General features: G+C 30.2%; 1 protein-coding gene across 1 annotated transcript; it reads right to left on the bottom strand.

Moving 5' to 3' along the window:
- Positions 1–21315: 21315 nt before the first annotated feature.
- On the bottom strand, positions 21316–107641 carry LOC135961325 (serine-rich adhesin for platelets-like). Its single transcript, XM_065512821.1, has 11 exons — positions 107550–107641; positions 86976–87108; positions 86502–86645; positions 81529–81729; positions 75279–75347; positions 60395–60504; positions 53557–53771; positions 44807–44945; positions 44574–44679; positions 43769–43931; positions 21316–23132 (listed from the first exon to the last, which is right to left on the bottom strand). The coding sequence occupies exons 1-11, from the start codon at positions 107639–107641 to the stop codon at positions 21316–21318; spliced, it is 3189 nt and encodes a 1062-aa protein (XP_065368893.1).
- Positions 107642–144179: the final 36538 nt, after the last annotated feature.

The following is a 144179-nucleotide window of genomic DNA, read 5'->3' on the forward strand; positions in this document are numbered from 1 at the left end:
GCCCGACCATATAATAGAAAAAACCAGACAACACTTCAATGATTTAAAGTTCGAAATTTATTAAACAATCCAAATATTTCTTTCAGTGATCATGAAAAAAAAAATTAAAACAAAAAAAACACACCTGTCAGGTATGTCTTCGTTACTGTTGATACATGATTGTTTAATATAGTTTCGCATCATCGGCATCTTTTAATTTAATTAATATGTAAACTTAATGAAAAAAAAAAAAAAAAAAATCGCACAAATTTGCAATTGAACCCAGATCCAGGCGTAAAATTCGTCGAAGATGCTTCGCTCAGCTCCTAATCAATTCGTCACAGTCTTCACCCATATTATCCACTACAGCCAAAATATTGTCCTTACCCACAGATCGCTGATTTTTTTAACATAGCTGAGTAATTTGGTGGCGCTGTTGTGGGTCATTCCATGATGAATTGTCAAATAATACTGAATAAAAATATGATGATAGCCATGCTTGATCTGTCAAAAAAGCTAATTAAATAAAATTTCATAAATAAAACTTCCTTATTTATTTCGAAGAGTGTAGTTAGTTAACATTTTCCATTTATGTTGCCCACTGTTCTATTATTGAGGCTTTCTTGGTACTCTAAAAATAAACGGTACTTTTTTCTGTCGTCTATGCAAAGTGCTGAAAAATGATTTTAATTATTTAAAAATTTAATGACTCTCACAATTTTTTGTAGTGTCCTCTATTGCGCTAGAGTAATGTTAATTTTTTTCTCCCATTTTGACAAATTAAGTAATAATTCCCAATTAAAATATCAAAAATTAATAACAAGCGTTAATAATATTAAATGTCTGCACTTTACAATGTAGGCCTTTGTTTAAAGGTTGCCTTGTTTGCATGTACTTATAATTTGGCCTTATTTTAGTTAAGCCCCATATTTAAAAAGAAAGGAGAGGGTGGGTGAACCAAAGTTAAGGCTATTTTGTATCAATTAAGTCTACAGTTGTCTACAATCTTAGTCGTGGGTGTTGTTATATTCAAATAATTATATAATTTATTATTAAATTAGTTTCAAATGGTTATAAACGATGAAATAATTTCATTACTATACTTTACAACCTCTAAGTCAAGTATAATTAATTTAAATTTTAATAGTATTATTAGTAACGATATAAACATTAGTAGAAATACAATGTTGTAGAGCCTTTGTAGGCAAGATATTTATTTGAATACGGTTACACCCTCCACCACAACAAGTCATTACAAACACGTGTATAACATTGAGAAATACTCATCTGGGACCCAACAAAGTATATATTCATGAATCTTATAAAATTCTAAGTCGATTAAGCTACGACCGTAAGTATGGTTTAAACACTATCACGTCTAAAACACACAACTACAATCAACAAGATTTACATAAAATTTAAAACATCCAATAATGTTAATATTTTTTAAAAATTTCAAACTTTGCGAAATAATTTCGCAAAAGCAGTACTCTGTTTTTATTGTGGAAAACATGTGAAATACATCTGGCAACCTTTTTTATCCACACGAAATAACATACGCAGCACTTCTTTTGCACAAAATTAAAACCAATAGCTAGCTGTCAAACAGAATATAAAATTTTTCGCATGAAAAAACCATAATTTTTACAACATTTTGCAAAATTAATTTTCATATTAAAAAAATCATAAGACCATTTTGTGAGGACCTAAATTCTTGGAATTTAGATCCACATAAATTAATTTGTACAAAACTTAGGAAGCCAAATAAAGAAACTATTATTGTTTTATTGGGTAGATGATGGATGAGATCCATCAACGTGGGGCGGATAACATTCGCCAATATTTGGGTTTATTCTTATTTTAGATATCCGGAGGACGATGGGGTACAGGAGGTCTTACGAGCCGTACAGTCAGGAGCAGGTGGCTTCGAAAATAAACAACAGAGTGTCTACAGCAGAGAGTGTCAGCAGAGGAGTTTAGTGTAGAGTTCAGCAGAGAGTATTAAACGGAGTGTAAGCAGAGAGAAGTCAACAGAGTGTATCAGAGAGGGTAGTCAAATAAAAGACAGTCACGAGAGAAGATATTCAGCCGCAGCGTTGCCGCTTTGGTCCAATTGGACCAAAATTGGTAGTTTTAAGTTAACAAATTGACTTTTGGTAGTTTGGTTGGTTTGTTCCGGTTTTTGTCGCATTTTGGTAGGTTTTTTGAATATGTATTTTTAAGAACAAATTAACAAAATAATAAAATTATTTATAAAATATGAAGACAGAATTATCTTAATTTTTTAGTTTAGTCAAGTAAATGTGTACGTATTTAGTAGTGTTCAGTTCAAAAAATGCCAAAGGCCTTGCAATACTAAAACTTTTAACGTATTATAATACATTTAATTTACACATTTTAAATATTTCAAAATTATAACACATGTTATTTAAATTGTGTGTAATTATGTTAAAAGAAGTAATATGTAGTGAGCAAAAACATTTTTCTTTTAAAATTTCAATAATTTATTTTCGTGAGTGATTTTCAGAAGTGGGCAGCTATGACCAATTATGTACCGATCGCCATGAAACTTATTTGTGTTGAAATTTGTCGGGATACCAACACTTTTATTAGTTTTATGCTCCTTAAAATAAGTTTTAGAAATGGGCCTTATATGGGGCTTATGGTCAATTATAAAACCATTCACACACAATTGTTAGATGTGACATATTTATGATTGTAGTGTAATTAAATAATATTAATCCTCAGGGTAATGCTATAGCAGCAATAATATAATTTTAATTTAACTATTAATTTTGATAGGAATCCAAATAGCATTTCACAAATATTTAAAATTTGGTAGGTTTTGGTAGTTTTTAATCTGAAATTTGGTAGGAAAAATATTTTATGAGTGGCAACGCTGTTCAGCCGTATACAAGAATACAACAAACACAGGATCAAACAACTGAGATGATTTTAGCAACAACCGCTATCAGTTCAACTATTTTTTTCCCATTAGCTACAAAGCTACAATAGCTGTAAAGCAGTGATGTTCAAAAATAAAAATGAAGATGTAGTGGTGAGAGAGCTACCCAGCAAACATAATGTCAAACACTTAAAATAAGAACAAAATAAAGAATGTTTAGATTTAGAATTTTTGCCAGATATAACCAATTTATTAAATGAATGTAATTAAAATTTTAAGGAAATAAAAGAATATACATTATACGGCCGTAATTCTCTCAAATTTTTTATTTATTTCTGACTTTGTTGGTTTGTGTTCAATTGTAATTGAAACGCGTGTGTTTGCTATGCTTCGTCCAAAAACCAACCATTAACAATGCTTAATGAATTTCTGAAAAAAATGAGACATTTGTTATGCTCTTTTAAAGAGAATAAGAATATGTGTGTTGTTACTCAGCGCGAAAGCACAATGAAATGAACATCAATGCTGTAAAGCAGAGGTTCGCAAAAATAAATCCTCTCACCAATACACTTACTCTCACCAACACATACAATTCCTTATTTTATTCAGTGCACCTACAAACACACAAATACAAAAACTGAAAAAATAAAGAAAAAGTCATACACCAGTGCTCATGCGTATTCCTAGTTGTCTCGTTGAGTGGACAACGACTACTAAAATGTAAGAGCATAAGAATACGTGTGATTTTATTTTCCACAATTGTGGTATGGGCTGCGCATTACTGCTGCAAAGAAACAATAATATATAAGCTAATGTAACAGAGCAATCGATCACTTTTGTGTTGTACAAGTGAACAAGTAAGACGTGTGACAAGCCGGTAAGAAAAAAAATATATAACAAGTTACAGAGCAGTGCTAGGGAGTAATTAAATTTGGATTTGGTAACACCGATCCTTGGATAGTGAGAACAGGGCGCTGGTTTACAATCAGCTAGCAAGGCGGATTACATCCAACCTTACTCAAAACCGGTTTACATCCGTGGAGGGAGGAGAATAGGGCGCTGGCTCATGGCAAGAGTGGTAGATATTTTTCTTGGAAGTAACAATCAAAAAAATCAGGGACAAGTGTAGATTCTTGAATTACATTCTAGAATATTTTGAGAGCAGGAACTAGTGGTCAGGAGTTATAGGGCACCGGTACGTGTCACCCGAGAGTTCACGGAGCAACAGCAAATTGTTCTCAATAAAGAAGCAAGTCAATTTACATTTGTGGCTCAATAAAATAGTAGTAAGCAATTGAAACAAAAAAATAAAGTGTGAAGAGTGAAAAAACAAATGCAAAGTGTTTTAAATTTTATGTTAAGGACCTTGGACTAGACTAAGCGCTACCCCAGCTTCAAACCCGGAGTTACAGAAGGTTACTTACAGTTTTTAATAAGAATCGGTCCATATCTGAAAATAGCCCCTACATAAAGTCCAATTCTTAAAATCTCTTGGACACACATAAATCCGGTGTACTTCGCTAACCCTGCCGCAGTAAAATATGACGGGATTTTATAAAAAAATAAATTAATATAATTAATACCGGAATTCATTGAGTAGTGAAAAGGAGGCAGTGCTGTTAGCTCCAAAAAACTCTCTTATTAAGTAGGGGTCACCTTTTTACATTTTTTCGTTACATCTTTGGTATTTACAGTCGGATCTTAAAGTATATATGATATATCAATGTCTCGAGAAGATCAATATTTTTCTCTAAGGGCCATTGACCTCAAGTATCCCGTTTAACAATTTACCCACCAGATCTGTCTTCCTACAACCTTAATGTACCACGCTAATGTCAGAAAATTAAAGCTCGCAAGAAATCATTAAACTTTTGCTAACGAAGTAATTCGATATTACCTCAACATTTCTGTTGATTTACCGTCGAATGTACATATAAGTATGATGTAACGAAATCGTGTATTTTTTGTCAAAGATAATTCGACAAAATTTGGTACAAGCTTTTCTATTGCTACAAGGATGAAGTTTATTGAATTTTGTGAGAATCAGATTTCTTGCGAGCTTAAATTTTCTGACATTACGTTCGCAGGCATAATATTTGGGAGAGATTAATAATTTTTACTTTCAGTTGCGCCTCTTATTTTAATCATATGCTTGTTCAGGTAACCAATTAAAATAAAGAAATATTTTTTTCGATTGCGTTGCTGTGATATTATAATTACGTTCATTGCAATGACATTTTTTGTTTTGTTGTCTGGCGCATAAACAAACAATGCTGATGGTGATCCGACACGGGAACGGGCAACATACAATTGACCTTGCGAGAAGCATAGATTTTCAAGATTAATGCCACAAACACGCAATTACTGCCCTTGAGATTTGTAAATTGTCATCACGAATGTAAGACAAACCGGAAACTGCAAGAATTTAAAATCGAATGGAATGTCTGCCATTGGCTTCGATGACGTTATTCACAAATGCAGTGGTAATCTGAAACACGTGGTGCAGTTTTTTTGTTTTACTTGAGTCACATGTTACACAAAAATAAAGACAATTTTTAAATCTATAACTTATGGATATTAATGACCATGGATATTCAATAAAAATTTTGGTAATAAGAAATTACATAATAAAACTTTGATAACCTAAAAATCAGTGATTTTAGCTTTTTATAAAAAAATATAGTATATAACTTAAAAATTTCAGCTGATTTAAACGAACCAAAAACGCACAAAATTACAGTGATATTTTTTGCTTACGAATCATCAATAACTTTCTGCTAGTTATTGCTTATTTTTTAGAAATCAATTTTTGTTTCAGGAAACTTTTGCTTCAAAAATTGTGATTTAAGCTTAGTACTCTGTTCATATTTGCGAAAAATTATGGTTGTTTCGTGCGAAAAATTTTATATACAACAAATGATCAGCTGTTGGTTTTAATTTCGTGCGAAAGAAATGGTAATTATGTTATTTCGTGTGGAAAAATATGGTTGCAGCACTCTTCCACGAAAAGAGTACTGCTTTTGCGAAACTATTTCGCAAATATTTCATTCCAAATATTTCTGATGTACTTTGACAGCATTTCGCATGAAACTTTGAACAGAGTACTTAGCTTTACTCAGAGTTTGGCAGAGTGGAAGTAAAAAACAAGAAAAAACTTAATAAAATGTATATTTTTTTGTTATTAATTGTATCTTTTGTTTGAATGCATGTATATAAGTGAATATTTTAGTTTTGGCCAAAAAAGTGGTTCGCCAGAAATGGATCGCGGTGCATGTGCAATATCATTTGTTACTTGTACGCATATTTTTTTTTGTCGATTCAACAGTGGAACTGTGTCCCTGAAGGCATCGCAATCTTATTGTTGTTCAAGTAGAAACTTTTGATTAATATACCTCAGTCCGATTATGTTACATTCACTTAGGCAGAAGACTTATAAGACGCCGTCATATAGAAACCAATCGAAACCAAAAGCATTTGGCCTTTACTGGTTAATCAATGACCAATAAGCTAGTAATACCAGTACTGATCTTATACAGAGGGCCCAACTAAAAATTCTTATGACCATGACAGGAGCACCATGGTATAGGACATGAGAAGGATGAAATTTCTTATTACTTGGCGTAAGGAAATAGACAGATTCACCATCAACTTAGAGCGTAAAGAATATTAACATTTGTTGAACAAATACAATTTTAAATTACTGGATTTTGAAATGTTAGACAAATACTGCATATCGATGGCTTAATGAACCGAAGAAGGAAACAAATTAATAAAATCCATCAAATTTTAGACACAAAAAAAGTTTAAATGCTATTTTTAATAAGAAGAGACATCACATTTTATTTCTTATATAAATTTATTTTTTTTTTATTTTAATGAAGTAATTTAATATAATTCTTTTTTCATTGAAATTTTTGAAAATAAAAAATTAGTTGCCTTTTTTATATTAAGCTATCGATATATTTTAAATAAAAGAAAATTTAAAAATTATATTAAAAACAACATACTTATGAGTGGTAACTTTAACAATATCGTTATTTCAGTACATTCGCTAATAAAAATTTACTAAACGAAGTTATCGATTGAACGCAGTTAATATTGTAACCGATATCAAATTTATGTTTTATCTAAGTTAAAAGTATTTAAAATTTTATTTGCTTAAAACTTTGGAAAAAATATTTTAATTATACTAAAAAAATATAGACCAAATCAAGTGCTTTATTGCAGGAACTTATTTGACAACAGCGAAAAAGTAAAATTGCGTTTATAAATATTTTGTATGGCCTTTTTGACTAGAGAATGTAATATTTGATATTTGCAAAAAAATATTAAAAATTATGTTATGTCGACGTGTCAGTAACATAGATTTCATTCCATATTAATATTACGCATACGACATTTTTTGAAATGTACAATTATGTTTGTAAGCACATCGCACAGTGGTTTAGTAAAGTTTTTTTTGGAAATAATTCGGAACTATTAGAGATATTGTTACGAAATTTCACATGGTTAGGGCTGAGGTGTTTTTGAGTTGATTAACGTTTGTTCAGCTTCTTACCTATAATAGCGTCCAGTTTGTAACCCCTGAAATGTGGTCACATCGGGTCTCATTGTTTTTTTTAAAATCGCCAAAATTCCATTTATGTTTCAAATTAGCTGAAATTTTAAATATAAATTGTCCTTGGGAAGATTTACAAAAAATACTCCTACATTTACATAGGTTATCCCCATTAGTTGAAGAGATATTTATAGTTTTTTTTTTAAATATGCTGGGCCTATGGAGGGTCGAAATTTATTTTTAAATATCAGGTATATTGGCGATATAATTCTAAATAAAACAAGTAAGAAAGTATGGTCGGTCAAGCCCGACCATATAATACCCTACACTAAGTAAAAGAGCAAACAAATTTTTCTTTTAAAATTTCAATAATTTATATTTTTGAGTGATTTTTGGAAGTGAGCCTTATATGGGGGCTATGACCAATTATGGACCAATCACCATGAAATTAGGTCGTGTGATTTATGTCTATATTAAAGTTAACTATGTTGAATTTTGTGTGTTTACCAAGATTTTTAAGCGATTTAAAAGTGATTTTCGGAAGCGGGTCTATATGGGAGCTATGACTAATTATGGACCGATCGTAACAAAATTTGGTGACATGAATTTTGTGTATACAAAACTTATTTGGAGCGGAATTTGTGTAGATACATATATAAATTAAACATTTATGACCGATAAAGTCCAATTTCGGGAGGACATTTGTATGGGGGCTAGGTGAAATAATGGACCGATTTCAGCCAGTTTCAATAGGCTTGGTCCTTGGGCCGAAAAAATAATATGTACCAAATTTCATCGAAATATCTTAAAAATTTCAACCTGTACTCTGCGCACAAGGTTTACATGGACAGCCAGCCAGCCGACCAGACGGACGGACATCGCTTAATCGACTCAGAAAGTGATTCTAAGTCGATCGGTATACTTTAAGGTGGGTGTTAGACTAATATTTTTGGGCGTTACAAACATCTGCACAAACGCATAATACCCTCCCCACTATGGTGGTGTAGGGTATAATTAAAACAACTTGCTAACAGTTATCTCGTTTCTGTAAAATATTACTCTCATCCAAAGTTGGAACATGTAAAAAGGATCGCTTAGAACAAAATTTTATTCGCGACTATATACAATTTTTATATGCGGTACAAAATGGGTTAAATGCATTGTACCTTGTTCGACATTATCCTCAATTAATATCAAAGCCTCGTTGTAAATTTCCTCGCTTAGTTGCTAATTTTGATTTGATGTTCTAATACGCATCTGATGCAAAATATCATTACACATGGCATCTTTGTATTTGCTCCACAAATCAGTTTGGATGGGTAGCATATTGAGATAATTATCGAAACCAGTGTTCGTATTTGTTAAGCATTTAACGAAAGCTCGTCATATCCGTGTGTGTATTCCCAATGAGTGTCATTCTCTAACAATCTCAAGTTTTAACATGCTTCGCTATATGTTTCACACAATTCACCATTTGGAATGATGTTGGGCCACTTTCATCTATTCTTGGGTGAACTGTGTAAAGGCGACCTAATGCATCGGTGGAAAAAAATAGTAGAGACCTGGAACTGGATATCCTTGTTTCCGCCGTTTAAATTTCTTTGACGATTGATTTCGGGCAAAGTCGTCATTTCGGCACATTTCAAAAAATCTGGTCAATGCTGCAGATGGCGGTCATTCATGAATGGCAAATAAAGAAATGCTCCAAATTGCTATGTCACTTCTAACATAATAGACCATTTGAATTTTTTGCGAAGCCTTTTTGCTTGTCTGCAGATACACCCAGAGTCTCTGTCGGGAATCGAACCCGCAACACTCAGATTAATAGCCCTAAGTCATGTCACTGCCTTTGGTTACATATATAATTTATTTAATATGTGGGCGTATTAGTGGTCGTGAACAATTTTTCTTTCTGTAAAAAGCTTTTGTGAACTATTGAGAACATTTCGAAAAAAAATTAGCCAAATTGGTCCTGGCGTTGTGCGATTTTAGATATATCGAAAAAAAGTGGCCGTGGTCAATTTTACTTTTAGTAAAAACTTAAATTTGATTACGACGAACATTTCCTAATAAAACAAGTAAGAAAGTATGGTCGGCCAAGCCCGACCTTATAATGCCCTACACTAAGTAAATGAGCAACATAATTTTTCTTTTAAAATTTAAATAATATATTTTAGTGAATGATTTTCGGAAGAGTGCATTATATGGGATCTATGAATAATTATGGACCGATCGCTATTTAATTAGGTCATGTTATTAAGTCTATATGAAAGTTATTCGTATTGAATTATATGTGTCTATCAACATTTTTAAGAGAATTTTGTTTGTTGAAGTGATTTTCGGAAGCGGGCCTTATATGGGAGCAATGATTAATTATGGACCGATCATCATTAAATTACGTCGTGTTACTTATGTCTATATGAAAGTCATTTGCGTTGAATTTTATGTGTATACCAACATTTTTAAGAGATTTTTGCTCGTTAAATGTATTTTCGGAAGCAGGCCTTATATGGGATCTATGACTAATTATGGGCCGATCATCATAAAATTTGGTGACATTATTTCCATGTATATAAAACTTAGTTGGAGCGATTTGTGTAGATACCTATATGAATTAAACATTTATCACGGTTAAAGTCCAATTTCGGGAGTATATTTGTATGGGGGATAGGTGAAATAATAGACGAATTTCAATAGGCTTCGTCCTTGGGCTGAAATAATAGTATGTACCAAATTTTGTCGAAATATCTTTAAAATTGCGACCTGTAATTTGCACACAAAGTTTACATGGACAGCCAGCCACACGCAGAGAAAAAACATGGTTCGACATGGTTATGACAACTATATCATGTTCTTTGTAACAATATATTGTTGTCGAAAACATATAATTATTGTTTTCCAACAATATTTTAGTTACTCTAAACGTTTATATTTTCATCGCAATTATAAATTTGAATATTGTTCATCGAATCGTAATTATTTTTCGGACAACTAAATAATTATAAATAGGTAAACATATTGTTATTATGTACAACCATTAAATGTTAAGTTTCTATACGCGTAGTAATAATATGTTTAATATGTAAACAATATATGTTTCCTTTTAATAGTCTTTTTTCCCACCACTGTTTGTCTAGGCTATGTTATTTTTACAAGTAAATTTTAAGCGTATGTAATTCCCATTCGCTATTTAGTTTTATTTGTATATTACACTGCGCTACAAAAAAAATTTTGAGTACTCGCTTCGAGTACCTATCGTTTATTAAACAACATACATATTTTTTATATCATTCTTATATATAAATAGGCCACACGTTTTTTTGTGGTACACTTTTAAATATGTTATTGTCCACCAATATTGATGAAACATATATGGTTTAAGAGGTTATTTTCTCTAGATATGCACAATATAAACAAATTTTTCAAAATTCTTTCCATAAAAGTGGTCGAATTTCCTAGTTAAAATTAAAAGGCCAACGCATATTTTAAAGAAATCTAATAAAAACAACCAGAATTTGTTGCATTAATCAAGTTTAAATTTATCATTTAAGTAAAAAAACTCAAACAAAATCGTCTTATAAAATCTGAACACAAAATATCGTGAAACTTTAACTTTTTCTTTTGAGCTTTGATTGATCTTCTCGTTTTTAACGCCAACAGTAATCACCTAGCATAGTTGTGTTCCTATGGCCATTAAATCATTTTTCAAGCTTCTTTACATGGTGGAACCAGGATGTAAATATGAGCAGGGTGAGAGGAGACACAGATTAGATGGAAAAAAATACAAATGAGAATGAAGAAAGTAAATTTTCAATGACATTCTGGAACCGAACTTTTTATAAGCTTTAAACATGTCGTTAACTAACTATTCTACATTTTCGGCTCTGTTGTTCTCTAAAAACCCTGCTTTCAGCGATAACTAGACATAAAGTTTCTTATTCGTAAGCTTTTTATCAAAATGTGGCTCTTTCATCAATGTGCGTATTTATGGTAGCAAAAATATTCCGTCTTTGAGTTTAGCATCACTTAACTTGGAAAATACTGCTTAAATATAAATAGCATGAACAAAATTGTTCATCAAACCAAGTTTTATGTGGAGTGACGGTAAAATGACATATTTAGGATCTATAAATGGTATATATTTCATATTCGATTTTCCTTAAACAAACTCTAACATTTCTGGCCATGCTTTTGATGCATTTAAGCAATTACGGTGACCACTTAGGTCAGTATTCATATTGGATTTTCAATTAAATGTGAACAAATATGTCGACGTTATCGCATAGAAACGATTACTAAACAAAACAAAATAATAAAAAAGTAACCTAAAGTGAGGGTAGTAAAATAATAATTGACATGTACCTCGAAAACTAGATGTGATGGATACCACATATGTTTGGAACATTTAATCTATGACATATTACCTATTCATTCCAGCTAAAAGTTAAGAGGGTACCAAAATCGTGTAACGCAGTATTATCTTTAACTTTCCTAGAGCGAATAACAATAAATTTCAGTGAATTTATCAATAATATTATAATTAAGAATTTAGTACCTTAAAACTAAAACCTAATAAAATAAAATATTGTATTTCAAATATACAATAGCCAAATTGGTGCAGCTGTTTCCGATTTTAGATAAATCGGAAAAAGTGGTCGTGTTAAATTTTTCTTTCAGTAAACACATAAATTGGACTACTACCATCATTTAATTTTGGTTGTGTATTTTGAACGTATGTACATGAAAAATATGTACATGGAATGACAAAATTCTGTATACCCTCATTCGACACATTTGATGGTGGTGTGTATAAAACATGATTTACAAAAACCAAATTTGTAACGAATTCGTTTGTATTCTCATCGTTTGGAATTTAATTTATTTCTAGAGTGTTAAAATCTTAATCATAAAAAAGTATTTTACAAATTCATTTATTTGCATTTTATTACCAATTTACCTATTTGCACTCAAGCGTAGCAATAAATTTTTTGTAACAATTCAAACCACAAATGCAATTTAGATTTTTTTTAAATATATTTTTTTATTTATTGAAATTTTAAAACATATTTTTTATTGTTTATATAATAAATTTCATTTTAATAGAATTAAACAAATTTAATTAAGTTCTTATTTGTATTTTTTGTTCTTTTGTGTTTGTTCATTTTACAATATACATATTATTTACACCAAACAAAAAAAGTTAATTGTTTATGAATGAAATATTTTTAAAAAAATAAAAATAAATAAATAAAAAAAAACATGCAGTAGGATTAGGAAAAAGAGGTGAATACTAATTACAGTGATTAAAACTACACATGAATTTAATTGAAAAATAAATATTATTTTGTCTGACTTGTAAATGAGCGTGAAAAAATTAATGAGAGAGTAAGTTTTTTATTTGTACAATATTTACATAAGATATTAAATAAGCTGAACAATTTTTATTTAACTTTTTATTAATTTTTTTTATTGATTTATTTGTTTTATTAATTAATATTTAATATATTTAATTTAGTTTAGTTAGTCTTCTATGAAGTGTTTATATTCATTTTATATGTATAGAAACTGTTTCCTATTTAAATTAGTTTAACTCAAAATCTTTAATTTTTAGTTCTTAATGTATCTAAATAGTTTTGATTTAGGGATTATTTTATAACATTTGTTTTTAATAACTATTCAACTTAATTAATCTTAAGACTAAATTTTTTTTGTTTGTTTTTTTTATTATACTAAAGAGTAAGATATGTAAATATTTTTTTATTATTTTAATATTAAATTACCACAATTATTGTGTTTTATGGGATAAATAGTTAAGTTTTTATTACAAGTTAATTACAGAAAAAAGAACAAATAGTTATTGTTAGTTATTAAACAAAAAAATGATTATTCAACTAAATTATTAATCCATAACAAACAATTGCACCAAAGTACAATTTATACATTTCATTTATTATTTATAGTATCTACAAATTGCCAATATAATATTTTAAAACAATTATTTATTTACAATTAAAGGACTTCACAGTTTATCTAATAATAATAAGCAATTAAAAGCATATCTAATATTTAATTTAGTTTTAAAAATTATAGTAATTTAGTTTTAGATTACATTTTTAAATGTATGCTTTACAATTTTATCTGTTCTGTACCGCTCTGAATTAAAACTGAACCTAGTGTTTCAGAAAAAATCATCTGCTTAATAGTTACAAAAACAAAATATATTTGTAGACACTCCACCAACAAAATTGATGAACATATCGTTACCTTAATATAAAAAGGCCCTAACTTGTGTGTTTTTAAGGTAGAGATTTTTTGGCTAATTACGATATATGAGCGGACCATTTATCAAAATAAACGAAAATCTGAGCTTACAAAAAAAAAACGAGTTGTGGCCTTTCTATATTAAGGTAACAATATATAAGTCTGTTATTTATATGTAACAATACGAAGTGTTTATCTAAGATATGTTAATTTGTTTGGGGGTGAAAAAACGTGACGGGCGTATAGCAAAATCGGAATCTACACAAAATTCTAAGAAAATTACCAAAAGAAAGTATGGGTCTAAAATCAAAACCTAGCTCCCGCTGTGAGACTTCAAAATAAACGTTTAAGAAATTTCACTGTCCAAAAAATTTAGACTTTTTGATTGGAACAGAATAGCGACCCTATAATTCTGAAAGGCCATGTTGAGTAGATCATTTTTGTAGAATAAACTTATAGTCAAGCTGGTCTGAATGTTTTTACAGTCGGTCAAAGTTGTAATTTTTTGATCGAACGGTGCATTATACTAACTGACAAAATTGTTGTAAGTTAATGTCTGAGAGAATTCTTATTGTCAGATTTATATTGTGGAATTTTATGGGGATCATTTTTGTGGAAGATCTTAATCCTCTAGCTCCTCTCATTAAGGGTCAATTTGACCCTTTTTTCGAGAAAATCCTTTAAAAAAGAACGTTTGAGGATTAAAATATTCTACGAAAATGTTTTTCCCGATTTTGACCCATTGAAGGTCTGACTTATTATGGCATTATATACGTCGTTCTAAAGGTCTTTGAAATATCTATCATCAGATATCCATACTAGGATTGCCCTTTATAAACACCAGTTGGATTTTGTCCGGTCTCACTCCTCAGTATGGTGAAAATTGGTAAAAACAATCATCCTGAAACAATTTTAGGTAAATCGGTTGGGGTTAAGACGTTTTTAAAAGAATTTACAATGGGTAAAAATGCAATTTTTCAGTTTTTGTACAAATTTTACCATTAAAAAATTACTTTTGCAATTTAATTTAACAAGAAATATAGGAACAAAATTAACATATTTTAATAAATATAAAAATAAAAGCTCATTTATTAGGGTGGGTCGAAAATTCCAAGAAATTTTCCCAAAGAAACCATAGGTCTAAAAACAAATCCTATCTAGCGCATTTCGTCTTTTATCCAATGATATTTCAGTACATATTTTTTAATAGTTTTTTTTATTGGATAAAAGACGAAATGCGTAAGATAGGATATGATTTTACACCTATGGTTTCTTGAGGAAACTTTCTTAAAATTTTCAGTAGATTTCGTTTCTGCTATACGATTTTTTACTTTTTGATCGTCCATACAATTCGACCTGGCCTATCATTTTCATTATCATCATATATCCATATTTGCTTGCATATGAGTTTTTGGCTTCGTGGGATATCGTTAACCTATTAGTAGGTATAACCAAAAAAATTTATTTTTTTAATGGCAGTTTTAAAACTATATTTTCAAATTTTTAAAAATTTTGTTAAACAAATTTCAGAATTTTTGATCAGCTCATTTGGGATTTATTGAGGACATAATAGGGAATAAAAATGTGAAAAATTTATGAAAATATCTCCTATAGTTTTTCAATACCTGCGATTTAAATTTTGCAATTTTCGAGAAAAAACTAATTATTTGGCCATATTTTTGGGGAATAAGCTCACTGTTTGAATTTAACTAGAGACTATTCAGAATATTACAGTCCAGAGAATTCTAAATATACTCTGTAGTACTCTAAAACTAAAACGTTAAACCTTAAATCGTAAATGTCAAAGGTCAATTTTTTCAATATTTGGAATTTCTAATGGAAAGATAGCAAAATGTTATATATTTTTGGGCCTATTTTGATGAAACTTAAGAAAAATGTACCATGAAGTCTAGTGTTTATAATAATAGCACAAAAATGGAAATTTACCCTTAGAGATGGTATGTGAAGACTAGGGTGGCCCTTAATAAACGAAAATTGGATTTTGGCCATTCTCACCCTCCACTTCGGTGAACATTAGTAAAAAATCATCCTGAAAAAATTCTAGGTAAATCGGTTGGGGATAAGACGTGCCGCAAGCCCTCTGAAGTTTTGAGATGCATTTACAAGGGGAAAAAATGAATTTTTTTCAGTTTTTGTAAAAATTTTGCCATTAAAAAATTACTTTTGCAATTTAATTTAAAAGAATCGAAATGTGTACGTAATTGTCGTTCTAATGAGACATAAAAAACAGAAAATCCAACTTTCGTTTATTAAGGGCCACCCTAGTGAAGACCGGTCAAGTAGACGAATCGACACCAAAATAAGAAAATAATGTATTTTGAAGAAATATTTTTGAAGAATTTGTAAAAACCTTTAAAATTTGCATATTTAACCCATTTAGTGTTTATTACAATAGAATCGAAAACCATTTTTGGAAATTTCGTTTAAAAAAATTTTGAAAATGTAAAATTTGTATTTAATCAAATTAAAATGGGTTATCAATATCAACTTTTTTTATATTTTATGCTAAAATATCCATGGCAAAACAAAACAGAAAAACAATTTTTTATAAAATTTTTTTCAACAGGTAATTTTTAAAAAATTCGAATCTTCAAAGAAAATATATAGCCTCTTAACGTTGTCCGATTAAGCTTAATATTTCAAATTTTGAATTGCAAAATAAAGGCCATCCTAATGCAGACATTTAATAGACTTTAACTATACTGCTTTCTCGGTGGTAATTGCACATTTTATGTATAGAATCTTTTACTTAATATAGTCTGTGATAGATCATGGAACTATGTTAAACGAACTTATTTTGTCATTGATATTATAATACTGGTCACAAAATGTTATTCAAATAAATTCATCATATTTTTCACCACTGTTTTTTGTATTTATAACTTGTTTATTAATAGAACGATTCTGATAATATTCAATACCAAACTGCTTAGGATAATGATAAATATTTTAAAATAACTCTCACTAATTTCGGTTCAACACTTTTGACATGAGGGTGTTTTACACAGACAAAACGACGAACACAGCCAAAACGACTTCGAATTTCATATAGATCAAGAAAATTAAAATTTTTTGGGATCTTAGATGTCTTACATAAGAATTTTGCAATTTAGCTATAACCTCATTTAACAAAGCTATACAAATTAATATTTTAGAGTAGTAAATTATTAGAAATTTTATTTTATTTTTGCAGGAAATTGTTTAGGTTTTTCTGCATAATTTCAAATAATTCCAAATTAAACAGAAAAATAAACATTATCCAAAAACATTTTATTACTTTAAAATACAAACAAAGCAGTTTGTAAAAAAAAAATAAGAACGAAAAAAATGCATGTATTGTTAAATACTTATACAAAACTCAAATGTAGTAAATCTGTTTTAAATACCCAGAATTTTCATTAGTTGGTGTCTAAAAAGAAGCTTTTGTTTTTGTATGAAGAAAAAATGTTTTGTTTCATTGAAAAATATTTAAATAAAACAATATATTATTCCAGCTAAACTAAAATTTAAGCAAATACCTTTAACATACTTTCATTAGTTGTGTTTACTTTACATTACATTATAACAAATGCCTGAAAGTATGTTTTAGTTATTTTTAAAACTGTGAATCCTTTAAATATGCTTTGTTTTTTTTTTGTATACAGTTGCAAGCATATGTAAAACTTGTTTGGTATTTTGTTATATCATGTTGTTTACCAACAAAACTAACACTAAATATGCAAATAAACATTAAACAAATAAAAAATAATAATAAAACAAATTTAATATTATATTGTTTGAAATGTTTCAACACTTGTTAAACAATGTAAACTTTTACTTTATTTTTAATCAGTTTTTTTCTGTTTTGTTTTCAATTTATGCACCTTGGGGCTCATTACAAGCTGCATAAATTTGTTTTTATTTTCCCTTTAACTGTAAATAGATTTTTCATTGTTAAAGAAGTGTTAGATTTTAAAATGTCTCAAATTATAATATATAAATTTGAATAAATAAAAGAATGGTAAATTGATTTTATAAATAAAATTGATTTGTAAATAATAACTAGTTATTAAATTTTAATTAAAATTATTGAAATAAGTTTATATAAAATACATTGACTGCGAATTTTCCCATAATTCCGTTGATCAACAAAAATTACACAGCAACAAAAAGGAAAACATTTTGGAGGCTTTTTAAACCACTACATATTTTCGATGTTTTGTGGTTCTAGTAGTACAAATATGGTAAAATTTTTTAATTCTATGGATAGATTTTTTTTTAATTCTTTTTTCTAAAATTGAGAATTTTTTTAGATGTTTCTCCACATAATTTATGATAACTCAAAAAGGGTTAGTCCGATATTATTGATGTAAACTAAGAAAAATTCATATTTACATAGCCTTTAATCCGTTTATATATTATGTTTTAATCGGCTCAGTCGTTTCGGAGTTATAATAACAAATCAAGGCAAAAAATATATTGTTTACATGAAAATACCAAATTTTTGTGTTTTAAAAAACTCATGAAAAATCGAAAACTGCAGAAATTGTTCAGGTTTATTAATCTGTCGCAAAGCCGCATATAATAGCAACAAAATGCAATATTGGAGACAAAAATCGATTGATTCTTTTCAATTTTTTTCACAATTAAGTGAATTTGCTCATTTTCACAAAATTTGACTTTTATGTTAGATATACTTAAAATTGAGTAGTTAATGTTCTTCTTTCGATTGATTGAATATTGAAAACATTTTCCCCACGCTATGTACAAATTTTCACATGTACAAGGTGGCGCAAAAGTAAACTTCCGATGTTTTTGTTGGCTGTAATTAAAAAAATTATTTGTCAAATAAATAGTCAGCAATATTCCGCGTTCTGTAGCAGTGTAGTGCAACATTGTTTATTAACGTGTATTTCGCATGTGTTTACTACACAAATGTCAAAACAGAACTGACATTAGGGGCCAATCGCAAAATTTTTAGCATTTTCTGATAGGAGGATTACTTTTGCGCCACCTGTTTTATTGCGTTTTAATCGGCTCAATAGTTTCGGAGTACTAATAACAAATTGAAGCAAAAACAAGTAAGAAAGTATGGTCGGTCAAGCCCGACCATATAATACCCTACACCAAGTAAATGAGTAAAAATATTTTTCTTTTAAAATATCAATAATTTATATTTTTGAGTGATTTTTGGAAGTGGGCCTTATATGGGAGTTATGACCAATTATGGACCGATCACCATAAAATTAGGTCGTGTGATTTATGTCTATATTAAAGTTAACTATGTTGAATTTTATGTGTTTACCAACATTTTTAAGCGATTTATGCACGTTAAAGTGATTTTCGGAAGCGGGTCTATATGGGAGCTATGACTAATTATGGACCGATCGTAACAAAATTTGGTGACATGAATTTTGTATATATAAAACTTATTTGGAGCGAAATTTGTGTAGATACATAGAAAAATTCAACATTTATGACCGATAAAGTCCAATTTCGAGGGGGCATTTGTATGGGGGCTAGGTGAAATAATGAACCGATTTCAGCCAGTTTCAATAGGCTTGGTCCTTGGGCCGAAAAAGTAATATGTACCAAATTTGATCGAAATATCTTCAAAATTGCGACCTGTACTCTGCGCACAAGGTTTACATGGACAGCCAGCCAGCCAGCCAGCCAGCCAGCCAGCCAGCCAGCCAGCCAGCCAGCCAGCCAGCCAGCCAGCCAGCCAGCCAGCCAGCCAGCCAGCCAGCCAGCCAGCCAACCAGACGGACGGACGGACGGACATCGTTTAATCGACTCAGAAAGTGATTCTAAGTCGATCGGTATACTTTAAGGTTAGACTAATATTTTTGGGCGTTACAAACATCTGCACAAACGCATAATACCCGCCCCACTATGGTGGTGTAGGGTATAAATATATTTTTTATGTGAAAATATCATTTTTTTTTGTTTTAAAAAAATCACGAAAAATCGAAAACGGCAGAAAAGGTTTAGATTTGTTGCTTTATCACAAAGCCACATGTAATAGGAACCAAATGAGATATCGATCATAAAAATCGATGGATTATTTTCGAATTTATTCGCAATAAAGTGAATCCGCTTATTTTCAGAAAATTGTATGGGCGTACAAGCGTGTCCTTTGAGCGTAAATTTTACATGTGTTTTGTTATTGTAACAAAAATTTTAACAAAAACAAAACACATGTAAAATGTACACTCAAAGTACACGACTGTGTACGCACATACAATTTTCTGAAAATATGCGAATTAACTTAATTGTGAATAATTTCGAAAGTGATCCATCGATTTTTATGGTCGATATCTGATTTTGTTCCTATTATATGTGGCTTTGCGACAAAGTAACAAATCTAAACAATTTCTGCTGTTTTCGATTTTTCATGATTTTTTTAAAACAAAAGAAAATTGGATATTTTTACATAAAAAATATATTTTTTCCGAAACTACTCAGCCGATTGAAACACAATATATTTGTGAAATTTTGTACATAGCATGGGGAAAATGTTTTCATTATTCAATCAATCAATCGAAAGAACAACATTAACTACTGAATTTTATGTATATCAAACAAAAACGTTTAATTTTATGAAAATGAGCGAATTCACTTAATTGTGAATAAATTCGAAAATAATCAATCGATTTATATCTTCAATATCTCATTTTGTTGCTATTATATTTGGATTTGCGATAAGCAATAAACCTGAACAATTTCTGCCGTTTTCGATTTTTCATGAGTTTTTTAAAACAAAAAAAATTTGCTATTTTCGCGTAAAAAATATATTTTTTGCTTCAATTTGCTATTATAACTCCGAAACTGCTGAGACGATTAAAACGTAATATATAAGCAGATTAAAGGTTATGTAAATTTGAACTTTTCTAAGTTCACTTCAATAATATCGGACTAAGCCTTTTTGAGTTATCATAAATTATGTGGACAAACATCTAAAAAAATTCACAATTTTAGAAAAAAATTTTTAAAAAAATCTATCCATTGAATTCAAAAATTTTACCATTTTTGTACTTAGGTAACCATGATGCATCAAATCCATATAGCGATTAGTGAAGCCTTTTTTGCTGTTGATCTGTGTTATTTATGTTTACTGCGAATTTTCCCATAGTTCTGTTGACCAACAAATATTATCGATTTGAATATCTATTAGTTTTAAATTAACGAATTATTTTGCTCAAAATTTTGAAAAGAAATTTATTATAATATTTAGCACATGTTTTTTCTCTGCGTGTATGTGAAATTTCATTGCATTTGTATTAGCCTGTTAGAAATGGCAGATTTTTTTCCAAAATGTGTTGATTCTCCTCAACTGTGCAATGGAAAATTATCTTTTATGTTTCAAAGCAAACTTGTTTAGAAGAAGTAAATCCAACTGGGAAAATTCCATAAATTTAAATAAATCTATATCTTAAGGCTACATACATTTCACGCTAATACATATTGTATTTTGTATGGTTCTTTTTATTCTTATTTAAAAATAAACATTATCAACTTAATAGAAATACTTAATGTAATGGAGTATAACTATAAAATAACATTAATTGTCTTATAATAATTGAAACCAAAAATGATTATTTTTACTACCTCAGACGGATACTTCTTTGGTAAATTTGGAACGATCATTTAAATTTAAAACCAGTTTGTCAGGACGTTTGGCTTTGCCATTGCTGCTGCCATTGGAACCATTTGTTGGCTGTTGTGATGGTTGTGGTGGTGGTTGTGATGAATGTTGCGGCGACTGAGTCGAGGATGCTGATGGTAGCGCTGTCGTTGTCAACTGTATCGTGGTGGTGCTGGTGGTGTTTGGTTCTAATAAGGCATTTTTGGATTTTATTGATTCCGGCTGTGATGTGGAGGAAGTGGATGATGTTGTTGTTGCCGCACTGGTCGTTGTTATGTTGCCCAATGATAATGATATGCACTTAAGTTCTATGGTGGCTGTGTGGTGGGGCTTTAGCGGCACCCGGGTTTCACTTTTACTGTGCGATAAACTGGATGATAAGTCATCATCTCTGATGGCATTGGCATTTTCATCATCTTCAGTCTCATCGTCGTCATCCTCATCTTCGTCGTCGTCATCATCATCATCATTGTCACTGGTATCAGTGGTTGTGTAAAAAATTATGTCATCGGTGGAATATTGAGTTTCTTCATCACAGTCATGTGTTTGTTGCTGTTGTTTTTGTTTTGTGGAAGTTTTATCTGAAGTCGTTGCATTTGTTGCAGGCTTGCATGATAGCAATGATTTAGGAGTTGCTGCTGCTCCTTTGGAATTTTCAATATCTGCTATTAATTTATTACATTTACTGCTTAATCTACTTAATTTTCTATGTTGCTGTTGCTGCTGCAGCTGTTGTTTTCTACCAGCTGCTGTTGCTTTTCCCAAAGCTTCTTTTCTTTTAAATTTATTTTTACAATTATCACAAATTTGTTGTTGCTGTTGCTGGTGTTGTCCCATATGGCTAAGGGGTTTGCTTGCGGCTCTACAGTGACTCTCATCACCGGGTAAACTAACAGAACTCCAAGCCTTAGCATCTTGGCTATGATGCAATGTTGGCTTCGCCGCTGCCGTTTGTCCTGTTCGTTTGCGTGTTGTACTGGGTGGTGTATTGGTAGCTGCGGTACGTTTTGTTATTCTTCTTATTGTTTGCTGTTGCTGTTGTTGCTCCTGCTCCGTTAGCTGATCCAGATCATCCGATTGGGAGCACATACAATCTAATTTAATATTTTTAAAACTAATACTGCCCTCTTGTTGGGGCGAACCCAATATTTCGCATTTATTGAGTTTGGCGGGAGAGTCAGTGTGATGCAATTGATCTCTACATTTCTCATAGCAACGTCGGCATATGATATGTTCTTGTTGTTGCTGCTGCTGTTTTATAAGCTCTTGTTCCGCTATGCAGTTGCCAACTATTTCCGTATTTACAGCCTTCTCCTCCCATCGTCCAGTGGCGCTGGTAACTTTCGTGGGCGTTGGTGTTGATGTTGTAACTGTAACCTGGGTGGACGGCAATGTTATGGCTGGTATTGTTTTCATTGCTGCAACATTGTTATTTGTTGTCGTTGTCGTCGTCGTTTTCATCGTTTTATGTGGCACTTGTAGTTGTTGTTGCTGTTGATATTTTTGCATTTCTGTATTCAAGGATAGCAGTGGTAGTGCTTCCGGCTTTTGTGGACGTACAGTTAATTGATTTCCACCTAGACTACTTCTGCCTGCTCCCTGTGCGGCTGCAGCTGCAGCTGCTACCATTACCATGCTACTGGGAGTTTTTAAGCCATCCAATAGACTGGAAATTGTCATCACAGCAACACCCTTGGGTGGAGCCATTTCCTGTATACGTTGCAATTGCATACTCAATTGTCGTACTTCCTCCAAAGCTTCTTGGTCAGATAGTTTGTTTTCTGCAAGAAAATTTCAAGAATAAATGAAGGTTTTATATATGTGACGGCTATAGAGAGTTAAAGCAAAAAACACTTTAAGTAACACACTGTAAGTTGTATGCAAATTTAAACTGCTGTATGTTGATGATAAATGACAGAAAAAAACCTTAAAATTAATTATATTCTGACACAGAAGATTCAGGATATAAAAGTAATATGAAATAAAATAAATTCAATCAAGGCCGGCCATATTATACACTATATACTAGGGATGAAAAACGGGACTGGGTTTTACAAATCCCGGGATTCGGGATTTTAGAAATGTAAATCCCGGGATTTTTCGATTTTTCGGGATACCGGGATTTTTCGGGATTTCGGGATTTTTCGGGACTTCGGGATTTTAGTTAAACGTCAAAAACATCAAATTCAACAATAAAAACTATTAATTTCATTAATATATTTAAGTAAAAATATAAATCAAAAACTAATGCATTAAATTAAAATAAATGGTCCATGATTTCCCCTAGCTCCATACAATTGTCCCCCGGAGTACTGTTTGAGCAGTCATAAATATATTGATTATGCGGCAATCCTTATAAAATTTTGCACAAAATAAGTTGTAAATACTCTGAAATTATACTGTAGAGTACTGCGGAAATCGGGCTACATTTGCCCCTAGTCCCCTTCAGAAAATAACTTGAACATAAATTTCGTAAAAGTGTAAATTGTGTAAAAGCCTGTCAATGCAAGGGATACGTGCTGCTCCCTGATTGAAATGAAAAAATCTGGCTGCGTTTGGATTTGAAGCGAGATTAGTATTATAAATATGCTGAAATTTAGCTTTCTAAGTATTTCGGGTGCTTTATAAATCTTCCTAAAATATAAAAAATCTCATAAAATTTCGGGATTTGTTAATCCCGAAAAATCCCGGGATTCTTTTTCACAAATCCCGGGATTCGGGAAATCCCGATCCCGGAAAATCCCGGGATTTAGACCGTCTCACTTTTAATTTTTTTTCGAAATTCCTTCATGAACATCGATTTTCTTAATCTACTCTAAACACCAAGAATTTTGGTGTATAACACTTAAATATGGATGAACGGGAAGTGGTCTCTCAAATCGCTTTTTCGTGTTTTTAGGCAAAATGCATTTTTTCCAAAAAATTAAAAAATCTTGATTTAGTAATTTGCTTCTAATTTAAGCAGTTCATAACGGATTTGAACTTTACATGCATTAGAAAGCTAATTCAATTTCCTAAATGTTTCTTAAAGTAACATTGCCATTTTGTTCGATGGTTTTTTATTCATAGCATTACAAATTCAGATTTTATAATACAGAGATTGATGTTGGTTTTTTATTTTTTCAAATTTGATAAAATTGTACTTTTGTTGGACGAAATGGCATCCGCTTTAAAAGTGTAATATTTTTGAAAGACGGTTAAAGGGAATCCCACAATTTCTAAAAATTGGACCGAAAATCCCAAAAATGGTATTTTTTTCAATTTTGCCAATAGGGCCTACATTTCCATCGGGGCTGGGAAAATACTTTATGGTTAAATTGGGAACACATGGGGTTTTCCAAGGCTGCTTTCCGTGTTCTGATCCCAGCTTTGGGATTATAGAACATGTGGTCCAAATTTGAAATTTTGATAAAAAATAGGTCAAATTCCGAAGGGCATAGGGACAGCATAGTCGAAAAATAGGACATATTTATACCCTACACCACCATAGTGGGGAGGGTATTATGCGTTTGTGCAGATGTTTGTAACGCCCAAAAATATTAGTCTAACACCCACCTTAAAGTATACCGATCGACTTAGAATCACTTTCTGAGTCGATTAAACGATGTCCGTCCGTCCGTCCGTCCGTCTGGTTGGCTGGCTGGCTGTCCATGTAAACCTTGTGCGCAGAGTACAGGTCGCAATTTTGAAGATATTTCGATCAAATTTGGTACATATTACTTTTTCGGCCCAAGGACCAAGCCTATTGAAACTGGCTGAAATCGGTCCATTATTTCACCTAGCCCCCATACAAATGTCCCCTCGAAATTGGACTTTATCGGTCATAAATGTTTAATTTATCAATGTATGTACACAAATTTCGCTCCAATTAAGTTTTATATATAAAAAATTCATGTCACCAAATTTTGTTACGATCGGTCCATAATTAGTCATAGCTCCCATATAGACCCGCTTCCGAAAATCACTTTAACGTGCATAAATCGCTTAAAAATGTTGGTATACACACAAAATTCAACATAATTAACTTTAATATAGACATAAATCACACGACCTAATTTTATGGCGATCGGTTCATAATTGGTCATAGCCCCCATATAAGGCCCACTTCCGAAAATCACTCAAAAATATAAATTATTGATATTTTAAAAGAAAAATATTTTTACTCATTTACTTGGTGTAGGGTATTATATGGTCGGGCTTGACCGACCATACTTTCTTACTTGTTTTTATATCAAAATGTTCTTCGTAAACATACTTTACAAAAACACAAACAATTTTTATATGTTCTTAAAGAAAGTTTTTTTTTTGTTTTAAAAGAAAGACTTAAGTCACCTTTTCGCCCAAAAAACAGCAAAAATCTACTATTTTTAAATTGAAAATCGTTTATTTTTGGATCCATAATTGCTCTAACATCTTTTGTATATTATTGGCGATTTAGTTGTCTAACTAACAAAAAAAAATCGATTCCATTCGGTCCAAAAGTACTACCTATATTTTTAAAAAAGCGGACCAAGGTATGGCAAAATTTTAAAATTTCAATTTTGAAATGCGTATAACTCGGAAATTGTAAGAGACAAATAGCATATGTAAACATGTTTTTCAAGACCTAGCCAAGCGCTTTCCAAAAATCAGATGGGAAACAAGAAATGGAACGTGTTTAAAAATTTTACAAGTTGATGGTACCCTACTTTGAGCCCCATAGCGCCGTCCCTGGAGCATTTGTAGGGCGCATTTTAAAAGATTAAACTCGAATACTCCTGGCTACCCTTATGTTAAATTGTATCCCGATCGGACCAGCCGTTTAGAAATGCATGATTTATTTCCAAAAAATGTTGATTCTGCCCCACTGTGTAGTGATGGAAAACAGACAGCAAAATGATTTGATTCAAGTCTTTTTAGCATTTTCCCAAAATGCATCCAAACTGCAACCAAAGTACAATTTTAACAAATTTGAAAAAATAAAAAACCAACATTAATCTCTTCTTACTTTATATTAATGTATTTATGAAATTGATGCAAATTTACAAATAAACAACTTTAGTAATTTCATAATTTTAACTAAAACTGCAGTTTTTCTTAACCGAATGCTACTGTTATTTACATCAAAATCTTCATTTTAAAATTTCCTACCATACTGCATTGACAGTAAATAAGAGAAGGTAAGCAAAAATTAAAAAAAATGATAAATTTGTATTTGAAAATCTGAAGTGTTATACACCAAAATTCTTGGTTTTTAGAGTACATTAAGAAAATCGATGTTCATGAAGGAATTTCGAAAAAAGTATAAAAACTGAGACGGTCTAATATACATATAACGAAAAATATTGAATTAATGGATCGAGTTAATGAATGGAAGGACAAGCGGACGGACATCAATTAATCGATACTGAACTATCAGAACAAATGTATTATCATTTTGATATACATAAAATTGAGTAGTTAATAATCTTCTGTCGATTGACGGAATTTTGAAAATATTGCCCACATGCTATGTACAAAATTTTACATATATACTGCGTTTCCATCTGCTCAGTAGTTTCGGAGTTATAATAACAAATTGAAGCAAAAAATATATTTTTTACAAAAATACATTTTGTTGTTTTAAAAAACTCATGAAAAATCGAAATCGGCAGAAATTTTTCAGATTTATTACATTATCGAAAAGCCACATAATAGGAACAAAATGAGTTATCGCTCATAAAAATCGATTGATTATTTCCTACTTTATTCACAATTAAATGCTTACAAGTTTGTTCTTTGAGTGTAAATTTTACATGTGTTTTGTTGTTGAAACAAAAATTTTAACAAAAACAAAACACATGTAAATGTACACTGAACACGCTTGTACGTACATGTAATTTTCTGAAAATAAGCGAATTCATTTAAATGTGAATAAATTCAAAAAAACATCAATCGATTTTTATAATCGATATCTTATTTTGTGCCTATTATATGTGGCTTTTCGATAAAGCAATAAATCTAAACAATTTTTCTCATTTTCGATTTTTCATGATTTTTTTAAAACAAAAAAAAATTGGATATTTTTACATAAAAAATATATTTTTTCCGAAACTACTCAGCCGATTGAAACACAATAAGGGTACTCATTTAAACGCTTAAGTTTCCCATTTGTGCAAATGGGCAAATTTGCGCGACATGTTTCATGAACCTACCTTTTCAATTTTGTGCAAGTTTATACAGAAAATTTATATTTGTCAAATAAAAATACATAAATTCAACAAAAGCTTTAATAATTTTTTTTCAAATTGTATAAATTTTAATTTTAAAATGTTGAATGAAAGTTAAAAATCTTTGGAACAAACGGTGGTATACATAGTTTGGAGGACTTTGTTTATGTTCTAGCTGTTGGTTAATGTTTTCATACACAATGTCATTTAATACAATCATTCTGTTCCAAAGTTACACAATTTTCACATGCACAAAATTTTTATATTTTATTTGATTTTTATTTCTTATAAATAGGGGGCGGATTTATATGCAGATGCATGTTTTTTCTCGAACGTCTAAATACAATGTAGACTAATTATCTATCCGAATCACACATTTTGCTGTAAAATGGCAGCGATTTGTTAGGGCATATTTTTGCATATTTTATTGATAATGCATATTTTGTTATATTTAACTTCAAAATGCATATTTACATTCATATTATTCAAGTTTTTAATATTTTTTGTCGTCAAAGGGCAACTTATTGTCTGGACAAAAAGTTTTTTTGTTGAATTTGTTATAGAAATAGCATCAAAAGTTGTCGACAAACTGCTTTCGACATCAAGAAACTTGCATTAAGTTTTCTTCACTTCTCTATCAGCAATTAAAAATTATAATTTCAAAACATTTTACTTCAAAAAAGTTAAGAGTTTTTTATGTATCAAAAATTCATTAAATGTATCGGAAACATTCATATTTGTTTTCATTTCAATTTCGATGTATTAGAGATTTCGTTATCGAAAGATTTTGTAACTTCACATACACAGTTACCACTCCTGACAGTCATTTCCCAGCAGTTCTAGGAGACTCTACTGAACTAGTGATTTTATCTGCCATTTAGGGTGACAACTAGTTACATAACTAGCTACGTGCAGTACACAATTAACGTTTAAAGTTACTGCACTATAGATTTCTTAGATACGCACAAGGGACTATTGCCTTTATGCTAGATTACATGCGATATATAAAGTAACCACATACGTATCAGCCAAGTTATCAGACATAATAAACATTTAAGGCCGTATTCATAAACGAATTTTAAATTAAACAACGTTTTAAAATCAAATTTTGTGTGGAAATTTTGCTTTAAAACATTGTTTAAATTTAAAATTTTTTTATGAATACGGGGGTTACTGTCTATAAGGGATACATTTAATTCTTACTTGCTTACCTGCTGGGTTATTAGAATATGGTTGGATGCTACTTTACAGCACGATCAAAATATTGATGATTTTAAAAGGCAAGTCGCAAGATAGATCCTCTAAAGATTATGGCTTTAAACAAGTATTCATACCAAGATCTTATAATCAATATATCCATCGTTTTGTCAGAAGAACAATTATAATTTTAAAACTTTAACTATTTAATTCCTTGTTAAATTTAAATTTTTTGAACATTGCTCCATCCATAGTTAGTTATTTTATGTTTCTGGGAAAAAAATACAAGTGCATATTTTTTAAATTTTTAGGTCATTTTTTAAGCATATTTTAGGCGCATATTTTCCAATAATATGCATGAAAATCCGCCCCCTACTTATAAATAAAAGTAAACAAAAGCAGCTGATTCATCAAATGCACAATAAATTCAAATTTGCGAGTCTAAATTGTCGCGCAAACTTATCGGAGTTGTGCAAACGAATTTCCATACATTTTTTGACATTTCATTTGCGAGAGTGTAAAAATGCACAGATTGCACAGTTTGCGAGGCTTTTAAGCGTTTACATGAGGACCCTTAATATATTTGTGAAATTTTGTACATAGCATGGGGAAAATGTTTTCATTATTCAATCAATCGAAAGAAGAACATTAACTACTGAATTTTATGTATATCAAACAAAAAAGTTAAATTTTGTGAAAATGATCGAATTCACTTAATTGTGAATAAATTCAAAAAAAATCAATCGATTTTTATGATTTAGTTGCTATTATATTTGGGTTTACGATAAAGCAATAAACCTGGACAATTTATGCTATTTACGGTTTTTCATAAGTTTTTTAAAACAAAAAAATTTTATATTTTCACGTAAAAAATATGTATATTTTTTGCTTAAATTTGTTATTATAACTCCGAAACTACTGAGCGGATTAAAACGCAATATATAAACAGATTAAAGGTTAAATTGGAACTTTTTTTAAGTTTAAATTTGAACTTTTTTAAGTCTACTTCAATAATATTAATTTTGAGTTATCATAAATTATGTGGAGAAACATTTACAAAAATTCGAAGTTTTAGAAAAAAAAATTTAAAAAAAATCTATCCATAAAATTAAAAATTTGTACCATTCTTGATGAATCAAATCTATATAGTGGTTAGTGAAGCCTTTTATTGCTGTTGACCTGTGTAATTAATATATTGAAAATGAATTTACAACCTGTCAATTATATGTATCTGTGTTTTCTAATACAATTATAAAAGGAATTAACTAAAAATGTTTAATTAAAATTTAACATCCATTTACAAAAAAATATTCTAAAAATTAACAAATATTTGTTAAAGACATTTTGTATGGAAATATAAAATTAGTTTTGTAATCCTTTGATAATTAATTTAAAGTTTATTTTAATACGTTTGTAAATTTTTAACTACATATTATGTTTTATTATGGTCATTAAATTCAAATAATTTTCATTAAATATTTAACACACATTGAAAACACTTTGTTTGCTTAAGTTAAACATGTTTATGCATGTTTAACTAGTGCAAACTTATGTAATATTCAACTTAAACACATACAGGGTGAACAATATTAAGTGAAACACAGCTGTAATCGGTTGTGGTTTCTTAGTGTATAGGGCAGTGTTTGGCACTCATAGTCACCAATTTGGAGTAGTCGTTGAAAAGTAAGTTATTGAGTAATTGCAATCATTACAAAGTTTTTGCTTGGATACATGCATACTGTTACATTTTTGTAACAGCTCTTTATTTATTAAAATTTACACAACTTTCTTTTAATGTACAAGTATACACTGGTAATAGGGTTGATATAACTTCGAATAGCATCTAATTATACACATCTTCCTTCCAGTAGCTTCATGACAGTTCTGTTTCTACTATGATTACCTCAAAGCTCTCATTCAATGTTGTATGTTCCACAGCTATGTTAATAATATCCAAAGATATGTTAATAATGTCCACAGTTAAGTTAACTGCTGTAAATCGGCCGGTAAGCAAGATTGTCCACAATTACAAGTTTCCAGAAATAGAAATGTTGAGAAACATGATGCAACTTGAAACCAGCCGTTAGAAACCGTTCTATTTGAATTCAAATACAATTTCGTAACAATATGTATTGTCTTTGCAAACACAAAATGTAGTTTTACTACAACCTTTACTGAAGGTGGCAAGGGTGGAAAACAATATATTAAAGTACACTGTCAACTTGACTGGGTGATTGACTATGACCGATTATTACGAATGTAACTGGTGTAAATAACAGCAATACCTTTCCTCCCTTTCAAAAATTAATGAATAAATTGTCATTGTCAACATTTACGTTTTCAAACAATTTGTTATTTTGTTCAACCTTCACAGTATACAGCGAATGAATATTTATCTGGTCGTTGTGTAACACAGTGAAATATTTGCTGAGGAATTGTGGATATGATGTATGAACATTAGCATAGTTCAACTTGCAAAAAACATGGAAATTAAAGATTCCACAAGACTATCTGTATTACAATTAACAATAGGCTTTAAATATCTATATTTTGAAATTGATAAAGTTTTGGATTTTTGGATTTTAATTTAAAAAAAGTATAATGTTTTAACCTCTTTCCCAGTTCAAAATTGACACAACTCGCTATTCATATTGCTTTCGGTTACAATGTATGTAACATTATGTGCAACCTTAACTTTCACTATAACTTTCTAACTTATGTCAACATTATTTTGTTAATTCGCTATGCATATTAAATAAACACAAATGTGTGATTTGAAAAATATTTGTATTCTGATACATAAATACCCCTCGTCCACTATATGGCTGCAATTACAAATCACCATAAATACACAATGTTTTAATTGCACACAATGGTTATTTAGCAATTAAGTAGTAAAAACCGCAAATTTGTATGAAAACTGATGATAGAACTAATAAATACTTTGTATCAATTGTGGATAAGTTTACACGTAAATAGAGTTCCATTAAGGCCTTTAGACATGTCACAGCCTTAATTAATGAATGGCTTTTAAGTCAAATTCTTGATAGTTATTCTTGAGGTTAATGTCAATGTTTAGATTTCAACTTAAAAATCTAATTATTATATTTAGTTTAGTTTAATTTTGTATTACAAATTAAAAAGATTAGGGAACTAGCTTTTATTAACCTAATTGTGTTTGCAATGATTGTTAAATCCTGATAAATGACGCAATTAAAGGTCAATAGATAAAAAACTATTATTCTACTTTTCTTTCCATCACTCTGGCAACATTTGAGACCAAGAACGAATCAAGCCGATTTCGGATACTCTGTTCTGCACCAATCGAACCATATATTAGTCGGACGGGGCACGGTTTGGACAAAACTTCCAAATTGAAACACATCGCTGAGCTTTGTCATTATGGAATATTACAGTTTCATGTGGGGAATTACGCTATGGGGATTTCATGTCAAGTGAACCAACTTTTAAAATCGATGTCTTCCGATGTATTTTGATATATATCCCACTCGCATCCCACCACACCACCATAGTGGGGAGGGTATAATGCGTTTGTGCAGATGTTTGTAACGCCCAAAAATATCAGTCTAACATCCACCTTAAAGTATACCGATCGACTTAGAATCACTTTCTGAGTCGATTAAACGATGTCCGTCCGTCCGTCAGTCTGGTCGGCTGGATGGCTGGCTGGCTGTCCATGTAAACCTTGTGCGCAGAGTACAGGTCGCAATTTTTAAGATATTTCGATAAAATTTGGTACATATAATTTTTTGGGCCCAAGGCCCAAAAAATTAAATCGGTAAATTATTTCACCTAGCCCCCATACAAATGTCCTCTCGAAATTGGACTTTATCGGTCATAAATGTTTAATTTATATATGTATCTACATAAATTACGCTCCAAATAAGTTTTATATACACAAAATTCATGTCACCAAATTTTGTTACGATCGGTCCATAATTAGTCATAGCTCCCATAGAGACCCGCTTCCGAAAATCACTTTAACGTGCATAAACCGCTTAAAAATGTTGCTATACACACAAAATTCAACATAGTTAACTTTCATATAGACACAAATCACTCGACCTAATTTCATGGTGAACGGTCCATAATTGGTCATAGCCCCTATATAAGGCACACTTCCGAAAATCACACAAAAATATAAATTATTGAAATTTTAAAAGAAAAATGTTTTTGTTCTTTTACTTAGTGTAGGGTATTATATGGTCGGGCTTGACCGACCATACTTTATTACTAGTTTTTTTTTAAATTTAATTTTTTTTTTAATATTTAGCGAAGTTGTGGTGAAAAATGCGATTTAGACCCCTTGTAGGTCCAACTTACTATGGTCTTATATACGTCGTTGCAAAGGTCTTTGAAATATCTATCATTATATGTCCATATTGTCTATATTAATGACTTTGTAATCGAGGTTGTCCTGGTTTTTTCCTTTTATCTCAGCCATTTGTGGACCGATTTTCTCAATTTTAAATAACAAGCCGGAATTCCGGAGATATCGATGTATGAATCGTGTATGTAAGTTATTTGGGGGCTTTGGAAAGTTGATTTCAACAGACAGATGGACATGGCTTAATCGACTCCGCTATCTATAATGATCTAGAATATATATACTTTATAGGATCGGAAAATTATATTGTGGAAATTACAAACGGAATGACAAACTTATATATACCCTTCTCACGAAAGTGAAGGGTATCAAAAGCATCCATTTTGAAAAAAAGTCAACAAAGTTTTTGATTTTGCAAAAAAGTCAAAAATTGTATGTTTTGAGTTGCAAAACATTTAGTTTGATATATATCGAACTAGCATCCCACTAAGCGACCAAATATGTCATCAAGAAAAATATCTAAGCTTTCTTTTGAAAAAAAGACAAAAAAGTTTTTGATTTAGGAAAAAAAAAAAATTAAAATTTTTATTTTTTTTTAATATTTTTTTTCCCAAAGATTGAAGAAATAGCTGTCTAATAAGGCCCATACACAACACCATCGTTATTGAGCAATCAAGTGATTGTGCAATTATGCTTGAAGCACACAATACACCAGCATGCGGGTACAAAATTAATTTTTTTTTAAAATTATGTGGAAACGGTTATAATGAATAATGATAAAATTTGTGGTGCACTTATTGATGCTATTATCCTAAAACGAAAAATGAGCAAAAAAATCGTATTTGGATAAAGAAATGGATAGAAAACAAAGGGGAACTAGAACATATTAAACTTCTAAAAGAATTGACAATCAGCGCAGAAGGTGATGATGGTACATTTTCCTTCTCTGGAACATTCCTGATCTTCCAAAAATTGAGTTTATCGTAATACCACAACGAAGACTCAAAAACATCATCTGTTCCTGCAGCAGATTTTTCACTTTTTTGGTCGAAAAACTTGTAATTTGTTCGAAATTTCTTTTTACCACTTTTTCTCTATCTGCTTCTTGGTCCACCTGTTTTAATTGTTCTACCATTCCGTACTTTTAACATTCCATAGGCTAGGCATTGTTTACGTTCGAGAAATGCTCCCCAAAATATTTTTTCTTTAGCATTCATATTTAATTTTTTTATTTTTTTGATGTTTATGCCATGACGATTTTAATTTTATGAGCTAATTTTACAACACACGATTCAATCATGCTGATACAATCAAAAAAATATCAAACTATTTTTGATAAAGCACCAGCAGCTGGTACAATCACACCACAAGCTCATACACGGTCAATCAGCTGGCACAAGCACTTGATTGCACAATTATATGGTGCTGTGTATGGGCCCTATAAACTATTTGGGACATATTTTGCTAACAGTACGTACTAAGTTACCATTTTAAGGGCCATTATTACAACTTGCCTTAAGTTCCCAATAGTAAAAGTTAACTTTAAGCAATAGTTAAGCAAAGTTAACTTTTACTATTAAGAACTTAAAGTTAAGTTGTAATAATATCCCTAATGGCAATAACTTCATCTTTAAAATAAAAATTTAGGTTGTAGATCGCACTGTTTAACAGTTATATTTGTGGGTTGTAGATTTACCGTTTTTAAATAAATATCTTTCGTGTGGATTAAATAATTTAAATTTTGAATTTAGTTTTTCTTGAATTCCTTATTAAATATTTGGATTTCTGACTTTTATAATGAATCAATATATAACAGGACATTTATTTTAAGAAATTAAAATATTTGTACTGCCTTAGGGTAATCGTCCATGCTTGCTGGTTTTATTTAGATATTTCAACATAAACTTTGTTTAAATAGGATTTGTTTTTAAATAACCACATTAAAGCATTAACTGCTTTTGAACTAGTTCACTTAAGATAATTTAATAATGTTGAAAATATAGCGACAAATATCCTAAAGCTATGCTATGAATTCTTTAAATTTGTTTGTTGCTTTTAATTAAGGACAAAAAATATATGTAACTACTTTTCAGTATTACAAATTCTCCCTTTAATCAATACAAAGAAACACAAGAAAAAATGTGTGTACACCTTCATCAACTTAAATCCTTTTAATACCTTTAATTTAACAAACAGACTTTTATTTTTGCAGACAATCAGAAAATTATGTCAGCTTTCGGTCATTTAATAGCAACAAAGCAGATATAATCTTTAATTTATACTTATTTCTTATCAATAAAACATTAGAAGTTTTAAAAGTAAAAGTATTATTTGCGATAAAGAGCACGCAATAAAATATTGTCTGTTTATTTTCTATTTGTTGTTCAGCTGAAAAAGAAAAGAAAAAAAATCAAAACCTTAATTCAAGGTATGTCAAGCAAACGATTTTTTTAATCCCCCTCATAATAATTCCATTGTACTTCAGTCCCTTTTAAAGTTAAATTCGACAGTCATAAAGTTAAATTTCTTAATAATTGCTTAGCGAAAACATATTTCATATTTCATGAAGGGTAAGCTTTTTTTTAGGGCGAAATATAAACAGGGGGAAATAACAATGAAACAATAAACAAAAAGAAATGGTCATAAATGTATTTATTATTTGTTGCAAAGAAAAATGCTTGGAAATAAATAAATGGAGTTACGCAAAAAAAACAAACGAAAACGGAATAATAACTGATTTTGCACTATGACTCGCATAATTTATTATTTAAACAAATTTGGTATTTAACTTTGTCATTGGACAAATACGAGGTGGGTGAAAAAGTCCCTGCCTTTTTGAATGAAACTCAGGTTTTTGTGTTTCTCTAATTTGTTTATGCCTTCAAAAAAAAAAAAAAAATTTGTCGAAGTCATCAAATAGGTATTTTTGAGAGACATTTCTTCAGGTTTGGATATAAGAAATTATCACTCGGCGCTAAATCCGTAGAATACGGAGGAAGATGGAGCATTTCGTAGCCTAAATCATAGATTTTTGGCATGGAAACGGCACATGACTGTAACCTTTTGTGAGCAAAGATTTAATAATCTGGAACGATCTTTCATACAAATTTAATATTTAGAAAAAATGTACCTTTAATATTTGTTTAAATTGTATCAACAATTCATTAGCATTTTAATCCCATAGTGCATTCAGCACACCAGGTTTTACAACAAAAACAGACAACAAGCGTAAAAATAAAGGAATTAAAGAATTCACTTAAGTACTTACATACTTAAAATCTATAAAATGGATGTGTATGAAAATAAAATGAGAAATAATAGCTGTGTTCGTTTACGTTTGTTGTAAAAGTACTAAAGTAAGAGAAATATTGCGCAAAATCAATAAAATGTAAAAGTATTCTTTCAACTGTGTAAAAGTTTATTATCCATGGTTCAATATAGGGTTTATAAAAATCTGACTTTATAAAAAACCGGTTTTTCGGTTAACCGACTCGAAAAAACCGGTTTAATTAACCGACATTGAAAGTTTAAACAAAACATTTTTATATGAAGAGAACATAATTTTTTTAGTTTTTAGTAGCCAGGACGATTCATAACGAGGGCCTATATTCAAAACCCTCTATCTTAAAAAACACAACTTTTCAGAAGAGCCAAAAAACTATTTTATTCGCGTATTACTTGCGTTATTCTACAATATTTTTTTAAAGCAACTAGTGAATCTCACATATAATAGGTTTTTAAAATGTTGCATTATTGGGAATGTGTGTGTACGAAATATGAAGATAGAGGGTTTTGCATTTTAATAAAAATAATTTATTTTGAATTCATTTATGCCATATGTCAGTTTTTAACGCAATATATTTAAGATAACTGCTAATAATGCAACATAAGATAAAAAATTAACAATAAACCATCTATATATATAAAAGAGTAACGTTACTGACTGACTGAATGACTGACTGACTGACTGACTGACTGATTCATCATCGTACAGCCCAAACGGCTGAAGCTAGAATCACGAAATTTAAACTGTGGGTTCCTCCCTCCCCAAAACGATCCGATAAGAAGGGATTTTTGAAAATTCGAACGTTTAGGGGGTAAAAAACGGGTAAATTCGGTAACCTTATATCTTCAAAACTAATAAAGATACAAAAAAACTTAAAATAAGCTGACAGGTGTTTCGTACTTTTTGGAAATTCGAAACTTTTAGGGGAGAAAACGGGTAAAAACTGTATTTTGGTACTTTTTTGCACCCTATGTATCATTTAAACCAATAAACATAGAAACAAATTTTAAATCATATTCTTTAATTAACAAAAAATAAAAAATATAAGTTTGGTACTTTTTGGAAATTCGAACCCTTAAGGGATAATAATTGTGTTTATTTTTGGTACTTTTTCATAAAATATGTTTTTCTATAATTTGACATAGACATACGAATATTTTATTATGAGCTCCCACCACGATACAGAAATTTATTTGAATTAAATTTTTCAAAGCAGTGGGGATAAAAAGGTACCAAAAAGGGGATAAAATCGGGAAAATACATTTTATTGAAATTATTAAGCCAATTTTGATAATTTTTTAACATTGGTTCCTGGATTCGTACAAAAATTAACTACCATTAGGTACTTTTCTCCTAATGGTACTTTTTTTTAATATTTTAAATTATTTCACTTGTCGGCATTAAAGTTAGCTGATATATATCTGAGTGAAGTTTGTGTTAGGAATAGGGTACAATATTTAGGTACCAAAATGTGAGAACTGAACTATAGGTACTTTTTTATTCATCTAATGGTACTTTTTGAATTTTATATGACAATGGACTTAGAAACTTGAAATTAAGCATATGTGGTCCTAAGTGAGTGTGAATTTTAGGGGTAGACTTTTTGGTACTTTTTCTTTAATCGAATGGTACTTTTTGTAATTTCTTCACCAATGAACCTAGAAACATGAAATAAAGGTTATATGGACCGGAGTAACAGGTGCCTGATTTTTGGTACTTTTTATATATTGTAGCGGTACTTTTTTGAATTTTCTGTAATAATGGACATAAAAGTATGAAATTAATGGTATATGTTCTAAAGTGAGTGAGAATTCTAGGGGGAGACTTTTTGGTACTTTTTCTTTATTCTAATGGTACTTTTTTGAATTTTCTATAACAATGAACTAAGAAACATGATATTTAGCATATATGGTCCTAAGTGAGTGAGAATTCTAGAGATAGACTTTTTGGTACTTTTTCTTTATTCGACTTTTTGTAATTTCTTCACCAATTTACCTAAAACCATGAAATTAAGCTTATATGGGAGTGAGTGGAAAACCACAAGTGGGGCCTTTTTGGTACTTTTTATATATTATGAATTTTCTGCAATAATGGACATAGAAATATGAAATGGTCCCAAGTGAGTGAAAATTCAAGGCCATACTTCATGGCACTTTTTCTTTGTTCTCATAGGTACTTTTTTGAATATACTATAATAACGGACCTAGGGTTTCCAAAAAACCGAAGAATTTCAAAACCGCGGTTTCGTTTTTTTTTCTGTTTTGTGATAATTTTTAAATATTAATTGTTATAGAAACAAAATTAGTTGATAATATAGGAATGGCTATACAAATTTAAAATTCAAACTTGACGGGTTATGGTTTAGTGAGTGCGAATTCAAAATTGATAATCAATGGTACTATATAATAATAAACCTAAAAATTTGAAATTAGGCACACATGATTCTGAATGAATTTGAATTCACAAAAGGTGACTTTAGTGGTAACTTTCTTTTGCATTTTCTATAATAATGGACCCAGAAATATGAAATTAGACATTTATTTCACTCTTCTAATTGTTCAGTTTTTGTCAAAATTTTGCCATTAAATAATTACTTTTGCAATTTAATTTAAAAGAATCGATATGTGTACGTAATTGTCGTTCTAATAAGATATAAAACACAAAAAATGTTAAAGTTATTGAAAAATCGCCAGGCCATTAACGTGTCTCATGCCACTAGAACAAGAAACGTATTTTGAGAAATATTAAAATAAGAGCTTATTTTTACTTAAAATATATACATATTTACTTGTATATGAATTTTTGACTTCGTAGGATACCGTTAACCTATTCGCAGGTATGACCAAAACTCCAATTTCAAATTTTTAAAAATTTTGTTAAACAAATTTCAGAATTTGTTGATCATTACTTGGGGATTTATTGCCAACATAATAATTTTTTGGCCATATTTTGGCGAATGAGCCGAATTTCCTTTCTGTTATGATTTTTAAGTAAAAGCTATTCAGAATATTATAGTCCATGTAATTTTAAATATAGTCTGAAAGTTTTACTAAAATCGGAATTCAGCACCGGTTAAGTAGTTACAATCAAAACAAGAATATGTAGCTTAAAAAAAAAAACAGAAAAAATATTGCCTTGTGTGGGAATCGAACAGTCACATTATTTGCTTGTGTTTGATAGTCAAGCTGCTAACTAACTGCTCCATGTAGGAGTTATTTTATTGTAAGTTAACAATAGTTTTAACATCAACATATAAATGAATATGATATGAACAAAAAAATTAATTGCATTGACACTACACACTAGATATGCTAAATGCAAAAGTACATTACCAACCTGTATAAAAATAAGTACCTATTCTAGTAAATAAAATAATGTGCTGGGTAACCACCACTCATTACAAAATAATGCAAGTGGTAACTAGTTGCCATTACAAGAATTCACAAGATTTTTTCTAGGCATAAACAGTTTATAAATTTATCAAAGGCTTATCAAACAGAATTTCCATACAAAATTTGTTTTATAAAATTTTTTTACAAAAACTGAAAAAAATACATTTTTTCCCCTTGTTAATGCACCTCAAAACTTCAGCATCGTTGCTTATATTTTACACAACGTGTTTCTACAATACATAGAACAATTCTAGATGGGCGGACGATCTGTACGACCTGAAATTTTTTTTCGTCCATACAATCTTGGATCACTCTAGTATACAATGACTTTAAAAAAATTCATCAAAATATGAGATTTTAGTCCCAAATATTGAGTGATATAAACCGGTTAACCGAAATCAAGTTAACCGGTTCGCAAAAAACCGAAATTTCGAAGAACATCAGGTTTTTCGATTAACCGGTTTATAAACACTAGTTAAATACCATTGTAATTTCTTCCGTGAGGAAAACATATTCATCTGAACAAAAAGAGTACTTAGGTGGGAAAATTTTAATTTCTGGAATTTCTTTATATATTTTCTTATAAAGATTATAATAGTATTTTGCACATACAAAACAGATTCTTCATTTTGATTTGTTGTTATTCATATGATTCAATTTTATATGTAGGAGCTGGAGAAAGTGAGATGAGACGATCACCGGGGTTTGCAAGACAGGGACGGTAGTATACATTTGAGGGTTGGGCCAGGACTGAAGACAGATTTAATTTATGTGTTAAAGAGAGTATATGTCACGGATCGCCTTTAATCTTTATTTTTTAATAATATGTTGTTTTGTGAATTAATTTAAGTTTTTTTGAATATGTACATTAGAGTGACAGCCGATTTTTTTTTAGATTTCAAAGAGTGCCGTGTGGAATATTGTGACACTAGGCCTAAAAGTTAAGTGCTGAAAATTTGGGCCAAATTGGACAACGATTTCTGGACGCGCATCTAGGTCAAAGTAAATTTTACTATTTATATGGAATAAATAGGTAAATCTCGTTAACTTTCTGCACTGTTTTCTAGAAATATGTAGATTTATTTATATTAATGAATATTACATTAAAAAAACATTTTTGGAAATTGACCCTGTGTCTCCTTTGGGTCAAAATGACCCAAAAACTGTATTATCGCCAAAATTCGGGAAAAATGCAAATTTTTATTTTTTTTTTTTAAATTTTGTTAAAAAATGGTAAAGTTATTACAAATTCGCCAGACCATTAACGTGTCTCAGGCCACTTGAACAAGAAATTTAGAAAAAAAAATTAACATATTTCGAGAAAAATTAAAATAAAAGCTAATTTTTATTTTAAATATATCCGTGTTTACTTGTGTATGAGTTTTTGTCTTCGTAGGATACCGTTAACCTATTCGCAGGTATAACCAAAAAAAATATTTTTTTTAACGGCTGTTTCGAATCTCCATTTTCCAAAAAAAAATTTTAATATAATATTCATTAATATAAATAAATCTACATATTTCTAGAAAACAATGCAGAAAGTTAACGAGTTTCACCTATTTATTCCATATAAATAGTAAAATTTAGCATATATCTGAACTTTGACTTCGATGCGCGTCCAGAAATCGTTGTCCGATTTGGCTAAAATTTTCAGCACTTAACTTTTAGGTCTAGTGTCACAATATTCCACCCGGCACTCTTCAGAATTTTATCAAAATTTTTTTCCATACAACTGATTGTCACTCTAATGTACATAAATGTAAATAAATATAAATATAAATAGTGAATTCAAGAGAATGTGTTTCCATTTGATTTGGATAAGATGTACACAGCAAATAGTGGTGATAAAACTACATATATAAATGGATTTTTTCGATCTAGCAACAGAAAATCAGTCACCACAATAATTTCATTTGCTATCAATTCAGTAAACACATAAAAATGGTTATTAAAATCAGAAAAAATTACCACTTCTACTAGGTCGACTTAATACAAATTGAAATGTTGGTCCATATATATTGTGATCCAAAACTTTTTAACATAAATAACTATTTGTGGAAAACGTCGGTTTTCTAGGCCCCTCGTATTTAAAACATCGGGCGGACATTTTTGCATATTTTTAACACAAAAGATTTCTGATCAACAAATAATATTTTCGAGAAAATTTCACCCCCTAGATCCTTTCGTTATAAAGTTATTCTCGTGAGTGGATCTTTTGTGGGAGCAATGCACTATGGTTTCAAATCCAGTATTTTTGGCATAAATTAAAATAATCATGTCAGAGCTTTTAATTTCAGCACATTTAATGTCCATGGCATATAAATAAATTTAAACAAAAAATAGTCAATTGGACCACGCCCACACTTTACGCCCACTAAATGGGAAGGTATCCAAACTGAACTCTTTTTTTATATGTAAAAGAAAATTATATATATTTGTTTTATTTGATAATTTTTTTGGTTAATATTCAGATTTTTATTGATTTTTTTTAAAGAACCCACTCTATAGTACATCATATTTGCTCCCGTCAGTTGTCCAATCCGAAAGCATTTCGGTACGGGTAATCAAAAATTGTGCTAAAATAAAATGACAATTGTGGGTGTTTGCTGAAAAATGCTGGCGAGATATGAATATACACTCAAAATACACACTTTGGCAAACACTTCCACATTTAAACTTCCATGCAAGTTCGTGCCCAAACACAACTTTTGGTCCACGGATCTTATAGGTTATGGCGAGACTATAAAACTACACAATCACAATATCAAGAATTACGACAAGGACTCAACAAAAATAAAATTCGAAAATATGTCATAAAACTACGTAACTTGGGCTACATTGCCCATATTTGAAATACTTTATAACTTTATTTTTTAAGGTATGCTCGTTATACAATTGTAATACTGTTTTAATACTTATTTAAGAATACGCGTTTAAAGTTTCAACTTTGAAAGCCTAGCAGACCAGCAGTGTTCTCAACTGTTTTTTTTTAAATATATTTTCTTGATTGCTTGGAGTATTGTCTTTAGGAAAATAAATTAATTTTTAATAATTTTTAAAAAAAATTTTTTGAATTTTTGCCAAAAAAAATCGATTTGGGACCATAGTGCAATGGCCAATTATGGACTGATCGTCACAAAATACAGTACTGCAGATCTGTATAAAATTTTGCCTCGATATCCATATTTGTTAGTAATTTATTTTGGTTAATGTATTTTTCTGAATTGTACCTTATATGGGAGCCAATACTTATGAGAGATTTATGCATATTTAAGTGATTTACAGAAGTGGACCTAAGTAACTTTCGGAAGTTGATTATATATGTATGGGGGCTATAATCAAATGTAGACCGATATAAACAAAAAATCACTTTGTGAATTCTTTTTACTTGGAACATTTTATTGGCGATTTTTATATGGATACTGCTGTTATATAGGTATTTATATACAAAAGAGCCATATTCCGGGAATAAAATTATATGCGTGTTGGGATAAATCATTAACCGATTTTTGCAATTTTTATTTATTATGATTAATTTATTTTAAAGGGACATTTTCAACACTACTTGATCCTTTATCATATGAACAACGTGTGCAGAATTTTATAGTACTATATGAATATACATATATACTTTTTCGATCTATTAGCAATATTTCGATATGTTACAAACGGAATGACAAAAACAATATACCTCCCACCTTTTTGGTGGTGGGTATAATAAATATAAATTTTATTAATTTGGCTTCGCTACCTTTTTTCCAGAAAAAAGGTAAACAATAAAATATGACCAAATCGATAAATAAAACAATGTATGGAAAGCATTTCTAGTATGTGCTACAAAAAAGCCATAACAATGATGATGTTGGCTGATATTTAACTAAAGATTACAAAACAATTGTTTTTCGTTTCTCCTGTGAATTTTATTTTTCATGAGGTTTTTTGTCTGTGTTGTGGATACACATATTTGTATTATAATTTTTGTATTTTTTCTTTTTAAAAAACTTACCCGCAGATGTAGTGGCTGCCACAGGTACGGTTGACGTTGTTACGGAACTGGGATTAGCGAAAGTGCGCACTTGAGGACGAAAATTAAATTTGGCACCCGAAGACTTGGCACCCATGCCAATGTTTTCCTGATGCGATTTACCACTACGCAAAACAATATAAACCTGTAGAGATTGGTGAAGAAACAAAAAAAAAACAAGGAAAAATTTATGAATAAATTACACTAGCTTGCATAAATTTTGTGAAATTAAACTTTATGTGTTAATACAGATTCGTAAATTTGCATGTGATTTAATTAAACCTTATGGAAGTGAAAATAAGAACATCTTTAACAGATTTACAGAGTTACAATTTTATTAATAAATTGAATGTGAATACGGTTTATTTAAAGTAAATAAACCACCGTTTTTAAAAGGTACAAACGTAACAATATAATTTCTGGGGTATAAAAGTGAAAAAAACTGATAACCCTGCATGTCACTGATTTTTTAATACACAACCAGCCGTGAATAAGGAAGAACCATTTATTCAAATTTAAATAAAATTAACATTTCCACAAAAGCAGCTTTTTGCCACTCAGTGTAATAATACTTTAAATACATATTTGCCATGCTTTTAGATTTCATTTGCCTTAAAAAGCAGAAGCTTAACTCAAGATTCAATTGTTATTTTTATCAAGATAAATATTTATAAATAACTGGCAAATGGAAACCAAACGGAGAAAACAATTTTCAGCTAAATAAAAAACAAAAGAATTACATTCCATGCCATTTAGTATGCTCTATGTAGCTGTAAAACAAACTCACCTTACTGCCAAATATTAAAGCCAACAATAATGTTATTGTTAATTGGGTATGGCAGAAAAATATTATGTACAATAAATCGGGATTAGCTGGAGATTGTAGGAAAAGCCTGCAAAATAAACATGAAAATGGAGAATGGAAAATAATTTTTAAGCAGCATGAAAATTAAGTAGCAGTATTTTAGTTAAATTTTATAAAATATTCATAAATAAAATATGTAGAAAACAAATACTTACATAGAAACATTTAGGAAGCACGTCAGCAGAAACTCATTGTAAATGGCCATCGAAATGAAACGACTTTCATTGAATTCTGAGGGAGCCTTGCGCACCATTATACACAGACGTACACCCCAAGCCAAAAATACAACTTCCACTGAAAATATATGAGAGAAAATTTTAAATAAATATTTGAATATGAATTAAATAGGAAACACAGTTACTTTTATTTTGTAAATAGACCTGCCATTTCTAAAGTATCCTGTTAGTTCAACAATAAAAGACCAAATCATATGACAATATTTTCAAAGAAATTTCTTTTACGAGCCCAATATGAAAATTGAGAAAATTTTAAACTTTAAACAATTTTAAACTTTAACAAAATTATTATTTTACCAGCCTCGACAAAATAAAAATAAAAAATTTCGAATTTAAGTTTTTGCGTGATTTGCTTTTCCTAAATCGTAAATTTCTTTCCACTTTTTCAATTGCTATGAAGAAGAGTATATACTAACTTAACAAATTTGATTGCGATATGTTAAAGAACAAAATCTTATACTGAAGATTATTCATTTATAAAAGGTCTTCCAATAGTTACTTTCGAACTTTTACAGTTGATATCTGCCATAAGTTATATTTGCCGAATTGACTATCATTTACTACTGTAAATGATAGAATTGTTCTATCAAAATTGAAGTTCTGTTAGTTTTTCGCCCAGCAATCATCTTCAGTGATGAGGCCCATTTCTGTATGAATGGGTACAATACCATTCTTCACGAGATTCAAGTGCATCCAGAAAAAGTCACTGTTAGGTGTGTTTTGGGGCTTTCGACGTCATCGCTCCATTTTTGTTTGGAAACCACGCACAGTGGCGCCTGTGAAAAAAGTGAGGTTGTAAAAATCAAATATTTCATGTGCCCCTAAAAAATACTAAATAAACCACTTTTACAAAAAAACTATCCAATGCTTTCAAATATGCTACAATCAGATTTTTGGTTCAGAAGATATAGCCCTTCAAAGTTGACTGATTTTCAATATTCAAAAAAAGACGATTTTTAGGTAATATTTCAATATCTCAAGTAGATTAAAAAAATATACAACTTTGACTTGTTGTTGAATAAAATATTAAGAAAATATATAATGCGTTTGTGCAGATGTTTATAACGCCCAAAAAAAATACCATTTTTTCTTGTTCACATACTTAGTACTCACCACTACCTCATGGGAGATTGTGTGATCGCATTATTTTTTGCTACTATTTTTGAGTTATTGAATTTTTAGTTTGTGATATTTTCAAAATGCACATATTTAGTCATTATGGACATATCTCGTTTGTACTGAAAGTAAAATTTTGTACATTTACAAGTGAATAAATACCATATTTTTTTGGAATTTATATTTATGAAAAGCAGCTTGATTGTTATATGCATGAATGTTTCATTATTGCATTTTAGTTTTTTTGTTGTGTCCTATATATAGGACGACTTAAAAAACCACTTTTTCCAATAAATTTTTAAAAAACTTTAATTGCACTGTTTTTTTATTTCTCATTTGCTTCCAAAATAATATAAAAGTACTTTTAAAATGATCAAGCTCAAGCCGTCGGCATATCTGGGTTAAAGTAGACCGATTGCCTTATAATCACTTTCTGAGTCGATTACGATGTCCGTCCGTCTGGCAGGATGTCCATGTATTCATTGTGCGCAAAGTACAGGTCGCAATTTTGAAGATATTCCATCCAATTTGGTACATATAATTCCTTCGGCACAAATACCAAGCCTATTTAAACTGGCTGAAATCGGTCCATTATTTCTCCAAGCCCCCATACAAATGTCCTCCCGAAATTGGACTTTATCAGTCATAAATGTTTAATTTATAAATAGATCTCCACAAATTTCGCTCCAAATAAATTTTATATATACGAAATTTATCTCACCAAATTTTGTTACGCTCGGTCGATAATTAGTCACAGCTCCCATATAGACCCGCTTCCGAAAATCACTTTAACGTGCATAAATCGCTTAAAAATGTTGGTATACACACAAAATTCAACATAAATAACTTCCATGTAGACACAAAACACACTACTTAATTTCATGGTGATCGGTCCATAATTGATCATAGCTCCCATATAAGGTCCATTTCCGAAAATCATTCAAAAATATAAATTATTGAAATTTTAAAAGAAAAATGCTTTTGCTCTTTTACTTAGTGTAGGGTATTATATGGTCGGGCTTGACCGACGTTTCAACGTTTTTTAAATTTGTCATTCTATTCTAAAAAACAATGTGTAAAAAAACTTGTCAAAAGGTCAACGGGAATCCCGCAATTCCTAAAAATTGGAGAAAAAATCCCAAAAATGGTATTTTTTACAATTTTAATCATAGTGTCCACATTTCCTACGGGGCTGGGAAAATACTTTGGAGGCAAATAGGTTTCTAAAGCTGATTTTTGAACATGTGGCCCAAAATTTAAATTTTGATAAAAAAAATAGGTCAAATTCCTTGACATACATATTTCAAAAATAGGACATGTTTTTTATACCAAAATTTTCTCCATAAAGATGTCTTACAGAAATACATAAAATTGTTATTTGTTCTTAAAGAACGTTTTTTTTTAATAAAAAAAGAGTTAAGTTACCTTTTTGCAAAAATCTACTATATTTTTTGAATTTATAAATAGAAAATCGTTTATTTTTGAATCCGTAGTTGATATTGCTTTGAAATCTTTTGTATATTATTGGTAATTTAGTTGTCCATTCGTTCCAAAAGGACGCCATATATTTTAAAAAAAGCGGAGCAAGGTATGGCAAAAAATTTTAATTTTAAAATGCCTATTAGTCGGAAACTCGAATATTCCTTGTCTATGTCCATTAGGCATATAAATAATTTTGGCGAAATTTTTGGCATACCACCACGTGATGTCCAATATTGTATAAGTAATGAAAATCATTTTTTTAGATCATTTGGAATCAAAAACATCACGCACCAACACCAATTTCTAAAATAAACCAAACTTCTATTTCTCTGAAAAATTATATAAATTATTTCATTTTTTTCCTAATTCCTAATGTCCATGCCAAATTTAATCCTAGACGTCTTGCCAGATTTATTTATTTTGATTCCGTCCCACTGTTGCCAGATATGAATACGAACGAATAAAAAATTTCGATGATATCTCACACACTTTATTTTATTAAAATATAATGATAGGAAGCGCTTAATACCCTCTACATTATTATCAAATTTCACAATTATTGTCTAAATATGCGGTATTTTTTTAAATACCGGACACAATTTCACTCTTCCACTAAAGTTTACTTTTTTGTTTAGAAAATGCTATTTGACCGATTTTTAGTCCAAAACAAAAAAAAAAAAACAAATACAAATTCTAGATTAACATTACTGAAGGGGACAAGTCACCAGTTTTGTTGACTTTTTGGCAACATTGTCAACGAAGCGTCTACATTTATATACTTGTCTTTGATGAGAACAAAAAGAGAAACATGAATTTGAAGACAACTCTTCCAACAGTTATTAATTCGTACCATTCTTTTTTTAATTTGTTTAATACAATGTCAAATAATCCCATAAAACAAATCAAATGTTGTCAAATCACATGAACTCGAGGCCCGAAACGAGATCATATAATGCAACAGTAACGATTAACAAAGCTATCAAGGTGAAAACGTACGTCAGAGTTTAGAATAATTGTATTCGGAACTTTGTTCAACAAACTTTCAGAATTTTTTCCAAATATTATTCAGGGATGAAAATGCTTTGCTCTCTTATGTAATGCTCTAATTTTTCTAAACTTAAACTACCTAACTGTTTTTTTTTTGGTTGGCCACATTTTTCTGCACAAATGGAGATCAATTCAAATATTGCGTAAATTTTTAAACTCCCTTTAATCTATAATAACTGACGTAAAATATGCAAAGAATTGTATTTCTTTAAAGTATGTACCTATATTACATAATAACTATAAATAATGTATTGCACAACAATATGAATTTTAAAATAAAATTAAATTTCATCTAAAATGTACAAAATTTGTAGATACAGATTTAAGCATGAACTGTTTGTAGATGTTGATAATTGTAGAAAATGTTTGTATCATTAGGGGAGTATGAAATTCAGCATTTGCAATATTTCAAAAGATTTTCCATTCAATGCTGAACCCCTCTACTAACAAAAATTTGTATTTGCTACAAATGTGAAAACTACAGAATTTCACTTTTATGAAAACAGCATCGAATGCCAGTATTAACATCTTTGCACTTTTTCTATAGTTGTTAAAACTCTCAAAGTCCTTGCAATAAAAGTTTTCATTCATTCATATTATCACGAGTCTTAAAAAGCACTTAAATTACTCTTAAAGTTATTTCTCTTCTTTGTTTGTGGTATAGTAAAGTCACGTTGAAAAATTGTATTTTTGTTTTTTTTTTTTCGTCTACAGAAATACCGCAGCCAACACCTATAGACAACATCTTCACCAACAAGCACAACAACATCTTCATACTTCTGATCTTTTGTGGCTGAACCCTTGAGGTATTTTTTGGAGTACCTACCGCTGTGGCTACAACTGCTTGCATCTCCTGCTGTTAATTCACTTACTTGTAAAATAAGGTTGTTAAAGGGTGTTGGCTCGTGTGACGACGACGTTATGCGTGTGTTAACTTTGTTTTAGTTTTATTTTGAGAAATTTGTCTTGTCATTTAATTCTTTAGGTAAAACAAAAGTACATAAAGAAACAAGGTACTTAGCCGTGAACAAACTTTGTGTGTCATGAAGTTAAACAGTAGTTGAAGATAATGTTAAATAAATATTTAATTTTTCATGTAATTTAACTCTTTAAATTGTTTTTTAGACTCTGCTCATTGAAAATTACTTTAATAGAAGACTCAATAAAGGTGATTATATATAACAAGATTATTATATTTTGTATAGCCATCAAAAACTTGTTACTGCCATAACTTGCCGGAGATCATAATTAACAGGATCATGAATTTTGTATCTAGAAATCAATCACCCAAAAACTTGTATTTTTTGCAGGCATACTTGGTACTTTCTGAAACTAATAAACCCTTTCCAAAATAGTAGTTCTACTTCAGAGGTTCGCAAAAATAATTCCTCTCACCAATACACTTACTCTCACCAACATATTCAATTCTTTATTTTATTCAGTGCACCTACAAACACACAAATACAAAAACTGAAAAAATAAAGAAAAAGTCATACACCAGTGCTCATGCGTATTCCTAGTTGTCTCGTTGAGTGGACAACGACTACTAAAATGTAAGGGCATAAGAATACGTGTGATTTTATTTTCCACAATTGTGGTATGGTCTGCGCATGTCTGTTCTACTTCCAACTGAGACGTCAAATTTCATTGCTGCATATCTCTGGGTGAAACCCATATTCAAAAGCATATTGAACAAATAAAAGTATATACGGCTGTACCGATTCTTATATACCCACCACCAATATAATACGGATCGAAACATGTTTTTCATATATTTTAGATACATAAGTTTGCTATTGGCAATAACAATTTGTAGCAAATTTCGGTTTTCAAAGTCCCTCGAATTTATTTTTTTTTTAACGTCGAACGGACATTTTGTTAAAATGTTTTTTGGTTGGACCGATTTAACACATTTGCAAGGCAAACATTTCTAACGAACAATGAATATTTTCTGGAAAATTTCATTAAACCAAGTGCGTTCCACTGGGCCCTATCGTGACTTCAACAGATAGACATAGCTAGATTGTTCTAGAATATATATAATTTTCTGGGTCTACGACCAATAACGCTGTGCAACATATGAAGACTTTTGGAAAAATTCACGATCATGACAGTATAGGTTCGACTCTACTACTCTAATAGCAAAACCCTATACTCAGTTTGTCCATTTTGGTGACCAATTTGTTTTTATGGGCCCCCAAAAATTTTGAAAATCGGTGGGCCCTCAAAAAAAGGTACCAACAGCTAATTCATTTTAAAATTTTAAATATTTTTAGAAAAACAAAAACTTTTGGTGAAAAAAAATTCGGGTCCAACTTACTATGGTCTTATATACGTCATTGCAAAGGTCCATATTGTCTATATTAATGACTTAGTAATTCAGATATAGGTCAAAAATCGAGGTTGTCCTGGTTTTTTCCTTATATCTCAGCCATTTGTGGACCGATTTTCTCGATTTTAAATAGCAACAGTGCCGGAAGAATACCGGAGATATTGATGTATGAGTCATGTATGTAAGTTATTTGGGGGCTTCGGAAAGTTGATTTCAACAGACAGAAAGATAGACAGACTTTCGTAATAACCTAAAATACCATCAAACTAATTTTTAGCTTGTTCTAAGAAGGGCAACCCGTGCCGACTTTCGATTTAGTTTTGAGGTGCATTTACAAGGGGAAAAAATGAATTTTTTTTAACGGCTGATTTAAAGTTGTATAATGCTTTCAAATAGCAGTGCCCAAACTTTAACATATCTGTGGGCATTATTAATATTGAATAAAAGCTTTCAGTTGACCATTGATCGTAAGTATGGCAACGCTGTTTGCTGCGACCGTATATTCGAATTCGAATATTCAGTTAAAGAACATTGTAGAAAGTACACCACAGATGGCGTATGTATTAGTAAGATCTAGAATATTCGAACTTTGACAGATAAAGAGCAATCTAGAGTGCAGATGGCAGTGTTATAAATAGTGACAGAGGTTGCAGTCGTTAGTGAGTTTATCAGAGAGGCTTTTCGAATAAACATCAACTGAGTGTGCTGTATTTTTCAAGTGAATTCGTGTACATTATAAAGTGTGTCTGTATTTCTGCGAATTTAAAAACGTGTATAAAAAAAAACATTGAGTGACTATTTAATGCTGTTGTTGTACATTTTAAATAAATAAAGAGTTGTTACAATTTTCAAACTACTAAACGGCTTTTATTTGCAATCAAAAGTATCCGGTTTATTTAAAGGAAATAAACAAACGTTTTGAAAACGTTAAAACGTAACAATATATTTCAACATTGTATGCGTGTATTTTTTAAGTTTTTTCCCAAAAAAGTCCTCATATTTTTTCTTTTATAGAAAAAAAAAATTCTTTGGGACTATATAAAATTTGGATATGCTCTCAAAAGAGAACTTAATGCAAAAACGTATAAGTAAAATTTAATTCACTTAAGCGGTCATTGTCTCCCTCAGATCAGACACCGCAGATATATGTATGTATGTCCTAGTATTTGCTCATTCTATATATTTGTGCATGATTTCCTCAATTTAGCAATGTCCAGACCACAATTTCTCCTAAAACTTACACTTCTCGTGAACCTTCGTTATATAAATACTTCAAGAAAACATTATGATTCAATGATTTCCAGTTACTTTGTACTTGTCACTGTGAATGCAAGAATATTTTGTATATTATTTACAGGTTTGGCAAATCAACTTTTAATTTAACCTATAAATTTTAATAATTTTTTTAAACAAATATGCATATTTTAATCTCACTTAAAATCATGTTTTTTTCAATCCGAAATCATTAACGTTCTTAAGAAAATTCCAACTTTAATTTGATCATTTACCGAAAGATTATTATGCGCTCTTATTTATTTATCACTGGATATTTAACAATGTATTCTGGTCATTATTTAAATGTATAATGGAAAAATAATTTTTGTTGAAATAAAAAACTGAAGGACTATTATAGCCAGTACATTGTGACCGAGTACATTTTACGTAAATTATTTACTCGTTCTTAATCAGTAAAGGCATAATGGGAAAGAAGCCGAAACATATTGCAGCATGTAAAGTGAGTATTTAAAAATTAATTTTATTGAAGTGTTTTCATTTCTCACTCTCACAAAATTGTGAGGTTATGTGAGGCTTTTCATATATGAAAACGAATGATATTTCAGGCATAATTCTTTATTAAAATCTCTTTAATGAATTTTATTTCAAAACAATTACCTATAGATTATTACGAAATTGCACTATCAATTTTAATTTAACTGTCTGTAACGACTGCTTGCAACATTTATCATATTTACAAACATTTCCATTAGTAGAAACTTCTACTTATCAATAATGTTGATAACACGCAGTCATTAAAATTATTTGTAAGTATAGCAACATTAAATGTTAAAGCTGCTAATATTAACATTGAAGCTGATAAAAGCTCTAGAGATAGAACATTCTAGTTTCGTCCGTTAAGATAATTCGTGAAACTGCTGGAAGATCGCAATAAACATAAATAGTGGCAGCGGTTGCAGTCAGTTTAGTTTGTCACAGGCGCTATTAGAATAAACATTAACTGCATTACCAGTGTATTCTTGTACATTATAAAGTGTGTAAATTAAGTGTGTATTCCTGTGAAATATAAACGTGTATTTGGCTCTTTAAACGTTTCTTACAATTTTAAACTACTTAACTGCTTTTATTTGCAATCAAAATAATTAGTTTTATTTAAAGGAAATAAACCACGTTTTTAAAAGGTAAAAACGTAAAAATATAATTTCTTTTGATATTAATCAAATATGTTTACTATTATGCATACGCTGAAGCTTATCATTAATTATATATTACTACTATACTTTAATAATAATGAATTAATTTTATCATCTCTTAGAAATCCTAAATAGTTGAGTTTGCTGTTGCTTATGAAATTACCCATATATATGTAGAATTTTCTTTTTATTATAGTTTTCCACGATTTCTTTTATTTTTTTATTTTTGTTTTGCTTACTTTTGACTACATAGTTGTACTTACTTGATGTAAATGTGTAATCCCACCAGTCGGTTTTACATAAAAATGCCTTCAAATCATCTGCTGTACGTCCGACGACCACATCAGGCGGTGATACCAATGTGCGCACCAATAAACAAGTGCCAATGGCGCCACAAATACAACCCAGACGTTTAAGTAATGCAGCATCTGTTATTTTAACAGCTTTTGCTGAACGTACACGAAATATTACCGATATCCTGGAAAATAATAAAAGATTTAATGAACGTAAGTGAAAAAGAACGTAGACAAATAAGAAAACAATAATATAAAGGGAGTTATTTTTATAAAGGCGGTGAACTTTAAAATTAAATAAAACAGAGAAAAACTTTTGAAATATCCATCAAATTTTCTTTATAAATTATATCATTTTATGGCATTAATGTTTAAATAAGATCTCGGGCATGTGGCCTCCTGTGGCGTAACATGGAGGTAATTTTTCAAATTTAAGTTCGCAGTGTCTATAAAAAACACCCTTTACTATTACAGTGAGCGATAAAATAATGCTAATGTTTTGTTTGTCTATTACACAGTGGTACAAAAGCGAATGAAGTAGAAATATCTGGGAAGTGATACTATTTTACTAGTAGGTGCTATCGAGTACAACCAGATTCTGTTTTTGATTCGGGTCCAAAAAAACCGGTTACTCGTAACCATATGCACTTATATGCCAGTAACTTAGTTGAATATCAACTGATTTTAAGTTGCTCAGAAGAAATTGAGACCTTATGAATGGTATATAGGATATTTAAGGATATTTATTTAAATTTTTAAAATTTTTTTTTTTTTAATTTAAATTTTTTTTTTTTTTAATTTAAAAATTTTTTTTTTAAATTTTAAAAATTTTTTTTTTTTAAATTTTAAAAATTTTTTTTTTGGTTTTTTCAATTTTTTTTTGTGAAAAAAAAATCGGGTTAAAAATTTTTTCCGATTTTGACCCATTGTAGGTCCGACTTACTATGGTCTTATATACGTCATTGCAAATGTCTTTGAAATATCTATCATTAGATATCCATATTGTCTATATTAATGTCTTAGTAATCCAGATATAGGTCAAAAATCGAGGTTGTCTTGGTTTTTTCCTCATATCTCAGCCATTTGTGGACCGATTTTGCTGATTTTAAATATCAAAATTCTCGAAAGCATGTCTGACAGAATTTGGATACCGAAGATATCTGGGGTCTTCAGAAAATTGATTTCAACAGACAGACGGACAGAAAGACAGACGGACATGGCTTAATCGACTCCGCTATCTATAAGCATCCAGTACTTTATACGGTCGGAAATGAAAAATGTAGAAATTACAAACGGAATGACAAACTTATATATACCCTTCTCACGAAGGTGAAGGGTATAAAAATGTTTAGGAGGATCGTAAGTCCGACAACTTTGGTATCCACTGAATTTTTCGACAAACATTTTCGTGGAATATTTTAATCCTTAAATGTCATTTTTGATAGGACTTTTTTTGATTTTACCGAAGAACGGGTCAAATTGACCCTTTGGGCTATGATCAAATATGGATCGGTATTAATAAAATCCAGCAGTTTGATTTTTGCAGTTTGGTTTGAAATTGATATTTATGTAGGTTAATGTGTTTTTAAGAAGTGGTCTTTATATGGGAGCTATGGACAATAAAGATCCGATTTTCATCAAATTTGGTATAGAGTAATTTTCCGGGAAGACATTTTTTAGATGGCTTGGGAGAAAACATTGATGGATTCTTACCATTTTCAAGTAAGTCGTCTATCTATATACAGTGACCGACAAAAGTCTACGTACGACCATTATTTTAGTAACTCGCGGACTTCTAAACCATAATAAGTAAAAGTAATGATGCAGTTTTATTTCAAATGCATTTTTATTAATATAACAAAAAAATATAGCTAAATTTATAATTAATTTAAGCTGTTATTCACAAAAAATTAAAAAAATATGTTGACAAACGTCTACATACGATCTGTACACTAAATAAACATTTTTCAGCGAATACAAATTTTCATTAAATTCAATATTTCGTTGGGCTACCACGGGCATCGAAGTAACTAAATTTTCCAGTTCTGTGGACGTTATATTTTGCCATTCTTCTGGAAGCTTCTCCTTTAACATTGGTTCACAAATAATAAGATGTTTTCGGATCTTCCGTTGTAGAATTTCCCACACGCGGTGTGTACAATTGTCGTGGGGCATGGTAGAGTAGCCAATCTTTGACAGTTTGAGACGTATGTTTCGGATCGTTATCTTGCTGAAATATCCAACTTTAACCAAGAGTTAAAATATCAACTGGTGCTCTAAAATTTTGTTCCAAAATGGATTTATACTGATAAGGATCCATATTACCCTCAATAATCATTAACTTTCCCACTCCAGAAGCAGCGACAGTACCCCAAACCATCACACTGCCACCACCATGCTTAACTGTAGCAAGTAACTTTTCCATTGATGTATTTGTTTTGCGCCATACTTTATCTCTCTCCAACACTTCCAAATATGTTATACTTCAACTCATCAGTGAAGAAAACTTGCTTTCAGAATTCCATGTCCTTTCAAAGTGCTTTTGGGTGAATTCCAAACGAAGTTTGCAATCCGTTCACTAATTTACGAGGATTTCTGCTTTAATTGCCATTATTATTTAAGGTTCTTTGAATTGTTTGTGGATGAACAATAATTTCTGATCTTGTTGCGAGTTCTTTGGCTAATTTTGTAATATTTACTTTTGGGTTTTTGTTGACTTCTTTTCAAATGAAGATTACATCTCTATGATGTAGTTTCTTTTGGCGACCACTTCGCGGCTTGTTTTTAACTGTACCAGTGTTTTCAAAGTACCTGAATATTGCTTGATCTGTAGACTTAATAAATTGCATTGCTTATCTGTTAGTATTCAAAAAAAACAGGACATGCTGTGGTCGTATGTAGACTTTTTTTGGTACATAGCAATAAAAATAGATTTCAAACAAAACTGCATTATTATTTTTTATTTTATTTATTTATTGCAAAAATTGTGGTCGTACATAGACTTATGTCGACCACTGTATATACCAAGTAGGGATGCCAAACGAGACTGGGTTTTACAAATCCCGGGATTTTTCGGGACTTCGGAGTTTTAGTTAAACGTCAAAAACATCAAATTCACGAATAAAAACTATTAATTTCGTTAATATATTTAAGTAAAAATGTAACAAATCAAAAACTAATGCATTGAGTTAAAATAAAATGGTCCATGATTTTCCCTAGCTCCATACAATTGTCCCTCGGAGTACTGTTTGAGCAGTCCTAAATATCCTTATAAAATTTTGCACAAAATAAGTTGTAAGTACTCTGAAATTATACTGTAAAGTATTGCGGAAATCGGGCTACATTTGCCCCTAGTCCCCTTCAGAAAATAACTTGAACATAAATTTCGTAAATGCAAGGGAGACGTGCTGCTCCCTGATTCAAATGAAAAAATTTGGCTGCGTTTGGATTTGAAGCGAGATTAGTATTATTCCGGAATTCTCGATCCCGAAAAATCCCGGGATTTTCGGGATCGTGATTGGAATTGGCATCCCTAATACCAAGGTACTTGGCATTATCGGACTGTGGTCTATTAACATTATCAAGTGTGTCTTTATATGCTTATTAAATAATAATAACAATTCTTTTATTTTAAATGCCAATCTCAACATTTATATTCAGAAAACACATTTAAAACTTTATACGAATTGCTATAAACTGATAAACAAAAATTTCATTGATTGTTTTGATCAATAAAGAAATTTAATATTCAAAGTTATTCAAATTTTATTATATTTTTTCGTTTGCAACTGAAAATTGTATTTACATACATACGTTCTACATTAAACCATCGATATAAACTAAAACACATATGAAATCCTATGAATGCCAGTTAAACGAAAAACTTTATTGATATTTTTAAAACAAAATAAGTGTTTTTAAATTAAATTGTGTTTTTAGTAAACTGAAAGGATTTATGCAGCGAATTTTTCATAATGTGAATATTATGGTGGACCTTATTTTACAATTTTTGGATTTTCGATGCTCACAAGGTTGTTCTTCGTCATATAAAAACTAAATTCTGTAAATTTGATAGAAATCTGATAACGTTTAGAGGCTGCACATTTGATTTAAAGTTTCGAGTTTTGTACTGGGACTTCATTAACCCATGATAACCTGACAACAACAAGTGAGAATGTATGCTCGGTCAAGCCCGACCATATAATAATTTAACAGTAGAAACTCCTGCACTGACGGCATTAAGATTGATGCTGTTGAAAGCTCTAGAAATATAGCATTTTAGATTTTCCCTTTAAGAAAATTCATGATGCTAGTGGAAGGAAGATGGAGCTGTGTATAAATAGTGACAGAGTTTGCAGTCGTTAGGTTAGTAGATTATAGGCGCTGTTACTTTGAATTAACATCAACTGAATTGTCAGTGTTTTCTAATACATTATAAACTGTGTAATATAAGTGTGTGTATTAAAACACAGAGTGACTATTTAAACTGTTGTTGTGTACATTCGAATAAGTAAAGAGTTGTTACAATTTTAAACTACTATACTGCTTTTCTTTGCAATTTATTTAAAGGAAATAAACCACCGTTTTTAAAAGGTAAAAATGTAACGGTTGGTTTACAACTACGAAAATGATCGTTTAAAGGGAGTCCCAGGCGATTTTCGTGCTTGCCTAACGGCCAGTGACCCGTTAGTACTGCCAGCAACCTTGATATATCCCTCCTATTCCAGGTTATCAGTTGCATATGTCGTTTCTCGTTAAAAGATGGCCACATCAACTTGGCTACCCTACATGTGTCTAAATTACGCCATCTATTCTCAGCCTTTGTACGAAAATGTCTGAGTATGAAGCTTTAATATTCCCCAGTGGAATTGCTACTGAGACCGCATTGGAGATATCTAAGGCAGATCCTATTCTGGCTAGTTCGTCTGCCGTAGTGGTCCCTGTCCCAAAGTAATGTCAGATAGACGACCTAGCCTTGACAGAGAATTCCTACATTGCCTAACTAGTGCAGATGAAGTTGTGTAGGCATTCAGTGAGAGAAGTGCCGCCTGACTGTCGACAAAAATACCTATATTGCCGCGGGTATTATGATCATTTTGTGTATTGCAAGCTACCATGATTGCAAAAATTTCCGCCTGGAAAACACTACACTCATTGGGAAGACGATACGAAAAGCCTACCTTAGGTTCGTCACAGAAGACGCCAGAACCAACACCACAGCTCATTTTAGAACCGTCTGTATATATCAGAGATCGAAAATAACTCGCCCATATACCAAAAAACACAAATTGTGATTTATATTTTTGTGATAAAAATAAATCACTGAAAATAACAGTTATAAAATGATTTTTATTTAAATGGTTTGGTATGACATTTATCGTTTTTGTTGTTTTTTAATGGTTTGATGTGAGATAAACAATTCATTTGTTCTTGTTCTTTATAACTGTTACTTTCTCTTTTATTTACATACAATACCATATCATTAGTAATTTTTAACAAATTATGGAAATAATATGATAAGTATGAAGTAATGAGTCTGAGTAACAGAAATGAAAATATTTTTTTTAAATTGTTATTAATCTTTTGATAAATTTTATATATTTAAGCGTTGTTTTGCATCAAATGCATCAAATGCATTTTTGCGATTTATTTTTCATGTTCGCAAATAAAAGTCACAAGCTGACCTTTACGAAAAAAATAAATTATAAATCACTCATTCAGATTATTTGTGTTTGTTTCTTTTCTGTTTCTCTCAACCCCAAACCTAAAATGTTTTCGAATAAATCACTCTCTCAGTGATATATCACAAAAAGTTATTTTTAAATGGCTGCGAATGAGAATTTACCATTGAAATAAAAGTGAACCTGTTATTTTCGGTCTCTGGTATATATCCTAGTGTCATATTTGTACACGAGATTACCCCTACCCCACTCTCTCCTGGAGGGAATTAAGACCTTGAATAGCCTATCAAAATCTGTGTATGGAGTAATATAGTCAGATGGTTGGACAAAGATCGAAGGCAACTGGCCCAAAATCCCCGCGTGGCCATATATTATCGATCTCCAACAACCAGAGGCTTGAAGCCTCGCTGCGCTGCAGGCAGAGGTGGCAATTATGTGAAGGTCTATTGGCACAAGCTGCAATATAGTGTTCAGTGCCTCTGAAGGACTAGGTCTCTTTAAGTACTATTTATATTTTAAATTTCAGCTCATTCGGATCATACTTGGACTTTTGGAGATTTTTTTAAAAGATGTTAGATTCGAGGTGGCGAGTAATTTTGATTATTAAGCTTAAAGAGATTTATTTACAACTTTTGTATCTTGGCTGACCCCCCCTGAAATATTCCCGCAAAAATTATCGTAGAATATTTCAATCCTTAAATATTCTTTTTGAAAGGTATTTTTTTTGATTTTCTCGAAAAATGGGTAAAATTGACACCTAAAGAGAGCAGATAGAGGGTTAAGATCTGCCACAAAAATGATCCCCATATATTTCTACGATATAACTCTGACAATAAGAATTCTGTCAGACATTAACTTACAACTTTTTTTTAACTTTTATATCTTAACACGTGCTTAGGTCATGCACGTGTTAAAATAACTAGTCATGTAGCTAGTTATGTAACTAGTTGTCACCCTAAATAATGGGTAAAATCACTACTTCGGGAGAGTCTCCTAGAACTGCTGGGTGGTGTAAATGGTCGGTTTATATAAAAATCACTACAAGAACAGTTACAATTGTATCTATGGCTGAATTTCAATACATTGTTTAACGAATATTTATACTCTACACATATTTATATACTTACCGCCATGTTTTCAGCATTAATGCTCCATATGTTAAGGAAAATCCAATTTCTCTCAGCCATATACGTGCTGTACACGTATATAAATTCGGATTCGGATACATAACAATGTTCTACAGTTTTTATGTTTCGAAAGGAAAATAAGGAAAAACATAGAGAAAATAAAAGGGAAGAAAGAAATTTTTATAATTTTATATGAAAAAAAACAATATTGTATATAAATACTTATTGGATTGTGCAAATATTTGTTTGTATGTATTTTATTGTAGGTATTTCTTAAATTAAATAAAAACAATGAAATTTAATATTACAAGACGTCATCTGTTTTTGTTGTATTTATGATAATTGTTGTTGACAAAACAATAACAACAATAACAAAAGCACATCATTATAAATTGATTATTTGTGAGAAATTTTAAAGGGATATCCTTTTTTGTTAACAGATAACATATGCACATATGTATGGATATCGTTCCATGTGAAAAATAATAATTTGTAAAGGAAAAGAAAATGTAGTAGAGCAGTGGTCGGCACTCATAGCTCCCAGTTGCCCAACTTGATTTGTTATTTACTTAAAAAAACAATACGAATTTCAGCGAAGTTTATACATATTTATTAAAAGGAAACAAATATCACAATCAATGGCTGGCCATTTCTCTTTATGGCGACCACTGTAGTAGAGTATAACTATTTTCTAATATTAATGGTTTTGTAACTTTTCCCATTTATGGGTAACTTAAGAACTTGTTATAGACATAATTAAATTATATTCAAATATAAATAATATTTGTCATATGTCAAAACTAGAAAAACTATTTTACTCAATACAAATATTAAGGCATGATGCATAGACAACAACTAGATAGGTAACTGAGAGCCAAAAACCTAAGTCTGTTATCAGAAACCTAATTCATGATAATGGATTGCATGTATTTTGTTATTGTGTCACCCGTATGTGTGAAAAGAGAGTAATTTTTCCATATATATTACTCTCTCCTTCCGTTCTATGTGTTTATTCTATGGCATGATGCTTCACATCAGATGACACAAATGACCAAAATCTACTAAATTGAATAAAGTTTCGTTAAGAATTATTGTGCTGAATTCACAATAATTGATAAATTCACTGAAATTTATTGTTGGGGGATAAGCATTTCACTGGTTGCTTTGGCCAGATCATCAGGAAACCATTTCCGAAAAGGCTTTAGATTCTAAAGTTTAGAAATACTAAAGATATTATACAAATAAAACACTAGAGTGAATGAAAATTACAGACACTCAAGCTTTATTTGTAAAAATATCAAAGCTTAAACAAAACACCAACAATAAACAGTGAGTTTCATTGAAATTTTAACATAAAATACTAAAATTTTTAAGAAATTTATTTTATGATAGCTCTCATAATTCAATTATGGATTGATCAGCAAAAAAATGTTAAATGTGATATCTTTGTTATAGAAATTATTTGTGGATACCTATATAAATCAGACATTTATGACAAACAAATTCTATTTCAGGAGGAAATTTGTATGGGGGCTAGGTGAAATAATGGACCGACTTCAGCCAATTTCGATAGGCACATCACTGAGCCGAAACAAATTTATGTGGTAAATTTAATCGAAATATAAGGTTGGTGTTAGAATAATAAATTTGGATGTTGTAAACATCAGCTTAAGTGCTATATACTACAGTTTCATGTTCGGTTTTAACATAAATTTTTTTTTGGAAATTCAATAAAAACAAAATCAGTTGATAATATAAAATTATCAACTGATTTTGTTATGCAAGATATATTTGCATAACAGATTTAATTTTGGGATAATTACCAGGTAATGCATATTTAATTTCAAAAACGATTTTTTATATTAAAATCGAACACGAAACTCTACTAAGTATATAACCTCCCCACAGTGTAGGGCATAAAAAGCCATTGGGTCTGTTGCTCGATCTAAAACCAAAATCAAAGGGATGAAAAGTTACTCACACGAAACCGATTTTAGTTGGATTGACCTATGCTGAAAACTTTTGTTCGACTCAGAAAGAGTTGAAGATAGAGACAATGAAATTTTCAATGAAGCCGTTTATGTTTTCGTTCTACTTGTCATTGACGTCATCGTTTGCAATATAATACTATACATATACAATAAAATCAATTTTTTTCTAAAATTACAAGATCAGACCAATAAATTTTGATAGAGGAGACAAAAAAAAAAGACACGTGTATCGGCGTTTTTAAAGTTTACATCTGAATTTCATTTGAGGGGGGTTAAAGTTTCCCAATTCTAGCACATTCTTATTGTTAATCGGCATAAGAAACCACGTGATCTTTACATTTTAGATATAAAATGTGTTTAGCAAATTTATGTAAAATGTTACGGAGAACATTTTTGTGAATATATTGTTAAAATAATTAACAAGGCATGGGTCTTTGTTGTCCTTCTTTTAAAAAAGAGCAAAAACCACCATTAAAACAGGAATTTAAAGGGTTTAAATGTTCAGAAAAAATATTATCCGTAAAATTTTACTATAAGTCACTGAATACATCAAAACGGAAAATTTAACCAGAAAGTCAGAAATAAGAAATAACAAAAGAGAAAAGTATCTCAAAAATTTAGCATGAAAAAAAAATAGTTCAAATTTAACTAAAAATCACTAATATCTCTATTATTTTACTCTCGATAACAAATTTGGATAGGAAGTATTGAAAAATAGGAAATATTGAAAAATTTTCCATCTCACCTTCACGATTTAAGGTTTAACGTTTTCCAATTTTAGTAAAACTTTCAGAGTTTATTTAGAATTATCTGGACTATAATATTCTAGATAGGTTTTACTAAAAGTTTATAACAGTAAGCCAAATAATTGGTCTTTCTCGAAAATTTCAAATTTAAATCACTGGTACGAAAAAAACTGTAAGAGATATTTTCATAATTTTTTCATATTGTTATTCCCTATTATATTCTCAATAAATCCCAATGAGATGATAAAAAAATTCTGAAATTTGTTTAACAACTTTTGAAACTGCCGTTAAAAAAATTTTATTTTATTGGTCATACCTGCGAATAGGTTAACGGTATCCTACGAATACAAAAAATCATATACAAGTAACTATCAATATATTTTAAGTAAAAATGAGCTTTTATTTTAATATTTCTTAAAATATGTTAATTTTGTTCCTACATTCCTTGTTCTAGTGGCTTGAGATACGTTATTGGGATCGGGATTTTTTAATAACTTTAAAATTTTTTGATAAATTTTTGTGTTTTACATCTCATTAGACCGACAATTACGTACACATTTCTATTCTTTTAAATTAATTTGCAAATTAATTTTTTATTGGCGTCTTAACCCCAACCGATTTACCTAAAATTGTTCATGATGATTTTTTTACCAATGTTCACCAAACTGGCCAAAATCCAACTTTAGTTTATTAAGTACCACCCTAAGGGACAGCCAGCCAGACGGACGGCTATAGTATAATCGACTCAGAAAGTGATTCTGAGTCGATCGGTGAGTGTTAGACTAATATTTTTGGTCCTTACCAACATCTGCACAAACGTATAATACCCTCCCCACTATGGTGGTGTAGGGTATAAAAATTAGTTCGGAATAAATGTGGATAAAATTGTTCCTAATATTTGCAATCCTATTAAAATTTTGATACTAATTTTAGTTTTTGAAACTCAATTAATGTGTAATATGTTACAAAATCTTTATTTATTAATAAAATTCAATGAAATTTTCAACGTTTTTTAAATTTGTCATTCTAAATAAGAAAGTGTATTATAAAACTTGTAAAAAGGTCAAAGGAAATCCCGCAATTCCTAAAAATTGGATAAAAAATCCAAAAAATGCTACTTCTTACAATGTTGCCCATAGAGCCCACATTTCCATCGGGCCTGGGAAAATACTTTAGGGTTAAATAGAGAACACATCAAGGTTTGTAAGGCAGCCTTCCGCTTTTGGATATCAGCTTTGGGATTCTAGAACATATCGTCCAAATGGAAAATTTTGATAAAAAGTAGGTCAAATTCCGAATGGCGTAAAGGCGACATATTCGAAAAATAGGACAATTTTCTTATACCAAAACGTTTTCCGTAAAGATACCTTACAGAAAACATAAAATTGTTACATTTTCTTAAAGAAATTTTTTTTTTGTTAATAAAAAAGCGAGTTAAGTCACCTTTTCGCTCAAAAAACATATATTTTTAAAAAAGCGGACCAAGGTAAGGCAAAATATTAAAATTTGAAATGCCTATAACTCGGAAATTGTAAGAGGTATATGGCGCTCGCAAGCTTAGATTTTCAAGACCTAGCCAAGCTTTTTCCAAAAATATAAAAGCTTTGAAATCGGATTGGAAACAAAAAAATTGGCATGTGTTTCAAAATTTTATATATCGAAGGTACCCCACTTTGAGGCCCCATAGCGGCGCCCCTGGATCATTTAGAGGGTCCATTTTATTAACTTAAATCCATAATAAATAACCTTGTCTATGCCCACTTAAAATTTTATCATTTATAATGAAATTCTGAATTTTATACATGTATTTTAAAATTCAAAATTTCATTCCAAAAGCACTTTTGAAATAAGTTCAAATAATTCACAAGCCTTAACAAATTTTGTATGTTTGAGGTGCCCTACTTTTTTAATTTTTGGAAGCACAATATTGTTAAAAGTGTCAACGATTTACTGATATTTAAAAACGGACATTTAAACCTGATGCGATTGATTGGCCATAAATGACACAATGTTATGTATATGTATTAGGGTATTCAATCGATTTACCGTTAATCGGTTATCCGATTAATTTTGGTCGGTTCGCACTGTTTGAATAACTCAAAATTGCAGATTTTCAAATAACAAATAAACCGATTAATTTGTGTCGATTAACCAAAATTTATTATTTTTTCACTTTAACATATTTTTTGTATTTATTTTTCCGTTTTAATTGAAATACAAATATCAAGTAAAATTAAATGAGGACATGATAATATACGAAACTGGAGACATTACTGAAACGAGTCTTTTATCAGAACTTCGAAATTATAAAAAGTATTTAAAATTAAAAAAAAAACCAAAAAGTTCTCCAATGCTAGATATAATGGATGAATTTATATGCCAACAAAAAAATTTAAAAAATAATTGAGATATTGGATATTCTTTATCATACTTTCGATTTCTCCAACATCTCCAATCAGCGAGAGATTTTTTTCCAATTCGAGTTTTATTAAAACTAAAGAAAATTATTTATTTTTTGGTTGAAATGTTATGTTTTGTTTATTTTTTATGTTCGTGGTTTTATTTTCAGTTTAAAATTTAAATAGAAATTATTCGGTTAATCGAATGATTTAAAATTAGCCGATTAAATCAAACCCCCAATTAATTATTTGCTCGATTAACCGATTAAACCAGAAACCCGATTAATTGAATACCCTAATATTTATATAATAATAGTAATGTCAAACAAAAAATCTCAAATCAAACCATATTGACAAAGTAAAAAAAAATATAGCACGTAAGTATGAAATAAAATTGTACACCATCCAGTGATTGTCCACTCAGATACTGATATTTTATTTACTTACATATGAATTTGTATCGTTTTATCTACAACATATGGATATACTTTATGGACATATCAAATATTGTTTTGGGGAGAAAAAACATCTAAATGCTTTCTAAACATGAACATGAACACACATTTAAACGCATGGTACATTATTGACCATTTAAATCAATTTCAAGTCAATTAAATTTGATTTATTTTGAAATGTAGCTTTATTCGGTTCAACAAAAAACAATACAAAAATGTGTAACACACGAAAAATTGTACTAAATGTTTCTAACGATGAATCTAAGTAAAAATAATACATCTTTAGCTTAGAGTGCAAAGGCGCCAAGTCATCTTTTTCATCTAATTTCAAGTCATCTTTTTCATCTAGTTTCATAAGCTGTAATATACATTTATATATTCAGTTATTATTTTATTTTGTTTGGTGCAGTAGAATACAAAACTCTTCAGAGTAAGACCCACGAGTGTAGACCACACTAAAATCTTGCACAAGGTAGATATAATTTATTAGGCTATAATTCGGAGTTACAACCCCAATTGTGTTTACAAGTAGGGACGTGTGAATGGGATCTATGCAGCTGTTTGTGCATTTTTTTTGGCGGTGTCCAAGATGGATTATGGCATTTTATTTTATATTATTTTATTTTTTTTATTTTATTTTATTATGCCATCATTAAGTGGTGAATGAGGGTATATATAAGTTTGTCATTCCGTGTGTAACATTGAGAAATATTCATCTGAGACCCAACAAAGTATATATATTATTGATCCTTATGAAATTCTAAGTCGATTGAACCAAGTCCGTCTGTGTAAAACACGCTCACGTCCAAAATACGCAAACAAACTCAGTAGAGTTGCAAGAAAAATATTTATTATTGTCCTAAGCAGTTTGGTATTGAAAATCAGTAAAATCAGTACAGTGGAACCAAAGTTATGAATTAAAATGTGGGACAACCTCAAAAAAAAAATTGATAATTTTCACATATTTTTGGACATTTTTTGTAAATATATTGCAGCTAATATCATAAAATTTTGTACTCGTTACTTTTATGATAAAAGGAGTAACTCTGGTGAAAATTATAAGAATCGGTCCAAGATTTCTCCTAGCCCCCATACAAATATCTTTCCGAAATATGGTTCTATGGTCTATCCATATAAAATTCAGTAAAAATAAGTTTCGTGGTAAAAAAAATTATATTACAAAATTTTTCGTGGATCGGCACATATTTGAAAAGTACACTTCCGACAATCTCTTAAATAAGCATAAATGTCTTATAAATGTCGCTATCAAGTTGAAATTCGACATAAATAATCCACATATATATAAAAATTGCTGTACCTAATTCTATGAAGATCGGCCGATAATTGGTTATAGGTCCCATATAAGGACCACTTCCGAAAAACACAATAACCTACATAAATATCTAAAAAATATCAATATCAAAACAAAATTTCACACAGATCCGTAATTTATGTTTAGAAATCATACACTGGATTTTGTGAATATCGGTCCATATTTGACCATAGCTCCCATATATGGTCCACTTCCAAAAATCAGTTAAGTACTCATAAATCTCTTATAAATACATTTATCATGCTAAAATTCGACAAAAATAATACTCATATATATAGATATCACTGTACCAAAATTTATGCACATTGGCCGATAATTGGTCATAGCTCCCCTATAAGGCCCATTTCCGAAAAAAGATATTAACCTTAAAAAATATTAAAAACATATCGATATCAAAATGCAATTGCGCACAGATTAGTAATTTGTATCCAGTAATCATACTTCTGGATTTTGTGAATATCGGTCCATATTTAACCATAGCTCACATATAAGGTCCACTCCCGAAAATCACTAAAATCCTCATAAATTTCTTACAAATATAGTTACCAGGTTGAAATTCAAAACAAATTTATTCAATATATACAAAAATCGATGTACCAAATTTTATGATGATAGGCCCATAATTGGTCATAACCTCCATATAAGAACCACTTCAGAAAAATACATTAACCTGCACAAATATCCATAAAAATCTATACTGAACCAAAATTTTACAACGATCAGTAATTTGTATCCAAGAATCGTACTACAAGATTTTTCAAATATTGGTCCATAATTCGGTAAGCTCCCATATAAGTGCCACTCTTGTTAATAGCGTTGTTTATATGAAATTCTACAAAAATAGACTTCAAATACTTAGGACCAAAATAGGTAATAGCATTCATATATTGAACCAAAATAGTACACAGGTCAGTAATTTGTATTCAAAAATCATAATACTGAATTTTGTGAATATTGGTCCATAATCGGCCACAGCTCTCATATAAATACATAAAAATCACGTAAAAATATTTTATGACAACCGAATCATAATAGGTCATAGCTCCCACATAAGTTCCACAACCAAATATTTTGAAATTTGTCTAAATATATTTGTATACCCTTTTTATACTCTGTTTCTTCACTTGTGGTTAAAAGGGAAAAATGTTGATCCAAAAGTATTAACTAATTATTAAGTATATAAATTGTTAAATTTCATACTTTCTAATAGGAATTTCAGTTATAAATTGCTGAATTAGATACAATTTTTTGTACATTTGAAATAAAATATCTTCTGCGTAAACTAGTCTTTCTAACAATTGTTATATTATTTCAGTTTTTATACCATCATATTTAGGTGGAGGGTATTTAAGATTCGTCACGGCGGAATATAGTACTCTTACTTGTTTTATTTTATTTTTCACCTCAGTTCATTCTTTTAATTTCTTATCTTCACATTTAGGTCTATTCCAGAATGGTATCACAATGGATCCTATGGGTTTCCAAGTGGAAGTATATTTTATACAACAAAATTCTTTTATGAATTAATTAAACATTCATCGTTTATTTAAAGAAAAGTTTTTGAATGATACTAAAGAAATATACATATGTTGGGAATGGTCTTATGGAAGGAATGGCTAACATTTTTTAATTCCCAATTCAGATAAAATTGAATTACTTATTTAGAAGCTGTGGTTGGCTGCCATTACCCATAAAATATCCTTTCGTCTCGGCTATCGTTATCGAAATAATTGGAATTATCGGTACAACTAAAATGATGTTACCGATATAATCGTGAATATAGTTTAAATTAAAATTATTCTATTGATAATTTTAAATTATGTAAATAAAATTTTTTGATTTCTATGATATTGAAATCTTCAGAATTTAAAATGTAGTATAAAACCAATAATGTTAGAATATTTTTTTAATTTTTGAATATTTTATTATAATTTTAAGTCAGACTGAAATTGCTGTTATCATTTAGAGTAACTAACGTTAGCGTTAAAATGTAGTAACCAAAACAATCCAAATTAGCGTCACCTTTATATTTTAACCGCTTGAAAGCAGTAGCCAACCTTGAAAATAACGATGAGCGTTTTATATTCCAATGCATTGAAATTTTTATTTTGCATAAAAAATTTAATTTTCATAAAAAGTAGACTTGGCGCCTTTGTGTTCTCAGCTAAAGGTTTGTAGAATATAAAGATTTATATTTATTTTTAAAGCTCAATATGCGTGTATGTTTTTCAAAATCACGAAAATTCCCACAAAAACACGCAATACAGAAGAGGATGTATCCGTCTGGAAAATGTTTTCGAAAAACAATTTCGGATGAGACTTAAAAGTCATTGAGTTATTACAATTCTCCAGTTTAATTCATAAAACTAGAGACACTGGCTTTGACATTCACTACTAATGACCTGCTGAATTGTTCATGATAAAATCCTTGATATTGTGAAAACAGCCAGCAGACCGTAATTGCCAAGCAGGATGTCTATGTAGAATTTCCAACTAACCTTACACAGAAATGTGTGCATTAATATGAATGTGTTTTCCTGTTGTATTTATCAATACAGTCAATAATCGTTATTTTGGCTTAAAATATATAAACGAACGAATTTATCTTTTTATTAGCGATAAAATGTGGATAAGCGTTGCAAAACAACAGGAAATATTTAATATTAAATGGAGAAACGATAAATTAAACCAAAGTCAGAGTAAAAATAAATAAATAAATATTTATGCTGTCTTCTTTGAAATTGATATATGACCACAAACGAAATCCGTAGTTCTGTTTAAATGTTTTTAAACATATTTGCAAAAACAAAAGATACACAGAAAAATAACTGGAAAATGTGCGCATACTATTAAAGACCTAATTCTGCATTGGGTCTGAAGTTTGAGAATGTATATAAGAGACAAATTTTAATTTTTAAAATGTTTAAAAACAGTCTATGTTTTAAACATAGAGAATAGACATATGTAGATCGGAAACTCTCCTGTCAAAGACCTAACTCAGTTGTCAGAAACCTAGGTGGTAAGAAAGTATAAGTAGAAAAAACTATGTGAAAACAAAAACAACACTCGTTTGTGTGATTATTTTGAGTAATTTTTTTGTTTGAGTTTTTTTTTAGTTTCCGCTCTATGTTTCTCTATGGTTTTAAATATTTCTTTTATCGTAAAATTATAAGAGAATCGTAATACACATTGAATATTCGATTGTGTCGAATCTTAAATTCCCTCCAAATGCATAAATATTACTGTTTAGTGATACAGGTTTAGAAAGACAAAAGCTTACGCAGAACATAATCGGTTACAATTGTTTAGAAATTAAATCTAATTTTAACAATTTATTTTTATGAACACAAAAAATAACTTTAAAAAATTTGTATTTAAATTATTCCTGGGAAGGAATTCGATCCGTAAAAAGGTGAACTGAAAAGTCCTTTCACATTTTCATGGTACTTTTGATTCGTGTTGAACGGAAACAAATTTCAAAATATGTTCACATTAAAAAATGTTAAACCTATTTTAGAGTTGCGTGGGCATTGCCGATTCTCATTTTGTACAAATTTTTTAAGCTCAAACCAGCAACACTTAGTTATGGCGAAAGCCAGACGCACTGGAAACAGTAAACGCTTAAAATCGAAGGTAAAATCAGTTAACCCATTTTCGGCTGGTGGTCGAATTTTCGACCAGCAACTTTGTAAGTGAATATCTAAGAAAAATAATGCTACTGCTAACCTTTACCAATAGAATTGCGTCGGTCCATTGGAATTTTATATTTGTCTGGTTATCATACTTTACCACATATCGATTATTATTGGTCTTCTCCGACATGGCATTACCAATGTTGAAACAGGTATTTGCATCTTGCCGATAATACTAATTTGGATATATCAGATCGTTTTGTTGCACTCATGTAAGATGTTTATAAAATAAAAGCCAATTCGATTCGGCTTTAAGTCGTGGTGCTTATGTTCAGAAAAGGGCTATTTTATAGTATTTTATACAGTGGTTCAGCCACATCTTATAGTAAGAGCATATGTCCTGGCGCCAAAAAGTTTTAAATTTGCTTGCTGGCCTGATCCGGAGTTTCGTACTGTTTCCTTTGATTTTGTGTTCTTCTTATCAGCTTATGTGTCTTTTTGAGCCAAAATTTTATGCAATTGGAACTATACGTGAAAACAGAATGGAAAATTTAAAGAAAGGTTGCGAGGAGAATTTGTTCCTTTAGTTGATAGTCAACAGTAATGTTATAACAATAACTCCACAGTTGAACCACTGGTCAATGCAAAAAGATATTGTCGCAAGCAGAAGAAAACCATAAAAATTCCATAGCCGAAAGTGATAAAAGAATAGAAAAACTTCAAAACAACAAACCATTATCGCAACTTGATTTTCATTCTGAAGTCACAAGTAAACTATTGACATACGAAAAGGATAATGAGTCTGAAAATGAGAACGTGAAATATCCCACGAACAATCCTCGAATCAATGAGAAAGTACACGCCGCGGCGCGCCGTATCAAAAAGCGCATAGAATAAACATAGTCGGTGTAAGCTATGCAAGAAGCACACTTTATTTACATTTAAGAAGTGCAATATTTATCAACACATCAAATGTTTTGATGAATACCATACATTTTTTAAATGTCACATATTCAGAAATAATAATTATTTTAAATTAAACCGCATTACTTTAATATTTTCCTTCAAACTAATGATTTTCTTTTATTAATTGCAAATATTTATATTTCTTAAATTATATCGTTTTCGGCCAATGGTCGATTTTTCGACCAAGCCATACTAGGAAAATGGCAACCCTGGGACAGAAAAATTTAATTTTTTTTTCTTAATTGATTTAATGGGTTAAAATCTTTAGAATTCGTGGTATCAGCATATCTTAAGTTCCTTTGCACAATTTTGGTGGATCTAAGTTGCGAATGAGCATCCATGGTGAACCAACTTTTATATTTAAAATGTGTTGCGTTATTCGGTATGGTTCCAAATTTAGAAACTCTATTGGATAGTTAACGGCTCGTCTAAACCTGTGTTTATTGAAAAAAGTTTGTCGAAAATCACCAGAAAGAAGCAACAGAGCAGCATTCAGTTTTTAATAAAGTAGAAATATACATGGCTGAGTTGAAACCGAAAACTATATACACTGGTGCAAATTCCTATAAACGCACTTAATTTGTTCCTGTATATTTGTTATATCTTTGTTGTTCTCATTCAATAGCAAAATTTAACTTTTTTAATGAGAGACAAATTAACAGTACTTTTTGAAAGTAAACAAGTTTTTTTCTTATTCTTGCCTTAATTATGCGATCAAATGTTCTTGGTGCTATTTTAAGTGGAAGATTCGTATAAACGCAGACATGAAATTTGTTTTTAAAAAAGTTACCAAAAATAAAATATTATCAATTTTAGTTTTTTTTTCAACCAAAGGTACGTTTCTAATAGTAACATCTCGATTTACTGCAACTTTTTCTATTTGAATCAATAAATTTCATCACTTTTAAAGATGCCCAAGGGAACTTTTTTGTCCGATCAAGAAAAGATTCAAATTAAATTTGTTCACGACCAAGGATGAAATTGACAGATGAGTGGAAAAAAGTAATTTTCTCTGACGAAAAAAAATTTAATTTTCCCTAAAACACATTCGCGGACAAGACGGCATATGCAGTCAAATTTAGTTAAAAATTATGGGACAGGACGGCAAATACCGTCACCAATTCTTTTTATCATTGGGACAAGTCGGTAGCTCCCGCAGTAAAGTTAATGTTAAATTATGATTTGGTAAAATGAGTGTCCAAATAAATTCTCTTTTGTGTGCCATAGAACACAAAATAACGCCCATAAAAACGTCCAAACACATGTTGATAAAGCTCACATCAGCAGAAGCAAGACGGGAAATACCGTTAGTTTTCAGTTAATATTTTTATTTGTGTCCTGTTGCATTTCATTTGTTTCAATAACTGCAAGCTAATAATTTTGCGGATAAAGGTGTGTAAAGTTTATTATGATAAAACAAATCAGGACACTATTTAAATTAATTTATATGTTCATACATACACAAATAAAGGAATTATCTAATTGTGTAGTGAATGATTACAGGAAAAATTTATCAATACCGCAAAGAGAGAGGTAGAGTTTTGAAACTGTTTGAAGAAATAGATTCTGGCGAAGAATCTGTAAGTGATCCATTCAGTGATGCCGGAGTTCCAAATTATTAGCCAGATGAAGAAAATTGCAACGAAGTCCTAGATAAAGAAGGATATCCTACTCAGTCTCAATACTCAGAAATGATAAAGAAAGATATAGTGGAAATTTAATCGATTGTAGTGACTGTGATAATAGCTTAGATTCAGAAGAAAATGAGGAGCCTCGTCCTGAGATAGAGTTCGAATAGGATTGGTTGGAAAACACAACAGAAGTATCTCAATTCAATTTTAATTCAACAAGCTGCGGAAGAAAAATTTATGTTGATAAAAATTGTACTCCAAGAAGTATATTTGATCCGATTTTAACGGCAAATATAATTATGAAATTAGTAAGTTAAACTCGAAAGGCACATTTTGCTACTGTTAGGCATAGATGCAGTTTACAGTTTCTGGGCCTTTGCCTGCTCCAAGGACACATCAAATCACGCAAAATTGTTTTCAAGTGATCCGCTCTATTTCGAAATACAAAGACTGGTCGTAGATTTGAACAGCTACTATGCTGTAAGGAAACATCGTATAGGTGCAAACATTGTCCTAACAAACGTGCTCTCTGTCCTAGAAATTGCTTCGACGATTACCATTTATGAAAATAGCGGTTCTGATTTTTATTTTTAAGTTAATTTTAGAAGATTTTGGTTTTCCCGTTTCCGTCTTAACTTTTTACTCTAAATAAATGAATTATTTTGGTTGTTTTTGTATCATAACTTTTATTTTAAATTTATTTAAATTCATTTGTATCACTTTTTATCTAAAAACTATTAATCATCTTGAATTTTTGTAAAAAAAGTTTGTAATCTACATTTACACCGCTTTTAAGTAATAACGGCATATCCCGCTCTGTCACATTAGGCACATTTAGAATATCTGGCCCGGACAAGTCGGTAAATATCGTCAAGACGGGTCTTCCCGTCGCGTTCTGTGATACCAACCTGATATTATGGCTGGGACAAGACGGTATTAACCGTTAAATAAAATTATTAAAAAATGTGACTAAATATTACTTCATTCTTCATTCTAATGATTTCGTTCCAATCCCGGATTGAATATCTTCAGTTAATCAAAAGATATAGACTATGCCCCACAATTAGACAATGAAAAATTTAACTGCCCGCGAATGTGCTAATTAATTTGCCATTTATCATGTGAAATCGGAATTACCGTTTAGAAGTTACATATTTATTTCCTTCTATTTTTTTCTATACCACTGTGCACCGTAGATATCTATTTGTTGAAATTACGGGCGTTAAACAAGTGAAATTGTAGAAAATATAATAATACTTTCACTGGTTTTTTATTGCTTAAATATTCTAAATAAATACACAGACAACTTTTAAAAGTTTTAAAAGTTTAAGAAGCTTAAGGTGTTTCTTTGAAAATCACAAGACAAACTAGTTTATTAAAATAATAACAATTATAATAACAATATATTTAATAAGCAATTATTAAAATAAAACTTAATTCCTGGCATTTAATGCGAGTTTAATAAGTAAAACAAAAGCTATGCAAATTTATTTAATTATTAGTATCAAGCTGTGAAGCTCATGATGATAGATAGAGCTTCACCTTCATCGTCATCAGCAGTGATTTTCATTATAAATTTTATTATTAAATTTCATTGTTATACTTAATTAAATTTAACCTTATTTTAAGGTTAAATTTACATTTCGTGGTATTGTTTGTTGTTCAGATACCTACTATTTTAATTATTTATTTTTATTTTGTTGCTTTTGTGCAGTTATGTTAAAAACTTACCGTGCAATAAATGAAAAACGCACCCAATGCAATGACACGTAACAGTGCTGGACTGGCAGCACGTACAACCTGAAAAAAATAAAATAATAATAAATTAAAACTAAACAAAATTACGAGTTAGACAAATAAGTATATATTAAATAAAGTCAACATGAAAATTTAGAAAATGATGAGTTAGATAAACAATAAACAGCAGCAAGATTGATGTGGAAGCACTGTGTCCGCAATTTTAATTTAAAATTAAAATATAAAATTTTGCTTAAAATAATAAATATTATTTTGTTGAGATAAATGTTTTCATAGATGCTTTTATCAAATTTGTTTCAAATTAATTAATTTAAAAATGATTTTGGTATCAATCAAATCAATAGATGAAGTTGGATTTTAATTGATTTTGTCTTTACGTTTATAGCACATCGAAAAATTGGACATATACACACTAGGGCGGGTCAATTTGTAGGGACGCAAAAAAATCGCCCAAGTGGAAAGGAAAATCATATTCTAGGGATCCAAATAATATTCTAGGGATCTAAAATAAATTATTTTGACCCAAAGGTCAAATTTCAAAAAATACTCTCTATAAACAAAATTTATACACAATTGGGGTATTCACACGGTCTCCTATTAGTCGTATTGTCATAATGTCCTAATATATTATGATAGTTTAATCAAATTTTTGTTGTGTTTCAAACATAAAAGTTCTAAACTAATAATACTATTTGAACTATGTTTATTGTTCTGTTTTTTTTTTTGTTTAAAACACAACAACAAATATTATAATATATTAGGACATTATGACAATACGACTACTAGGAGACCGCGTGAATTCCCCAAGTATATACATCATGTAACGTGCCAAAAATGGTAATTTTTTGTGTGCCACTAGCATGGGTGGATCGGCCCTTCAAAATTAGTGGTCGGTCATACATTTAGACTCGATTGGGGCATTTGGGATTTTTCAAAATTTGACCATTGGGTCAAAGTTAGGAACATCACATTTTAGAGGTATGGTTCCTTGGGCAAAGTTTGTTATTTTGATCCGTAGAGTATTTTCCCTGTCACACAAACTTTTGAAATCGATGTCTTCCGATCGGTATGAAATTTGGACCAAGGTTAGTTCTATACTATAGAACGATAACCTTTGAATCGTGAAGGTCAAATTTTTCAATATTTGGAATTTCTAATGAAAAGATAGTGAAATGTTATATATTTTTGGGCCGATTTTCATGAAACTTGAGGAACATATAACATTTCGCTATCTTTTCATTAGAAATTCCAAATATTGAAAAATTTGACCTTTGACCTTCACGATTTAAAGGTTATCGTTTTCCGATTTTAGTAAAACTTTCAGAACATATTTAAAATTACAAGGACTATAATATTATGAATAGGTTTTACTCAAAATTTATAACAGTAAGGAAATTGGACTCATTCGCCTAAATATGGACAAAAAATTAGTTTTTCTTGAAAAACGCAAAATTTAAATGGCAGGTACGGAAAAACTGTAAGAGGTATTGACATAATTTTTTCATATTTTTATTCCCTATTTTGATCTCAATAAACCCCAATGTGATGATCGAAAAAATCTGAAATTTGTTTAACAAAATTTTTAAAAATTTGAAAATGGAGTTTTGAAACAGGTTAACGGTATCCTACGAAGACAAAAACTCATATACAAATAAATATGGAAATATTTTAAGTAAAAATTAGCTTTTATTTTAATTTTTCTCGAAATATCTTAATTTTTTTCCTAAATTTTTTGTTCAAGTGGCCTGAAACACGTTAATGGTCTGGCGAATTTGTAATAACTTCAAAATTTTTTAATCAAATTTTGTCATTTATATCTCATTACAACGATAATTACGTACATATTTCGATTCTTTTGCATTCAATTGCAAAAGTATTTATTTAATAGCAACATTTTTTCAAAAACTGAAAAATTTGCATTTTTCTCTAATTTTGGCGATAATTCAGTTTTCGGGTAATTTTGAACCAAAGGAGAAACAGGGTTAATTTCCAAAACTTTTTTTTTAATGTAATATTCATTAATATAAATAAATCTACATATTTCTAGAAAACAATGCAGAAAGTTAACGAGTTTCACATATTTATTCCATATTAACAGTAAAATTTTGCATATATCTGAACTTTGACCTCGATGCGCGTCCAGAAATCGTTGCCCGATTTGGCTCAAATTTTCAGCACTTAACACTTAGGCCTAGTGTCACAACATTCCACCCGGCACTCTTCAAAATTTTAACAAACATTTTTTTCCATACAACTGATTGTCACTCTATTCTATAGGTAATAAATCTAACTCAGAGAAATCTCCATCGATCTTATTGAAAAATTGTGTCTGAAATACTGTCCAATATAACTAACCTTGGTTACCTCGGAAGACATCGATTTCAAAACCTGGTTCACTTGACATGAAATCCCCAATATATACTAAACAATATAAATTTATTCAAAGTATTGGCCATTGTTAGCTATACTCTGTTCCAAAATGAAGCGTAAATAGTCTGAACTTTAATTCGGGGTAGGCGAAACTTCCCACACACTTCATTCTAAATAACACTAGTTTACCAGGTTTTTGCTGATGAATTGAAACATATGGGAATTTGTGTATTTAGGTCTTCTCAATTCGGAAAAAATATTAAAAAAAAATCCTGGACGTCAAACTCTTGAGATATTTATTAAAAACGAAACATATAAAAATGTACATTAAATTAGGATAACAAAATTAAAAGTGAAGTGTTTTAGTTCTCTTTTTATACCCTACACCACCATAGTGGGGAGGGTATTATGCGTTTGTGCAGATGTTTGTAACGCCCAAAAATATTAGTCTAACACCCACCCACTTTCTGAGTCGATTAAACGATGTCCGTCCGTCCGTCCGTCTGGTTGGCTGGCTGGCTGGCTGGCTGGCTGGCTGGCTGGCTGGCTGGCTGGCTGGCTGGCTGGCTGGCTGTCCATGTAAACCTTGTGCGCAGAGTACAGGTCGCAATTTTGAAGATATTTCGATCAAATTTGGTACATATTACTTTTTCGGCCCATGGACCAAGCCTATTGAAACTGGCTGAAATCGGTCCATTATTTCACCTAGCCCCCATACAAATGTCCCCTCGAAATTGGACTTTATCGGTCATAAATGTTGAATTTATATATCTATCTACACAAATTTCGCTCCAAATAAGTTTTATATATACAAAATTCATGTCACCAAATTTTGTTACGATCGGTCCATAATTAGTCATAGCTCCCATATAGACCTGCTTCCGAAAATCACTTTAACGTGCATAAATCGCTTAAAAATGTTGGTAAACACATAAAATTCAACATAGTTAACTTTAATATAGACATAAATCACACGACCTAATTTTATGGTGATCGGTCCATAATTGGTCATAGCTCCCATATAAGGCCCACTTCCAAAAATCACTCAAAAATATAAATTATTGATATTTTAAAAGAAAAATATTTTTACTCATTTACTTGGTGTAGGGTATTATATGGTCGGGCTTGACCGACCATACTTTCTTACTTGTTATAATTATTTTCATTTGTCTCCCTCACGAGACTCCAACAGTAGTCTTCTAGCATATTCTGATCCCAAAAACATTGATAATTCCTCTCGAAAAACTTCAAATCTTGATGGAAACCCTCTCTATGTTCGTCACTCCGAGGTTTTCCGGGAAAAAATCCACATAAGAATGTAAAAAGTGAATTTTTTGTGGGTCAACCAAACTGACACTTTTAATGTTCATTTTAACTGGAATATATTCACTACAATTTGTGCAAATCGAATGAGGGACCCTTTTTTATCCTGATTTTGCAGTGTTTGTGTTATAGGAAAACCTCGATTTAACTGAATAATTTTTCCGCAAATAAAACAAGTATGGTCTGGGATTATTTTACACTTTCTAGAAGACATTTTAAATAGTTCTTATTTTAAAGTATTGTATTTAATAGCGATTTATCTACAGGAAAGATGTAATTTTAAACAGTATTTATATTTTTCCCGTTAATTTTTTTTTGAATTTGTCAAAAGAATACAACTCAGAAAGTATCTAGTAGCTTCACCAGAGTGCTGAGTACCCAAAAACGATGTAAATACCTAATTACTACAATTCGGTACACTACAGTATGCATTAGTAGTACACAGGACAGGTGAAAAATAAAAACCCATATATCTCAAAATTTGTTATGCTCATTCCATGAGCAAACAAAAATGTTTGATTTGTAAACTAGTGTAATTTTTGACAGGTATTAAAACATGAGACCTAGCGTAGTCATGATGGAATATTACGGTTTCATGTCTGACCGCATATTCCGGACGTTTTTCGGCCAATGCTCGTTTCAAATGAATCAGTTGTGTTCGGTAAGGTCTTCCTGTTATGGTCTGTCAGATTTCAGCAGCTCATAATAAATAGGACACTTTTGGGCCCACCAAACATAAAGCATTACTTTGCGCCATGGATATTTAGCTTTGGTGTTGTTTCGGCTGGTTGTCCGGTCATCACGTACTATCTCTTACGCTTCAGGTTATCGTAATGGATCCACTTTTCATCGGTGCAAAAATGATTTTCTTTTTTAGCGTTCAAATATCATTTCGGATATGCAAAATCGTCTTTCAAGGTCTCTCGGCTTCAATTCGTATGGTACCCAATTTACCTGCTTTTGGAAGCTCTTGTTAAGTTTGACAGCAATCTTCATGGTATAATGCCTCCAATTCTTGGCCTTTAAACTTTTTTGGGTGTTCTGGTCGATCCTTGTCTTCCAAGTCAAAATCTGCTCTCTGATTCGCTGATGAAACACATTCACCATAAGTAATCGGTGTGCTTCAGTGGTACTATATATAACCTACACCACCATAGTTTGGAGGGTATAATGCGTTTGTGCATATGTTTGTAACGCCCAAAGATATTAGTCTAACCCCTGAATCGATTAAACGATGTCCGTCCGCCCGTCTGTCCATGTAAACCTTGTGCGCAAAGTACATGTCGCAATTTTGAAGATATTTTGATATAATTATTTCAGCCCAAGGACAAAGCCTGTCGAAACTGGCTGAAATCGGTCCATTATTTCATCTAGCCCCCATATAGAATTCATGTCACCTAATTTCATGATGATCGGTCCATAATTGCCCATAGCTCACATATAAGAACCACTTCCGAAAATCACTCACGAATATAAATTATTGAAATTTAAAAAGAAAAATGTTTTTGCTCATTTACTTAGTCGGGCTTGTGCGACCATACTTTCTTACTTGTTTTAAATTAAAGAGGTAATGCAAAATTTGGCACAAAATTCCACATTTTTGAAACAAAAAAAAAAAAAACTTTGTTGTTTACACTATAATGTGAGAATAAAGAACAGAAATGTAGCTTTCAAAATGACATATAAGTTATTAAAAGATTTGTCATATTGCAAATCCCGCATTTTTAAGTACTACACCCAATAAATTTAAAACATTTGGTTTTTAGATGACAGAGAACAATTTTTATTCTTGAGAGTATCGAAAAACCAAAAATGGCAAATTGAGGGCCATCCTAGTATGTTCTGGGTCCTTATAAAATGATCTAGCTATGTCTGTCGGTTGAAGGCACGATCGGTTACGATCTCTAATGTATTTATTTTCTAGATAGATAGTGTAGCCGGTAGTCTGCCTGTTTAAATCAACTTCTGAAGCCCCCAAGTAACTTTCAAACGTAATGGGTTTATAAATATGTATATGGTCCCGGTTTTTGACCAATTGTTGAATGTAATATGAATATGAAATGTATTTCCAGCACCAAAATATATAACATTTCGCTATCTTTCCATGAGAAATTTCAGATATTGAAAAATTTTACCTTTGACCTTCTCGATTTAAGGGTTGACATTTTCCGATTTTAGTAAAACTTTCCGACTATATATGTAGAATTACATGGACTATAATATCCTGAATAGGTTTTACTTACAATTAACAGTAAGGAAATTCGGCTTATTCGCCAAAATATGGCCAAAAAATTAGTTAAAAATTTTAAGTCATTTTTCTATTGTTAAATTTTAAATTTTACGGCAGAAAAATCACAAAATAAATAACGTCAAAGCAACATTCGGTATTAGAACATACACATGTATGTAAATATATTGTCCTGTTTATTAAATATACATTCATATATTTTTTCTTATTTCATTCGTTTTTTTATTCCAATTACCACACTCCAACTCACCTACTGAGATACATCTCATCATACATACATACCTTGACTTGTTGATAGCGAAATGTAAACCAGGCAGCTGGTGGTAATAAACCAATAACAACACAAGCCAATGCCAAGATACTCGTACGCATTGGCCAGTTTAAAGCGGCTATACAGGGCGAACTATCCTCACAATAATCACAGCCCTCGGCACAGGGCAAGCACTCATATTCGTTGACAATATTGTAGGTTGAATTTTTACCCTGGAAACAAATGTTGGAACAGCAATAAAGTGAATACAATATTTTTGAGGTTGGTCAAATAAAAAAAAAACATTTACAAAGAATGCAAAATAATCTTATATACAAAACAAAAATGAAAAAATAAATATGGAAAACAAAAGTTCTTGTTTTTAGTTTCTGTTATTTTTTTCAATATTAAAAACAATATTTTGTAACAACTAGTAGTTTTAATAAAAGTGGAACAACAGGGCATACGACATAGAATTGTTATGGTTTTTGTAAAACATTTTTACAATCTTTACAAATTTTCACAACACAAAATGTAGAAAAAACTATCCATATATTTTTTACTTTAGTTAGTTAAATGCAAAATGGAAATGCACAAAAAACAGTATGCTTTTAAACAGATGTTTCTCTTAAACAAATTTATATATTTTCTATAGGTAATTTTGTAATCATTCGATTTCTAAGGTTTTCTTTCATTTAGTTCGTAGTTTTGTCGATTTTCTTTAATATTATTAATACCGAGAATTAGTAGTGTTGTTTGTCTTTAGTTTGTTAAAATTCATTAACAATTTAATATTAAAGAAATCACTATTAATAAAAGCTAAAGAAATAAATATTAATTTGTATAAAATTATAGCCATGCCCACTTTGTAAATTTTTGAAATGGGCGTGGTAAATATTTTTAAATTTATAGAAATTTAGTAAATATTACATAAAATAAAAAAATATAAATGATTTTTTTTTGAAGCTTGAAATTCAAAATTGACGAATTTCGATGATATTTGGTTTTGTTCACAAATTTGTTGAAATTACATTTCCTAAAAATGCATTTTGTAGTTTGTTATACCCTACACCACCATAGTGGAGAGGGTATAATGCGTTTGTGCAGATGTTTATAACGCCCAAAAATATTAGTCTAACACCCACCTTAAAGTATACCGATCGACATAGAATCACTTTCTGAGTCGATTAAACGATATCCGTCCGTCCGTCTGTCCATGTAAACCTTGTGCGCAAAGTACATGTCGCAATTTTGAAGATATTTCGATAAAATTTGGTACATATAATTTTTTCGCCCCAAGGACCAAGCTTATTGAAACTGGCTAAAATCGGTGCATTATTTCACCTAGCCCCCATACAAATGTCCTTCCGAAATTGGACTTTATCGGTCACAAATGTTTAATTTATATATGTATCTCCACAAATTCTGCTTCAATATATATACAAAATTCATGTCACCAAATTCTGTTACGATTGGTCCATAATTAGTCATAGCTCCCATATAGACCCGCTTCCGAAAATCACTTTAACGTGCATAAATCGCTTAAAAATGTTGGTATACACACAAAATTCAACATAGTTAACTTTAATATAGACATAAATCACACGACCTAATTTCATGGTGATCGGTCCATAATTCCGAAGTCCGAAAATCACTCAAAAATATAAATTATTGAAATTTTAAAAGAAAAATGTTTTTGCTCTTTTACTTAGTGTAGGGTATTATATGGTCGGGCTTGACCGACCATACTTTCTTAATATATAAATTCATACTGTTTCCTTAGTTTCCTACTTTATAACAATAAAATTCAGAAATTGTTCTAAAAAATTTCAGGCATTTTATATTTCAATAATTTTTAGTGGACAATTTTGACCCTAAATATAAACGGGTTAATAACGTCCTAGAAATTTCGATATATTTTTGCTGCAAAAGGCTATTTGTAATTATTCCCACCATCAAGAAGATTACGTTTGTAACACATCAAGATATTTGTCGCTGACCCACATTAGTATATCGTTACCTTAATATAGAAATGCCCTAATTCATGTTTTTTTTTTTAAGATTAGAATTTTGGCTTAATATCGGCTTGATGAAAAAAAGTTAAACATTTTGAGAGGAGGCAAGGTTTGTGGATAAGTTTTGGTATGACTGAAAACTTTAGGACTTAAGGATTAATATTTTAGTGAAATGGAAAAATTTTATAAATTTTTAGGTCTTTATTTATTGTAGAAACTAAGAAACTATAATTTTCCATTGAGAAAAATATAAATTATAATTAATGTAAAATATTAATGGTTAAATATGGGCATTTCCTGGGGTCACGAACGTACTTTCGTGCGCTTTTGATGTCCAGAGAATATAGAAAAAAAACTTTTCCTAAAATTTTGTTTGCGATTCGATAGCATTTTGGTAGCTCTATGTTTAGTGCAAAAGATGGATTTCATCGACTTTAAGTTTTCATAATGATAGTTATAAACATGTGGTAACGAACGTACGCCAAATAGAAGTCAACTTTAACTGACAGTAGTTAAATGTAAAAATCTGCCAATTGGAACGGAATATTTAAAAGCGATTAATTTATTTTAAAAGTGTATTAATGTAGGTCTCTATCCGGTATGAACACAATAAAATATCTATATTGTTTTTTGTTTAATTGGCCTTCAGTACCGGTATCGAACGTATGGGTCGCAAAAGTACGATTTTTCCATATGTTTTTTTATTATGATCACCATGCATTTTCCTATAAATATCTTCAAATTTCCTTAACAAACAAGTAAGAAAGTATGGTCGGTTAATACTAGGCTGATCGACCCAGTTTTTAATAACCGGTTATAACCGGTTTTTTTGAAAAGCTCAAATTTTGAATATCAAAGAAACCTGGTTTTTCTCCTCGAATAGCCGGTGTTTTCTAAAAGTGTTTATGAGTTTTAGGCCCTAATTTTGTAAATCACGTCACAAAGTGATATTTATATGGAAAGCAAAAACAAAATTTCAAAAATTTGAAAAATTTGTTTTTGTTTTCTATACAAATTCTGAACAGAACGAACGCACCAAAATTCAAGCGTTGATTGCCTTTCATAATTTGAAAATTTTGTACATAAAACAAAAACAAATTTTAAAAATTTTTGAAATTTTGTTTTTGCTTTCCATATAAATATCACTTTGGTGATGTGATTTACAAAATTAGGGCCTTAGTGTATTAAAACATTAAAAAATTTTCAAAATTCAAATTCGAAATTTGAGCTTTTCAAAAAAACCGAAACCGACCTTTGCAAAAAAACCGGTTATAACCGGTTATTAAAAACTGGGCCGATCACTCTAGTATACACACAAAATTCAACATAAATGACTTTTATAAATCACACGACTTAATTTCATGGTGATCGGTCCATAATTGGTCATAGCTCCCATAAAAGCCCCACTTCGAAAATCACTCACGAATATAAATTATTGATATTTTTAAAAGAAAAATGTTTTTACTCATTTACTTAGTGTAGGGTATTATATATTTTTAAAAAAATTAGTATACTTTTTTTAAAAAAAAGGAGTAGAGATACTACTTTTTTAAAAAAAGGAGTAGAAATACTACTTTTTTTAAAAAAAGCAGTAGAAATAACTTTTTTCAAAAAAAAAGGAGTAAGAGTACAACTTCTTTTAAAAAAAGGAGTAGAAATACTATTTTTTAAAAAAGGAGTGGAAATAATATTTTTTTTTAAAAAAGGTGTATAAATACAGCTTTTTTAAAAAAAAAAAGTGAAAATACTACTTTTCAACAATTTTCAATTTTTGTTTCTCGAAAGATTGAATGAATAGTTGTCTAAACTATTTGAGACACATTTTGCTAAGAATAATAGTAAATATGTTACATCTGCTTGGCCAAAATATCAAATTTTGACCCCCTATAACTCAGAGAGTTGTCGACCGAACTTGTTGAATAATTGTGTCCAATAGAACTAAGCCTCGAAGGACATTGAAGGACAAAAGTTGGTTCACTTGACATGAAATCCCCCATGTATATAATTATCTATTTATAGGTAAATGAAATACAACAATTGTTTTTAATTGGATTTTTTTTATTATGTAAATTTTTTGAAAATATTACTACTTTGACCCAAAATTAAAAACTTCGAATAAAATGTGAAACCTCTGAACTTTATTCGGTATTTGTAAAATTGTCAGCATATATTTTTTAGATAACTAAGAACAATTTTAGGCCTTGAGAGCTCTAGATAGCGAAGCATTCATTCACTTATTAGGTATACCTATTATATTTTGTATCGTAGTGTGGAGATGTGTTTGAAAAATTAATTAATAACAATTGTAAGAATTCAGCTTTAAAGAAAGATATGAAGTGAACCATTACAAAAAAATTATATATCAAATATGGTACATAAATTATTGTATTTTCGATATCTTGACATAAACAAAATACACTAATCTTTTTTATCACTTTAGATTCCTAATAAATTCTTTAAATCTTTTGAATTTCAAAAACACATTTTTCAGATAATCTAAATAAGTGACAAACCACACAAAAAGTTAAAAATACCATAGAATTTAAGAATGTTGTAGTACATAAATTTCCCTTAAATCGCAAATATTTATATTACTACTTTTATTTTACATTTTAAATCTTAAGATTTCTGTTTGTTTTCGTAAAATTCAAACGATAAAATGAAAGAAAGAACATTCACTTTTGTGGCCAACAACCGCAAATACAACAAATAGGAACGTGCCTCTGCTGTCCCACCCGCAAGCGTATGAATATTTATTATTAAATATAACTCATACGCTTGGAGGTCCATTTTATTACATTTTTGTAGCTGATTCCATTCTGTGTACATTCCAAATAAAAATCACTTTAAATAACACTTCAAAAGGAAATAAAAGCCAAAATAAAATACACATATTTATAAACAAACATTTTATAAATAGACAATATGAGGAAGGCATTGGAAAATGTTTCGTCTTTGTCACATACATAAGTACAAAATGCCATACATACCAACATTAACTTTTCGTATTCTTCCTCCAGAAGGCTGCCATTAAAATATTTATGTTGACTTGTAGTATCCGGAAAATAATAACCTTTGCGGCATACACATTTGTATGAACCCCGACGAAAGCCCAAACCTTGTATGGCATCACACTGCCGATGATTTCATTGGAGACATTCCAAGCAATGGCATATTGGGACAAAGAAAATAGAATCAAGAAAAGAGCAGAAAAATAAAAAATAAAAATTTAGGTTGTAAAAAAGATGTTACAAATATCTTTTCCATTTTCTTGTTGTATATGTTTAGGTATTTTGTGTAAAAGTGTGGGAGCGTATGTAAATGTATGAGTATGAGGGTTTTGCCGAAAAATACTAAACAAATATTTTTTCTTGAAGAATGAATAATGTTACTTTGTAGTTGTTTATTTTTCTTCCCCAATTTTGTTTTTGGGTTTTCTTTCTGTTGCATATTGTTTTGCCTACCATTGTGGTGCGTTGTTTGCATTTGTCAGTCCCCGCAAATATGTTAAGCGGTTTCGTTGATCCTGGTATATTGCGCTGGGGACATTGATCTATATCGACACGTCTCAAATCAATATCAATGCCAGATGTGCCCCTGCAAGTAGAAAGCAAAAGACAAGAAATGTAAAAAAATAAATCAAACTGTAGTATATTTTTAGGATTCTATTTAAATTATGGCAATTTCTTATATTTTATTTACATTTAAAAAGGTCAATAGTGTTTACAATTTGTTAAGTGCATTAGCACCATTCATTGTGCATACATTTTGTTTTTTGGATACAATAATACAGCTTAATGAACACTTGTTTTTAGTACTTAAGATAAAACGTCTGAAGAAATATTTATATAGTTCTTTAGTATAAATTGGTAAGCTTTGAAAAAAAAATAAAATAATATATTTTTGTAAAGACTTTAATAGAATGAAGGCTAATAGCTTCATTATTTAAAAACCGATGCTGGCTGGACTAATTAAGTTATAATTATTAGATACTAGCTGACCCGACAGACGTTGTCCTGTCCAAGTTAAAAAAAAATGCTTGTGTTCGATATGTGAATTTGTGAGAATAGTTAAAAATAAAACAAACGTATTATTGAATGATAATTTTTATTCATATAGAACATAGAATAAAATATACATAAAGACAAAGAACGTATTCATGGTCATCATATTCTTACAATATTGTGAGAAAATGTTCTCTAAATGGTTACCACCCTTTGTTTCAACATAAGTTCTCATGGTTGTGTTAATCATTTCAATGTACATATTTTGAGTTTTTATATAAGTAATCGAATTTTGGTCTGAAAAATTAGTGATCACAGATCGAGCTCCTTTTCTTGATTAAACGATTATTGGCCAAGTTGTCAGCAAATTTAGATATTATGAGTTTTTATATAAAAAATAGTTTTTTTTTGTCAGAAATATAAGTGATCACAGATCGAGCTCCTTTTCTTGATTAAATGATTATTGGCCATGTTATTAGCGAATTTAGATATTTTGAGTTTATATATAAAAAAATCACAGATCGAGCTCCTTTTCTTGATTCAACGCTTATTAGCGAATTTAGATATTTTGAATTTTTATATAAAAACTTGATTTTTGATCAGAAATATGAATGATCACAGATCGAGCTGCTTTTCTTGATTAAACGCTTATTGGCCAAGTTATTAGCGAATTTAGATATTTTGAATTTTTATATAAAAAATCGATTTTTGGTCAGAAATATGAGTGATCGTAGATCGAGCTCTTTTTCTTGATTAAACGCATATTGGCCAAGTTATTATCGATTTAAGGTATTGTGAGTTTTTATATAAGTAATCGAATTTTGGTCTGAAATATAATTGATCACAGACCGATGTATTTTGCAGATGTATTTAATAAGTGGGAGTATCAGTGGAAGTTTTATTTTTATTTATGTAAAAACTTTTGTATTAAGTACATTAAAAAAAATTTGTTAAATCGGTCCAGGCGTCCTGCGATTTTAGATATATCGAAAAAAAAATTGATGTGGTCAATTTTTCTTTCAGTAAAAACTTAAATTGGATTACTATGATCATTAACACAAAAAATTACCCAAATCGGTGTAGTCGTTTGTCGAAAAAGGTGGGCGTGGTCAATATTTAATTCCGTAAAAACCTAAGTTGGGCTATGACCAACATTTAAAAAAAAAATTGTCTAAATCGGTCCGCCCGTTCTCTACTGATGTAATTATCAACGAACGACATTTGATTTTTATTTATATATACAAAGTAGAGTGACAGCCGATTTTTTTTTTTTTAGATTTCAAAGAGTGCCGGGTGGAATATTGTGACACTAGGCCTAAATGTTAAGTGCTGAAAATTTGAGCCAAATCGGGCAACGATTTCTGGACGCGCATCGAGGTCAAAGTTCAGATATATGCAAAATTTTACTGTTAATATGGAATAAATAGGTGAAACTCGTTAACTTTCTGCATTGTTTTCTAGAAATGTGTAGATTTATTTATATTAATGAATATTACATTAAAATTTTTTTTTTTGGAAATTAACCCTGTATCTCCTTTGGTTCAAAATGACCCAAAAACTGTATTATCGCCAAAATTAGAGAAAAATGCAAATTTTTCAGTTTTTGAAAAAATTTTGCTATTAAATAAATACTTTTGCAATTGAATGCAAAAGAATCGAAATATGTACGTAATTATCGTTGTAATGAGATATAAATGACAAAATTTGATTAAAAAATTTTGAAGTTATTACAAATTCGCCAGACCATTAACGTGTTTCAGGCCACTTGAACAAAAAATTTAGGAAAAAAATTAAGATATTTCGAGAAAAATTAAAATAAAAGCTCATTTATACTTAAAATATATCCATATTTACTTGTATATGAGTTTTTGTCTTCGTAGGATATCGTTAACCTATTCGCGGGTATGGCCAAAAAAAATAATTTTTTTAACGGCTGTTTCAAAACTCCATTTTCAAATTTTTAAAAATTTTGTTAAACAAATTTCAGATTTTTTCGATCATCACATTGGGGTTTATTGAGATCAAAATAGGGAATAAAAATATGAAAAAATTATGTCAATACCTCTTACAGTTTTTCCGTACCTGCAATTTAAATTTTGCGTTTTTCAAGAAAAACTAATTTTTTGTCCATATTTAGGCGAATGAGTCCAATTTCCTTACTGTTATAAATTTTAAGTAAAACTTATTCATAGTATTATAATCCTGGTAATTTGAAATATGGTCTGAAAGTTTTACTAAAATCGGAAAACGTTAACCTTTAAATCGTGAAGGTCAAAGGTCAAATTTTTCAATATTTGGAACTTCTAATGAAAAGATTGCTAAATGTTATATATTTTTGTGCCGCTTTTAATGCAACTTAAGGAAAATATAACATAAAGTCCAGAATTTAAAATAACAGCACAAAAATGGAAATTAACCCTTAGCAGCACTTATGGTCCAAATTACCCTCAACTTTTAAAATCACGAAAAACACAACCATTTTGACCCCAAGTCCTCTTAAAGGTTAAAATCCATTTTTTCACTGTTGTTGTAAATGCTAGACCCCAATATATATTTTCCTCAAGTTTCATGAAAATCGGCACAAAAATATATAACATTTCGCTATCTTTTCATTAGAAATTCCAAATATTGAAAAATTTGACCTTTGACCTTCACGATTGAAAGGTTATCGTTTTCCGATTTTAGTAAAACTTTCAGACCATATTTAAAATTACCAGGATTATAATACTATGAATAAGTTTTACTTAAAATTTATAACAGTAAGGAAATTGGACTCATTCGCCTAAATATGGACAAAAAATTAGTTTTTCTTGAAAAACGCAAAATTTAAATCGCAGGTACGGAAAAACTGTAAGAGGTATTGACATAAATTTTTTAATCAAATTTTGTCATTTATATCTCATTACAACGATAATTACGTACATATTTCGATTCTTTTGCATTCAATTGCAAAAGTATTTATTTAGTAGCAAAATTTTTTCAAAAACTGAAAAATTTGCATTTTTCTCAAATTTTGGCGATAATACAGTTTTTGGGTCATTTTGAACCAAAAGAGTTACAGGGTTAATTTCCAAAATTTTTTTTTTAATGTAATATTCATTAATATAAATAAATCTACATATTTCTAGAAAACAATGCAGAAAGTTAACGAGTTTCCCCTATTTATTCCATATTAACAGTCAAATTTTCCATATATCTGAACTTTGACCTCGATGCGCGTCCAGAAATCGTTGCCCGATTTGGCTCAAATTTTCAGCACTTAACATTTAGGCCTAGTGTCACAATATTCCACCCGGCACTCTTTGAAATCTAAAAAAAAAAAATCGGCTGTCACTCTAATATATATAGATAAGATTTAAATTACTTGTTGTTAGTTCATTACGTAATGAAGATTCAATAAATAAAAAAAAAAATTCATAACGTTTTAAAAAAAAATCTAAGCAATAAATTTATAGCGGCAGGAGTTTACAACGCAAATCACACGTTCTAGGGCTTACGAATCACAACTCCTAAGGTCGCATAGCTATTAAAAGCTATATTAGAAGACAATGGCATCTACACCGTTCTCCTGCCTTGAAAAGTCAACTAAACCACTGTCAAAGAACTCTTCATACAGCACTTATGGAGGACAATCAGTCAATTCTAAAGACATATTTAGAAGGTCTAGATCCAACAAAATCCACGGATTATGGTTTTTGGAAAGCCACCAAAAAAACTTAAAAACCCAACTAGATACGAATCTGCTATTCGTTATAGCGAAGGTAATTGGGCTAGGTCCCACAAAGCCGAAGTTTTTGCAGATCACCTCGAAAGAGTATATACGCTTAATATTTCTAGATCACATATTACTTTACCAGATATTGAAGACCTTGTAATTTCCCCAATGAAAATTCGATTCTCGTCCTAAACTTTAGAAATAAAAAAAAAACTGAAAACAAATAAAACACTTGGCATGGACAAAATTTCAGGAAAAATGATTCGTGAGCTACCAACATATGCCCTTAAACCACTTTTATTCATTTTCAATTCCATCTTGCGAACTGGTTTCTACCCTAAATCATAGAAAATATCTCAAATAATTATGATACCTAAGCCAGGTAAGGACGCTAGCCATCTTATCGCCCAATAAGCCTACTTTCAATTTTACCAAAGCTATTTGTGAAAGTAGTTTTAAATGCATTGAACCCATATATAAACGACACCACATCATTCCCGTTCATCAGTTTGGATTCCGTAAGGATCATGGCACCATAGAACAGGTTCATCGCATAGTCACTCTTATCAGAAAGGTTTTTGAGGACAAACATTATTGCTCATCACTCTTCATAGGCATTTATCAAGCCTTTGACAAAGTCCGGCATGATAGGCTTTTATATAAAATAGGCTCCTTGTTACCACAAAATACCCACAAGTTACTGCGGAATTTTTTATTAGATCGTTATTTGGAGGAAAGTAGAAAGACCACACGTCTGTCTCAAGAAAATCGCGGCAGGAGTTCCCCAAGGCAGTATACTTGGTCCTCTCATGTATATACTTTATACTTCAGAAATGCCCAGAAATAACCTGATACACACATCAATTTTTGCTGACGATACAGCAAAAGCGTACATAAAAATCCAATAATTGCTTCTAGTTGTCTGCAGGCTCATGTTAAAGATCTCGAAATATAGCTCAACAAATGGAAAATAAAAGTTAATCCAACAAAGTGCGCACATTTTTCTTTCAACTTGAGAAAGGGAAATTGTGCCAAACTGATGATAAATAACATCGATATCTCCGAGCAAAATCATATAAAATATCTTGGTATACATCTTGATCGTCGTCTTACCTAGTCTCAACATATTGAATCCAAAACCACACAACATAAACTTAAAGCATTGCAACTTCAGTGGCTCCTTTGTCCACATTCTGCCCTCAACCTAAACTGTAAGGTTCTACAAAGCTATTGTTAATCCTATATGGAGCTATGGTATCCAACTATGGGGAACAGCTTCTGATTCTAATATAGAGATATTACAAAGACGACAAAATAAAATATTACGACAAATTACTGGTGACCCGTGGTACATTAGTAACTTGAATATTCATAAGGACCTTAATATTTCATTTCTTTGCGACGAAATAAAAACCTTATGCTCCAGATATGTATGTACGAAAATTGACATCTCATCCAAATCCTCTTGCACAGGCTCTACTGGGAAAATACTCGCCTCAAGAGGGTCGACACATTGTCCCTCGCGGAACCGCATGAAAGTTGAAAACTTGGCAATGGTAATAGTCTAGGCTATTCAAAGTAGTCGATTTTTCTCTTGTTCAAATAAAACGAATAATTCGAATAAGATATGTCGACTTATTCGAATAATTTAAATTTTTTTAAAAAAGTAAAAAATGAAGTTAAAGAAAAACAAAAATTAACGTTAGTGTTACCAATTCAGGTAATGATAATGTTAAAATCATTAGAAAACAAAGTCTATCATTAAATTTTCATCAGAAATATTCTGATCAGATTCACTTACGAACAAGCCAAATCGTCCCAGCCGTTCTCATGTGATGCCATTGGGAAATTTATTTTTTCAAGAAGATTTCAACCCAAATATTATAAAAATACCAAAAAAGCAATTTGTAAATAAAGTACCTTTTGTTATAATATTAGTAAATATTAGTAAAAAAATCATCCTGAAAAAATTTTAGTAAATCGGTTGGGGTTAAGAAGTGCCGCAAGCCCTCTGAAGTTTTGAGATGCATTTACAAGGGGAAAAAAGGCATTTTTTTCAGTTTTTTTTTAAAAATTTTGCCATTAAAAAATTACTTTTCAATTTAATTTAAAAGAATAGAAATGTGTACGCAATTGTCGTTCTAATGAGATATAAAAAACAGAAATTGGTCAAAAAATTTTAAAGTTATTAAAAATTCGCCAGGCCATTAACGTGTCTCAGGCAATTAGAACAAGAAAGGTAGGAACAAAATTAACATATTTTGATAAATATTAAAATAAAAGCTTATTTTTACTTAAAATATGTCCATATTTACTTGTATATGAGTTTTTGTCTTCGTAGAATACCGTTAACCTATTCTTAGGTATGAACACAAAAATAAAAATTTTTTAACGGCAGTTTCAAAACTCCATTTTCAAATGTTTAAAAATTTTGTTAAACAAATTTCAGATTTTTTTGATCATCTCATTGGGATTTATTAAGAATATAATAGGGAATAAAAATGTGAAAAAATTATGAAAATATCTCTTATAGTTTTTTCGTACCTGCGATTTAAATTTTTAAATTTTCGAGAAAAACCAATTATTTGGCAATTTTTGGCGAATGAGCTCTATTTCCATACTCTTATGAACTTTAAGCAAAACTTATTCAGAATATTATAGTCCAGATAATTCTAAATGTACTCTGAAACTTTTATTAAAATCGTTATTACGTTATTATTCCCTATTATATTCTTAATAAACCCCAATGAGATGATCAAAGAATTCTGAAATTTGTTTAACAAAATTTTAAAAAATTTGAAAATGGAGTTTTAAAACTGCCGTTAAAAAAAATGTATTTTTTTGTTCATACCTAAGAATAGGTTAACGGTATCCTACGAAGACAAAAGCTCATATACAAGTAAATATGGACATGGGCTCTACATATATTTTAAGATTATGTATTTCAACGAAATCATTATAAATGTCATCCTCAATATCACTTTCGACGACCGTTTCAAAATCAAATTCGCCATCACTTTCATTACCACTTTAATCTAAGTTAATATTTTGATTATAAATTGCGATTCTGTTAATATTTCTCCAGCATATGTTTGTGTTTAGACGTTAAAATTTCAGTTTTTAAATTAATTCTAAAATCATTAATTTTTGTACTAAATAACAAATATTTTATTCCGTACCTTTTATTTTCATCGGTTCAAGAACACATATACATTTATTCGTATTATTCGATTATTGATAAAATTGTTCGAATTATTCGTTATTAGAAAATGGTAATTTTTAAATTGATCGAATAATTACTCGCAAGAAATTATTCGATTAGTCGAACGATCATTACTAGTTAATTTAAGATTTTAATAATTTTTGTTATTTTCTTGAATAAGAAAGATCCAATAAATAAATACGAAGTTAAAAAAAAAATTCGTCAAGCATTCTCAACTGATGCAATTTTATTTATATAGATTTTAAAATCAGAACATTTATTCAATATTTTAGAAACAAAAAATTTAAAACGTTAAAAATATTGAATAAAAAGCTAATAACTTAAATTATTTTTCAGTGAATGCAGAATTTTGTATTTCGATTCTTTTTTAGTAAACAATGGTTTTTCTTTAGTTTCGCAATTTGTTCTTACAAATCTTGTTCATATTACTCTTTGTCTTAAATTGATCTTCTATGTATAATCGTTTTGAACTAGCAATGCGGTAATTGGTACTTTAGATATTGCGTTTAACCATTCTCGCACGAATTCACATTTTACCGATCTTGTGTTTTTACATACCGACATTTTATTGCTTGCTTTTAGCCACATTTGCAAAAAGATTTTAGTCAAACTAGAAGTTACTAAGAAAAATCCTTTCACACACTCACTTTCTGGCCATTATGTAAATAGCCTCTTTTTCATTTTAGTAGAAGTGGACAAATTCCCCGATAGTGTGCTGGACTATTAATCTAAGGGTTGGGGATTCGATTCCGGTCAGAGACTCTGGGTGTATCTGCAGACAAGCAAACCGCTTCGCAATTTGTGTTTGTTTGAAAAAATATATATTAAATATCTATTTATCGATCTTCTTCACTTACTTAATTTTTTGCAAAGTGAACGCAATCTTTTTCTCGAACAGTCCTAGGTTTTTTTTAATACATAGTTTTTACCGAAAATACTTTTCTCCTTATTTCTTGTTTTAAGTACAGTTAAAAGATAGCTAGCTAGAGATAAAACGGATTCCAAATATTCTTTGAATTATTACTATTTAATGAACTTGATTCAGAATAATTTGTTTACTTCATATTTCAAATTATTAATACGAAAAAACGCAAAATTCTCATAAACATACTCGTTTGATCTCTATTAAGTAATAGTAATAATTTCTTCGAATTATTTTATTATTAAACTTTTTCATTCCATGAAATGAAATCATTTACATTTTATTTAAACTGAAAACTGTGTAATATTTTCCATTTGTATTATATTTTTCTTGCAATAAAATATTACAATAGTTCAGCATTATTATCATTATATTTACATGATTTCTCTTACTCACTCATCCGCAAATATTACCTGAGTATTTGTTAGGGAAATTATTCACAATATTAAATTTGATCTTAGGTTTGTGTTTGTATCAAAAAGAGAAAAACGAAATGCAGCAAAACTCTATTATTCACAGAATGTGTCATTTGGGAGTTATTATTATTATTTTCATTTTTCTAAAGGGTGTAGTTTTTAGAGGCAATAGAAATTTGTACTATACATACATACATACATATGTATGTTTGGAAATTCTTTCTTTTATCACTCCAAATAGCTGAAACGTGCCAGTAAACCCTTCAATTTTAAAACTCTATATTCCTGATGTACAATATGCCTGAAAATACTACTTAATAGTAAATAGCTCAACATTTTTTTTCAAATGAACATTTTATGCCTCTAAAAAAAACACCATTCACTATTTCCATTGTAGTTCTCATTCTTTTGAAAATTTAATTTTAAAGCAAACTAGTGTATTCTCGGATCTCAATTTGTTTTTCAGAATTTTTATTTTAGTTTCTATGAGATGAGAAAAGACTACAATATAGTTTTTATTACATTTTACAGTATTATATGAACAAATTTAACAACATCATAAAGTTAATATAAAAAGTAACATCAAAACAAAGTTTGTATCCGTGGATATTATATTTAAATAAGTGTGTTATGAGATGTATAGTGGTTGTAGAAACATAGTTTCGAAATGGTATTTAAATCCTATTTATACCCTACACCACCATAGTGGGGAGGGTATTATGCGTTTGTGCAGATGTTTGTAACGCCCAAAAATATTGGTCTAACACCCACCTTAAAGTCGACTAAACGATGTCCGTCTGGCTGGCTGGCCATGTAAACCTTGTGCGCAGAGTAAAGGTCGCAATTTTGAAGATATTTCGATCAAATTTGTGGGAGCTATAACATATTATGATTCGATTGTCATAAAATATTTTTACGTGATTTTTATGTATTTATATGAGAGCTGTGGCCGATTATGGACCAATATTCACAAAATTCAGTATTATGATTTTTGAATACAAATTACTGATCTGTGTACTATTTTGGTTTAATATATGGATGCTATGCCCTATTATGGTCATAAGTATTTAAGAGCTATTTTTGAAGAATTTCATATAAACAACGCTATTAACAAGAGTGGACCTTATATGGGAGCTATGCCGAATTATGGACCAATGTTTAAAAAATCTTGTAGTACGATTCTTGGATACAAATTACTGATCGGTGTAAAATTTTGGTTCAGTATAGATTTTTATGGATATTTGTGCAGGTTAATGTGTTTTCCTGAAATGGTTCTTATATGGAGGTTATGACCAATTATGGGCCTATCATCATAAAATTTGGTACATCGATTTTTGTATATATTGATAAAATTGTTTTGAATTTCAACCTGGTAACTATATTTGTAAGAAATTTATGAGGATTTTAGTGATTTTCGTGAGTGGACCTTATATGTGAGCTATGGTTAAATATGGACCGATATTCACAAAATCCAGAAGTATGATTACTGGATACAAATTACTGATCTGTACGCAATTGTATTTTGATATCGATATGTGACCTCAAGCTTAAATAAAAATAAATAAAATTAATAATAAAAAAAGGTCGAAAAATTAGACATTATCATAATTTTTTAAGGTTAATATCTTTTTTCGGAAATGGGCCTTGTAGGGGAACTATTACCAATTATCGGCCAATCTGCATAAAATTGGGTACAGTGATATCTATATATATGAGTATAATTTTTGTCGAATTTTAGCATGATACATGTATTTATAAGAGATTTATGAGTACTTAACTGATTTTTGGAAGTGGACCATATATGGGAGCTATGGTCAAATATGGACCGATATTCACAAAATCCAGTAGTATGATTTCTAAATATAAATTAGAGATTTGTGTAAAATTTTGTTTTGATATTGATATTTTTTATATATTTATGTAGGTTATTGTGTTTTTCGGAAGTGGTCCTTATATGGGACCTATAACCAATTATCGGCCGATCTTCATAGGTATATATCGGGATTATTTATGTCGATTTTCAACTTGATTGCGACATTTATAAGACATTTATGCTTATTTAAGAGATTTTCGGATGTGTACTTCATATGGGGGCTATGGTCAAATATAGGCCGATCCACGAAAAATTTTGTAACGTAATTTTTTTTTACCACGAAACTTATTTTTGCTGAATTTTATATGGATATTCCTATTCTGTAGGCATTTATAGACCATAGAACCATATTTCGGGAAGATATTTGTATGGGGGCTAGGAGAAATCTTGGACCGGTTCTTATAATTTTCACCAGAGTTACTCCTTTTATCATAAAAGTAACGAGTGCAAAATTGTATGATATTAGCTGCAATATATGTGAAAATTTAATTTTTTGGTCATACCTGCGAATAGGTTATCGGTATTCTACGAAGACAAAAACTGATATACAAGTAAATATGGATATATTTTAATTAAAAATGAGCTTTTATTTTAATATTTACCAAAATATGTTAATTTTGTTCCTACATTTCTTGTTCTAGTTGCCTGAGACACGTTAATGGCCTGGCGAATTTTTAATAACTTTAAAATTTTTTGACCAATTTCTGTTTTATATGTCTCATTAGAACGACAATTGTGTACACATTTTAATTCTTTTATATTAATATGCAAAAGTAATTTTTTAATGGCAAACATTTTGCAAATACTGAAAAAAATGAATTTTTTCCCCTTATAAATGCATCTCAAAACTTCAGAGGGCTTGCGGCACGCCTTAACCCCAACCGATTTACCTAAAAATTTTTCAGTATGATTTTTTTACTAATGTTCACCAAACTGGAGGGTGAGAATGGCCAAAATCCAACTTTCGTTTATTAAGGGCCACCCTAGAGTATATTCTAATGCTACGTCTATGTGAATATTCATTTGCTGCTGCGCCACTGTGCTCTGTCAGTAAGAGAAACGTTGACACTGCAAAAAATGCTTTCAAGCGGCTGGTGACATTTTCTTGATGTATAAATTAATAAATCGGTTTATATACATATGTATGTATGTGCTTTTTGCATGTCTTTATTTTACACTGGCTATGAGTACAAACAACTACAAAATACAAATTTGTAGAGTTGCAATTTGTTTCACAATTTTATAATGCTGTTGTTCTTAAATATTTCAATGTATAGGAGTAAGTTCCACTTTTGTTTACATTAGATGAAATAATGTTGGCTATATTTGTATGCCGCTTCATGACCGTGTGTGTATGTGTAATAGGGTAGACCTTGTTTTGCACTTTACCTATTTTTGGTGTTTGTAAGTTCTTAAATTCTCCGTTCTTAAATTTTGTTCATCGTTCCAAAATTATATAAAAAAAACATCTTACCCTTTTGGCTCTCGAGCTAATAAATTATTTGGGTTATTATGTTTGACTTTAGTTTACCATGGGTTAATGAAAACCAAATAAAAAAAATAATAAAAATAATTATTTTTATGTATTTATGAATTAACACACAAATTTTATATATTTAATTATTTTGACACACTTTAACCCAGATTCTATAATCAAAATGTCTTAGAAATTTAGAATTACAAAATCGTAAATAACAAAACCCAAAGAAACAATTTTTACAAATCTTTTTGAATATATCTCTATGAGCTTCCTTTAAACTTTATACTGCAATATAAGGACATCCTCGTATAAATATGTATATAGGTTATTTTTGTAGTATTAAAGCAGTTTTTTTAAATAGTATATGGCAGTCTTTCAACATCAAAAATTTGTTAAACTTTGTGTTAAAACAGATTCCCGCGACTATAAAAGTTTGGTGTTTTTGTTTAAGTTGTAACAGCACACATGCATACATGAATATTGTAGGAAGGACTCCTACAAATTGTTGCAAAAGTACAAATTTTACACAGATCTTAATAAATTAGTCATTCAGTTTATTTTTCAACACGGACCGTAACGGTTATAAATGATATCAAAAAAGTTATTTTATAACAGTTATTTTGTGACTTTAAAATAAAATTCTATCTAAAACAGTTTTTGTGCAACGTAAAAATAAAAGTTCCCATGAAACTCTTAAAAAAGATTTTTAAATAGGCGTCATAATAAAACTCATTTGAGGAGTTTTATTTTTCCCATCAGAAAATAAAACTTATTTTATGTAAATTGCCACCTAAAACTTGCCGCTTGCAATTTGTAAAGCACCTTGCATTGCAAATTGTTATTAAAATAAAAACAAATGGGATTTTAATTTGCTATTGTTTGATTCCTATTAGTAAATTGTTGTTTTTTTTTAAACAAATAAATTACTGCAAGGATTATATCAGATAGATTCAATAAAGAAAAATGCTGAAAAAGTAGAAAATAATAGAAAAGAGTTTTATTTTATGACGGAAAAATAAAACTCCTCAAATTAGTTTTTTTATGACAGCTATTCAAAACTTCTTTTCTAAGAACTTTTAATAATAACTATTAACTGTGGAGTTGATATAATTTTTAATATCTCCATAGATTCTGAAAGAGCACGTCAATTCGAATCTATTGATAGTATAAGACTCTGTTGACTCTAACATAGAGAGTTTTTAAAATTTTCTGTATATTCCGGGGCATATTTTTATGGGGATAGGTGAAATCATGGTCTCAGTTTCATTGCTAAACAAATCTTATAAACACACAGTATTCGTGAAAAATTTCCGCCAGCTAGCTCCTTTCGATTGGGACCTATCGTGTTCTCAACAGACAGACAGACGGACGGACGATCATAGAATCTTCTTAGGACCCAGAATATATATTTTAATGTGGGTGTACGATGAATACTTTGATATTTTAATGTGGGTGTACGATGAATACTTTGATGTGTTATAAACGGAATGACAAAATCAATAACTTGAATCCAAAAATCCTAGTATAATTAGTTTTATATTTCACTACAAATAGTGTATTTCTCCTTGGTATTCCTCCCTACTTTATTGGCTTAAAAGAACAAAATTGTTGTGGATCCTTTGTTTTCACGCTTTTGAAAATTTTTAACTTTTTTTGTATCACAAACATCTCTTTTATATCCACTAAACGAGTGCTATGAGCATTCATTTCATAGAAAAAGTTGTTCTTTTAGTTTATTTTCCCATCATATTTTTTGGGGTACAAAAGGATAACGATTCATAAACATATAGTTAGCTGCACTGGTATGTTTGAGCATTTGTGTGTTTTTACATATTCATATGTATTTATGTATATCTTGATATATCTCATGCATACTTTAAGTATTTCATGCTTGAAATGTAACAAAACTATGCAAATACACAGATACAAACATTTACAATTCTGATGCATTCTCACACATGTAAAAATAAATGTAAATACATACAAAAAACTTTCTGTTAGAAAATGAGATTTCTACAAATGCATGTAAAACATTGGCTTACTTCCCAGCTAATCTGCTGACTGACTGCTCCTAAACTACACCGCCATAATAGAAGTTCTATCCCACTACAGCCTCTTCAACAGTTTCAAATATGCCTGACATATTGGCGTAGAATAACTACTTATATGAAATAATTTCAAATGACTACGCTCTAGATTACTTAGGGACAATAAAGTGACAATGGAGTGTATATAATTAACTAATTAGCTAACCTTTGTTTTGTCCATTTATTTAGAATATTAAAATTAATACAAATATTTTTTGGACATAATTAAGGCATAGCTTGTCTATATTTAAAAATACATACAGTTTTTACCTTTATCTGAAATAAAGATTTGGAAAACCAATAGTGAACTGCAGGGTAGTACTTATGTGTTTATAAGTAGTTGTTACATGTTTAACTAAAAAATTATTGTTTATTTTAGCTGTTTGTGCAAAATAAAAATAATATTTTTATATTTTCCTTTATGTTTTTTCTCTTTTGCACTTTGAGACTGCTAATTTGTTTATTATTTGTCATGTAAACAATTGGATAAATTATATTAAAATGAGAACACACAAGTTGGAATATTATATCAGACTGTGATGAATATTAAATACTATTTAACTATAACAAAAAATTACACGAATTACATTATTCTAATCATTGCTTGTAGTCAGTAAACCAAATTAAATTTTGAACAAATATTTTTCTGTGAATCAAAAGAATTTGCAACAAATTATCAGCATTTTTTCATGGCATTGCACTATAGGTAATTTTACCCATTTTTGTGGCCAAAATTATTAGAAAACACTGAACAAGATGAAAATCGGTATACGGGGGTTTTCAAGGTTTTTGATTTCGAATCTGAGGTAGAATTTTTCAAATTCAAAATGGCGGATCCAATATGGCGGCTTATATTTTAAATTGTCTTCTGATTTACATAAAAATTGGTATACAGGAGTATTCAAGATTTCTGATTTCGAATCTGAGGTAAAATTTTTCAAATTCAAAATGGCGGATCCAATATGGCGGCGTATATTTTAAAATGTCTTCTGATTTACATGAAAGTTTGGTATACAGGATTATTCAAGACTGCTTATTTTGAATCTGAGGTAAAATTTTCCAAATTCAAAATAGCGGATTAATTTTTATATTCTAAAGAACAAAAAATTTTTTTCTTCACGTATTCCTCATTCAAAATATTGCCGGATTCAAATTTAGCAACAACAAAATTGTAAACAGCAGCATTTTCTCCACTTTCTTTTGTTCATCCAACCAAACTTCCGCAAGTTCGTTATTTTGCAAAAAATGATATTTCTCAAAAAGTGCAAAAAAGTGCAACTTCAAATTGACAAATTAAACTGAAAATTCCACATTTAACACGTTTCTGATTGATAAAATTCGGCCAACTTTTTTAAGAGTTATGTCAGAAGTAAGAGTTTTTTCGCCAAAAACTTTTTTTTTACAAAATATTTTTATTGAAATATTAAGCACTTACTATCACTTTTGTTTTCCATATTTAATTTAAATTTATGATTGTTTTTTAACTATTTAAATAAACTTAAAAATTCGAAAAATGTTTAAGTTTATTTAAATAGTTAAGTGATTTCAACACTTTGCTCACAAACAATGACTTCGACCACTTGCTAAGCAGTCGCCGTTATTTGTTTACAAAAACAAAACTTGCAGTTGTTTGCTTTAATGTTTTCTTTATCAAATACCGGTAACCAAAAATGCATTCATGAAAGTTCAAAAAATATCTTTCTGCCTCAAAAATGGGTAAAATTACCTATAGTGCATTGCATAGAGCCTTATTTTTCAATAGTGTCTAAAAATGTAAGCAAAATCGGATATCGTTTAGAGTCTACTTACTTTATATGACCTATTATGGACATACCGCCATATAATATTGTGACGTGAATTCTAAGTATTTGAGGGCTATTTTTGTAGAATTTCATTTAAACAACGCTGTTATCAAGAGTGGACCTTATATGGGAGCTAGGGCGAATTATGGACCGATATTTAAATAATCTTGTAGTTTGATTCTTGGATACAAATTACTGATCGGTGTAAAATTTTAGTCCAGTACAGATTTTTTTGGATATTTGTGTAGGTTAAAGTTGCTCCGGTGTTCATTCACGATTTTGTAATTTTAAATTTCTTTAACATTTTTCTAGAACATTGTGATAATAAGATCCTTTTCATAAAAAGTGTTAGAACTAGAACCGCTTCCTACTCCGAGTCAGTTCCCTTTCCTCTAGGGATATTATACTCGACTTGTTGTGCTTGATCAATAATGCAAAAATATTAAGTTATAGTTTATCAATTTCTGAATCCTACCCGAGTTAACTTATTCTAGTATAATGACTAAATATAATTAAGAAAAAACAAGTAAGAAAGTATAGTCAGTCAAGCCAGACCATATGATACCCTACACAGAGATTCTGATTGTAAACTGTTTTATTTTAAAATTTATATCGTAGCTATGACTTATTGTGGACCGATTGTTACAAAAGTTGGTGTCATGACTTTTGTATATGGATCATTTCATGTCAAGTGAACCAACTTTTGAAATTGATGTCTTCCGATCGGGATGAAATTTGAATCAAGGCTAATTCTATTGGATAGTAATTCAGACACAATTTTTCAACAAGATCGGTCCAGAACTCTCTGAGTTAGAGGGGGTTAAAATTTGATATTTTGACCAAGCAGGGATTTTTTCTTATCCATGTAAGTTATTACCTATTGTTCTTAGCAAAATGTGTTCCAAATAGTTTAGATAGCTATTTCTTCAATCTTTCGAAAAAAAAAATAAAAAAAAATGTTTAATATTTTTTTTCCGAAATCAATAACTTTTTTGATTTTTTTTCAAAATGGGACCTTTTTTTCTTAAAATAAAGCTTAGATATTTTCCTTGAAGACCTATTTAGTCGCTTAGTGGGATGCGAATGGGGTATCAATCAAAACAAATATTTTGTAACTCAAAACATAAAATTTTTGATTTTTTTTGCAAAATCAAAAACTTTGTTGACTTTTTTTCAAAATGGACCCTTTTTTAATTTTTTTTTAGCACAACAAAATGCTGAGATATTTTCCTTGATATTTTCCTTTCGTCGCTTAGTGAGATGCGTGTGGGATATCTATCAAAATAAATATTTTGTAACTCAAAACATAAAATTTTTGACTCTTTCTGCAAAATCAAAATCTTTGTTGACTTTTTTCAAAATGGACCCTTTTTTCATTTTTTTTTAGCTCAACCATTTTTAATATTTTTTTTTCGTAAGATTGAAGAAAGAGCTAACTAAATTATTTGGACATCGATTTCAAAAGTTGGTTCACTTGACATGAAATCCCCCATATATATATATTATTTGTATTGAATTTTATTGGAATACCAATATTTTTTTTTTAGAGATTTGTGCTAGTTAGTGATTTTCTGAAGTGGGCCTCATAAGGCAGCTATGACTAATTACACTATACAACAAAATCAAATTTTTTCCAAAATTACAAGATCTGACCAATAAGTTTTGATAGAGGAGACAAAAAAAAAAGACACGTGTATAAGCGTTTTGAAAGTTTACATCTGAATTTCATTTGAGGGCGGGTTAAAGTTTCCCAACTCTGGCACATTCGTGTTGTTAATCTTCATAAGAAACCATATGATCCTTACATTTTAGGTATAAAATGTGTTCCGCAAAGTTATGTAAAATGTTACGGAGAATATTTTTGTAGAATATGTTAACCCTCTAAATCCTCAATTCATGGGTCTTTTTGTCTTTATTTTAAAAAAGTGCAAAAACCACCATTGAAACAGGGGTTTAAGGGGTTCAAATGTTCTGCAAAAAAATTGTCCGTGTAATTTTACTGTAAGTCCATTAATACACCAAAACGGAAAACTCAACCAGAAAGTCAGAAATAAGACACAACAAAAGAGACCTTACGGTTAATTTCGTATTTATTAAGAATTTGGACAGTAAGTCTTCGTTAATTACATTTTTTTAGCTATAGGCAATTCCACTTCATTACCATACGATGTCCAGCGTATTTCAGCTATAACCGTTCTTCAATGGGTGCGCATGTTAAATTTTTGGGGTACTTTAAAATAAAATGTAAACTTTCAAACCTTTTTTTTTTGTGTCCTCTATCAAAATTTATTGGTCGGACCTCGTAATTTTTTTTTTTTGGCGGTGCGAGTTCGGCTTATATAAAACTTATTTGTGCTGAATTTGGTTTGGATATCTATGTATCTAACATAATTCTGAGAGCTTAACTATTTTTGGATAGGGTAATCATATAACGGAGTAATAATGGACCGCTTCTAACCAAATTCAATAGGCGTTGTCCTTGGGGAAATATAAAAACTTGATCGACTCAGAAGGTGAAGTGGGTGTTAGGACAATATATTTGCACGTTACAAACATCATCACTAACTAGGGATGCCAATCCCGATCCCGAAAATCCCGGGATTTTTCGGGATCGGGATTTCCCGAATCCCGGGATTTGTGAAAAAGAATCCCGGGATTTTTTGGGATTATCAAATCCCGAAATATTATGAGATTTTTGATATTTTAGGAAGATTTTTAATCACCCAAAATACTTAGAAAGCTAAATTTCAGCATATTTATAATACTAATCTCGCTTCAAATCCAAACGCAGCCAGATTTTTTCATTTGAATCAGGGAACAGCACGTCTCCCTGCATTGACAGGCTTTTACACAATTTACACTTTTACGAATTTTATGTTCAAGTTATTTTTTGAAGGGGGCTAGAAGCAAATGTAGCTCGATTTCCGCAGTACTCTACAGTATAATTTCAGAGTACTTACAACTTATTTTGTGCAAAATTTTATAAGGATTGCCGCATAATCAAGATATTTATGACTGCTCAAACAGTACTCCGGGGGACAATTGTATGGAACAAGGGGAAATCATGGACCATTTTATTTTAATTTAATGCATTAGTTTTTGATTTGATATATTTTTACTTAAATATATTAATGAAATTAATAGTTTTTATTGTTGAATTTGATGTTTTTGACGTTTAACTAAAATCCCGAAGTCCCGAAAAATCCCGAAATCCCGAAAAATCCCGGGATCCCGAAAAATCCCGGGGTCCCGAAAAATCCCGGGATTTGTAAAACCCAGTCCCGTTTGGCATCCCTATCACTAACCCAATATACCAACCCCATTATGGTGGTGTAGGGTATAAAGAACATAATACATTTTCGGTTTTATTCCTTAAAGAGATAAATATATTAAATTGTTTTACATAGTATATTTTTAGAATTTGTTTAATTCTAAATAATTTATTAGACTTAAGATTAAACTTGCATTACAAAGAAATAATCAGAAAATTAAATGTATTTCTAATTTGTAGCACATTATACTTTAGGATTCAATATAATCTCCTTAAAGATTAAAGTGTTCTACTCACACAAAGTCTGGCTAACAAAATACAATGACATCTTCAAATAATTTGCTAACTTTGTTTTTAAGATATATATACATATCTAATCAATAACTTGTGTCAGTGTGAATGATTATGATTATAATGCTGCGTCTGCTGATGGTCATGCATACTTAAGCAAATTTTCATAATTTAAACTTTATTCTCATGATTACTTTATTGTAACACTTTTTGTTTTATGAAATTTAATTTTCATTATATATGTATACATACTTTTATAACTTATATAAATTTGCATAGTTAGCCTAATCAAATATTACTTTCAGTTCTTTGTCTTTCATATTATTGTTATACAAATAAGTATAAAAAAAGCTAAACTTTCAATAAGGAAAAAAAATTCAATTTGATGTTCAAAAAATTTTTGTAAAACTTTTAAATTGAAAAAAATAACAAAAAGTTTATCAAATTTAAAACGAAAAAAACTTATGCATGCATGTGTAGCGGGAAGAAATCCTGCTCTCTGCATATTTAAGAGAGCATTGAGTTAATATTTGTGTGGGTGTGTATTAGGGTGGTCCTTATTTTTCACTATTTGGATTTTCATACTACTGAAAATTAGGGCCAAATCGGACAACGTTTAGAGGTTGCACATTTTAGTTGAACGAATCAAGCCACTATCGGATACTCTGTTCCAAAGTGAAGCGTATCCGAGAGAGAGCATTCTGCATCGGTCGGACGGGGCATGGTCTGGACTATAAGGCGGGTGAGGCAAAACTTCCCAACCACTTCATTCTTAATACTTTTTAACAGGTATTGCAACATGTGGCCGATCGTTGTCATGATAGAATATTACGATTTCATTTCTGGGCGTTTTACAGCCAATGAGCACTTCAAACGAATCAGTTGTGTTCGGTACAGATTCCTTGTGATGGTCTGGACCGTACACTTTTACACCCACCAAATACTGAGAATTACCTTAAATCCAAGGATATTTGGTTTGATGTCGAGTCGGCTGGTTGGCCGGGCTTCACGTATGCTCTCTTACGCTTGGGGTCCAAAGGATCCATTTTTCATCGAAAATTATTTTCTTTTATAGCGGCCAAGCATCTTTTCGGACATGCAAAATTTTCTTTCAAGTTCTCTTGGCTTCAAGTTCTCTTGGCTTCAAGTTCTCTTGGTTTTGAAATTGCTGCTTGAGTAGCTCTGATTGAGTTCAGTTGAATTCTTTTGGATGTCGGATAATATCGGAAAAGTGCTAAATAGGGTTCATCCTAGTATGTACGTGTGCTAAAGTTAGTTTGGTCCTGTGTGTGTGAGTTTGTACATAAACAAATATATCTAAATTCTTAAAATTTAATCTTATGAACAATGCCATAATCCTTTGTTTCTATTCCTTTTTTAGTTTTAGTTTTATTTTTATTATTTTTTTTTTTTGGTTTCCTTTAACTTCATTTTTTAACTTGTGTCATTGTTGTTGTCGTTTTGGTTTGGATGTCTCTCGGTTTTATTGCTTGACTAACTGACAGTTTGTTTAATATTGTTGAATAAAAAATTAGAATAAATGTCCTTATTCATTTAGAAAAACGAATGGACAATAGATGAAGACATGTTGTGTGTGTTTTTTTTTTGCTAGTATTTATGTAGTATTTAACACATGCAAATCTATTTTAATATAGACATTTATAATATGCTAAATGTTGTGTTTCCCAGTAGTTTTAAGGGCAGTAAGTAGCAACTTTTGTTGCAACTATTTACAATTTATTTATGTGTCCCGTAGGGTATAGTACCAGAAATTGAAAATCCCGATATTAATGTAGTTTTTCTAGTGGTTAAGAAATAATTTTAATATATTTGTGACCAAAAACTAAATTTCCTCGAAATTTTCATTTCAAAATCCGTCTCTATGATAATCCAAATTAGTTGCAACTGTTTAAATTTACAATTTGTATACTTATTTAGCGCTTATTTGAATCGGAATTTTATTTTTAATTTTATGAAATTTAGTTTAAAAAGTTTGTAAAATGTAAACTTTGAGAGATTTGTTTTGATATCAAGTTATGGCGGGTTAGAAAATTTGTATATTTTATATTAAAATATCTATGGGTAAGTGAAAACATAAAATTTTTAATAGGCGGAATGGGGAACAGTGGGTGGCCCTTTAAAATCCCACATTTTTAAAAAAAGAAATATCCAAAAATCAATTTATGATCCGAATGAACTGATATCTATATATATGGGGCATTTCATGTCAAGTGAACCAACTTTTGAAATCGATGTCTTCCGATCGGGATGAAATTTGCAAAAAATTTTAAAAAAAGCGCATTTTGAAAAAAAATTCGAATTTGCAAAAAAAAGTCAAAAATTTTAAGTCTTGAGTTAAAAAATATTTATTTTGATAGATATCCCACTCGTATCCCACTAAGCGACCAAATTGGTGTTCAAGGAAAATATCTAAGCTTTATTTTAAGAAAAAAAATTAAAAAAGGGTCCATTTAAAAAAAAAAAAAGTTTATGATTTTGCAAAAAAAGTCAAAAATTGTATGTTTTGAGTTACAAAATATTTATTTTGATAGATATCCCACTCACATCCCACTAAGCGACCAAATAGGTGTTCAAGGAAAATATCTAAGCTTTATTTTAAGAAAAAAAAGAGCCCATTTTAAAAAAAAGAGTCAAAAAAGTTTTTGATTTCGGAAAAAAAATATTAAAATTTTTTATTTTTTTTTTTAAAAAGAAAGAGCTATCTAAACTATTTGGGACACATTTTGCTAAGAACAATATGTAATAAGTTACATGGATAAGAAAAAACACCTGTTTGACCAAAATGTCAAAATTTGACCCCCTATAACTCAGAGCCCATTTTAAAAAAAAGAGTCAAAAAAGTTTTTGATTTCGGAAAAAAATTTTAAAATTTTTTATTTTTTTTTTTAAAAAGAAAGAGCTATCTAAACTATTTGGGACACATTTTGCTAAGAACAATATGTAATAAGTTACATGGATAAGAAAAAACACCTGTTTGACCAAAATGTCAAAATTTGACCCCCTATAACTCAGAGAGTTCTCGACCGATCTTGTTGAAAAATTGTGTCTGAGTTACTATCCAATAGAACTAACCTTGGTGCTGATCGAAAGACATCGATTTCAAAAGTTGGTTCACTAGACATGAAATGCCCCATATATAAAAAAATGGATGTTTGTATGTAGTATGTTCAGAATGATCTCAAAAACGGCTGGACCGATTTTGATGAAATTTTCAGGAAATCATCAGAATAGCCTAGCGGATGACGCTGTAAAAAAAGCTTATATTTTATAGAGAGAAAGCCTGTGGTCAGTGATTGTTGTAAAAAAAGAACAGAAAGTGAAAGCGAATCATGTCTGGTTTATCTTGATCGAGAACTTCAGAAACACTCGAACATCATATCAAAAGACTAGAAGCCAATCGCTCCCGAATGGCTCGATCAAGAGAAAGAATCGATTTAAAGTTGGCGGCTTTTCATTACAATAAGGATAAATACAGGAATCACAAGGACGTGCTGGTGATGAACAAACTTAGCTTACATTGGAGTGTTTTAAAGTTCTCTAAGGAATATCCAGGAATGTGCTGTTCGAACGGTAAAGTAGTTCTGCCACCAATTATTGAGCCGTCTGAGCCGCTTCTTATTAACATTTCCGGCACCACTCCGATTTCCAAGCACTTCCTTCAAAATATCCGAAAATACAACTCTTGCTTTCACATGACGTCCTTCGGTGCAACTAATATCGTAAAATGTACCACAGAATTGGATCATTGATCCCGCTTCGCAATGATGATGTGATGTTTCTTTAAATTTATTTCACTGGAAATTAATTAAGCTACAGAAGCAGAGCGCAATCGATGAACATGCATGTGGATTTGCTGCAAGACTCTGCCGAAACATTATCAAAACAATTGTTGGAAATCGGAAATGGAAAAATTCCAAATGCAAATGAATATTCAAACCATTGTCGACAAGGTATTCCCAAGTCTTACAACCAACTACAAAAATTCGGATTGATTGTAGGAACGTGAAAAGATGTCAACAAGCTCGATGGGCAAATTCAATTGAAACTGCCTGGCGAAACAATGAAATACTAATCGATTGACACAGTAATATACGCAGACTAAGCCGCCAATTATCTTACTGAATTTTTGAATTCATTGCTACCAGCCATAATGCCATAATATAAAACGCTTATATTTACTCTTCAAAAGCTTCATAAACCTTGACTCCTTTCAAAAATTTGTTGCTAATATATTCAGTCAAGCCGGTCAAGATTGATTAACGTGATGGGAACATATTTACTGATAATGATTTGCCCATTCTCCGCTATTACAGCACGATAGAGTAGTGTGCACTTGATCACACTTTTTTAACAAAAAATATTTGTGTTCGCGTCAAAAACTAGTAAAAACAAGTAAGAAATATAATACCCTACACCAAGTAAATGAGTAAAAATATTTTTCTTTTAAAATATCAATAATTTATATTTGAGTGATTTTCGGAAGTGGGCCTTATATGGGAGCTGTGACCTATTACGGACCGATCACCATAAAATTAGGTCGTGTGATTTATATCTATATGAAAGTTATTTATGTTAAATTTTGTGTATATACCAACATTTTTAAGTGATTTAAGCACGTTAAAGTGATTTTCGGAAGCGGGTCTATATGGGAGCTATGACGAATTATGAACCGATCGTAACAAAAATTAGTGACATGAATTTTGTATATATGAAACTTATTTGGAGTGAAATTTGTGTAGATACATATATAAATTAAACATTTATGACCGATAAAGTCCAATTTCGAGAGGACATTTGTATGGGGTTTAGGTGAAATAATGGACCGATTTCAGCCAGTTTCAATAGGCTTCGTCCTTGGGCCGAAAAAATTATATGTACCGAATTTTATCGAAATATCTTCAAAATTACGACCTGTACTCTGCGCACAAGGTTTACAGCCAGCCAGCCAACCAGCTAGACGGACGGACAGACATCGTTTAATCGACTCAGAAAGTGATTCTAAGTCGATCGGTATACTTTAAGGTGGGTGTTAACCAATATTTTTGGGCGTTACACACATCTGCACAAACGCATAATACCCTCCCCACTATGGTGGTGTAGGGTATAAACATCTGCACAAACGCATAATACCCTCTCCAATATGGTGGTGTAGGGTATAATTAAATTGTTAAGGCATTAATATGTTCACAACAGTTGTTTAACTTTATTGTAGCTACAACTTTGCTAAATATTGTTAGTGAAAAATTGCTGTCCCTGTAAATTATTCTAAAAAAGTGAAAAAATTTTATATTTCAAAATTTATTTAGTGGACTCCTAGTTATATTGGTGCCATATTTAGTTAAGCGGTATCACCAATTCTGAATTAGCTGTTGGTAGTCAACAACTGATGACACCTTTTTTTAGGGCCCATTAAAACAAATTGGTCTCCAAAACCACCAAACTGAGTATAGGGTTTTACTACCCTTTGGTAATAGAGTCGAACTGTGTGTTTTTTGCACTTTTGCACTGTGTTATTATAGAGTTTAGTTACCAGTATTATAAGAAATCAAATGATCGTGACTTGTCACACTGTTTTGAAGTACTAAAATAATAGAACTTCGAACCCTAAGTTTCCTGGCCTATAGGTTAGTAATAAACATATGTATGTAGATATAAATATCCCTTAATATCACTGACATAAACTTATTGAGGTCTTAAAGCGAACTGTTAACGACTTAACGTACAGCACACAACTGCAGACAAATTATTTTACTTGCTCTTCCGTTCAATTTCTTTGCAATCCTTTTATATATGAATCTGTACGTCTGCAAACAACAGTCCTGTAATTTAATGTTTCATTTGGTTTTGTGTATTTTATTGGGTCATAAAAATTCATTATTGTATTTGACGCAATCCAAACGGAAATGAAATTGTGTCAAAACAATTTTTCAGACATTACTTAGTAGCCGTAACAGCAGCTGTAGTTTAAGACTAATACGTACATAGGAATGTTAGATATGGCTGTATTTGAACTATAGCAAAATATTTAATGAATAGCAGCTTAAAGTGAGTGACCAAGAAGGAAAGGGTTGATTTTATCCAATAAGAGCTTATGGCGCTTGCACGAAATCATCAATGATTGTTTAACCCTCAAGTGATTTAGGGATTATAATCAATATTGTTTTGTACTGAATTAAATTTCTGATAAATTGTTTACGATGTTTGTTTCACTGAGAAGATTAAAGATTATTAGAAATTTTGACTGCAGTTTTCATAGTTTTTGCGCTTAAATTTTTTTAAACATAATAATTGAATCTGAAATTTGTATTCATGCATAAGTAGAAGATTAATATTAAATTTATTAATTAAGGTCATTTAATAGTCAAACCATTGAGTATGAAATTAAAAGATTAGAGTTGCAGCCTCTCTACAATCAATACCAAGATAAAATGTATTCAATTTATTTACATCCGAAATATCTAGCCCTTAAGATAATTCGTTTTATCAATAGCTTTAAAATTTCCAGTCCTGTCTTGGGAAATTATGACGTACATACATATTACTAGACTGTGTTAAACATGATAAAAATATAGAAGGTAGTTTCAATCAAATTTTGTTTTTTAAAATAAGGTTTTTTGAAGTTTCCTTATTTTGTGAGAATTATAAAAAGCGTTGCCACATTCCTAAAAATGATTCTGATTATCGAGACATTTATTACAGAAAATGTGTAATTTATAATTTAGTATTTAAATAAAAATGTATTATGTTGTGTTGGAAGCTATTGATTCAATTTCTAACGTGCGCTTACTTATATTGGAACACGTTGACTATTTTTATAGGTCTTTTTCGTATGCATTTTTCCATTTATATTATTACTATGCAAATATTTTATATTTTAATTATAAGAGACAGCACACGCATGAATGTATTTTCAAGATCTAGCCGAGCATTTGCAGAAAATATAAAAAGTCTTTGAAATCTGATGGAAAACAAAAAATGGCACGCGTTTAAAAAATTTGCATGTCGAAGGTGCCCTACTTTGAGTTTTAGATATAGCCAGCCGCTGTTGTCGTATGTTGGGTAATGTAGAGACTTTAAAAAAAATCATGTTTGAATGTTTGCAAAAATATTTGGTTTTTTTGCAGTTGGGGAAAATAAACTCATTTTTAATATTTTTCAAATTAATGTAATTTAAATATTCCCAAAGAATTAAAGGGAAAATTTAAAATTAATATGGCATTACTATTTTTATGAAAACGTCACAATCCTTAAGCATGTCAGACGTAGAATTTGAAAAAATAAAGAGAGAATGAAACTACCTTCTATTTTTCTACTATGGTGTTAAACATAAAAATTAAAGTCATAGCCTTATCAAAAAACAACCAAATAATTTTACAAAAATAATATGAGTACTTAGACATTGCCTCCAATATCCTTTAGTTTAACACTCTAAATTTATTTAACGTGCCTGTAGAGGCCACATATTACCTAAATACCCTTTTCCGTTGCTGTTACTTTTGCACATACAAAAATGTAATTTGGGTTATTTCGAATTGAGAAAAATATTCTTTCTTATTCTCTCAAATTATGTGTTTTAAGCCCATAATCCTTTGTTATTTGAAGTCTTGCTACCAAATCGTTGGTACGAGTAATATTTTTATGAAGGTTTCATTTCATCCTTTTGTTAGCTGATAAATATTGACATATATGTACGGAACTATTTCTTGGCTTACTTTTCGTACATGTTATATTTACAAATTTTTTATACAGTTATGATCAAAAATGTAACAATAGTAAAAAACCCGTATTGGTCATTTTGGCAAAATACTGCGATGAATCATGGTATAACCCAGCAAAAATTTTGTGAATTTTTGTAATGACAACTAGTTATTTCATGCATTCTTTTGTAAGGAGTGGTGGTTACCCAGCACACTATTTTATTTACTAGAATAAGTACTTATTTTTATACAGGCTGGTAATGAACTTTTGCATTTAGCATAGGTATCTAGTGTGTTTGACTGGAAAACGGGAGGTTAGTGGTTCGCCACCTGTCAAAGCCATTAATTTTTTTGTTCATATCATATTCATTTATATGTTGATGTTAAAACTATTGTTAACTTACAATAAAATAACTCGTACATGGAGCAGTGAGTTAGCAGCTTGACTATCAAACACAAGCAAATAATGTGACTGTTCGATTCCCACACAAGGCAATATTTTTTGTGTTTTTTTATTTAGCTACATATTCTTGTTGTGAATTTACTACTTATTTCTCAACTGATTGTAAGTACATTTGTAAGCTTGACCCCTGAATTTTTTAAAAATCTCGAATAACGGTAAGTAGTGTTTCAGTCAAATAATAAGTAGTTATCGCTTTGCTCCAATTATACTTGCTGGCTTACTAGGTAAGTAAAGTTTTTGCTGGGAAGTATATTTTACTATGTTTTGGCTAAAATGTTATAAATTAGTTTCTACAGTGTTCATAACTCAATTAATATAAAATGAATATTAAATTAAAATGTCTATTAATGTCTGTTAATAGGGTAACAAGAAGTCTGGTTATGTCTTAACTTATAGTTATACTGTCGGTTAAAATTGTGTTTGTATGAAAACTGTCAGAATAACTATTAGTTAACACATAACCAGACTTCGTATTAATGGGGGTAAGTGCTAAACTGTTAATGGATGGAAACAACAATATTCGACCTTACTCGTTCCATGTTGGTTAAAACTTGTTGCACAGGTATTTTTGATAATAGAACACTTCTGTTTGTGTTCTATTGAGGTTCAAACTCAAATTTTATATAAGAACTAGCATAATCCGTTGCGCTTCGCTACCCCTATCGTAGAAAAATCAAATAAGAGTACTATATTCGGCCGTGACGAATCTTAAATACCCTCCACCTAAACATGATGAGAATTAAAGAAGTTCCATTAGTATAAACATTTTAATATTCATATTCGATGTTTGTTACTGGATGGAGGAAATGTTATATATATATATAAAAGTGAATGTGTGTTTATATATATGTATGTATATTTATTGGTTTGAAGTCTATAGACGTCTAAACGGCTAACCACATTTGCTTGAAATTTTGACTGTATATTTCTCTATATCTATATAGGATACTTTTTGATTTGAATTTTCAAGTGGGCGTGGTACCTCCCATACAAAGCTAATTTTAAATATCATATATTTTGGAAACAATAAAAGCTATAGTCCTGAAGTTTTGCATGAGCAATACAACCGTTTGTATAAATATTTGAGGCCAAAATGGGAGTAGAAGCCACAGAGGGCGTGGCACCTCCCATATGATGATAATTAAAAAATCTATTATATGGGATACTAAATAAGAGATAGAGTCCATAAATTTTGCACGGTTATTCTATCATCAATATTAATAGTTAGGACAAGAATGGGCGGACTATCAATAGTGGGCGTGACACATCCCATACAAAGTAAATACTAAAAATCATATCTGTGTGTATAATATTGATATGTAAAGCAATGAAACTTTGTATGAATTACATATTTAGGCCAAAAATGGGCAAACTAGCAAAAGTGGGCGTGGCACCTTCCATAGATACAAATTATATATAGGGAAAGCTATAGCAGCTATCAATATTAATTTTTAGTACAGAAGTGCGCGCACTACCAACAACATTAAGTAAATGTTAAAATTTGTATACATTTGAAACCCTTATATATGAATGTCAATGTGTGTTTGTTTGTATGATTGTTAGCGTATTTGTAATGGCACTCGACTTACAATAAGACAATTAATGAACACTCTAATCGGAGCTACCTCTAATCTGAGCGACCGAATTATAACTTCGGAAATGCCATTTGATTTTATTCGATTGCAGTTTCCTATTTGCTTAGTATTTGCAATGATAATTGATAAAGCTCAACGTCAGTATTTGCAAGTTTGCGGACTAAATCTAGAAAATCCATGTTTTTCACATGAACAGAAACTAATTTCAGATAGACTAACCCCCATTTTCTCAATATCTGGTTATCGTTTTTCGTAACGATAAACCTCCAATTAACATTTTTTTTTGTATGAGAACTGTCAGTTTATCGTCACGATAAAAAATAACCAGAGATTGAGAAAATGGGAGTAAATATATTGTAAATCTTTACAGTACGGGTAGCGAAGTATACCGGGTTTTAGCTAGTTGATACTATAAAGAAATATATGAAATAATATAACATTTGTTAAAAAGACTCGTTTCCGCAGAAGATATTTTATTTCAAATATAAACAAATTATGGACTGTTCTTCATAAAATTTGGTACAGCAATTTTCATATAAGTATATTGAAATTTTTTGTTTCGAATTTCAACTTGACTATAAATGTAAGAAATTTATTGACATCATTTTTTCATATTTTTATTCCCTGTTATAATCTCAATAAATCCCAATATGATGATCAAAAAATTCTGAAATTTTTTTAACAAAATTTTTTAAATATTTGAAAATGGAGATTTGAAGCTGCCGTTAAAAAAATTAATTTTTGTTGGTCATACTTGTCAATAAGTTAGCGGTCTCCTACGATGACATGAACTCATACACAAGTAAAAACAGATATATTTTAATTAAAAATTACTTTTTATTTCAATATTTCCCTAAATTTCATGTTCAAGTGGCCTGAGATACGTTAATGGTGTGGGGAATTTTAACGCAGTTACGTACACATTTCGGAAAAGATTTTTTTACTGTAATTTTCATTAATATAAATAAATATACTTATTTCTGTAAAATAATGCAGCATGTTTCACAAATTTATTTCATCTAAACAGTTAAATTTTGCATATATCTGACCTTTGACCTCGATTCGTATCCCGAAATCGTTATCCGATTTGGCTCAAATTTTCAGCACTTAACTTTTAGACCTATGTCACAATATTCCACCTGGCACACTTTGAAATCTAAAAAAAAAATCGGCTGTCGCCATAACCCTCGGAGGTATTACCAGATCCATATAAAAGTGTGTATAACTTTATTGTTTTTCGTGTTGAAGACAAATCTTTTCATGACTTCCTGGAACAACATTCACCGGGCACAATGAGAAAAAAATCAAACCGATTGTGGTTCCGGACTCGGAAACGACATAAACAGGTCTGTGCAGACCTATGAACAAATTGTGTGTTAATTCCAGTTAATTCCCGGAAAACGAAATGTATGCTTTTATTTGCCTTAGTTTGTTTTCCGACATATTTGGGTTAAACAATCAGCCTGCTCCTGAGTTGTGGGGGAATAATGGAAACCCAATTTACCAGGTGACGATGTCTGTTATCCGATATAAACAGATTCTCATGTGCAATCGATTTGACAATAGCAGTACAAAATCCGCTCGACTAGTAGCACAAAGTATACAGAGGCGTCATAAGACAGAAAAAAATCTCGTTTTCTATTTGTCTCCTTCTTTATAAAACTGCCCTTTTTATCGTTTTGTTTTGTTTATTTGTTTGTTTTGATTACATTACTTTGCCTACCATATTCGCTTTTTGCTTTAACATATCACTGATATTGTAGTACAAAATATTTGCTTTCCCTTTTTAAGAGAACTGCCCTATCATCTGATTTTGAATTTTTGAAATGTCAAATTTGACATCTCTGTATACTTTGTGCTAGTAGAAAGTAAATCGGCCGCCGTCGACGATATTCGTAACATTCTCATGAACAACTTGGAGCGTCGATATGTACCTGATAGCCAAATACGGCATAAAAATCTGGTGGATATGCGATTCCAACTCCAATTACCCACTCAAAGGAATAATTTATATTGGAAAAAAATCAAACGAAGCACTTGCGGCAAATCTAGGCGAAAACGTTGTTCTGAAATTGGTGGAAAATATGATTATGCCACGATTTTGATGACAAAACGGTTAGGTTATGTAGGAACCATGCGAAGAAACAAAGCCTGCACAACGAAGGAGATGTTGAATCCTTAAAGAGAGATATTGAGAACGTTATTATGTTAACACAATAATAATGTCGCACTCATGCTGCACTCGTAGACTCATCGAAGCCAGCGCAGAAGCCATTTAAAATATTGGATTACAATAAGTATAAATCCGAAGTGGACACCATGGATCAGATGGTTGGTGTTCCACAAACCGATGGCCGTTAGCATTGTTTTTCAATATGATGAACGTTGCAATGGCGTTATTCGGTGTAGAGGTCGATATATGACCAACGCCCTATCCTCTTCAAGTAATCAATCGTGCTCACTTTGTTATAAATTGGACAAAAAACAGCGAAAAAGCAAGGTTTCATAGCATATATTGCAAAAAGCCGGTTCGTTTACAGCATTCACAAGCCAGGTATTCGCACATAATATTTAATAGCACCATATTTCGGAAAGAAATTTGTATGGGGGTTACGAGAAATTATATACCGAATTTGTTCTTTTATCATATAAATAGTTGTTGATTAATTTCATGGTATTGTCTGTAATTAACACATTGACTGCCAAGGCAATTTCAGCAAATAAGATGCTGAAGCCGCAGCATTTTTTTTTGCATAATCTCTTCGATAACATCAATATTGGAATTTAGTCGGCTGTCAGTACTATTTACTGCTTAGAAACAAAGAGTTTTTTTTAATAATAAGAGTGTCTTACGAAATGGCGAAAATGAATTTTTTATTGGATACTGGGTTAGAAAAAATAGTCAGTATAAGTACAGAAAGTGATGAAGAATGTGAAGATTGCAGTTTTGATGAGGAACTTGCAGACAACATAGAAAAAATTCTTGAAACTCCAGCACTCTTGTGAATATTATGAACATTTTTAGATGTTGTCTTACATTTTGTTCCATAACCCCGGTTCTACCAAATCAATTTTGATGATGAACATTTTTTTGGTAATCCTGTAAAGTTTTGTTGTATATTTTGGACGTGAGAACGTTTTAAAGAGATACACAGACGGACAAACAGAGGGACATGGCTCAAACGACATAGAATTTCATAAGGATCAATAAAATATATACTTTGTTGGGTCTCAGATGAATATTAGAATTTATGCAACGGTGCATTTCTGTATATCTTGTTATCAAAGTGTCGAAAATAAAGTTTTCTTTTAAGAGTTAAAAAATTCATAGAAGCTTTTTTGCAAAAATATGAAATAAAAATTTAGAAGATTTTTTGGAAAATTAAATTAACATTTTAAAATCTATTAAAAGAGCCTTGTCTCACTAAAAAAATGTTGACATTGCTTTTGGGAAATACATTGCTTAAAGTAGTATATGTGCTATATACACGCCCAGAACTGCCAGGGAGCATATTATTGTATACAATTGTTTATTTGATTGTTTTTGGCATTTTATTGACAACTTTAATTCCTTACAGACTGATGATTGTTCCACATACATACATGTGTATGTATTTATAAAACAGAAAGCACACAGATATTGTTATTCAATAACCATAAAAGGCATACATACTCATATCTATGTACATTGTTCTTTCCAAAAACAATTGGAGTTAAATTTCCTTTTTATTTTTCGCACTTTATTGTATATTTTTTACAATAATTTCTCCCTAGTCCATTAGTATTTTAGTGTTTTCTTTTTCACTTACACACACTAATATACAAACGAGTACATATCGTCAACTGAAATGCAAAATGGAGTTTTTAGTGGATATTGTTACAGCGCATAAAGGCTCACATCTTTTCCATTTTCTATCTTTTTCTATTTTTAAAAATAACGACTTTATTGAAGAAAGAAAATCATATTTGTAACAACAATACTATAAATTTTATTATGTTTTTTGTCTCTCCTATAAAAGTTTAGAATGTGTTGATAGTCCCTTTTGTATTTTAGGTGACGATATGTATATGTATGTGCGTGAATGAAAAATTGCCTGGAACCGGAAGCTGGCAAACAATGCCTCGTAACATATTCTCCTTTATTTTATATTCTTTATAATCATTGATAATGTCGATGATAATTTTATTTATGTTGATCCTTTTATTTTATTACGTTTTGTGTATGTGTGTTTTTTTTTGTTTGTTTTCTTGCAAATCGTTTTGTCCTGGCACTCACTCACCATAAATGTTTAATAAAAATAAATTTTATTTATTTGTTTATTTTGCGGAATAAAGTGCGTGTGCGTGTGTGTGTGTTTTCCTTTTAACAAAAATATAAATAATTTGATTTAGGTAAATGATGAATGATATGTATGTCGTGCATTTATCAAGAAGTATAAAATAACAAAAAATAATTCAAAAATAAAACAAAGGCTGCATATAAAATATTATTCTTGTGAATATTTTTCTTTCTTTTGTGTTATTATTGAAAGAAAAATATGGCATAATAATGGCAACATGTGGGAAATATCCGGTGAATGATAACAGAGGAAACTGTTAGTTCACAATTCTTGATAAATTGCCAACACGTAGAAAATACAATTTGTAATTATGAAATTGAATATCATAGGATAGACTTATGTATGCATCCTATTATTTGGGTGATAAATACTTCAAACTATTGGTTCATCTATAAATTGATATAGATTTCAAAAGACAAAATGAGAACAAATTTTTCAAACGTAAAACCAACAATTATTTTTATAAATGTTAAAATTATTAAAAAACATTTTTCTTTGAAAATTTCTATAATTTATTTTCGTAAGTGATTTTTGGAAGTATGCCTTATATAGGAGTAACCGTGACGATCCGACCGATCGCCATAAATGTAGGTGGCGTGCTTTAATGATATATTGGTTGCGTTGCGTTTTATGTGGATACATTATTAATTATTATTAATAGTATTATACTATTTAAAGTGATTTTCGAATGTGGACCTTATATGGGAGCTAATTATGGATCGATCCACATAAAATTAGGCGGCATGGTTTAGGTATATATGAAACTTATTTGTGTGGAGTTTTGTTTGCATATCGATATTTTTAAGGAATTTGTGGTTGTTAAACTGAATTTCGAATGTATGGACTAATTACGTTTTAAAATTTTATGATATTACTTGTGTATATGCAAAACCTATTTTTTGCGAATCAACAAATTTCAATAGACTTCGTTCGTGGATCGAAAAAAAAGCGCATACACAAAATTTTACAAGGACATCTTTAAACGTGCGACCTGAATTTTGCGCACAAGATTTATATGGAAAACCAGCCATACGAAGAGATGGACGGATATCATGTATCCGTCTTGACTAGGCTTGACAGACTAGGCTTGCCAGACGGGCTTGATTTGGTTTGATTGTCAATCTTTTTCAATTAGTGTCAAGAAAAAATCAAGAAAATATCATTTGTCAAGCTTAAACGGAATTTTAGAAATATGTAAAAAAAAATATGATTTTGAAGAAAATTCAGTCTTAAGTAGAAAATTTCAGCAGTATTTACTTACATCAGATGCTACGAGTTTGATTATATAGTTTGCAAAATTATATGAAGGGACTGTTTTTTAAATGATTCTTTTCCATTTGTATTTCAGAAATTACTAATTTTATTTCAGAATTTTCTAATTGTATTTCAGACATTTCTATTTGCATATCAAAATTTTTAATTTATACTTGTTTCGAATTGTATTTCAGAATTTTCCAAATGTTTTTCAGAAATTTCCATTCGTATTGCTATTCGAATTTTCTTAAATACAAATGGATATTTCTGAAATACAATTCGAAATTTCTGAGATATAATTAGAAATTTCTGAAATATACATATGTAAATGGAAAATTCTCAAATATAATTGGAATATTCTAAAATTCAATTAGAAAATTCTGAAGTATAATTGAAAATTTCTGACCGAGCCGCCGAGTCGTGAAATATTGGGACATTATGACAATATGACATGATAGTAGACCTGTACCAATAGGTAGGATCGAGAACAAAAAGTTGGCATCATTTTTAATTTGTCATGTAACCGGTATTTAAAGTCAAACTCAAAATTGACCAGTTAATTTACAAACCTGTTCGGAAGTAGTATTAGTTTAATCATAGAACTAATACTAGCAGATGGGACATCGGAATAATAAATGTTGTATACTTTCGATTGGCTTCCGTGAGTAAAGCGTTTTTGCATTGACGGCCTGAAGCGAGGAGCAAAGCGCTTCAAGTCTTTGGTTTTTCATAAGCCAGCTTCGCATAGTAAATATTTCTTTTAATGCAAATATGTTTTGATATTCTTTAGTAAACTTTTTCGATCGGTTTTTGATACACCACAGAGAAGAAAAACGTCAGGTCCGACCGAAGCCGACAATGCAAGAAATCTTTACTCATCGTAACCGTTTTTTGATACATCCGAAAGCACGGCAGAAGTTCTGCAATTCAAAAAAATTTTTATGGTGTTAAAATATTTTATAATGAAAAAGGTACCAATTTGGAAAATGGTGTGGGGGTTATTTAATTTTTTTCTGGGCAGTTTTTTCATTTGGGAGATATTTCACGATACCTGGGAACTGTAAAATATATTGCTAAACTTAAGTAATTAAATTACAGAATATAATAATTCAAACTATTATATAACACCGTACGACACTCAATATTAGACACGAACCGGATGATATACGTCTGAAACAATAAATTAAGTGGAGAAAAACTGCGTTTTCAGTTTTTCATTTCGTGATCCTGTTTCTTTTTTAAAAGGACTTAAAATTTTCAGAGGAGTACATTTTTAAAAAAATGTTTTAAAATACTTCTGATCATCCTACTATGTCAAATTTGGTGTCAAATGATCAAGAAGAGTTGTAAAATATTTTGTATTATTATATGTCAAAAATGTCCTTTCAAATTTTTATCCTTTTAGATTTCCAATAATTTTTTTTTTAAAATATAGTGAGTTAAAAATCCAAATATTGAATACCACATGCCAAAATTTCATCCTTCTATCTTAACTGCTTAAGTGTTAAAAAATATTTTAAATTTGAATTATTTGATTTTTTATATTTTATTTTAATATTTCATTCGAAAAAAATATAACAAAATCCGTTCTGAAAAGCAACTAAGAAGATTTTTTAATAAACAAGTAAAACGGCAAGCCCGACCTTATGATACCCTAAAACCGGGTATATGATTATAAAGAGTTTTCTTTTGATATGAAACTTATTTGTGTTGAATCTTATTTGAATACCATGATTTTCGGTAGTGGGCCTTATATGGGAGCTGTGACTAATTATGGACCAATCACAAAATTTTGTGGGATGAATTGCGAATATATGAAACATATTTATGTTGAATTTTGTTTGGATACTGACATATTTCAGAGATTTATGTATATTAATGACATTTTCGAGAATATTGTTTATATGGGAGCTATGGAATATTGTTGACCGATCGTCACGAAATTTGGTCGTGAGAGTTCGGCTTACATAAAACTTAATTGTGCTGAATTTGGTTTGAATATGTTTATAATTAAGATATTTATGAGAGCTTAACTATTTTCAAATAAGTCAATTGTATGGGGGCTATGATAAATTATGGGCTGAGTCTAACCAAATTCAATAGCCTTTGTCATTGGGGCAATATAAAGGTTTGTGCCAAATTTTGTCGAATTATCTTTAAACCTGCGACCTGTAGTTTGATTACAAGGTTTACATGGATGGACGGACAGACGGACGGACATCGCTTAGGCGATTCAGAAAGTGATCCTGAGCAGATTGGTATACTTTAAGGTGGGTGTTGGGACAATATTTTTGTATATTGCAAACAACAGCCCTAACCCATTATATAAACATGCACTTTTCTTAATAAAACTTTTTCGTATACTAATAAATTTTTTTTATATTTTAATTTGACCTTTATATATATAAAGGATGAAATTTTGACATTTAGTATAGAATATTAGGGTCTTTAAGGCACTATTTTTTTAAAAGGAATTTATTGACAATTTTAAAGGATATTAATTTATAAACATTTTAAAGGACATTCTTGACATCGTTTGATCCTTACAGGATAAAATAAAGATAACACAAAATATTTTACAACTCTTCTTGTTCTTTTGACATACAATTTGTCATTGTTGGAATAGCAGGACTATTTTTAAATATTTTTTGAAAAATGTACTTCTTTGAAACTTTGAAGTCTTTAAAAAAGGACACAGGATCACGAAATGAAAAACTGAAAACACAGTTTTTCTCCATTAAATTAATAGTTTCAGACGTATATCATCCGGTTCGTGTCTAACGAATTTTTTCTCTATTTGTCGGACAGTGTAATCCAAGCTATTATTTCCATAATGAATTCACATTTTGGCTGACCTTACCTACCAAGAGTGGCATATTACACTCATCACAAAATGTGGAGATCCGAGAAATTTTTTAAATCAAAAAATTATATTCGAAAATGCTTTTTTGTTGAATTTGATAGGCAAAAAAACAGTACAGCATTTTCCGTACCTTATCTGATAAATCCGAACATAATAACAGGCACAAGAAATGAAACCAAGTGAAATTTAAAGACAAAGTCACAGATTCATCATAAATATTTATTATGTAAATACTTACAATTAATTAAATCATTTTATTACATTTAAATAAATTCATGTATATTCTTCACATCATATAATGAAGAATATTTCCAAAATTATTTTCAAAGTGAAGCAGTTCTTTAGAAAGTGCCATATTATTTTTTATCCACACTCCTTTGTATTTATTTTTTATTTTTGTAATATTTATTTTGTAAACTAAAATAAATACAAATACAAGTTAGGTAAACCTGACCACATTTTAAAGTCAATTAAACAATTCTTCGTAAAACTAGAAAATTTATGAAATATTTTTTAATAAATATTGTCTACTTCGATAAGAATTTTCAAAAGAATGACTGACAAAAACCTCCCCCATTTTTTAAAGGAGAATATAAAGAAACCAACTTTATGACATTTCCTGAGACAAAATTCAATAAAATATTTTGCTATACAACAACCGCATGACAATTATATCTGGGTAGAACTGAATTAATAATTTCTAGAAGAAAATAAAAAAATAAAATTACTTGTGGTTAAAAACACACAAACAATTTAATTTGAGGCATAAAGAAAGAAAGAATTTTTAAATTGTCCGGAAGATGTGTAGTCATATCTTATAACGATCTCGAGATACATACATAAATACAGATACGATTGTACTTAACACACACGCATAACCTTCATACATATGTAATTACGTACATTTACACATACATTACTTATTTAATGTATCTGTGAGGATTGTATTTCTGCAAAAAGAAAATACATTAATGTGTATGTGATACATGTAGAGATACATAAATATGTGTAAATTAGGTTGGCCCTTATTATGCTCTTCTGAGTTTTTCAAAAGGTCTTAAATTGTTCTCCGTCTCAGATTTTTCCTACATGTAGCATTCAATCTACCTTCATTTTTCAATATTGGCTGTCATAACTACATTCATGTGCTTATGACAGACAATATTGAAAAAGTTGTCTTAATTACCGGTTCCAAACATTTGGTCAATTCACAAGGTCTCTCCTATCATGTCATATTGTCATAATGTCCTAATATTTCATGACACGATGGCTCGGCTTAACCGTCTCTCAGAGTAGTATTATTTTAGGACATTTTAGGCTTGAAATGCAATAACAACATATTCAATCATTGTGAGATATTAGGACATTATGACAATATGACATGATAGGAGACCTTGTGAATTGACCAATTTGTTTGGAACCGGTAATTCAGAAAACTTTTTCAATATTGTCTGTCATAAGCACCTTTTGAATTGACCAGTTGTGTGTACAGTGTGTAGTGAATATTTAAGACAGTGGGAAAGCGTTAAACGTAGTTATTTAAAGTTTGGTGTATCCACGATTTTGACACAACCGAAGAACCGCAGTCGGCAAGCTATTTTTGTGTTGTTAAATTATACGGTATGAATAAAATGAAAATGACCTCTCCTGATTTACCATCTGCTAAAAACCATAAAAATATTCAGCATATAATTTTTAGATGGCGACGAACAATTCTAAACCTTGGTAGCATTTAAAATCGCTAAATTGCAAAATAAGAGCCACCCTAATATTTATGTGAAAATATGTCTGTGTTTATCAATGTAATTTAACTTCAATTACATTTATTTTTAAAAGCATTTCATATACGAGTACTTACATAAAGACATACAAAACATACATTCCGCAAAGACTTTATACTTCACAAGTGATACAAAATTGTATATTTACTGAAATTCAGAAACACATTCCATTATATACTTATTTTCTATTTTAATATATGTAATTTAATGAACGAGTACTTATTGTGCACATGAAACAGAAGTTATTGTACGTAATAAGTAAATGGGGAAAACCACAGCTCAAGACCAACAAACAAAAAAAAGTAAACAGGAAACATCTTTCACAGAGATACAACTGTTAATAAACTGTACAAGTCTTGGTTATATTTAACAGTAAATTTAGCGATAAATGAATACAGACTGTGAAATAACAGTACAACTTCAGTTTATTTATGTATAATAGGGTGACCCTGATATTGAACTTGTTTTTGATGCTAATAAATTCTAAATTAGGATTTATAATAATTAATAATTTTTTTAACATATCTTTTGATCAAAAATTTTAAAAAAAGATTATTTTTTGGGCTGGAAAATTGCAATTTTATAATTTTATTTCAATTTCATGACCTTGTTCTCACTATTATATATGTGGTCGACATACTGTTTCCATGAAGGGTCCAGGTTCTCCAATGGAGCTGTCTTATATCTTTGGGATATGCTTGTTTATTGGTGAAACTTCTAATAGAGGATTCGACCATACAATATTGGAGAACTTTAGTGCATATATAACTGCACACTAAATCATTTAATGTACAAAATTAGATAGATGAATAATATGTTGTCGATATCAGTTGAGCCGCAACTATAGCGGATATATAGATATATGAATCATGTTTGTAAGTTATTTGAGGGCTACGGAATGTTGATTTCAACATTCCGACGGAGAAGGTTATAGCGTAGCCATAAAAACGGACTGACAAACTTACATATACCCTTATCGAGGTGTGGATACAGGGTGGTAAACAAATGAAATTTCCATCACCCTCATTGATATTTCAACTTGTATTCAATTGTAGTTAAGATACTAGATTTTGCAGTGAAAGATACATAGAACGCTTGGTAACCAGTGGTGACTCTAAATAACAAATAAAATTACATTTTCCGAGCGTTTGGTCAGAACTGCTGGGTTGTAGGATATCTGTGAGTTAATTAATAACACTGTCCAACAAATTGAGACTTTTTGATCGGAACTGAATAGCGATCGTATAATTCTGAAAGAGCATGTTGAGTAGATAATTTTTGTAGAATAAACTTATAGTCCAGCTGGTCTGAATTTTTTACTACAGTGGGTCAAAGTTTTAATTTTTTGTTCAAAGGGAGCATTATACTAACTGAAAAAAATGTTGTAAGTTAATATCTCAGAGAATTCTTATGGTCAGAGTTATATTACGGAATTTTATGGGGATCATTTTTGTGGAAGATCTTAATCCTCTAGCTCCTCTCTTTAGGTGTCAATTTGACCCTTTTTTGAGAAAATCAAAAAAAGTTCTTTTAAAAAAGTACATTTAAGGATTAAAATATTCGACGAAAATATTTGCCGGAAAATTTCAGTGGGGGTCACCAAAGAGACCAAAGGTGTACATAAAGGTCATTACGCTTAATTAGCAAAATTACACGCCACCTTGGGTCTCACATTTTTTTGAAAAAATCATAAAAAATCTATTTATGATCCGAATGAGCTGATATTTAAAATATAAATAGTCCTACAGAAGAACTACAAAAAATATGTATACATATGTATGTAGATTATCACTTTTAGGTCAAGAGTTATTAAGTTTATTGATTTATTTTTTTTAATTTTGCTCTAGTTTTTAGATATGTCGGAGCAACGAAGGTTAAATTTTTTTGTTTAAAATATCATCTAAATATAAGCTTTTTGTATAAGTAGTTGGTATTGGTGAAAACCTTAGGACTCGAAAATTAACAGTTTAGTAAAATGAAATAATTTTATGAATTTTTCGGACTTTACCTGAGAATCTAAAATATTTGAACATTAACAAAAATATAAAATTTTTATTAATGTGAGATCCAAGGTGGCGTGTTATGTCGCTAATTAAGCGTAAATAGTATTATTTACAACTTTGGTATCTTTGGTGACCTCTACTGAAATTTTCCGGGAAACATTTTCGTATAATATTTGAGTCCTTAGATGGCCTTTATGAAAGGATTTTTTTGATTTTCTCAAAAAAGGGTCAAATTGACCCCTAAAGAGAGGAGCTAGAGGGTTAAGATCTTCCACAAAAACTATTCCCATAAAATTCCATAATATAACTCTGATCATAAGAATTCTCTCAGATATTAACTTACAAAATTTTTTTCAGTTATTATAATGTTCTCTTCGATCAAAAAATTAAAACTTTGACCCACTGTAAAAAATAATTCAGCTGGACTATAAGTTTATTCTACAAAATTTACCTACTCAACATGCCCTTTCAGAATTATAGGGTCGCTATTTTGTTCCAAAAATGCTGTTGGACAGTGTAATGTAAGTGTTGAACATTTTGAAAAACACTGAAGCTTTTAAGTGTTACAGAGTACTTTTTGAGTATTTTTTCATTCGTCAATAAATACTTAACACAGTAAACACATCACATAAATGAAGACTAAAAATCACACTTACGTTAACAGTGCATGTTCTTAAGCAGCTTGTATTTTCTCGTATTTTTACAGAAGTAAAATTTATGTAGTTCATCCTTTTAACTAAATTAATGTTTTTAATATTATTGTGGTTATGAAAAACTGTTTAACGCAAAGAAATATTTGTAATTTGATTAACAACTCGTAGGTGATAATTAATTACAGTTTATATGTAATGAATTTTTTATTTATGTTAAAAATTGTAATATTTTCCAAAAAAAACTATTGCATTAATAGTATTTATTCTTGAGTATACTTGTTATGATCAAAATATATTACTCATACGCTGATATGGTTCTGAGCAAAGAATTTTTTTAAAGAATCTGGCTCGTGTTCTTTTCTGTTTATGGTTTATAAATTTACTTGATTCAAAAAAAGGTTTTTTATTTTATTTTCAATATTTTTACAAGTTGGCATGTTAATGAACAGTCAATCTGGTAAACATATGTTACGTCAATATGTCCATACAAATTATTGTATTGACAAGTAAATACTCGAGTGCGCAAATAAATTGGAATTTTGCAAATCACGGGACGCTTTTTATTTTAACATTTCAGACATTGAAATTTGCCACAATTAAAAATAATATTTATTAGTTCTTTCATGCTGGGTCAGTCTAAATGAAAATGCACTCATTTTGTAAAATGCCATAGGGTGGCTCCCGTTAAGAGCTAAGAGACCTTGAAAGACGATTTTGTTTGTTTGAAATACTGCTTGAACGCTAGAGTGTCCCTTAGAATTACATATTTTGAAATGTTGACCTAAGATACCACCAAAAAAATGTTTAGCTTGTTCTAAGAAGGGCAACCCGTGCCGACTTTCGATTGAGTTTTGAGGTGCATTTACAAGGGGAAAAATGCATTTTTTCAGTTTTTTTTTTAAATTTTGCTATTAAGTAATTACTTTTGCAATTTAATTTAAAAGAATCGAAATGTGTACGTAATTGTTGTTCTAATGAGATATAAAAGACAAAAATTGGCTAAAAAATGTTAAAGTTATTAAAAAATCGCCAGGCCATTAACATGTCTCAGGCCACTAGAACAAGAAATGTAGGAACAAAATTAACATATTTTGAGAAATATTAAAACATAAGTTTATTCTTACTTAAAATATATTCATATTTACTTGTATATAAGTTTTTATCTTCATATAAGCAAAAAATATTTTTTTTAACGGCAGTTTCAAAACTCTAATTTCAAATTTTTAAAAATTTTGTTAAACAAATTTCAGAATTTTTTTATCATCACATGGGGATTTATTGACAACATAATATGGAATAAAAACCTGCGATTTAAATTTTGCGATTTTCGATAAAAACTAATTTTTTGGCCATATTTTGGTGAATGAGCCGAATTTCCTTACTGTTATGATTTTTAAGTAAAACCAATTCAGAATATTATAGTCTAGGTCAATTTAAATATAGTCTGAATGTTTTTCTAAAAGCGGAAAACGCTAAGCCTTAAATCTTGAGGGTCAAAGTCAAATTTTTCAATATTTTGAATTTTTCATGGAGAGATAGCGAAATATTATAAATTTTTGGGCCGATTTTGATGAAACTTAAGAAAAATATAAAATGAAGTCTAGTATTTACAATAACTGTACAAAAATAGAAATTAACCCTTAAGAGCACTTGGGGTCAAAATGACTTGTTTTTCGTAATTTTAAAAGTTCAGGGTCATTTGGAGCCCAAGTGCTGTTAAGTGGGTTTGAAAAAAAATCAAAGATTGTATGTTTTGAATTACAAAACATTTATTTTGATAGATATCCAACTCGCATACCCCTAAGAGACCAAAAAAGTCTTCAAGGCAAAGATATAAGCTTTCTTTTGAGAGAAAAAAGGGCCCATTTTGAAAAAACGTCAAAAAAGTTTTTTATTTTGGAAAAAAAAATGCCAAACATTCTATATTTTTTTTTTCGAAAGACTGAAAAAATAACTATCTAAACTATTTGGACACATTTTGCTAAGAACAATTGGTAATAAGTTACATGGATGGGAAAAAATACCTGTTTTGCCAAAATGTCAAATTTTGACCCCTTCTAACTCAGAGAGTTCTCGACCGAACAATTGCGTCTGAATTACTAACCTTGGTGTAAATGTCATACCGATCGGAAGACATCGATTTCAAAAGTTGGTTCACTTAAAATGAAATCCCCCATATACATGTTGTTACGAATTTGCAATAGCGATTTAAATTTAACGGTCTGTAATGACTGCTTGAAATATTCATCATGTTTATAAACATGTCCATCAGTAGAAGGTTGTACTTATCGGAAATGTTGATAGCATGCGGTTGTTTGGCATTGTTTATAAGTATGGCGACACTAAATGTTTAAGCTTTTACATTAATATCGAAAGCTCTAGAATTTGAATATACGAGTTTTGACCGTTAAGAACAATCTAGGCTACTCAGATGCAGATGGCAGTATGTATAAATAGTGAGTGCGGTTGCAGTAGTAGATGAGTCTAATTAGAAATATGGTTAAGTAAAGACATCAACTGCATTACCAGTGTATACTTGTACATTATAAAGTATGTGTATTTCTGCGAATTTACAAACGTGTATAAAACAAGTAAGAAAGTATGGTTGGTCAAGCCCGACCATATAATACCCTACATCAAGTATATGAGTAAAAATATTTTTCTTTTAAAATATCAATAATTTATATTCGTGAGTGATTTTCGGAAGTGGGCCTTATATGGGAGCTATAATCAATTATGTACCGATCACCATAAAATTAGGTCGTGTGATTTATGTCTATATGAAAGTTATTTATGTTGAATTTTGTGTATATACCAAAATTTTTAAGTGATTTAAGCACGTTAAAGTGATTTTCGGAAGCGGGTCTATATGGGAGCTATGATTAATTATGGACTGATCGTAACAAAATTTGGTGACATGAATTTTGTATATATAAAACTAATTTGGAGCGAAATTTGTGCAGATATATATATATATATATAAATTAAACATTTATGACCGATAAAGTCCAATTTCGAGAGGACATTTGTATGGGGGCTATGTGAAATAATGGACCGATTTCAGCCAGTTTCAATAGGCTTCTTCCTTGGGCCGAAAAAATTATATGTAGGTTTACATGGACAGCCAGCCAGACGGAGGGACGGACTGACGGACATAGTTTAATCGACTCCGAAAGTGATTTTAAGTCGATCGGTATACTTTAAGGTGGGTGTTAGACCAGTATTTCTGGGCGTTACACACATCTGCACAAACGCATTATACCCTCCCCACTATGGTGGTGTAGGGTATAAACACTGAGTGACTATTTAAATTGTTGTTGTATATTTTAAATAAATAAAGATTAAAAAGTAAATTTTAAACTACTTAACTGCTTTTTATTTGCAATCAAGAGTATCCGATTTAAGGGAAATAAACACAAGTTTTTAAAAGGTAAAAATGTAACAATATGAATATTATATAAATTATATAATAAGTTTTATTATAAATTCCTTAAGCTAAAGAATTATTTACTTATACTTGTAATTAAAGCGCAAAGCCTTTAATGCTATTTCTATTATTATTATTATTCAATTATCTTATAATTTTAATTGTAAGTCAATTCTCAATAAATAAATAATTTTTACTTTTATATATGTAATTTGAAAGTTTGTTTTTAATTTGGCTTAATTTTATTTTATATAATTACTGTGTACTAATTCAAAGAATATCATTGAAAATTAATTTTTAGACAATTGGCAAATTGCAATATTATCTATTTAACATACTATTATTAGGAATTAGAATTAGTATTCATAGTATTTCAAATTTATTATATATTTACAGAGTAATTGTATAATTTAAATTAAAAATAATTTTTACACTGAAACGTAAAAAAATATCTGTTTGATTTGGAAATAAATTAAATATTTTGTGTGAATAAATATGTATATTAGGGTGGGTAAATTTGTTCGGGTGAGATAAAGACAGACGCACTGTGGGAAAAGTGACCAATCTAGCTTATACAAATATTTTTTTTTACCAAATTATAAACCTATAGCATAGAATAATTCTATGACAGTTGCTACTAAAAAATGCATTCAACATTTTTGGACTGAAATGTTAATTATGAAAATACAGGGCCGTAAATGTATGCTATGAATAAGTAGTACGTTCATGAGGGATTTTGGTTTTATGTTTCACCCAATGTCTTATGAAAAGTTTTATTGCGCTATTGAACCTACATTTTATTTTAGGATAAAATAAGTTCTAAAGATTACGAGGACATGATTTGTTGTAGTGGAAATGTTTTTAGTAATACCTTTTGCAATTAAATATATAAAAGTATATTTTTGTCAAAATTTCTTGCCGCCAAACTAATTTTTGAATTTGAAACTAGACCTAATGAAGTAAGCCTGGACAAAAAATTGGCTACCACAAAGTAGAACCAAAGTGGCACCAATATTTTTCTACGAACCCTAGCACTATTTACATTTGTAAATACGTTTAATTTCTTGTATAATATATTTAATTTCCTATATAATCATATTGTTAGGGATACTCAACCATTAAGGATACTGGTGTAGCTGTCCTTAATTTCACCACAATAGGACCAGGCTTCAAATAACTAAGACCAAAACAGTGTTTAAAATTGAGATATTTACATATATAAATAGGGTTAAACAAATATAGCTTGTGGGCGATATTCAAGTGTTTGTTTTTTATGGGGTCTTTTGCCTGTTTTTTTTTGAAAGTAAAATACAAATTTTCGTTTCGGAATTTATATTGAAACGATAATAAAAAACTAAAATTTGTTTTTGTTTTCAAATCCAAATCCAAATTTTTATTTTCTAAAACAGGCAGTGAAATTATTGTGCATCTGATTTTTAAGCAATTAATGTTTTTCCAACATTTTATGGTCTTTTACTATCTAATAAGGCTGTTTGTTTCTTACTGGTAACAAAACGCGAGAAACCCCATCATAAACAAAAGAGGTTTTTTTTCAACATTTTTTAATGAAAATTTATTTTTTAAATAATTTTTATTACAAAAATCTATTGATATGATTTAAATCTTATATATAAAAAGAAATGTACATTTTGATGTCACCACTAACTGCGGAAACGGGTCGACCGATTTCAACCAAAATTTCAGAGTACGTTGGGGATGGTCTGTATGTGAAGTTTGCACGAAATCAGCATAGTGGTTCCGGAGATATGGCTGGACATATTTTTATCAAATTTTCAGTGAATCTTCAGATTTTTGATTTTCGGTCTGTGGGCGGAGGGGCGTGGTAAAATCAAATTTTTACACTATACCGCTAATGATTTCAAGGTCAATAATTGTGGCCAAACTTTTGCATATAAAAAAAAAGTTAAAAAAAATCCAAAAAAAAAAATTGTCAAAAAATTGTTTTTATTTTTTCATTCGAGAAATAAATGTTTTTTTTCATTCCCAACGATCAAGCAATGCTAATTTTAATTTCGTTGCTTAACATCATTCTAAAAATTTTAATTCACAGTGGTGTACTCTGAAGCGAATGATTTGGTGTAACATGTCCGATACATACCAAATTTTCATATCGTTCGATAAAACAAGTAGGCCGCTGTTAACATTGTACGATAAAACTGCTTTTATATTATCAACCGATGATAAACAAAATTTCCGAAAGTACAACTAATATAGTAAACAACGTCGACAAATCAGATTTCGTTCCCGCCGAACTTCTGCCAAATGCAAATGAATATTCAATCCGTTGTCGACAAGGTATTCAAGTCTTACAACCAACTACAAAAATTCGGATTGGCTGTGGGAACGTGCAATTTTGGTACCAAAAAATGGTGATGTCAACAAGCTCAATGAGCGAATTAATTGAAACTGACTGGCGAAACAATGAAATACACATCGATTGACACAGTAATGAACGAAGAACAAGCCTCAATTATGCTACTGAAACATTGAAGGTTGGATCACAGATAATGTTTCTCCGCAACATAAACGCGCCAAAATTATGCAACGGAACACGATTGACCATCAAAAAATGTTCACCAAATTTAATTGAGGCAACAATCATCGGTGGTAGATTAAAATGCGAAGACGTACTGATTTCACGTACTGATTTCAACGACAAAGCATAAGGCCAATCGTTGACTATTGCTGGCATTTTAATCGGTGGTAGATTAAAATGCGAAGACGTACTGATTTCACGTACTGATTTCAACGACAAAGCATAAGGCCAATCGTTGACTATTGCTGGCTTACATTTGGAAAATTCATGTTTTGTATGTGGTTTGCTCCCGAGTAAATAAAAAAAAGAAACGTATATCCCCTGTCCTTAAGATTAATTCAAATTTTTTTTTTAAGGGCATATCATGCCACTGTACTTATAGATATCTGATACAACTTTGTCAAATGACCGGGGGAGTATGTGTTTTTTTTCTCCGACACTGTATATTCAAATCGAGATGCAATATAAAACAGAATTATTGTAAGGGCCAGCAACGCGGACCGGGTTCAGCTAGTAACATATGAAAAGATTTTTTGTTGAGTTTTATTTAACAAAAAATTCTGATTTATTTTGTTGAACTTTAATATCAAGACAAATTTTAATTTCCACTCAAACATTCTTTTTGGTGAACCCTGTAATGAAATAGGGTGTCTACAAATACAATATATTTAAAGATCACTCCATTAGCTACAATCGCTTCATACATTTCATACACAAAATTTCCAAAAGAAAATATGGGTCTAAAATTAAAATAGCTCCCGCCGCGGCTAGAGGCATAAAGATTTAAGTGTCTCAGAGGGAGCTAGGTTTCGATTTTAAACTTATAGTTTCTTGGTGTAATTTTCTTAGAATTTTCTGTAGATTACGTTTTTGCTAATGTACACATAATAAAAAAGTTCTACAATAAAGGAAAAAAAGATGCGGAAAAGTGCACTACAAATGCTGTAAATGAATTGTGAATAGTTACCTTCAAAAGAAAAAATAAACAATTACTTGAAAGAGAGACGTAAAATAATGATAGTTTCATATCAAATACTTTTTAGACACAATGCATCTAATAAATATTTTAAATCTTATTCATAAATAAGAATTTCTGATGAGCTGACCTGAACAACCAGCTAGCTTCTGCTACAAATACATTTTACAGCAGTTATTTAAAATAAATGTTTGGGATTACAATCACAACGAAGGAAAAAATAACAATTTCCTTTGAAAGGACTTTAAAGCTTAACAACGAGTTTCATGTGTGTGTGTAGGTGTGTTGTCAGTGAGTAACTGAGTCTGAGATTGTGTGTAAGAACGTGTATTTCATTTCCTTTAACATTGAAGTAAGTTAATAAAGCTTTTATAGTCTTCTTTATTCTCATCTTAAACAACCCACTTAGACAGACATGAGCTGACACCAACCTGCACATGCCAAAATACCAATGTTACCAAGCAACTCACGTGTGCAGCAACTATGTTGTACCCTGCAGTTAATTGAACGTTAAATTATTTTACCAACTTGGAACTGCCTCCAGTTCAGTCAACTTGTAATGATTTCGTTTGGCAAATTTGACATGATGATGTCATTGACACTCTGTGCATAACAATTCGGTGTTAATTTCAATATCATTTGAACTGTCTAGTGCATTAGAAGAATCAAGAAATCATATTACCCATGAGCATGGGTTCATGTGTGGCAATTAGTCATGATGTCCAGACAAATCCTAAATATGTAATTCAGTTGTTCATAATTAGAACAAAATACAATTATGCACCACTTAATCGATCATAGGTAACCAATATAATGTTGGTAATTTCCAATTTTAAAACTGCAGGGTACTTAGTACACATACAAATGTTGTGAGTGAAAAAGTTTTTTCTTATTTTTTAAGTAACAGTGAAAGACAACATTTGACTGCCAGTAGTTGACATTTCAGGCATCATTCAATTTAAGAGGAGTCTCTTGGTATTTTCGTTTTTTTTTTTTTTTTTTTTTTTGATTTTTGTTACTATTTCAACTATTTCTAACAACAATTTTTAAAAATACACCCTATGACTTTCATCTGGATAAATGGTAACCTTCGGTGTAAATAAAAACAAGAGTCAAGCATGTTTGTATAGGTACATTAGACAAAACAAATAAATTTCAGTTACACCCTTGCAATTAAGTTTAGTTCATTTCTTAACATAGGCACAATAAAACTAGCTGGCATATGCAGTCATCTCTAACATCTGATTGACATGTAAAATATAAAACATTAGAAAACATTGCGATAAATTAGCTTTAAATAAAAACACTTTCAAAGCAATATCTTTCTTTATTCCGTCACGAATTTAATCTATTTTTTTCCCTTTTTTGGATTAAAATCCTAAACGAAGATTTCATAACCATCAACAGAATTAAATACTTGATGAATTTCAAATCAATCATATTAGCACACAGGTCTACAATAATTTTGGTGCCGGCAAAACTAAAATTGAGTTTAAGTATATTCGATACCCTGAATCCAACTGTATATTTACAAATTCAAATTGTTCTTCGCTTTACGATACAAGGTTTATTAATAACAGGTGGCAATTTTGAAAGTATTTCGATAAAATTTGGTACATACAATTTTTTCGGCCCAAGGACCGAGCCACTTGAAACTGGCAGAAATCGGTCCATTATTTCACCTAGGCCCCTTACAAATGTCCTCCCGAAATTGGATTTTATCAGTCATAAATGTTTAATTTATATAGATATCATCACAAATTTTGCTCCAAATAAGTTTTATATGTAATGAATTCATGTCAACAAATTATATTTTGATCGGTCCATAATTAGTCAAAGCTCCCATATAAGACCCGATTCCGAAAATCAATTTAACGTGCATAAATCTTCTAAAAATGTTGGTATACACATAAAATTCAACATAAATAACTTTAATATAGACAATAATCACATCACCTAATTTAATGGTGTTCGGTCCATAATTGGCCATAGCTCCCATATAAGGCCCACTTCTGAAAATATCTTTAAGGAGTATAAATCTCTTAAAAATGTTGGTATATACATTAAATTTAACGCAAATAACTTTCATATAGACATAAATAACACAACCAAATTTCAAGGCGATCGGTCCATAATTAGTCATAGCTCCCATATAAGGCACACAATATCTTTAAAAAAAAATCTTTAACGTTCATAAATCTCTTAAAAATGTTGCTATACACATAAAATTAAACACAAAATCAAACACGATCTAATTTCATGGCGATCGGTCCATAATTAGTCATAGCTCCCATCACATCAGTCTTCCAAAAATCATTCACGAAAATAAATTATTGAAATTTAAAAAGAAAAATGATTTTTCTCATTTACTTAGAGTAGGGTATTATATCTCTTCAAAATGTTGGTATATACATAAAATTCAACACAAATAACTTCCATATAGATATAAATAACACAACCAAATTTCAAGGATATCGGTTCATAATAGTCATAGCTCCCATATAAGAATAATTTCCGAAAATCACTTTAAAGAGTATAAATCTCTTAAAAATAATGGTATCGTAGGCGCTGGGTCCATAATAAGTCATAGCTCCCATCATAGCACTCTTCCGAAAATCATTCACGAAAATAAATTATTGAAATTTTAAAAGAAAAATTATTTTGTTCATTTACTTAGGTCAGTCAAGCACTTTGATTTTTCAAGAGAATTCGAATTAGACGCCGTAGTTTGTTTAATAATATAAAAACAATTGTTTTTAATTTGCGGATACTTAGCTGGAGTAAAAAACTATCGTATAAGATAAAAAATTTATCAGTACACTGAAAAAAAAATTACTCTATGAATTATGTGAAAATGGACAAACCACAACTTTATATTTCAAATGGCACAAAAACACAAACAGGTGTTTTTTCTGGTGGCATGTCACAGTGTCCATTGACATAATGTCCATGGACATTATGTCACTCCAAAAGATGACATTATGTCATTTTGGTAGTGTCATAATGTCCATGTGTAAAGTGTCGTAAAGTCCATGGACATAATGACACTTTTGGAGTGACATAATGTTCATGATATTTAAAAAATAATTTAAGTATTTATGTTTTAATTTAACTTCTATCGAATTTACTGTTGTAAATTTAAAGTAGTAATAAGACGATGGCTGCGATTTTTAGTTATCTGTTATCTGAATTTTGTGGAGTTCAGACGTCACAAATTTAAAGTTTAAAAAAGTAAAAGTGTTAAAGTTAAAATGGGTAATGTAAAATATAAAAAATGACAAAAATTTAAGAACTTTCACTTCAAAAAAATAATTTTTAATAATTTATTTACAAGAAAGTCTTTATTTAGCGAAGCCGCCTGCCGCGTTCTATGGAGAAGAAAGTCCCTAAGAGCGGCCATAGGCCGCCACGCAGAAAAACTTTATTTACAAAGACAAGTTTTTTGCACTCAATAGCATGGCGAGCAACTATTCGGTGTATCAGTAAAAGGTATTTCTTATTGGCGGCCTGCGGCCGCTTTTTGGGGCTTTTTCCTCCATGGAACGCGGCAGGCGGCTTCGCTACATGAAGTTTTCTAATATATGAAAATATACACTGCTACTAGGATCAAAAATTTTATAAAAATTAGTTTTTCTAAACAAAATTTGGACATTGTGACACTTTCAAAAGTGTCATAATATCCATAAGCAAAGTGACATAGTGTCCATGGACATTATGACACTACCGAAATGACATAATGTCCATGGACATAATGTCACTTTAAATTTCTTATTTTTTGTCAGAATTTCATCACAGATACCTCTTTTGAAAGGTTTTGAAATTATCTATTTTTCCGTTTCACCAATTCTTGCAAAAAATGACAGCAAGGTGGTGGTAATGTCAATTTTCTTATAAATTTAAGAAAATACTTCTTATTTGGATTTTTTTCGAAGTTGGTACATTCAGAAAAAATGTAGACCTAACACTCCTGGATAAATTTGCGGAACATTATCAAGCCTAATTTTTTGGTTTTAAGGGTCAAAAAGGCGATTTTTGGGGGTAATATAAAATAAAGGTATCTTTTCGAAAAATTCAGAAATAAAAAAGTAGTAGAACAAACATTGTTTCTGATACCCCAGAGATTCACTTTCAACAATAAAAAAGTTCTTTTTCGCAAAAAGTCGATTTTGAGATATTGCTAATTATATGTTACAAAATCTAAGTTTTTATCAACAAAATTACGTTATTTTGTTATAATGTACTATTAATGTGAATGCATCTTTATGAGTTTCTTCTGTATTTTGCTTCAGGAATGTCTTTTTGTAATGTCCAATAGTATTATGGACCCCAATTGAACTGATATTGATTTTTATCGTATAAATGTCTTGGTGGAATCCGTCACCATGTTCATCGCTGACGGCTCCTAATTTATTAGGAAAAAAAATCTAATTGTGAATGTAGGAATTGTATATATACAACGAAATATTAGAGCCCGAATCCTTTTAGTAGTAGATAACAGCTCCGCGACAAGACTTTTATAGTCACTTGATCAGTGATTTACGAGAAAATTTTGATTTTTCTAAATCATTATGTTTTTCTTTAAATATTTCATCTCTCATCAACTGACTTATTTGAGGATCAACAAATATGCCAGATCAAATAAAAATACATATGGTGCTTGAATGATAGTAGATAGGTAATTCAAAATTAGTATATACATTTCTTGTTACAAAAATTGTTTAAAAAAGACCTCTCCATAGAATTTAAAATTTGGGCCACATTTATACTATTGTAAACACCCTACATCATATTTTTGTAGTGGATTAAAAAACCTCTAAAATTTTTTCGATTTTGTTGCCTACCAAATTTAACATATTTTATATCGAAAATTATCCACTGACCAATGAGGCAAATTTTAAATTTATGGGATTTTTTTCTGCTACAAAATGTTTTAGTTTTTATCTATTAGAATTTCAAAAATTTCATCAGCCAGTTATTTTTATTAATTTTTTTATTACGTATATTTTTTTTTTTATTTCATATTTTATTTATTGTATCTTCACAAAATAATGTGAACTATCAATAATTTGTTCAAATCTTAAATCTAAATATTATTTTTTTTATTTACGTCCCACCACAGTTGGACGAAAAATTATGTTTAATTTATAGATCAAAAATTTCTTTTTCCATAAATTTTTTTTAAAAGATGGCAATTCTTTAGTGTCTAAAAATGTATATATTTGCCAACTGATTTACTACATTTTAGGGTTGCTAAAATAAAATGCCAACCCAGCAAATATGGCAGTTTGATCTTTATTTTAGTATTATTAAAAATCAAACTGTTTGAGGACAATGGCATTTTCCTCTCAACTTTATTTAACGATTTCATGTGAAGTTTGACATTTGATAAAAAAAATAAATTTCAAATATTGGTGCTTGCTGGGAACTAAACTGATAAATGTGTTGTTTGTGGTGGTACATGTACTCCTATATGTTTGTGTAACTATCAGAGCCGCAAATGAATGATTCGCAATTGATTTTTAATTCACAACTCAAAATCTAGAAAGATTTGAAAAGACCTTTTAAATTAATTGAATAGCTTGATTACGAAATAGCTGAAAATCCAGATGACTACCATTTTATTTAAGAATCGGGTTAAAAATTTTAATTTTTATCTGAACTGAAAAGTGAATTACAATGAATGTCAAAAACAAAATGAATTGAATTCGTTTTTTGGCTGAAACGAATGCATTCACTCATTCCCACCACAGTTGGACGAAAAATTATGTTTAATTTATAGATCCTATCATCAGCGTAGATTTACATAGATTTTTTTTTAACAAAATTTTCTTTTTCCATCAATTTTTTTTTAATATTTATTTCAGCACAGCCGATTATAGCACACCTACTTGTATTTAATTTATTAATATTTGTTAAGATGTTTTATATACAACAAAAGCTTTATTTAGAGGAAAAAAACTATGTGACACAGAAATATGAAACAACTGTTAATGGATATTTTGTGGCACATCATATTAAATTAATTATTAAAAATTTAATAAGTATTAATTTGTTAAAGTTTTTAGTAAAACACCCTAAATAAATTTGTAGAACTTTATAATGAACTAAACCATATTTTCTGTGGTGACCATATTAACCTTTTTTCGTGAGCCGTTTGCAACACCAACATCTGACCGAAAAAAAATTATTTTTACATGTTTTGCTTTAGCATCATAAAAAAAATATATCACAGAAGAAAAATAAATGGAGAAGTAGCTAATGAACGTGAGCATGTTGAGTTGTTAAGTAAGAAAGGACCAAAGGTTTATTAATACATGAAATGTTGTACTATATGGAGGAAAGAAGCTTAATGTTTGTACAGGGTACTTAAATGTGGTTTAAATTGTGGTGAAAGAAGACGCAATCTCTTAATTTTTATATCATGTTTACTCTTTAAATAGCCTAACTGCAAGATATATTATAAAGTACATGCTATTTCAAAACAAAAACCTTACTTGAAAATAATGAAAGAAAATTTTAAATTCCGTTTGAAATTTGTTTTATGTTAGGAAACTTATTGATGCATTTAAAATGTACTTTTCGGTTTTTGTATTTAGTTAGTCTGAACGTGTTTAAATAATTAAATATAGTAATATTAAATTCCAAAGAACACACATGTTATGGGCACACTCTGCATAAAGATAGATTATTTTTTTTTTTAAAAAATGCAAGTTAGGGATTGTACGAGTACTTTTATAGAAATATAAATCTGTATCTAGTTTATGTGAGTAGTAATAGAGCTACAGTTTGTAATACATAGTAATACATAGTTTCTTTTAATAGTGCTTGTAGTTGGTATTTAGGATTACTTTTACCCTGCAGCACATGAATTTGTCAGTATGTTAAAAAAATGCAAACATAAAAAGAATAAACTAACAGAAAAATAAATTAACAAAAGCAAGAACGTCGAAGCCTAATGAGCCTAATGGTACCCAATGCTGGATAACTGTTTAGTAAACTAGTATATCAGTTAGTAGGTTGTATGAATTAACGTTTATATCCTTCCAATATCCATCATCGATAGATCCATTAACTCCTGTAAATAACACAATATTATATTCCTAAGCATTTATCTAGCAGACAGCAAAGATGTTTCTCTGACACCTCTTCGTCCTCATCATGAAAACTGTTGCAGTGATCATTAAAATATAAATTATAATGATATAAATGTGAGAAAATATGTTTATTTAAAAAAAAATTTGTTTGGTCAAGTTGTAGAAAAATTGTATGTGTTCATGGTGAATATGTATGAATTGACACATTCGAATATAACACACTTGTGTGTTAAAACAGTCCTCATGCATACATATTTTTGGAAATATTTGAAAAAATAATTGACAATTACAAACAATTTTTGCAAATTTATTTAGCAAATAATTTTTGTCTTAAATTCCTGGCCACCACTGTAATTCTGACCATAAGTTTTCTCTCAGATAATAACTTACAACATTTTTTTCAGTTAGTATAATGCTCCCTTCGATCAAAAAATTAAAACTTTAACCGACTGTAAAAAAAAAATTCAGACCCGCTGGACTATAAGTTTATTCTACAAAAATTATCTACTCAACATGTTCTTTCAGAATTATAGGGCCACTATTCTGTTCCAATCAAAAAGGCTCAATTTATTGGACAGTGTTATTATTCACTATTTACTACTTACAATAAACTCATCCTGTACTTTAATTATAAGATTACACTAGTATACAAGGTTTTTGCTCATGAATAGAAACATATGGGGATTAGGGTGGCCCTTAATAAACGAAAGTTGGATTTTGGCCATTCTCACCCCCCAGTTTGTTGAACATTAGTAAAAAAATCAGCCTGAAACAATTTTAGGTAAATCGGTTGGGGTTAAGACGTGCCGCAAGCCTTCTGAAGTTTTGAGATGCATTTATAAGGGGAAAAAATGCATTTT

This window comes from Calliphora vicina, chromosome 5, assembly GCF_958450345.1.
Source record: "Calliphora vicina chromosome 5, idCalVici1.1, whole genome shotgun sequence".
In the NCBI taxonomy this organism is placed as follows: Eukaryota; Metazoa; Arthropoda; class Insecta; order Diptera; family Calliphoridae; genus Calliphora; species Calliphora vicina.

Bases quoted from the DNA above. Each gene is read 5' to 3' on its own strand.
- LOC135961325 (XM_065512821.1), bottom strand. From the start codon at position 107,641: ATGGATCCTTTGGACCCCAAGCGTAAGAGAGCATACGTGAAGCCCGGC. The intron at 60,505-75,278 runs GTAAGTTTTTAA...TAAAAACTGTAG, and splicing joins CGTTTTTCATTTATTGCACG to AACATTGTTATGTATCCGAA. The intron at 44,946-53,556 runs GTAAGTACAACT...ATATATTTTCAG, and splicing joins GGATTACACATTTACATCAA to TGGAAGTTGTATTTTTGGCT.